At 52.2% G+C, this 121,896-nt stretch overlaps 3 protein-coding genes and 1 long non-coding RNA gene across 29 annotated transcripts; 2 read left to right on the plus strand and 2 right to left on the minus strand.

Moving 5' to 3' along the window:
• Positions 1-25,774: 25,774 nt before the first annotated feature.
• On the plus strand, positions 25,775-81,746 carry PTPN5 (protein tyrosine phosphatase non-receptor type 5). 23 transcript variants are annotated; one of them, XM_072725417.1, is made up of 17 exons: positions 25,783-26,120; positions 42,853-42,942; positions 48,558-48,634; positions 67,321-67,335; positions 67,474-67,643; positions 68,097-68,204; positions 68,448-68,525; positions 68,981-69,222; positions 70,372-70,561; positions 72,911-72,995; positions 76,383-76,424; positions 76,633-76,712; positions 76,910-77,047; positions 77,574-77,684; positions 79,792-79,952; positions 80,045-80,158; positions 80,577-81,746. In XM_072725417.1, the coding sequence occupies exons 2-17, from the start codon at positions 42,923-42,925 to the stop codon at positions 80,668-80,670; spliced, it is 1,725 nt and encodes a 574-aa protein (XP_072581518.1). In that variant the 5' UTR covers positions 25,783-26,120; positions 42,853-42,922; the 3' UTR covers positions 80,671-81,746. The 23 variants fall into 23 exon arrangements, with proteins under 23 accessions (XP_025843948.1, XP_072581518.1, XP_072581520.1 ...); XM_072725438.1 differs by lacking the exon at positions 25,783-26,120 and adding an exon at positions 26,953-27,154; XM_072725419.1 differs by lacking the exon at positions 67,321-67,335.
• Positions 64,491-67,446, minus strand: LOC140594389 (uncharacterized). The gene is made up of 2 exons (XR_011995076.1): positions 67,315-67,446; positions 64,491-66,800 (listed from the first exon to the last, which is right to left on the minus strand). It is a non-coding gene; the product is annotated as an uncharacterized lncRNA (long non-coding RNA).
• Positions 81,747-83,043: 1,297 nt separating the features above from the next.
• On the plus strand, positions 83,044-103,789 carry IGSF22 (immunoglobulin superfamily member 22). 3 transcript variants are annotated; one of them, XM_072725415.1, is made up of 23 exons: positions 83,044-83,155; positions 85,009-85,142; positions 87,517-87,648; positions 88,207-88,343; positions 89,435-89,534; positions 89,617-89,656; positions 89,956-90,130; positions 90,778-90,891; positions 91,380-91,542; positions 92,160-92,432; positions 93,372-93,656; positions 94,412-94,536; positions 94,631-94,772; positions 94,938-95,234; positions 96,595-96,897; positions 97,686-97,859; positions 98,069-98,197; positions 98,841-99,137; positions 99,785-99,873; positions 99,975-100,167; positions 100,635-100,934; positions 102,021-102,350; positions 103,558-103,789. In XM_072725415.1, the coding sequence occupies exons 2-23, from the start codon at positions 85,034-85,036 to the stop codon at positions 103,623-103,625; spliced, it is 3,975 nt and encodes a 1,324-aa protein (XP_072581516.1). In that variant the 5' UTR covers positions 83,044-83,155; positions 85,009-85,033; the 3' UTR covers positions 103,626-103,789. The 3 variants fall into 3 exon arrangements, with proteins under 3 accessions (XP_072581516.1, XP_072581515.1, XP_072581517.1); XM_072725414.1 differs by having other exon boundaries at positions 83,048-83,155; positions 94,631-95,234; XM_072725416.1 differs by lacking the exon at positions 83,044-83,155 and having other exon boundaries at positions 84,965-85,142.
• A 1,173-nt stretch (positions 103,790-104,962) lies between these two features.
• Positions 104,963-109,230, minus strand: TMEM86A (transmembrane protein 86A). 2 transcript variants are annotated; one of them, XM_072725440.1, is made up of 3 exons: positions 109,070-109,230; positions 106,834-107,098; positions 104,963-106,483 (listed from the first exon to the last, which is right to left on the minus strand). In XM_072725440.1, the coding sequence occupies exons 1-3, from the start codon at positions 109,088-109,090 to the stop codon at positions 106,047-106,049; spliced, it is 723 nt and encodes a 240-aa protein (XP_072581541.1). In that variant the 5' UTR covers positions 109,091-109,230; the 3' UTR covers positions 104,963-106,046. The 2 variants fall into 2 exon arrangements, with proteins under 2 accessions (XP_072581541.1, XP_072581540.1); XM_072725439.1 differs by lacking the exon at positions 109,070-109,230 and adding an exon at positions 108,274-108,482.
• Positions 109,231-121,896: the final 12,666 nt, after the last annotated feature.

Here is a 121,896-nt window from a genome sequence, read left to right on the forward strand (position 1 = left end):
AGCCAACTGGAAATTACATGAGTGTGTCTGTACTCATGTGAGTGAATGTTTATGCAAGCATCTGTGCGTGAGTGTGTGTGAGTATGTGGGGGAGGGAGGATGTTGAAGTTACCAGGAGGCAAATTGCAGAAGCAGAAGAATGGTCAATAAAATCTTGAGCTAGAAATAGGTGGGTGAAAGCCGTTGCTGAAAGGAAAAGCATCCTGGACTCTTCTCTCCCCCAGAAAAGCAGTCTCCAAGGCGATGGGCAAGAGATTATCATAGGAAGGAAGTCTGGGGTGGAAAGAACACCGTGGAGTCTGAGAAGCAAACGTTGGCAGGAACACCGAAGGGCACAGGATGAGATCTCTTGCCGAGGCAGTCATTCCTCAGAGCATTGGCCTGCTCACCCACATTCTGCAGTGTCAAGTTAGTCATCCAGTTTGAGAGGGCTGTACACATGCTCGGAAATATTCTGATGTCTCTGTGAGCACAAATAATGGTTAGTCATCTGCTGGAGGAAATACTGTCCATTTCGCAGATTGGAACGTTTGGAGGGAACAAAGCAATAGAGAAAAGTGGAGCAGAAGAGAGAAGAATTCTGGTTACGCTAGTCAGATCTCCCGCCGCCAAGTTCGCCAGCACCCAGAGCTGTCAGGTGGTTGTTTCCTGCCTCCTGCCTCTTCCTGGGGGAGCCCCACAGGTACTACCCCAAGGTACAGTCAAAGATGTGAACTAATTGGAAAAACTATCACTGGCTTTGAAAGTAAGTTAAATCCTTAAGCAAATCCCTACCTTTCCTCCTCCGTTTGTTTCACTGGACCATGCAGAAAAGAAGTTTTACTTGTCAGAAGGTGACTGTAGGAGCTCCAGTGGAAACTGGTACCTAAGGAAGGCTTATCAAGATGCCAGACAGCTCCTGTGACTTCCTTCCCAGGAGCCTGCTGGCTGCTGCAGGCCCAGATTCTTTGGACGCACAAAACCTCACAAGATGTTAATCAGCCTCAGCCTCTGCCTACCCCTACCCATCCAGTGTCCTTCTTGCACAGAATTGCTGTTCCAGAGCCTTCACAGCCAATGGCGAGCCTGGGCGTCACTGCCAAGCAACATGAGCCCAGACCAGGAGGCTTTATAATTAAAGAATAAAGTGCACTCACCTTTGTTTGATATTCAAGGCCTCCATGGCTTGGCCCACCCTATTCTTTGTTCTGTTAGACCATTTTCTTTTAATCATAGGAGTAAGATACAGAAGGATTTTAAGTATTTTCTTCAAATGATACAGGCTGGCATAAAATAAAAGATAAAAGCCCTTGTATTCCATTCCCTTGCAGGAGGTGGGGGTGGGGAATCAACTATTTAGAGCTTCCATTCTTATTTTTTAGTAGTTATCTTTATAACTTTTTTTTAAAGATTTTATTTATTTATTCATGAGAGACACGCGGAGAGAGAGGCAGAGACACAGGCAGAGGGAGAACAGGCTCCATGCAGGGAGCCCGACGCGCGGGACTCGATCCCGGGTCTCCAGGATCATGCCCTGGGCCGAAGGCAGGTGCTTAACCACCAAGCCCCTCAGGCGTCCCTATCTTTATAACTTTAAATGACAAATTTACAGGTTAAGCTCACAGCTCTCTATATCAGGCACAATCTACTGACTTCGTGTAAGAGATAAGGGAGGGATTTAGCACATACTTCTTCCAACTCATGACTCTTGTCAGCGATACGTTTTCAGTTTGTCAAATGCCAGGAAACATTTTCAGTTTTATGTCCCATGTCTTCGTTTTAACAGCTTCATGTTGCAGCCAAATCGAGTGACTTTCATCTTTTTAAAAATTATTTAATAATTAAATATATCAAACTTCAAGAAGATTTCATTCAAGTTTGACAAGATAGACTCTATCCAGGCTTATGATATTTAAAGTCCCAATCAATTTAAAAGGACTAAAAGCATACGGTGTATTTTCTCTGAACAGAAAATAGTTAAATTAAATATCAATAACTAAAAGATATTTGGGGGCAGCCCGGATGGCTCAGCGGTTTAGCGGTGCCTTTAGCCCAGGGCCTGATCCTGGGGTCCTGGGATCGAGTTCCGCATCGGGCTCTCTGCGTGGAGTCTGCTTCTCCCTCTGCCTGTGTCTCTGCCTCTCTCTCTCTGGGTGTCTCTCATGAATAAATACATAAAATCTTTAAAAAAAAAGATATTTGGGAAATATTCAATTTTTGGGGAATTAAGTAATGTGGCTCTAAATAACCCATGTTTGAAGGAGGAGAAGAAAGAGGAAGAGGAGGAGAAAAAACTAGGGAAGTTAGAGAATATTCCAAATTGAATGGAAACATGAAGGGTTAGAAAGAAATTAGAGGAAGTGGAACATTTACATGTTGTTGGTGGGGGTGTAATATGGTACAATTACTTTGGAAAAAGAGGTTGGCATGTTTTTATAAAGTTAAACATCTACTTCTGCACATGGTCCTACAACCCCACTCCACGGTATTTGTCTAAGAGATGTAAAAATATATATACATACAAAGACTTGTTCATGAATGTTCAAAGAAGCTTATTCACAACATCCAAAGACTTGAAATGGTCCAAATATTCAACAACAAGTGAATGGATAAATAAATCTTGGTAAATTTATGCAATGGAGTATACTCAGCAACAAAAAGAAAGAAGTCATGGATACATGAAGGAAAGAAACAGGACAGGGGTGCCTGGGTGGTACAGTTGGTTAAGTGATGACTCTCAGTTTCAGCTCAGGTCAAGATCTCTGGATTGTGAGATCGAGCCCCATGCCAGGCTCCACATCCAGCATCAAAGTGGAGTCTGCTTGAGATTTTCTCTCTCCCTCTCCCTGCCCCTCTGCCCCTCTTGCTCATGCTCTCTCCTACTCTCTCTAAAATAAATACATAATTTTTTTTTAAAAAAAGAGAGAGAGAGAGAGAAAGAAAGAAACAGGACACAAAAGGTGAGATAATGTAACAGTCCATTCTAAATCAGAAAAAATCACTCCTTAGTAACAAAATACAGACAAGTGGTTGTCTGAGATAGTGGGTGGGGTTGGGAGACTGATCACAACAAAACATGAAGAAGTTTTTTTGGGTAATAGAAAAGTTCTGTATCTTGACTGATGGTTGTGGTTATAAAGATGTATATATTTGCCAAAACTCACTTTGATTATACATCATGTACACAAAATGGTAAATTTATTATATGTAAATTTCAGTTCAATAAAGTTGATTAGAAAAATATGGAGAGGATATGGGGTACCTGGGTGACTCAGTTATTTGAGCATCTGATTCTTAGTTTCGGCTCAGGTCATGATCTCAGGGTCATGAGATCTGACTCCACAATCAATGGGGAGTCTGCTTCAAGTGTCTCTCCCTCTGCCCGCCCCCCCTTCTCTCTCTTTCTCTCTCTCAAACAAATAAATCTTTAAAAAAGAGAAAAATAGGGCAGCCCCGGTGGCTCAGCGGTTTAACACTGCCCTCAGTCCAGGGTGTGATCCTGGAGACCCGGGATCGAGTCCTGTGTCAGGCTCCCTGCATAGAGACTGCTTTTCCCTCTGCCTGTGTCTCTGCCGCTTTCTCTCTCTCTCTCTCTCTCTCTCTCTGTGTGTGTGTGTGTGTGTCTCTAATAAATAAAAAAAATCTTTAAAAAAAAAAAAGAAAAAATATGGAGAGGACAAGCTCAAAGTATAAAAAATAGCCTTTAGATCCAGCTTTATTGAATAACAAAAGATAATAATGGCACAGACTTTTAACCCATGTTTATACTAGCTCAGAAAGTTGTTCAGGAATCAAATGTGTTTATATATAAGGTGATTAGAACTGCTAGTGATACATAAATGTTAGTAATTATTATTATCAAATTACATCCTAGTTTCTGCTATTTGATAAACAATGGGACCAATTCCCACAGACACCAAAACCTAATTAAAGTTTATTACACTAGTCAAGATTATGTACGAACTTTTAACACATGTGAGCTGGTGTGTGAAAACCACATGAAAAAAAAGAGCTGAAAGCAAGGGCTCGGGGACAGAAGTGACCATGAGAACAAAAGTCCACTGTGACTCAGCAACTAATAGTGCAACAGGAAAGAGGCATCGGGGTGGCTCAGTCAGTTAGGTGTCCAACTCTTGGGGTCGTGAGTTCAAGCCCCATGTTGGGCTCCACACTCAGTATAGAGGCTACTTTTTTTTTTTTTAAAGTGCAAACAAGAGACAGAAAGAGAAGAACAAAGGTGGGGTCCATGGTAAGCCAGGTATAGTCTTTAAATTAATACCAAGATTCCTGCCCCTCTGTGGGACTGTTTCACATTTTCCTTCGAAGTATGCACATAGCCCATGTGAACATAGAAGTCTTGTTGGTGAATCCCATTCACCATAACACTTTTTAAAGTCCCTCAAACCCTTGTAGCAGATGGGAATAACTCACGACCTTGATCTCTGGGTATAAACTATCCTCCCCTGATCTCTAAAGGCTCCATATGAAAGGGAAATTTCCTTGCCACCTCCAGTTAGGAAAACATTAACAACAATAACAACCCCCCAAAACCCAAACAACAACAACAAACCCTCAGGGGATAATGTTCATTGATCCAGCACTAGGTCACATGACCACCTGGAGCAATTGCTAGAGACAGGCTATGAGGCATTCTGAAGGCTTCTGTTTACTCACAAACCATCATCCCTTTTCAGGAAAGCAGGATCTGTCACCAGCTAAGGGGAAAGGTTGTAGAACAAAACATGGGCACTAAAGGATTTGTGAGCCAGCCAGCCACACAAATCAGTGTCAAATGCAGGCTGTTCCTTCTCCAGACCTATGCTGCACTGCCCTCTGGTATTCACAGCCGGCTTGGAATCTGGATTGATGCCACGTTGCACATCCTGCCAGTTGGACAGCCATTTCCGTCCACTCATCAGTTGATTCATAAGTAAATATTAGGTATCAACACCGGCAAAGCACTCTGGCCCTGTGGGAGGTGTAGAAACGGACAAGACATTGCACTGCAGTGTGCTCTCAGGATGGCCAGGGATGTTGACTACCAGTAACTCCCATCTCCGAGCTCGCTGAGCACAGAGGGTGAGGTCACAAACATGGGGCGGCTTCAGGGAAGGGCCTCTATACAACTATCTTTTTGATCTTTTGACACTCACACAGTCCTAGAAGGTGTATAAGACAAGACATTTTTTGATAGGAAGAGATGGTGACAGGAAAAGCAGGCAGACATGAGGTAATTTCAGGAAAGACACAAAAATTTCTCATGGAGCTTTGAACAATGTGCAGGTTTCCTCCTCAGGTTAGCACTGGTTGATTGGTAGAGTCTGTTGAGTGCTATCTTCAGGGGAGTTCTCCTATTCCAGCCACATTTAGTGTGATGAGGTTCTGGGTTCCATTAATTGTATCGTTTATGGACAGGGTTTTGGAGGATGATGCCAGGAAACAAAAGGATAATAGTATAAATGTGGATAGAAGGGTAAGTAGAAGCCAGAATGTTAAATGTCGGAGTCTAGAAAGTTGACTAGACATTGTTTTCTCTAGTTGCCAGAAGTACTCCAAAAAAATTCTTATTCATTTGGGTTATACCAAACTGTGGGACCAGCCCATTCAAGTGTGTGAGACCTCTGCACCTCTAATGAGTAAAATGAAAAGTCAGGACTGTTTTTCAAAACTGTTGTACTCATCTTATGCACCCATAGAGACTTATTCTCTTTGTCCCCCCTCCTGGAAAATCTGAGGTTCAGCATCACAACAAGTACGTGGAAGAGGACTATACTTGTCCCACAACCTCATGATTGCAGTCATGACAGCACAGGGAGGTGTCTTCTCCTTGCAGCTCCCTGGGGGCCTCCAGAAGCCGAGGGCAGAACAGCCCCAAATCAGGTCCTCACTGTAAATGTCCACCAATACAACTGCCATGACAGACACGGGATTAATTGTCTCAGTCATGCTCCCCCAGGAAGACAACTTGAAACTACCCAAAAATCACAGCCGCAACCGTCCTCAACACAGTACTGATGTGGGCAGAGTCATCCCAGAATGACGAGTACTATCTGTCAACAAATGCCAACTGGCACCCAAGAACCCAAGACCTCTCCATGGTCTCAACTTCACCCCTCACCCCCCCCCGCCCCCCCCACCCCCGCCCAGGGAACAACTCATCCTTCAGATCACTCACACGGCACACTGCTACCATTTTATAAACACAGACCTGTGGTCTTTAGTTAAAACCCTTGGGGCCGAATATGATCCCATATGAAAAATCAAATGTGCCTCTGTGGCAGCTTTGTGAAGCCCCTCCCTGAGCAGAGGACCCAGCTAAGCCATGCCCTGACTCCTGAGCCACAGAAACTCTGAGACGACAAATTGTGCTACTTTAAACCTCTAAATGTGGTGATTTGCTATTCACCAAGAGATAGATGAATTCAATAGGGAACCAGTTATAGAAGTCTGGAATCAAGAGGTTCCAGTGGAGATATAAATTTGGAAATCATCAGTATATAGATGGCATTTGTGCTGGCTATTGTCTACTTGCCCCCACCTCAACCAATTCTCCACCCTTCTCTTCCTTTCTCTGTGCCCCAGGAGCCTACCTTCCACTGACCAAAACACTTGGGCTTCCTTGGTTCAGCCAATAGGAGGCACCTGCAGGGGATCAGAAAGCAGAGGAGAAAGTGGTCAGAATATGTCTCACCCTGCCACAGCCCTTATGCTTGGATAAGAGTGGCCCCTGGAGGGCCAACAGTGCCATCTGGGTCGAGCTTCACCCTCCAACCTCCTACTCCTATTGCATGTGGTTGGTCTTAGTAGAAATAGTGATAGTTCACCTATGGTAACAGTGGAGAAGGGATGGTTCACCTACAGAAACAGAAGGGAGGTAGAGGTACATAGTTAAAGATGCTGGTAGGTGACAGATATGAAGGGGGAACTTTGGGGAACTTCTGATTGTTTCCATTGTCCTTGTTAAGGTCATCAGCTGACAGTGAGGATGATGGAAAAGTTGTTAGAAGCTTAAGGAAAGAAGAAGTCATGGAACGTTCATGAAAGAGAACAAGAGATGGATGGACTGGGGAAATGTACTGAAGTTGCCTGGCAGCATTAAGGGTTCACTTGAGGCTCATAGTCATTTTTAAAGTGATACCATTCAGTGAGATTATTCTCCAGTCATGATCAGCTATGAGGGAGCAGATACAAAATAAGCAAATTCAGGGCAGCCCGGATGGCTCAGCAGTTTAGTGCCGCCTTTGGCCCAGGGTGTGATCCTGGAGACCCGGGATCGAGTCCTGTGTCGGGCTCCCTGCATGGAGCCTACTTCTCCCTCTGCCTGTGTCTGTGCCTCTCTCTCTCTCTCTCTCTCTCTCTCTCTCTCTGTGTGTATGTGTGTGTGTGTGTGTGTCCCTCATGAATAAATAAATAAAATATTTTAAAAAAATAAGCAGATTCAGAGTTACCTATGGTTGGGGCCCATCCAGATATAGCAGACACTGCTAGTGACCTGTCCAGATCCGTGAAACTCTTTTTGTTGGTTTTGTTGCATCTGTCCATCCACCAGCTAATCACTCATACCTGCAACCTTCTCCAGAGGCTGGTGCTAGGGTGAATGGAGCTACCTCACCCCGAGATGCCCGATGGAGGAGGATCAAAGTTATAAAAACCCCTCCTTCTTGCCTCAAGGTGGGACAGACTCCATGCTACTCAAGGTCAGGATGAGGTTTGCCTTTACCTAAAACCATTTCCATGTTTAGCTTCGCCCCTTCCCTATTCTTCTTCTCTCACTCTCTCCCAAGTTTCTCACAAGAACACCCCATTATCTAGTCACTTGTGCAAAAACCCCCAGTTCAGGCTCTGCTCCTCAGAACAGCCCAGATGATGCTACCTCTACCAAGGTGAAAAGGAATGAATGATGAGGGGGGCTGTCGGAGTGGCTGAGGAGCTCGTGGTGGCTGTCCTCTGCAGGCTGAAACTGGCAGCAGGAGATGCTGTTACAAAGCTGGGCTCTCTGGTTTCCAAAGGGATGATAGCGTTCTGGAGTAGTAGAGGCCAGATGGCAGCATTAATCATCAACGACAAGATGACCTTAATCACCACAATGGGCGGCAACTTCAGAATAGCAGCCGGGCAGCCTGCCCTGGAGGACTCTATGGAGATAGAGTGGAGCACAGTATTCCTCAGGGCAATAAATATTTGCGGGCGCCAGAGACATCACTTAATATATATAATCAAAAGAAATCAAGAATGAATGAGCCAAAGGTTGAGGTCAGCCACCTCAATAGAGTGTCATGGTGCTTTATTCAGTTTTCAAACCTGAGCCAGGTCTCAGACCTAACACCCATCAACTGAAAGGGAGGCTGACAAGCTCATCCCAGGAGGACATCAGAGCAGGGGAGTGAGGCAGACAGCAGAGCAGGATCAGGGTCTGCATAAGGAGGGTGTACGAGCAGAACGTTGGCCTAGTGCGGTCAGGTTATTGGTCACATGCAGTGGGGGGAAGTGGGGGGTGGGATTCAGCATATAAATATAGTGAGCATAATGGGAGCCAGATTTCTCACAGTTGGAAAAGGCAAATATAGGGAAAGCTATGAACCCTGTTGGATCGGTATTGAATTAGAATTGGAGTTATAGGGACGCCTGGGTGGCTCGGTGGGTGAGCATCCACCTTCTGCTCAGGTCGTGATCCCCGGGTCCTGGGATGGAGTCCTGCATTGGGCTCTCTGCATGGGGCCTGCTTCTCCCTCTGCCTGTGTCTCTGCCTCTCTCTGTGTGTCTCTCATGAATAAATAAATAAAATCTTTTTTAAAAAAATAATTGGAGATATAGGTGTAAGCAAATGGTTTTCAATATATATGTAGATACAGAAATATCTATATTAGTCTCTCTGTACACACATACACACAGATCAATGTGCACATATACACTCATATATATATTCTAGTTCTGACAACTGTGGGTGAGGGTTGGGGGCTAGGAACAGCAATAGTCCAGTAGATTTTAGTCTCCATTCTCCATTTAAAGAAAGTAAGTGTACTTGGAAAAAAATGGCTGATCCCAGGACTGAGGTGGGAAAAAGACCAAAGAAGACCTTGGAAAAGTTGGATTATTCTAGAAAGTAAGGAAACACTCAAAGAATGAGGAAGACATAGAAAACAAACACAGAGGGATGCCTGGGTGGCTCAGTCAGTTAAGCATCCAACTCTTGATTTGGGCTCAGGTCACGATCTCTGGGTTGTGATATCGAGCCTTGTGTCAGGCTCCACACTCAGTGGGGAGTCTGCTTGAGATTCGCTTTCTCCCTCTCCATCTGTCCTTCCCTCTGCTCACACTTAAGTGTGCTCTCTCTTTCTCTCATTCTAAAACAAGTAAATAAATCTTAAAAACAAACACAGAAACCAGCTTATAGGGACTTTTGCTGGAAAAATCTGGCACAATATGAGCATCAAAATAAATGCTGATAGTACCAGATTATAACTCATGAAATAATAGGAATCAGTGAGTCCACAATGACAAAAACGTATAAATGGAAAGATAAATGAAGAACAGGAAAGGTGCTCTCTTGTAGTAGAATGCCAACTGAAGATTGATAGAATTAGGAAAGTCAACATTTGACAACTATTGAAGTAATAATTAAATCAGGCAAGAAATATCAATGGATGCTAAAACTAGAGGATTAAAGTGGGATGAGGAACTTAATATAGCCTCAAAGTATTTCCCCTACAAAAGTCAGACTATTTACAAAGGGTAGAAAAGTAACTGTCGTGGAGAAACACGGCAGACACCATCCATCTTGATCAAGTGATCAAATTAATACCACGAGCCATAGGGCAAATCCACATCATGTAGGATCGCAATGAGAAGAATACAGCGCCATTTCTGCAGTTCTCTTACCAAAATCTATAAACCAGGCTAATTATGAGGAAATTCAGTCAGGTTGAAGAACATTCTACAACACGACTGACCTGTGACCTTCAAAAACATGTACAAGTCATGAAAGTTGCAGATTGAAGGAGACCACGGAAACATGACATGTGATCCTGAACCAAATGCCAAAAAAGAACATTCTTTTTCAAAAAATATTCTATCTATTTATTTGAGAAACAGAGAAAGAGCATAGAGGGAGAAGGAGAAGTAGGCCCCCTAATGAGCAGGGAGCCTGACGCAAGTCTCCATCCCAAGACCCCAGGATCATGACCCAAGCCAAAGACAGATGCTTAACCGACTAAGCCACCCAGGTGCCCCTCAGAAAGGACATTCTTGGGGGAACTTGAATGGGTCTTCTGGGAGAGGGTATACAAGATTTTTTTGGTGCTATTCTTGCAACTGTTTGGTAAGCTTGAAATTGTTTCAAAACATAAACCTTTTAAAAAAAAAACTATATTTTAATTTTTTTTTTTAAAGAAAAGCTGAGTCCCCTTGAGGAAGTGCTCTGAAATACCACAGTAAGTATGTATATATAGTATTTGGGTAACTGCCAGTATTTGGGATAAAACAATGTCTGGGGAAAGGGGAATGCCTTGGTCTTTTGAGGGCTATTATATACAGTTTGAGTTGACCCAGAAACCCAGGGAACCAATGTGCCATATTTGTCCCCTGTGAGAGAAATGGCACATGGGAGTCATAATAAATGAAGTCCTAAGCCACGTCTGTCTCACAGTGAACCCACAGAGTTCACAGACCAACTGGTGGTCATCTCCTCAGTTCTTAAACATGTAACTGGGATGGTCTTCCTTAGCAGTTAGCAAAACCCTCATACTGGTTCCTTAACCTAGGGAGTAAAAGCTATTGCAGTATGGAAGATTGTATAGTTTCAGGGACTTCTGAAGTCTTTCTAGCCAAAATAATAATTTTTTTTAAAAGCTGCATTCCAAAGCATAAAATAAAATAAAGTTTTTTTTAAATAAAAGAAAATAAAAAATAAAAAGTTGCATTCCAGGGGAAATGGCAGAGATTGGTACTACCTTCAAAAATTTGAATGATTCAGAAGCGATTGTCCTGATCGTATGTGCATTCAATTGACTAGTCTGGCCTCTGTAAAAAGCAGATGAATGTGGCAGATGACAGCGGACTATTGACATTTACCCACTACAGCTGTTGTGCTATATTTGCTATCTTCACCAGAACATAGTAACATGGTGTCTGGTGTAGGGTGTTGCTTTTGATCTGGCCGAGGCATTATTTTTAATACCCACCAGGAAGGAGGACCAGAAGAAATTTGCTTCAGGTGGGACGCACAAGAGTATAGGACAATTATGCTCTCTGTTGCAAAATATTCTGAAGAGACATGAGCCGTCTGGACATTCCAGAAAATACGATATTGGTCCATTATATTGATGCCATCACATTAATTTGACCTGATGATCAAGGGGTGACAAGCACTCTGGATACCTAGGAAATAAATATTTAAAAATTCAGGGCCCTGCCTGCCTTACCTATGGAATGTTAGGGGTTTGGGGCATGTTGGGACACCTCCTTCAAAGTAAAAGATGAGATATTGTAACTTACACTTCCTGCCACCAAGAAAGAAGTGCAAGGCTTGCTAAGCCTCTCTGGGTTTTGGAAGCAGCACGTTCCCCCTGGGGGTATAGTGCTCAGACCCAGAGTGATGGGGAAGGATGCCCATTTTGAAAGTAACCTAAACCAAGAAAGAACTCTAGTAATTTTGGTCTGCAGTATGTGTAACCCTGCCACTTGGGCCATAGGGCCCATGGATCCCATGGAACTAGAGGTTTCTGTGGCAGAAAAAGAGGAACACTCATACATTGCTGGAGGGAATGTAAAATGGTGCAGCCACCATGGAAAAGCTTGGCAGTTCCCCCAAACACGAAGCATAGAATTACTGTCTGACCCAGCAATTCCACTCTTGGGCATTATACCCAAGAGAGATGAAAATACACGTCTACTCAAAAACTTGTGCACAAAGACTCATAGCAGCCTTACTCACAACAGCAAAAAAGCGGAAGCAACCTAAACATGCATCAAATGAACAGATAAACAAAATATATATCTATACAATAGCCTATCGTTTGGCAATAAAAATAAGGAAGTACTAGAACACCCCATAACATGGAAAATATTACGTTCCGTGAAAGAAACCAGACACAAAAGACCATGTGTTATACGATTCCATTTATGTGAAATGCCCAGAAGAGACAAATCCAGAGACAGAAAGTAGAGGAGTGGTTGCCGGGTGCCAGGGCAGGGAGGAGAGGGAGAGGACCAGGAATGGAGAATAACTGCTAAGGGGTACAGGGTTTCTTTCTGTGGAGACAAAATGTTCTAAAATTGGATTGTGGTGATGTTTGCCCAACTCGGAGGATATACTCAAAACCACTGAACTGTATGCTTTGTATCACACATCAGTGCCCACCAGAGGGCATCCCTGCAGAAGCAGCATGAAAACAACCAAGTGGACAGGATCCGTTAGATGTCAGCCAGTCCCTGGCCTGGGACACCTTAGCGTTGGTGAAATGGGATCATGAATGGAAGAGCCATGGTGGCAGGGATGGGGGTTATGCCTGGGTCTGCAGCACCGTGTACTTCTCACCGAGACTGATCTGGCTATTGCTGCTTCTGATGCCCAAACCATCAGCGACAAAAACCAACACTCAGACCTCCAAGGAGGCCAGCAGGCACCCTATTGACATGCGGGCTATAATTGGAAGCTTCCATCCTGGAAATGGCAGCAATTCATGCTGGCCAGGATTAACACATATCCTAGATATTACAGTTTGCCTTTCCTGCCTGGAGTGCCTCCACCAGCATCATGAGCCGAGGGCTCACAGAGTCAGGGCCAGGAACAAAGGGAGGCAGGGGAGGCATCTGGAGGGCCAAAGAGTGAGTGTCATCTTTTTTTTTTTTTTAAGATTTTTTTGTTTATTTATTCATGAGAGACACAGAGAGAGAGAGGCAGAGACACAGGCAGAGGGAGAAGCAGGCTCCATGCGGGGATCCCGACGCGGGACTCAATTCCAGGACCCCTGGGATCATGACCTGAGCAGAAGGCAGACACTGAACCACTGAACCACCCAGGTGCCCCAGAATGAGTGTCATCTTAAAGTCTGCATCCTAGGCATCCCACTCGCCTCACTCCAGTCCCAGCCCTGCACAGTATCTCATTTCTCAACATGAAGCTACAAATAACATTGCTTTGGACCAAGGAGCCCTATCAGTGCTGAAAGAGAAAAGCAATGGGCACGTGGAATCCAACTGCTCTTATCACGTAGCGCATTATCCCAAAGTTGCCAACCTGATGGTGGTGAACCAGCCTCTCAAAGATGCAGCTGAAAAGCTAGGTAGTCTCAAACCCATGGCCACCATAGGTGGAGTGTCCTCCAGAGATAGAATACGTGGGTCCAGGAATGAAGAGGTTAAAGTAGGAGTGGACCCACTGAGGGGGTGTGTGTTGCCCATGCCTACAACTCTGGTCCTGGTCCCCAGAAGGAGTGTGCTCCCACCAATAAAATAAGAATCTCATGGAACTGAAAACTCTGGCTGCCTCCTAGACATTTTGTGCTCTTGTGCCAGCACATCACCAAAGAGAGGCACCACCATACTTTCAGGAGTAATTGGTCCTTATCATGAGGAGGCAGGATTGCTACCATATATTGGGGGCAGGGAGAAATATGCTTACCATTGGGGCGACCCTTCTTACTCCCATGCTATGTTTACCTGTAAACATGATAACAGGGGTTCAGACCCCCTGACTCCACCATCAAGCCACCTAGCCCAGCAGAAGTGCTAGCAGAGGGGAAGAGAGTCTATAATGGATGGTACAGAAAGGAGACGAGAAGCATCGGTTGCAGCCTGCGGGCCAGCCACAGAACCAGGGGCTGCAACTCAACCCATAACCATCCCTTTACAGCTTTCACTACAGACTGTGGCCATCCAGAATCCAGGAGAAGCCGAGACAAGGGGGAGGGAATGCCACAGGGGAAGCAAGTGGATCTAAGTGGTGCTAGAGCTGGACCAGCGCAGACGCTGTGGGCGCCCCCGGGATCCCATTTCCCAATCTGCTACACTTATCCCCCAGCTGCTGACTGAATTCCTGCTCACAGCTCACACGTGCTACTCCACCAGCAAGTTGTCCTTGGTTGATTGGATCCGCCTTACAGTTGGTATCACCCGCAGTCCAGGCTGCCCGTGAGTAATGCCTGCCCATCGTTGGGGGGTGTTCGGAAGCCCAGCTCCCGTGGCTCAAGGGGGGACAGCTCTGTGATGCCATCCACACTCCAGAGCTCCCTGCAAGATCATGCCGAGGCCCCACTTTGCTGACATCATGCTCTGGCTCAGCTGCTGCTTCTTCCCTCTCCGACTTCCCTCGTTTCCTTACAGGTTTCTGTGAGGAGAGCACGTCTTAACAAATCACGTGCACGTGAATCCCCACTTTGGATTGTACTTCGAGAAAACCCGACCTGAAATTGCAAAAGTGATTTCAGTTTCAACGTGTGCAAAATTTAAGCAAAACTGAAACTGAATGGCAAACACAGTTTGAAATCATCCTCTTGACCAGGGAGTCTCAGGCCTGGGATTGAGGTCACATGGCAGGTTTCTTAACATGCCACTTGCTAGGTCTGGCGCTAGGCCTCCTTAACCAAAACTCCACAAGTGACTGAGAAGTCTCAATTTTTGTAAAGTTCCCTGGTGTTACTGATTACTAAGTTCTGGGGGTCCATTGGTTGAGACCATTCATTTTTTTATAAAGATTTTATTCATTTATTCACAAGAGACACAGAGAGAGAGAGAGAGGCAGAGACACAGGGAGGGAGAAGCAGGCTCCATGCAGGGAGCCCAACATGGGACTCGATCCCGGGACTCCAGGATCATGCCCCAGGCCAAAGGCAGGCTCCAAACCACTGAGCCACCCCGGGATCCCCGAGACCATTCATTTGTATCAGATGGTTCATTTGTATACACCTCTATATGAACTTGCAGGGTGTGCAAGATGCAATGCTGAGGCCCCTCCCAGTAGTACAAGCCGGCAATTCAGTAAGCTAGTGATTATACATCAATATTCCTTAATTGAAAAAAATTATTTGATTTTAAATCAAACAGGATGATTATTCACTAAAAATATGATTTAATGTGAAATTTGCCATAAAAATGTCTACATATTGTACGTCTCACTGATTACATTTGACGAAATGGTAACGATTTTCACTTTGTGAGTTGATATGTATTACTGGATTGGTCATTGTAGGTAATGCTGTGGTAACAAGCACCTCCAAAATCTCAGTGACACAGCAGAGAAAAAGGGTTATTTCCTCCTCATACAAAGTGCACAGCATGTCTGGGCGCTCTTCAGGGTAGCTGTTCTCCAGGTCCACCATCAGCAGCACAGGAAACTTCCAGCCTAAGGTACTTCCATCTCAGCATGAGGCTTAGAGTCCACTGTTGCTAGAGAGGCTCATGCTGGAAATCAAATGCTATAGCCCTAAGGTGACCTCTCCCCATTTCCGTTGATCACACCGGTCATAACCTATTGGGCAAAATGAGGACTATGATCAGTGCCAGGGCCAAGCGCACTTACTCCCCAAGAAAGGGGGATCCTGCTGTATGCCCAGAATGAGGGAGGAACTGCATATCAGGATGACCCGTGATGTCTACGGTAAGTTATTAAATAAAATGCAGAAGATTCATAAAAGTGGAGAAAAGAAATATATACATGTATGTATTCCAGCACTGTTATGGGATTTTGGTTTATTTCCCTTGAATCATTGAAACTACAAGCTCTTTTTGAATAACATTTATTTTTAATTTACAATGGTGTGCTCCCACTGTACAATATTTTTGGGTTTTATTTTTTAGAGATTTGATTTCTCTTTTTATTTGAGAGAAAGAGAGAGCACAAGCAGGGGGAGCGACAGAGGGAGAGGGAGACGCAGGCTCCCCACTGAGAAGGGAGCCCAATGTGGGGCTCGGTCCCAGGACCCTGAGATCATGACCTGAGCCTAAGGCAGACGCTTAACTGACTGAGCCACCCAGGCGCCCCTAGGATGTTTTAAAAGTATATCAGTGTGTAACAAAAAAATTAAAACCTTTATAATCCCACCTCCAGAATATAACCATATATGATTTTTAATCAAAATTAGAATCATACTATTTACTCGTAATCTGTTCGTTCTCCTTATCGATTTATACAAATTCCATTTTTAATTCCACTGTGCTAATGATCATTAATTGTGATTTCAGGCAAGGCCCTTCTCTCTGGGTCTCAGTCACTCATCTCTAAAATGGGGATGTTACAAGAGATCATTCCAAGACGGTCTTCCAGGTCTGATGATTTGTGAATATATGCAACTCCTGACATCTGTATGCGTTCCTCTTTCTCTTCTCCTCTCACCCGCGGGCTCTAGGGCTCTACCCCGAACTAATCACACCTGGGAGAATGAAGATTTTGAACCAGCCTCTTTCAGATTCCACTTTTAGGACCCAGACTAGCTTCAGGGTTAGGGATTCTGTCTGTCAGCATGATGCCCTGAGGCCTCAACTGCTTTCAACCTGATATACTAAATCTCCTTAGGGCGCTGAGTTCCCTGGCCAAATCATTGTTAAAATTTTTTGCCAAAAAAAAAAATTTTTTTTTTTGCCAAATCAGACTACCATTACTTGGAATTGATGAATTTTAGCATCTCTGATTAGAAAAGAATAGTGGGGCTTGTTGCCCCTCACTGATAAAATGTAAGCTCATAAAACAAGGTCTTTGGTTTGTTCACAACTTGTACACCTGTCACGTAGGTTTCTGGGACACAGCAGATACTCAATAAGTATTTGATCGTTTGAATAAGTGAATCTAACATGACCCCTACCCTTTCTAGCAGTGCCAAGAAGGACTCTGGTAACATCTGTTTCTATACCTCTGACAACTAGGAGCTGACTGTGTCCTGGAATAACCAATCCCACTGTTGCACTGAGAAATAGGCCTAAGCAGAGGACGGCAGTGTGGACCTCATCCCATGCGCTACCTCAACTGGTAAGTCAAGAACTGAGGAGCCCTGGGGGGTAGACATGTCAAATGGGCAAAAGTTGGCTCTGGGAGTGGACACACAACCTTCAGAAACAATAACTTTCCTATTTGTAAGCTGTATATTACTTTACATGACATTTATGCCCTTTTTAAAAAATTCTACTTTGAGGATTACGCGGAGGCAGGGTTTAAATTCAGGATTTGTTCAATAGCTGAGCCTTATTGCAATTTTTACATCAGTCACCAGGGGACGCACTTGTTGCTTAAATCGTCTCCATCATCCCTGTGGCTGGGGACCTGCAGTCTGAGGGCGATCCCAGGCTGGAAGAATTAAAGAACCACAGACTTTAGGTCCTACAATAAAGGAACGATGCTAACAGTACGATTACCTACCAAGACAGATATGGGAGGCACATCACATCAGCTGAGAAGGGTGGATAGAAATCCTTTACCACTGATTAAATAACCAGAGTGGGTGCCTGGCTGGCTCAGTCAGAGGAGCATGAGACTCTTGATCTCCAGTGGTGAGTTCGAGCTCCACACTAGGTGTAGAGATTACTTCAACAGAAACAAAACAAAACAAAACAAAAAAACCCAAACAACTTGAGAAAAAGCCAAAGACCTTCTGAGTACTATGGCTCCAAAGAGAAGAGGTCTCAGGTCTTGCTGACCTTGAAGGAGAGTCACAGAGATATTACCTGCTGGTGCCACCTTATTCTCTAAATCTCTGGCAGTCTCCGAAAATGTTAGCGCTGGAAGGAAAGGCAAGAGCATCCAAGCATTTCCTCCAACCTTCCATTTTATAGATAGGGAAACCGAAGCCCAGAGAAAAAAAATAAATTACTTGCCCAAGTCACTAGAAACGACTATCTAATGGCGGATCCAGAATTAAAACTCAAGAGTTCATTTCACGGAGTATATAATAGTTTGGCTAGGGATGGGGTGGTCTTTAGAAATAACCCTTTGGATTCAGGGCAACCGAAATTCTATTAGTGTAAGGCTGGTCTTTTTAGGAGAGGTTTTTGATTATGACATCTTTGCTCAAAAGAGAAAGGAGATGGAGAGAAGAGAGGGAGGGATGGGGGAAGGGAGGGAGGAAAGGAAGGAAGGAAGGGAAGGAGAGGGGAGGGGAAGAGAGGGGAGAGGATCAGAGGAGAAGGGAAGGGAAGGGAAGGGAAGGGAAGGGAAGGGAAGGGAAGGGAAGGGAAGGGAAGGGAAGGGAAGGGAAGGGAAAGGAAGAGTTTTCTGCTGGCTTCGTCTCCAGGCAGCCTCTGGTGCTGCTCTCTTCCTAGCAACTGCAGCTATGCTGCATTGTTTGAAGTACTCTTTTCTTTTTTTCAAAATCAAAAGATGAAGGATAAACTCCCAAAACAAAAGGCATTTTTCTTCCAAGGGCTTAGATAAATCATAATTCAAGGACAAAAGAGTCAAGGGTGAGCAATCCCTCAAAAACCATCTGCAGAACAATTATGCTTTGTCAACAGCACAACTCATTTCTGAAGTGCCGTCTTGGAGGGCCTTGGAATCATCCTATTCAAATGCCTTGCTTTGCAAAAGAGGAATTTGTGGTTCACAGAGTGGAAGGGGTAGGGTCATAACTCAAACGCTTTCAGGGGTCAGGGAAATGAAGCAAGCTGGGGACAGATAAGAGATATTTGAGTTAGTTACAAAAAGACTTTCCTCTCTAAGAAAAACAACAGAGCAACATGTTGACAAATGGCAGATGGCACGTGCCCTCGGTGATGGGGATAAGAGGGGGGACTCCGGCAAATTGAACAGGCCCCACTTTAAGGGAGCAGCTGTCCTGCGTCGTTCATCACTGTCACATAGGCAATGTGAGCATGAAGGTGCCAGATCTTTTTTTTAAAAAAAATATGGATTTGTAATTGAAATGTCCTTATCTTTTTTTTTTTTTTTTTTTTTTTTAATGATGACAACTAGTTTGAATCCATTGCAGGCCAAACAGAGTTCTTTTGGAGTTTGGATTCAGCTGCAAGTATCTGGTGCGTGCCCTCTGGACTAGGGTCCCGTGGGATGGCAGGGAAGGGGCCTTCTGGGAAGCCCTGTGCTCTGGTTTTAGCTCAGCCATCCACTTGCTTTGTGACCTTCCAGGAACCACGTTTCTCTGGCATCTGTTTTCTCATCTGAAACGTGAGGGAGATGAAATAGGGGATCTCTGAGGTTTATCTGACAGTCTCTGAGTTTCTGAGTGTTCTTTACAAATGGAAAGTCTCAATTCGCAAGGCATTCTGGGTAGATCACAGGGTCTGGAGGCAAAAGGTCTACAAACTTCTATATTCCTCCCTGTCTCTGTCATACTGGAACTTCAAACACCACAGGTCCATAACTAGGCTGTCATCTCTCACACCCAGTGGTTCCTCACCTAGCCTTCACCCACAGTATAGGGCACCACACCTCACCTAGTTGCCCAAGTCAGAAACCCTGCCCTCATCCTAAATCCCTCTTTCACCCTCTACCCTCAGCCAACCAGCAGGTCCTGGCAATTCCATTTTTCATCTGTCAACTCTATTCACTTCATTCCACCCCAGGGCCAACATCCTAATCCAGGCAGCCATGCTTTCTCACCGGAATCATCCTGCAACTGTCTCCCTACCTTCATTCTTACCTCTCCAGTCCATTCTTCATGCTGCAGTCAGAGCTGACTTCGTAAGACACACATCCCCAGCTTAGAATCATTCTGTGGTTGCCCTCAGGACAAAATCCAAACTCCTTCACATGAGGCCCTTCGTTTTGGGTTTTTTTCTAGGCCAGCCTCATGTTCTATACTCTTCTCTTGCCACTGCCCCCAAATAATCTACCTGGGGTTGGTGAACTCCTGGAGAGAAGAAACTGTGGCATGTTAACCAATGAGTTTCCAGAACCTGCCACAGTCCTGACCCCTGACAGCTGCTTGCTGCTTGATGAATGAATGAGCAAGTGGATGGATGGATGGATGGATGGGTGGGTGGATGGATGGATGAATGGATGATTGAATGACTGAATTAGGAATCCAAGGACTCCCCCACCTACAAACCAGATTCTAGAGCATGCACACTCTTATTTTCTCCACCTGTAAAAATGCCTGTCCTTATAGGTTACTGTGAGGAGCAAATTAAGCAACAGGTGTAAATGACCTTTAGAACCTGTAAAAGCAGAATCTAGACATTAGTTGCTATATACCTTCTCTGCACTTCAGTTTCTTAGCTCTGTACCTACTTCAGTACCTGCCTCATGGCCTGAAAGGATGACTTAAATTAGTTCATATACATAGCACGTTTTTTTAAAGATTTTATTTATTTATTCATGAAAGACACAGAGGAGAGAGAGAAGCAGAGACACATGCAGAGGGAGAAGCAGGCTCCATGCAGGGAGCCTGATGTAGGACTCGATCCCGGGACTCCAGGATCATGCCCTGGGCCAAAGGCAGCACTACCACCGAGCCACCCAGGGATTCCCAGCACGTTTTGAATAGTACCTGGCACACTGCAAATGAGTAAGTATTACTATGATGGTGGTAATGATGATAGCGATGAGTGATCTTTACAGCCCCCTGAGGTGCTATATGTAGTGGACATTTGTGCCCGTTCTTTTGGTAGCAGAGCCCTGGCTTCCCTTGGGATGAAGTCTTGAGTGAAGTCTGAACAGGACAGTCAATCAGGGTGTGCCCTCCCCTAGCCAGTGGGGTGAGTCCACAACCAGAACCCAGTTCATCAGACTCCCGCTCTCCTAGAAGTTTGACTCTTGAGTGGCAGGAAGGAAGAAAACCAAGTTAAGTGCTCATGCATCTCTACAGTGACACCTGGATGTGAGCAGTGGAGATGTTCTAACCCTGCAAACCTACAAACCTGACTCCCACCTTTCCAAACCTTCCCTTCCATCCATGAGCTCCCCCATGGCCTTCCAAAAAATCCCCTTTTGTCTACATTAGCCAATAGCCACTCCTGTGGCTTCTTGCCAGAGACCCCTGGCCTTTAGTGCTCCAGGGTCAGGAGACACCCTGTGTGGCTTCAAACAAGGCGTTTCTCCTTCTTGCACCTCAGTATACTCCCCCTAAAGTAGAGAGCCTTGGCCGGCTGGTTGTTCCCAGCCCATCAGCAGAATCATCTTAAGATAGTGCCTCATCCCAATCCTACTGAGTCAGATTTTCTGGAGGGGGGGGGGAGCCTGAGAATCTATATATTTTTCATAGTTCCCCTAAATGATTCTGAAATGCAGCCAGCATGGGAAGCACTGGACACTTCTGGGGACCCCTTAAGGGCAGAGGGCTGGGGTTCTCAGTGCTTCTCTGATGCTGCTGCTTTTTAGGATGCCACATTCAAGTCCAGTCCCATCACGCTCCCACGGAGAACCTTCCTGTAGCTTCCCAGAGCACTAGGATGAACCTCAAACTCTGCCAGCCTCCCCTGCCACATCTCTCCCTGGCCTTCCAGCTGTGCCTAGAAGAGAAAGTTCTGTCTGGAAAGCTCTTCCCTACCCTGCATGGCTGTTTTCTTCTCGTACCTCAAGTCTCTGCTCAAATGTTACCTCCTCCAAAAGGCCTCCCCGAACACCCAGAAGCGGCCTCCCTCTACCTTCACTCTCCATCACCCTGCTGTTTTCTTTTCCTTCATTGCACTTACCACTGTCCGAAATTACCCTCTTATTCATTATTTTACCCCGGTTCATTGGCAGTGTGTACCCCCCTAGAAGGTAGTTACCATGAGAGCAGGGAAGCTGACTAACTTGTTCTCTAATGCATATCCAGCTTCTGGAACGATAGCCAGCTCAGAGGAGGCCCTCCATAAAATATCTGTTGAATGAATCTGCTTCACAGGATCCCAGAGCCATGACCACAGTTCTGATTCCCATTCCTCCTGAGACCAGTGTTTCTGATGTATCTTCCTGGGATTGGCAGCCAGGTGCCCTTGGCCTTCACCTTCAGCAGACAGGCTGGTGTCCGTGGCTCCCAGAGGCTTGGCCAGGAGCTGAGGCCAGCTCCTACAAAAAGATCACATCACACCCCCAACCCGCATCCACCCCAGCCATTGGTCTCGGCTGAGTTTCTCCTCTGACAAACCTTGTTAACGTCCTTGGCTTTTCACTCTTCAGGCTTGCAGCCAGGAAATATGACTCTGGAGGTGAGCTCTTAGGAACACAAAGATGTCCTCTCCTTTTCAGTCAATTATTTCACACAAATGCTCTGCTTTTAATTTACCCATCTCTGTCCCCACAGCATCTGCTCAAAATCCCAACTCCTTGGGAATGGTATGAGGACATGATTCCTAGACCCCTTAAATGGATTATCTTTGCCAATTTAGGTGTGGGACAATGCCCAGCTTTTACTGAGAGACTTAACCAAAACCAACTTCAGGAACCCCATTTATGCATTTGCTATGACTATGACACTAAGGCCATTGGCCACAGGGACCCTCAGAGTCTACCATCAGAAAAAGAGCCTCCTGAAGATAAATGTGCTCTGAGAGCTAAGTGTTAGAGCTGCCTCGAATTCTTAGGGAAATGAACAAGAGAAAAATGAAGAAACGAAAGGAGGAAGGAAAGAAAATAGGAGCTAGCCAAAAAAAAAAAAAAAAAAAGGTGACCTACTTTGCCACTATAGACATATTGGTCTGTTTCTTCCTCGCTGATTTAATTATTTAAGCATTCAACAAAAATTTATGGGGCACCTATTACACATCAGGCATTGTCTGCGACAACACCCAGGATCTATCAGTGATCCAAACAGACGACAATGTCTGCCCACGTGGAACTTCTATTCGAGTGGAAGGAGACAGACAGACTGAAACAGCAACTACATTAAACAGATAAGTTAGGTAATTTAAAATTTATCAATACAGGTATTAATAAAGAACATATTAAAGAGCACCTTACGTTGCAACAAATATACGATATAGCTTATATAGTACCCGGTACGTTAGGAGGTAAAATCCATGCCACCATGAGAGAAAAGGTAAAGGTGGACTGGGCAGCAGAAGGCAGGGGGCAGAGGCAGGCTCCGCTGTTAAGGAGAGTGGTCAGGGTGGGCCTCATTGGGGAGATGACCTTGACCAAAGACTTAACAATGTGAAGGCGTTAGTTCCACGTGCTATTTCCCTTTCTTTTTGATATCCAAGAGGATCAGAACCAAATCTGAGGCTCAAGCCCAGTGCTCTGGAGGCCCCTGTGGTCTGCATATTTGTGGTCTTTTGTCCGTTGGAGAGGCAGGGCAGGACAGTGGTGCAGGTCGTGAGTTCCAAAAATCACACCAAATATCGGTTCCGCTGCTCACCAGCTAAGTGACTTTGCGCATCACAGTTCACCTCTCTGGCCTTCAGTTCCCTATGCCTCAAAGGGAAGGTAATAATAGCACCTACCTCACAGGGCTCTTTTATGGCTTAAAGAAAATAACCTACGCAAATTCCATCGCCTTCAGGAAGAACTCGATAAAAATCAGGTGTAATGACCAAGCCTTGGTCTTGTCTCTCAAAGTGTACTTACATTTTCCTTGGTCCTGATTCTCTATCCTTATTGATATTTTAACATTGCTTTATGGTTTCTGCTCCTGTGGTAAGCTACCTCAAATCCTTTGCGGATTGGGGTGGGTTATAAATAAGGAAGTAAATAAATAAAATCTGGAAAGGGGAACGTTGCCACCGAAGCAAAACATTTCATTATCAGTAGAGTGAATTCCAAGTGAGGCCAAAAGGAAGAAATATTGACTCTAACCTCTAAGAGCCCATCAAAAACCACCAGCAAGATGCTCTCTGGTTACTCAGACCATCTTTCCCTTCCCCTTGCTCCTCTTTCCTAAACCCCTCTTCTTCCCTTCCTCAAGAAAGGGTACATGAGTCACACAGAATGGCCCAATAAGCCTAAGCCCTCCCAACCCCTCAATGACGACCTCATGGCATGGGACTCACAGAATTCTCCTTCTTCCTCAACAGAGAAGAGAAAGGAAACTGGTGGGCTTACTCTCCGTGGTGCTGGGGTTAAGAGATGGGTGCTGTTCAGGGCACTGAGTCAGACAGAGGTCAGGATCTCATTCCTGCCATTAATTAGTGAGTCCTGTGGCAGTGGGGAAGGCCCCGGAACTCTCTGGGCCTCAGTTTCCTTGTTGGTAATAACAGTGCCTCCCTCCTAATGTACCCATGCAGATGAAAGGGGAGGATACAGGGAAGTAACATGGATAGCTTGTTTTTAAAGCCCTTAATAAAAGTTGGACTTTCCTTCTTTCACTGCGCCCCAGGGTAACATTTACCAGGCAATGGGAATCTGAGACTCTTTAAAAGGGGGTTCACAGGGCAGAAACAGGGTAAGAAGACTAGTTTGGCTATATCTCTATGTGACAGAAATGCCCTACAAGAAGGAGACAGATCATTTTTTTTAAGCCTCTACTACTTTGCAGGCACATTCATGCAGGTGTGTGTGTGTGTGTGTGTGTGTGTACACAACCCTTATGCCACAGGCATATATATATATAGTATGTTACCATATAGATCATCACAGATCCTTACTGTAACTGTTTGAGATGAACATGTCACATCTGACAGCTGGGACTGGGTTTGGAACCCAGAGCACAGAGCTAGGAATGTCTGTGAGGCTGTGCTGGCCTTCTGGCATTTTCTTTATGAAGGGCAACAACTAGCCTCCATCACAGGACATCACAGACACCATTGGCAGAAACCTGCGAGGCCCCGGACCCGCTGGAGCGCCAAGCTTCCGTGACTCCTGAGCTGGTTTCCAGAAGAATCTGGACCAGGCTGACCTTGCTGAGGCTCTCTGAGCCCTCCTCCTCCCCTCCCCTCCAACAGCCTCCAGGGCCTTCAGTGTTAAGGCAGCCCTGCTCCATGGATTTCGGCTTTAGAATTAGCCAGATCTGAATTTGAAACACCCACCCCTCGCACAGCAGCTGTAGGACCTTAGGTAAGTCACTTACTCTTTCTGGCTCCTGTCCTGAAAATGATGACATCCAAATGTCTGCGTCCCAAAATGATCGTGAGGATGAACTAGAGCAGTGCCTTGGAAATAACACAAAACGGTGCGGGAACATACTAAGTGTTCATTTCTGGTCACTGTTGTTACATTGACACCATCAGGGAAAATCATCCTTAAGCTGACAGAGATGATGCTCTCAAGGCCTTGAGAACCAACTGACACATCTGCCCACGCTTCTGCACAGACCAAGCATAGTGGCCTGGTTATCTGACGTTTGGTCCATCCCTTATGCCACAGGCAACTACTTGTGGATAACAAGAAGACCTGGCTGGGTGGGCTCTGTGCCCCTCCCAGGGGGAAAAAAAAAAAAAGACTAATCAAGATCCAGGCCTTCCAATCATTGCCTTTGATCCACAAACATGCACTGATGGTCCCTTTTGTGCTGGGACCTGGGGAGAGATGAGAAACCCAGACCTATCCCAGGAGTTTATGGTGCACTTGGAAAAAAAAAAAAAAAAAAAAAGACAAGGAACCGCATCATGGTAGACAGAAAGGAATGAGTGCTGAGTACCCCTGGGGCCATGAGTGAAAGCCCCGTGGAGAAGCACGTATTTGAACCGGACCTTACAATCCAGGTGAAACGTCAGTGCGTGACTTCCCAGGCTGGAAGCACAGAATGAACACAGGACAGAAATGGGAAAAATACAGAGTTTGTTTAGAGAACAGAATTTTGGTGAGCCTGGAGGACTGGAACGTCAGAGGACTGAGGTGAGAGCTGGCAGTGAAGGGCCAACGAGCCACAGGAGACACAAAATTAAGGTCATGACTACCGTGGAGAGAACAGGGGCAGGGGGGCTGCAATTTAAAACGGGATGGTCCAGAAGGCCTGTTCGAGGTGACACGTTTAAGAGGTAGAGGAGCAAGTCATGTGACTATCTGGGGGAAGCTTCCAGGCAGAGAGCATCGCCGAGCCGCCGTGCAAAGGTCCGGGGGCCAGGGGGTGGCTGCCATGTCGGTGATGCACTGAAGGGGACCAGTGTGACCGGAGCGGCAGGGAGTGAGGTGAGAGTTCAAAAGGAGCCGGCTCCTGAGAGGCCTGGCGGGCTGTTGTGGGGCTTTAGCTTTCACTTGCCTGAAACGAAGAGCCACGGTAGGATTCCCAGGGAAGGCGAAGACTTAGGTTTTATACGCATCTCCGACTGCTGTGTGCAGACCCAACTGCAGGGGCCGCGGCTGAAGCAGGGACAGCAGCCTGGAGGCTACCGCGGGAATCCAGGTGAGAGGCGGCGGCTGGGGCCAGGGCGGTAGCTGGGCGGTGCTGCGCCTCGGTTTCCCCGGGAGAGCCTGGGCTTAGGGCCCCGGGCCCCTGCCCTGCCCTGCGTGCGGCCTGACGCCTCCGGGAGCGCCCTCCTCCCCCACCGGGAATCCCGGCAACCTCCCGCCAGCAGGGCGCCAGCCGGGTGTGGGATGCGGGGCGCGCGGGCAGCCCCCGGACCCCACGGACCCCCCGGACCCCACGGGGGCGCCGCGGCAGGGGCGAGCGCCGGGCGGGACGGGCGGGCGGGGCCGGGTCGAGCTCCAGCTCCCGGGACCCACGGGGGAGGGGCGGACGCGGGCGTCGCGCGGGCAGCCCCGGGGGCGCCACAGGCCCCCTCCTCGCCGCCCCGCGGCGCCCCCAGCACTGACCCCTTTGTCTCGCCGTCCTCGGCCGCAGCCGTCCGCCTGTCCGTCCCGCGCTGGGCTCGGCGCGCAAGGCCCCGCCGGGGGTCCCTCTGGCGGCCGCCGGATCGGCGCACCCGGGCCCGGGGCTCCCGGGAAGAGGAAAATCATGAATGAAACAGACGCACGCGGATCTCCCGCTCCCCCGCCCTCGGGTGCGGGCAACCTCCGCGCGGGGCGGGGGCGGGGGCGGCGCGGGGGGCGGGGGCGGGGGCGCCGGGGCTCGGGGCGCGCGGGGGGCGGGGGCGGGGGCGCCGGGGCTCGGGGCGCGCGGGGGCCCGGAGCTGCCGCCCCCGCCCCGCCCCCGCCCCCGCCCCCGCCGGGCCCTGCGCAGCTCCCGGGGGCGGGGCGGGGCCGGGGGCGCTGCGCCCGCGACTCCGCAGCCCGAGCGCGCCTGCTGGGGCGTCCGGCCGGGGAGCGCGCACGGAGCGCGGGACGGAGCGCGGGGCGGGCGGGCGGACGGACGGACGGACGCCCCCGCACACGCAGACGCACGGAGCTCGGCGCGGCCCCGTCGCCCACGCGGGAGCACACGCAGACACGCGCACCCTCGCGCGCCCTCCCGCCCGCGCCCGCAGCCCGCTCCGGCCGGTAAGTGCGGCGCCTCGGTGGCGCCTTTGTGCGGGAGCCGGCGGGGGGGCGCGGGTCCCTGCGGGGCGGCCCCGCGACGGGCGCCCCCCCGCCCCCACCGCCGCCGCCGCCGCCACCGCCACCGCCACCGCCACGCCCCCGTGGGGCTCCCGCGCCCCCGGCTGGGGGAGGGCCCGAGCCGCCGCCGCTGCCCGCGAAGCTCGCGCGCGTTCCGGGGAAGGACGGAGACGCTGCCCCGGGTCTGAGCCCCGCGGGGAGGCCGGAGGGCGCCGCTCGCCCGCAGCCTCCCCCGCCCGCCTCGCCTCCCCCGGCCCCGCGGAGCTCCGACCCCCCCCACCCCCAAACCGAGAGCCCGAGGGCCCGGCGCGCCCCCCCCCTGCAGGCCCCTTCCCGGAGGAGGCCCGGGCTCCTGCCAAACGCCGAGCGGGTCCGGGTCGGGGTCGGGTCGGGGTCGGGGCCGGGGCCCCAGGGGTTTACCTTACCAAGGATCGCGTGGCTTAGAGGGTCAGGACCAGATGAACCCTCGGAACTCATTTCAGCCCCTCGCCTTACAGATGGGGAAACTGAGGTCCAGGGAGGTGGCTCGACCAAGGTCACCAGAGTTAACGACCAAGCCCGCATGAGAATCTAGGGTCCATGGCTTTCGTGTTCGTTTCCCCCCTACATAATTCAGTCCTATGCCCACTGAAGCCCCAGAACCCCGAAATTCATGAGTGTGCCAGGGAAGTCTTTGTGATTCCAGCCCTGCCCCCACTTGGAGCGGCAGGTGCCATTCATTTGCCACCATCCTTCCCGAGGGGGGTGTGGGGGGGGAGGGTGGCCTTTAGTTTGCCACAGTCAGCCTCAGAGGAGAGCTCTCTTATGCAAGCAAGCACAGGTTTGGGGATTGCATTTGCAAGAATGAAGCAGCTCTAGGCAGGAGATCAGATCAACCAGTTGATGTGCCAGCCCCTTCCCTCATCTTTACCAGACTATGTGCCTTCCCAGTCACGCTCCCCTCCTCCTAAATGGCAGGGGTCTTCTAATCTAACCAGGCCCCCTTCGTCATGCCTTTGAGGAGGTCCCCAAGTCCTTCCTGTCGGGCCACCCCTTCCTCCTTGACGTCTGTTGGCTACAGCCTCTTGGTGTTGCTGACAAAGCTGCTGGGGAAGCTTGAGTTACAGCCTCACCAGGCTCGGAGGGTAGCTCAGGGCAAGACTCCCTCAAGGGCAGCTGGGTGTCCCCAGAGCTGAGCCCGATGGCCGGCACACACAGGGTGCCCCGAGAGGTATGTTGAAGGCGTGCAAGCTGGACAGCGAATGGATGAAGTCGAGCACTTTTGAGGAGACTCCGTTGGGTGAGATAGTTGGCAAGGAGGGCAGTGTTCAGTCTCTAGGGGCCTGAGGCTCTTGTCTCGAGAGCCTCCCTCCTGAGTGGGGTGAGCAGCCTGGCAGGGAGCAGAACCGAGGTGACTGGGCGGCCCGACTCCAGGGACCAGCACTGGTCCACGTAAATGGCATCCCACTCCAGAAGCGCCATGCACATAGGCGTCTTAATGCGAGGTGCCCCCTGGCTTTTTGTGGGGTGGTGGGTCCCAGGCAGAAAGTGCAGAGGTCCGGGTTCCAGGCCCTGTGTCCTCCTCACCGTCTGGGCAGTTTCAGTTAAATGCTCATAACCTCTCTGGGTCTCAGTTTCTCCATCTGAAAAATGAGATCGTTAGATTGGAAATTTTCAGGATACCTTTCAGGTCTGAACTGTTGGGGGTGGGGAGGGGAGCGCTTATTTATGTAACCACTGTGGGCCTGATTTTTCTCTTCTATTACTCTGCGAGGGAATAAAATGAGATGAGATAATTTATGTAGGGTACTTAGCACTGTGCCTGGGGCATAGAAAGAGCTCTAGAATTGGTAGCTATTAATACTATTAAAAACCCCAGCTTTGTGGATATACCTTCCACTTCTTCCCTCTTCAGGTTGCCCAAGGGCATGGGATTTTAGGGCCTCGGAGTCCCTCTCTTTGAAAAAAATCCCTTCCTCGCCCAACTTAGGGCTCAGCCGGCCTAAGACATCCATGAAACCTCCCCGGGACAAGTCACGCTTCCATTTATCAGTTGTTTTGTAGCTAATCGTGACCGTATTTAGTAACTTATGTAGTGTCGCTTACATTTAATTCTCCTAACACACCCGTAATAGCCATAGAGTTATCATTCCCGTTTTATAAATGGGGAAGTTAAGACGCAGAGTTTAACCTACCTAAGAAAGCGTACTTTAAAAGTCTCAGAGCCAGAGAGCTGTGCCTCGGAGCTCAGATGATCTAAATCCAGATTCTAAACTCTTCTAAGTCATGTTGCCTGTCCTTGCCCAACACCTGCCCTGAAAGAGCGACTGATGACCTTTGGGAAAGAGTTGAGAAGAAGGATGGGTTTTATTCTTCTGGAAAATCAGGAAGAGCTTCTTGGAGAAGCTTTGTAGCATTTGAGTTGGGTCTACGTGATTAGCACACTCGAAGAAGGAAAGATTTCAAGTACTGGAAGCCGCATGAGCAGAGAGCAGACAGTGGGGGCTTCTCAGGCATGTGTGGAAACTGGAAAGTGTTTCATTCCAACTGGAGCAGAAAGGATTAACAGAGGAGTTGTGAGAAGGAACTTCTAGGTAGAAAGGTGGAGGCAGTTTCTGGGAGCATTGAATGCCAAGCTGAGAGGTTGGTCTTTAGGACATGGTCAAGCCTGGCCATTAGGAAACTCAGCCTGGCTGCCCTGTGGAGAACAGATGAGGGGAGGACCTACTGGCAGGGAGCCCAGGTAAGAAACAATGACAGTGGTCTAAGTAAAAGATAAGGAGCGGGGGTGGTTGTAAGAATGAAGAGAGGAGGAGGCCCAGGTGTCACCAGAACTGACAGTGGTTTGGACACGGGTGCTCGAGGGAGGGAGGAATGAGAAGTGGTGGCAAGGTTTTGAGCCTGAGTGGCTAAGGATGTCATTCACAGAGAAAGCCCAATGGGAGGGGGTGTGGGGAGGCCTGCAAGTGGGGGCCGTGGATCTGAAAGGGAACCATAATGACTCCTGCAAAGCTGGCTCACTGAGCACCCCTAAACTGTCAAGAGCCAGTTTGTTCATTCATTCATTTGATCTCCAGATACATATAAACATCTGTTGCGTGCCAGGTTGTTCTGGGCTCTGGGGATACATTGCTGAAAAAGATGAACTTCCTGCCCAAGCTCTACCAAGGGAGACAGAAAATAAAACATAAGCAGAGATATGACATTTCAAGGGGTGAGCAGTGCTCTGGGGAAAAAAAACAGGGTGGGGCAGGGGAAGAGTGAAGGAAGAGGTTTGCCTTTAAATAGAATTGCCTTTGAGGAGGTGATAGTTGACCAAAGACCTAAGTGAAGTGAGGAGACCAGGGGAGAATGGCATTCCAAGAAGAGGAGACCACAAGTGCAAAGGCCCTGGGGTAAGAATACCTTGGCGTTTTCAGGGAACAGGAAGTGTGGCAGTAAGAGATAGAGATAGGAGAGAGGAAGGATGGTAAGGGCAGAGGTAGGAGAGGCAGGGCCAGCTCACGTAAGTGTTTATAGGCCTGAGGAATAAGAAACCACAGCGTTAATGAGTTCCAAGAGAACCAGAGTCCTATTCTCCTTGTATTCTAGTGACTGGCAAACCGAGCCTGACACTCAGCGCTGGCTCACTAAGTAGTTGTGGAATGAATTAATGTTAGAAATGACCACCTACGTATGAAGCCGTATGTCTTGGAATGATACAAACCTCTAGATAAAGATATGGCATAGTGAGCTGTAGTGTGATCAAAATGATAAAGCTCAGATGATTTGACTGTGCTGTCATTCAAGTCTGAAAAGCCCATGGTTCGCAGATTTGTTGGACAGCAAGCATCTTGGTGGGAATTTCTGACTTTGGGCTAATGTAGGGGGTGAACTGTTCGTGGCCAAATCTCCCGGGCACTGTGCTGGCGAAACAAAGACCCTAAATTGTCCTTCCTCTGCATGATGAGGTGGTTGGTTGAAGGCATTAGAGAGGCTTTGACATGTCCGTCTTAAGAGTCAGAACGCTCCCCTCTCCCCGAACTCTCTGAAAGCCACTCAGAGGGTTTGTGTGGACTTTGGTGGCGGGCGCAGTGTGGGTGTCTAGAGTCAACTCCAAAGATTGTACGTTTCATCATCGGCCTAAAGGTGTTGCCTGGCCTTAAAAAATAAATTGCATCGTAAAAATAACATGACCAAGCTATAAAGCAAATGTAAGATTAACCATGATCTTGAACATCCTGTTCTGTTTCTTCTAAAAATCTGTGTCTCTTTTTTTCTTCCTGCAATTTATTTTTTTTTTTAACTTAAATTCCGGTTAGTGAACATAGAGTGTAATATTCGTTTCAGGTAAACTATTTAGTGTTTCGACACTTCCGTACAACACCCATGCTCATCATAGATGAGCATCACCTTAATCCCTCCTTAATCCCCATCACCTATTGCCCCATCCCCTCACCCCCTTCCCCTCTGGCGACCATCAGTTTGTTCTCTCTAGTGAAGAGTCTGTCTCTGAGTTGCCTCTAAAGGTCTGTATTTTTAATAGACGAAATCAGTCAACGTCGGTTTTAGTACCTTGTGTTTTTCACTTAACATTTTTTCATGACTTCTTCTGTGTTCCGTCATGATCTTCTTTTTATCCTCAGTGGCTTTACTATATTTTGTTTAGCCGTTTCTTTGTTGACGGATATAGTAGTGAACATGTTCACGCACAGCTTTCCCATCTCAAATTCTCAAGGCATCCGTTTTAAGCATCCTCTAGAGGGTATGATGGGACCATGGAGGGCCTATAAAGGGGCCCAGGGGACAGAAAAGGAATGACTGTGGACAGAGGCAGGTTGATTTCACCAGCATAAATGATGTGGCTGTGGGTCCTGGGGTAGAAGGAGAACAGAGGACACCAGAGCAAGAGCCAGGAGAGGATGGACAGGGAGATCATGGATCAGGAGGCCAGAGGCAAAAGAGCACTTGAGGATGTGACATCCGATTCGAGATGGAGTCCCTCCAGCATTCTGTTGGTTCAGTTTGGGGCGCTTCTTTAAAATGATGAAGTACACGAAGTTTGCTCTTTTACCCATTTGTAAGTGCACAGTTCGGTGGCATTAAGTACATTCACGGTGTTGTACCACCATCACCACCCTCCGCCCATAGAAAGCTTTTCATCTTGCAAAACTGAAACTCTGTATTCATTAAACAATAATCCTTCATTCCCTCCCAGCCTCTGGTAGCCCAAATTCTACTTTTTCTCTTATGAATTTACCTATTGTAGGACCCTCATGTAAGTGGAATCATATAGTATTTGCCCTTTTGTGTCTGGATTATTTCACTTAGTGCCGTGTCCTCAAGATGCATCCATGTTGTAGCAGGTGTCAGAATTTTCTTTCTTTTTAAGACTGAGCAATATTCCTTTGCATGGACAGATTGCATTTTGTTTATCCGTTCGTCCATTGGTCACTTGGGTTGCTTCCAGCCTTTGTAGACAGTGCTCCTATCAGTATTGATGTAGTATCTGAGCTCCTGCTTTCAGTTCTTTTGGAACAGACCTAGAAGTAGAATTGCTGGATCGTATGATAATTCTGTGTTTAACTTTTTGAGGAACCAAGGGGGCTTTTATTTTTTTAAGGGATTTTTGTAGGCCCAGCATGAAGAGGGCCACTAAATGAAGTCTTAGGAGTGCAGAGTCTGGGAAGAAGCCATTAATTAAAAAAATAAAAAAATAAAAAAAGATGTACTCAGGGCACCTGGGTGGCTCATTTGGTTAAGTGGCCAACTCTTGGTTTCAGCTCAGGTCATGAGATCAAGCCCTGCGTGGTGATCTGCATGCGGCACAGTCACTTCAGATTCTCTCTCCCTTTCCCTCCAGCTCACACACTTTCTCTCACTCTCAAATAAATAAAATCTCTTTTTTTAAAAAAAAAAAAAAGGTAGAATTTCATGGCTTCTTCATGGCCTTGAAGATAATAGGAGAGAAGGGAGTAAAAATGAATCCAGCCTCCATTTCTGAAGAATTATTGTGATTTAGAGGCATTGTGGGTGGAAAAAGAAAGTTCTCCAGGGACGTCTTAGTGGATGCAGTTCATTCATGCATGCAAGTATTTACTGTGCCAGGAAATCCACATGGCCCTGAGAGCCCTGCCCACAAGGAGCCTATGTCTCCTGGGGGGCCCCCGACAGGTAACCCTGCAACAGTCCTCCGTGCCCGATGTGTGATCTGATGGTAACAATAAGCCCTCACTTCTTGGTGCTTGTGACATGATCTCACCTAATCCTCCTAACAGTTCAGCACAGAAGATTTATATTGTCCTCAGTTTCCAGACTCAGAGAGCTTAAGGAACTTGCCAAGAACACACAGCAAGTATGTGGCAGAGCCAGAATTCAGACCTAGGCAGTGACTGTCCTCTGGTGCTGAGCCAAGGGTTGTGGGAGCACAGGAGAGACGCCTGCACAGCACGGAGATCAGAGAAGGCTTCCGGAAGGAAGAGGTGAGGCAAGGATCTTAAGTGTAAGTCAGCCGTGTTCGAGCTTCTTTTGCCCATGATTTCAGAAAATGGTTTTCTGGAGCAGCAGCAGCAGAGCAGCCTTCAGCCCTGCCGCCAGTGACTCTGATCCCCCAGGGCGCCCCACCTCACTGAGACTCCATCCCAGAGGAGGATGATAGTTCTTCATCCCGGGTGCTTATCGTGAGGCAGGGAGGCCAGGCAGGGGGTATTTCCTTTTCCCTCTCATCTCAGCTGCCTCTGACTACCCCAGCTGTCCTCCTTCCAGCCCCTTCCAGCCCTAGGGGCACATGCGGGCCTCCCCCCTCCTGGGCCTGAGCAGCTTCAGGACAGCAGGCCGGAAATGACCAAATACAAAGCCCAGGAGTGGCCATGGGGGTCCTGTGCCCACCTTCCTGCTTCCCAGCAGGGACCCTCCTGGCCTCTGAGAGGGAGAGCTCTTCCTTGTGGAAGCATCCCTGGCCCCATCCCTCAAAGATTGCCAGCAGCACCTTTAGTCGCAACAACCAAGGACGCTCACACACGTTTTTAAGGTCTAGTCTATGAACAGGGAGAGGTACAGACCTTAAATGTTGCATTCAGTGAGTTTTGACGATGGAATCGAGTTACGGACCCGTTGCCAGGATTGAGATAGGGCGCATCTCCACCACCCCCGGGCATTCCCTCTTTCTCCCGTCCAGTCAGTAACCTGCCCCCAGAGGTGACTGTTGTTCCTGGTCCTGTCATTCTGGATGTTTTGTCCGTTCCTGAGCTTCGTAGGAATGGCATCAGAGCATGTGGTCTTCTGTGGCTTCAGGCAGTTTGGGGGAGCCTCCACGTTGGTGTACCCCCAGCCTCGCCGACACAGATTCCTAAATGCCAGCCAGAGCGGCGACACCTGCCACCGTCATCCTGCTGAGAAACAGCGGCCTCCCAGTTAAGTCAGGGTGCCTTAGCCTGCTGCCCAGAGCCGGCTGCTACGTGGGGGCCCCCTCTCCTGCTCACTCCCCAGCTGCTCCAGGGGGTCCTTTCCTCCCACTCCCCCTGCGCTCTCATCTCTCTGGGCCTTTGCCCCAGCGCCGTCCTCTGCCCGGCTGCCCTCCCCGCTGTCTGCCGAGCCCCTGCTTCTCCTGGAGATGCTTCCCAGACCCTCCCCTAGTCCCTCCTAGGCACTCCCATTAGGTAGCCCCCTTGACCTTTAGCACTTTTCCTTCCTTTTTTTTTTTTTTTTTTAATAGTTTCAGAGGTAGAATGTAGTGATCATAACACCCGGTGCTCATCCCATCACGTGCCCTAGTTCATGCCCATCACCCAGCTACCTCATCCCCCCCCCCCCCACCTCCCCTCCAGCAACCCTCAGTTCGTTTCCTAGAGCTCAGAGTCTCCTGTGGTTTGCCTCCCTTTCAGTGTTCATCTCATTTTATTTTTCCTTCCCTTCCCCTGTGTTCATCTGCTTTGTTTCTTAAATTGCACATGTGAGTGAGATCAATATGGTATTTGTCTTTTCTGACTGACTTATTTTGCTCAGCATAATACCTTCTAGTTCAGTCCATATTGTTCGTTGCAAGTGGTAAGATTTCATCTTTTTTTGATGGCTAAGTAATGTTCATATGTATACACACACACACACACTCACGCCCCACATCTTTAGGCATTCATCTGTCGATGGACACCTGGGCTCTCTCCATAGTTGGGACTTTTAGCACATTTCTGACTCTATGTACTAAACTGGATGCTGGCTGAGGGCAGAGCCTGGGTCTTAGTCCCAACAGAGCTCATAGTAAAATGGATTTAAGGTCTTGGAGGCAAACTGGATTTAAAACAACCATGCAAAATAAATCTCACGTGCTCTCTGAAGCTGATAAGAGAGCGTGAGATAATCTCTGACTACAGGTGGTAAGTGTAGAGTGAAACCCACCGCCAGTGAGGCAGAGACCTCCAGCCCTTCCCCAGAGGACGTAGCATCATGGGAAGTGGTACCAATGAGTACAAAGTAGTGCAGCTCAGGGAGCCAGGGAAAAGAAATCTGAGTCAATCAGGGAAGGCTGCCTGGAAGAGGTCAAGTTCCAAATGTTTTCAAAGAGGAGTCGGTTAAGCCAGAGAGTTGCATAATCAGGGGGTAGTTCACGGAGACCCTTAAAGCATGATCCACAGTAGCCTGGATCTGTCCTCTTGTGACCCTTGTCCTGAGTCTCACATGGCTGCCCTTCCTTTTCATTCCTTTTTGCTCACTTCTATCTTCTTTTTCTCCCACATAGTCACTCCTTCCCATCTTTTCAAATCTGAGAGTACAGGAAAATGCTGGCTGCACAGAGAATGGTGGAGCCCTCTGCACTGGGCTCCCTGTCGTGGGCCCCATGGGAGGAGGCCCATCTTCTGCCCCTTCTCAGCCTGGGGCAGCTCACAGGAGCCCAGGTTTTTTGTTTTGTTTTGTTTATGATAGAGAGAGAGAGAGCCAGAGACACAGGCAGAGGGAGAAGCAGGCTCCATGCCGGGAGCCCAACGCAGGACTCAATCCTGGGACTCCAAGATTGCGCCCTGGGCCAAAGGCAGGCGCCAAACCGCTGAACCACCCAGGGATCCCCGGAGCCCAGGTTATGAACAGGAGAGCTGGGGAGCAGCCCAGGGTGGAGTGCAGTCTGTTGCCAGACTCCGAATCACAAGTCAAATGCCAGGAGGAGAATTCAGCCAGAGGAGCGGTCAGCATGCACTGGGCTCATTCACTGGAGAGGCTTCCTGGAGGAGGTGTGGTGCTGAGGCAGGCCCCGGAAGGGCCCGAGGCCACGGCTTGGAGAAGAGGAGCAGGGAGGCCTTAGCAGGAAGGAGAGCAGGAGAGACCAAGGCTGAGAATCAAAAATGAGCGTGGCCGGAAGCTGGGGCAGTTTTCAGGCTGGAGAAGGATTTGGGGAATTCCCTGAAGTCACATTTCCAGTTCTTCGACCCACCTTCCCAAGGGCTCTGAGTCTGATGAGGCGGACCTGGGAAGAGCCCAGGGCTCTCCAGAGGGAAGAGGAGTCTGTTCTGCTGGGGAGTCCCTGCACTGTTCTCATTAACTCCAGGAACACCTGACGGAGCCCCAGGAAAAAGGAAACAGACCTTCGTAGCTGATGGCACTGCCTGGTGCAAAGAGCAGGAGCATCTCCTTGCCAGGTTGACTTAGAGGGAGCGGGCTATGGAGCTTTGAGCCAGGTCAGCTGTCACGAGGAGGAGGATGTCGGCCTTGGGTTGCCTGGTACTTCCTTTACTCCCGTTACTTCCACAGCCTCTACCAGAGAACCCTGCCACAGGCAGCTCTGCTGCTCCTGCAACTCCCAGGAAGAGACTGAAGTTCGGAGAGGTCCAGACCCTGGCCAGGGACCCCATGGCAAAAGCGCAGGGTTTCAACCAGGTCTCTCTGCCTCTAGATCCATCCTTTTTTTCAGAGCGCCACAGGTGCCTTGAGGCGTATGACCTCAGAGTGCTCAGCTGTCATGTCTTGAGGGATTCACCCATAACTGAGGACCTTGCTTGACAATCTGCCCTGGACCCCCAGGTTTCCAGCTGTACTAGCACCAAGAGGACCAACCATCCTTGGCCCAGGATCAGACTGTCCTGTCTTCTCCATGGGCCACCTGAGCAGGACTAGAGTGACCCTGAGCTGTGCTCGTGCCAGAGTCTAACCCCTCTGAGTGCCATTAGCTCCTGTACAAAGTGAGGTCATGATGTCTTTTTCCCAAGGTTGCTGCAAGGGTCCAATTAAATAAGGCATTAGAAAGCATGTAGCACATAGTAGGCATGCAGCTGATACTACATTTGCATACAGGAGGTCAGACCCTTTTAAACCTTGACTCCTGGTCCTGTCTTTTTTTTTTTCCTTTCCCATTCCATTTGACGCTCTATTGTCTCTCCTGGTAAAGGAGCCTCAGACCCAACTAATGTTTCCAAATGTAGCCTCTCCCAGGCCCTGCATCTGACTCCGTTTGTCTGAATCTTTCACCAAATCCTAAAGTGCCAGGGTCCTCAAGCCTGTGCTGTCAGTGCTTGGGCCAGGCCCGAGCCCTGAGGGGTTAAATCAGAGGCAGAGGGTGGGGACTGTGGCCAAAGACTAGACCTCATGGTGGACTGTGGCTGAAGCTGGAGCCCTCCCTAGCTGGAAGGGGGATGGACCCTGGTTCTGAACCCCAGCCCTCCTGTCTGTACATGCATGCAAGCCCTATGTGAAAAGTGGGTTCATAAGCATGAAGAGCAGAGTAGATGCCAAATGGGACCATCGTGGATGACAGGTAGTCCAGGCCAGCAGTTGGCATCAGGACATCTAGGGCTGAAACCAGAGGCAGGTAGACACCAGCAGCATGAAACCATTTGTGATCCAGGAGGGTGTGTGACCAACACAGGCTGAGTCAGAATTCTAGGTCCTGGTGGGTTGGGGAGAGCTGCAAGAGTGGAGTGGGCCTCGGTCCTAGAAGGCAAATGACCAAGACAGAGTTCCTGCCAGGCATCAGGCGAAAGGCCAGGTGCTGGGATGGGGCCAGTGTCAGGGCCAGACAAGAAGCAGGGAGACCGAGGACTGCTGCAACTCCCAACAACCCCCGTATGAGCTACTTCTTCCATAGCATCCTCGGTGCCAGGCATTCCTCGAGGAGCAGTGTGTCTGCTCATCCCATGATGTGATTGTAAGGATGAGAAAACTGAGGCACAGAGGGTTGCAGTGAAGCTCCTGATCTCCTCCAAGACTGGCAGCCGGACCCCTCACATTCCTAGCTCGAAATCAGCCATCGTGGGACCGTTTACACTGTGAAAACTAGCAAATGCCACTAATCGGGGCTTTTAAAGTTATTTTTTGTTTTTGAGAACTAATTTGTTAGCACATCACAAGACTCGTTCTAGAGTCTCTATGGGCCTCATTTATATGAGAGAAAGAAGGGCTATATTAACTGAGAAACAGGCAACCTGACGTACAAGATGATGACAGCTAACATTTTTAGGTGGGTTTTATTTTTTTAAGACTTTGCTTGAGAGAGAGTGTGCAGGCATGAGCAGAGGGGGTGGGGCAGAGAGGGAGGGAGAAGCAGGCTCCCTGATAAGCAAGGATCCTGATGCAGGGCTCGATCCCAGGACCCTGAGACCATGCCCAGAGCCAAAGTCAGATGCTTAGCAGACTGAGCCACCCAGGTGCCCCTTCAGCTAACATTTTTAGGAGCTTACTGGCCCCTCTTCTAAGCATTTTCCATGTATCTCATGTCAGAACTTCATGTGAGGGGGCACCTGTGTGGCTCAGCAGTTGAGTGTCTGCTTTCAGCTCAGGGCATGATCCTGTGGCCCCGGGATCGAGTCCCCACATTAGGCTCCCCTCAGGCAGCCTGCTTCTCCCTCTGCCTGTGTCTCTGCCTCTCTCTCTGTGTCTCTCATGAATACGTAAAATCTTAAAAAAAAAAAAAAAAAAAACCCTTCACGTGAGGATCAAAATTCACTTAATCCCCTTTTTGAAAAAAAAGACTTTGAGACCAAGAGAGCACACTCAGTGGGGAGCGGCAGAGGGAGACAGAGAAGCAGACTCCTCGATGAGCAGGGAGCCCGATGCGGGACTAATCCCAAGACCCCAGGATTGTGATCTGAGCCGAAGGCAGATGCTTAACTAACTGAGCCACCCAGGCACCCCTCACTTAATACCTTTAAGAATCTGGGCAGCCCCAGTGGCTCAGCAGTTGAGCATCTGCCTTCAGCCCAGGGCGTGATCCTGGGGACCCGGGGTCGAGTCCCACATCGGGCTCCCCACATGGGGCCTGCTCCTCCCTTTGCCTCTCTCTCTCTCTCTCTGTGTCCCTCATGAATAAATAAATAAAATCTTAAAAAAAATACCTTTAAGAATCCTCTGAAGTGTAGATGGCTATTCCCATTTCACAGGTAAGGAAACTGGGCACCGAGAATTCAAGTATCTTGTGCAAGATTGGACAACCACTGGGGGATCCTTAGTTCCTACTCGGCAGCCCAATCCCAAAGCCTGTGCTTTATGGTTTTTAATGAGCCACCTATTCATACTCCACATCTAGCCTGCTTTTCATTGATCTTTTCAAGAAATGTGTCTTGAATATATCTGCCAGGTGTCAGCTAGAGCGGCCGCGTGGGGAGCAGGAAGGTCCGTGTCAGGAGCTGTACACTCAGTGGTTTAAATAAAGCCCCGGCCTAGGGTTGAGGCAAACGGAGTTTCAAGCCTGGTTCTGCCACTTACCAACTGTGTGACCTTGAACAATGACTCAGTCCCTCCAAATCCCAATCTCTGCATGTGTAGGAGGAGGGTGATAACTGTGTTTAGTTGATAGGGCTGTAGTGAGACATGAATGATGTAGTACCTGCCCAGCGGTTGGCATGGTATCCAGCACACAGCGAGCCCTCAGTCGGGGGTGGGGGGGTTGCCGTGATTCTAAACCACAGGTTTGTGTACAGATGCCTCGTGGGGATTGGGGATTCAGGCGTCAATAGATCATTTCTGAACAGAGAGGTGGGAAAGGAAGAGGGAGTACCCAGTTTTTCCTTTCTTTTTTTTTTTTAAAGATTTTATTTATTTATTCATGAGAGACACAGAGAGGGGGGCAGAGACACAGGCAGAGGGAGAAGCAGGCTCCATGCAGGGAGCCCGATGTGGGACTCGATCCTGGGTCTCCAGGATCATGCCCTGGGCTGAAGGCAGGCGCTAAACCGCTGAGCCACCCAGGGATCCCCTACCCAGTTCTTCCTAAGGGAGTCAGGGATGGTTCTGCCGAAGAGGTGACATTTGAACATTTGAATGGGATCTTAAACGGGTCATCGAGAGTTTTCCAAGCCCGGAAGGAGAAAGGGGGCTTTTTTTCCGGTGAAAGGGAAAGAACGTTCCAAGGAATTATAGGTGAGGGTGGGCATCTAACTGAATACCCTCACAAGGGGTGTGCTCATGCCTTCACGTCTGTGATTGTCTTCTCCTCGTACACTGAACTCCGTACCTGGGTCTTGGAAGGTGTTGGGAGAGGGAGCAGAATGAGTGTTTCAGAGTGTTGGAAAACAGGGTTAAACCAGAGGACCTTTGAACTCTGAAATCCGGCTCTTCGGTTGATCTTTCTCTGGGCTCGCCACACAAACAGGACCATCCGCAGCAACACTCATCAGAACTGGACATGGCCCCAGTGGGGAACTGGCTGGGGTGAGATGGGCCCTACACACTTGCCGGTCAGGTGGCCTTTGCCCAGCACTTCCGTGGTGCGGGCGGCGCCCTCTGCTTGCTCCCTGCTGCTCCACCACTGCCCGCCTCATTAAATCCACCTCGACAGCCCTGAAGTTGAGCCTTGACCTGAAGGAAAGGCCCGTAAAGGTCATTAAGTTCCATTCCCTTGGTTCTCAGCTGGTGCCACTGAGACCCAGATCCGAGGAAACGACTGGCCCAAGTCACACAGTGGCCTTGGACGAGAGTCCAGGGCTGCTGGGTCCTTGGCCATGAGTGCGTTGCTTGCTCCAGTAATGGAGCACATAGGCCTAATCATATAGGCTCCCCACCCCAGCCAAGGAGGACTCTCTGGGCTGATTCTTCCTATGGAGCAACCCGAGGCCACTGTCCAGGCCAGGACTTCCAGTCATTCTAGGCCTGGGGAGGGCACACAGAGCACACGTTAGGGCCCTGGGCAGGAGGACAGGCATGCTAGAGTCTCCCTCCGGCTCCTCCACTTATTTGCCCTCTGCTTTCTCCTAACTCCAGGCCCTCCTTCTGCCCGGAACACCCCACCCAGCCGTCTGTCATCCCGTGGCTGCTGGCCCCAGCTCCTCTTCTTGGGGAAGCCTTAGTTGCTTCATCTGTAAAATGGGATGCAGCCTCATTGACCTATAGTGAGGATTTTTTTTTAAAAAAACATACACAGCACAGCTGCTGTAGTCTGCTGATTCATGCATGTTCACTCGCTTCCCACTTTCAGAACATTGTTTTCAACAAAGGTGGAAAGCCAGAAGAGAGGAGAGCTTAGGAACATGGGCAGTGAGGAGCAGAGCTGGCATTTCTATCTGTGTGGCCTGGGGCAGGTCACTTCACTTCTCTGAGTCTCCATCTCTCCATCTAGAAAATGCAGAAGAGTATGTTCCTCCTGGGGCTATTGGAAGGATTAAGGTCCGCCTCACCTTGGGAGGGAGGGGAGAGAGATGGAGAACAAGAAGGAAGAGCCACACAGATGAGCATCTCCATCAAAGCCCCTGCCCCACGTCACGCTCCCTTCCCACACTCCCCTTGTGAGACTGAATTTCTTTCCATCTCTTGCATGTACCCTGCTTTCTCCTAACTCCAGGCCCTCCTTCTGCCCGGAACACCCCACCCAGCCGTCTGTCATCCCGTGGCTGCTGACCCCAGCTCCTTCTTCACAGCACATCCTCCATTCCTTCCTGGGAAACTTTCCTGACTTCTCTACCTCATTCGGGGCCTCGCTGGTGCCCCCTGCACTTCTCCATCTGACTGGCCACATGTGTCACCACTGCCTTTTGCTGACCCAGTAGGCTGTGAGCTAGACTTCACACCGTGGCCTGCACACAGGAACACTAGCTGAGCAAACGAACATTCCAGCCCCTGGATCTGACTCGCGCAGAAGATGGAGAACTTGGTGTTGCCCGAACCCCTCTGCAGGCGAGGCCTCTCCAGCATCCCTCCACCTTCCCTTCCTTTGGGTCTCTGCGACACCCACGCCCCAGTATCCCACCGACAGAGCAGGAGGGAGAATTTATCATTTATCTGGGCACATCCCAAGCAGAGAACATGCAGACCCTGTGTTTGGGATCCAGAACACTCCCAAGTTTGCAGTCTGCTCAGACGTGGGGACAGATGGCCGGACAGTGGACAGCTGGGCAGGGAGGGTAGGCAGCATGGCAGGATGGAAATAGCAGTGAACTAAGCGTTGGGAGCTCGGGGCTCGGAGCCTGTCTGTTCCCCACACATCGGCCTGAGTTCTCTGGTAACAAGCAACAGAAGTTGGCTCTGAGTCATTTAGGCAGAAAGGTCTAACAGAACCACAGGAAAGAGACCTCTGGTCCTGGGCCCTCCCTGTGGCAACGGACAAGTGGGCCACCCAAAGAAGAGTTACCTCCCAAAGGGAGTTTGGATTTTGTTAACTACCTGAAAACCCCTGCCCGTGCTGTGTGACGTGAGGCAAGGCACTCACCTCTCTTGCCTCAGTCCCCCATCTGGGTGTTCTAAAGCTGGCCTCTCTCCATTCATATCTCTAGTGTGCTTTTTGCTGAAGAGCTTCCTGCCCTGGCCCCCGATGGCGCCTTTCCCCACCCAGACACCTTGGGAATGAATTATGAGGAAGCCAGGTGAGTGGTGTGCGTGGGCTTCCCTGCAGCTCACCCCACTGAGGAGGGCAAGCCCTCTCCTTGTGCATGCGCTGGGACACGGGACTCATTTGCATGAGGTAGTCAGTGTGATCCTTTGTCTTCCATGAAACCAGCATGTCCTTGGCCCCTGCATGCTAAACACGCTGCTGAAAATCTAGGTGGCATTATGGGCCTCTTTCTGGTGGTGGTCTGGCCGCCTTCTCCAGGCTGGGGAGCTCCTAGCTAGAGCCTGTCCTCCCGGAGCCCCCAAAGCCACTAACCCTAAGACCCTCCCCCTGCCTTCCACTTGACCTCTCTAACATGTACCCCAGCAGGCTCAGGTTCTGAACACCTGGGATGCAGAGGTGGCTGAGGGGGTGGGGATGCTCTCAAGTGATTGGAAACCTGGGGTAGGGGAGGCAGGGGCATAAGCAGCTAATTGTAGCAGCAGAACACAAAGGCAGAGAGAGGTAGTGAGCCAGGAGTAGGGGCGAGCCCCGAGATGGGAGAGCTTGGTTCTCCCCAGGAGATCAGGGAGTGCTCCAAGGAAGAGGTAATGTTGAGGATGGGTAAGATTTGGCAGGAGGGAGAAAGGAAGCTTCAAGCTGAGGTAACAGCATGAACAAACACCTAGAAGTAGGAGTATACAGGTTTGATTCAGGGAATAGCGACATCTGGCAGGATCAGAACTCTGGGAGGGCAATAGGAGTTCCACATCAACAGTGAGGGGTGTCTCGGGGGCCGCAGAGCCCCAGGAGCATGAAGCCCAAGGTAGAGGGCATGCCTGCCTGGGGTTGGGTCAGGAGGTTGCTGGGGGCTCAGGCTAACACCCAGGAGTAAGGCCTACCCAGGAACAGGGGGCAGGCCCCTCGGCCTCCCTCCCCAAACCTATCAGCTATTTCTGTACACTAGTCCTGGGCAAAGCTGGCATCACCTCTTGACAGCACCCACCCATCTCCCATTCCATCCCCTAGGGAGAGGTGAGGTGTTCCCCCCCATCCCAGACGGGCCTCTGCTGGGCCTCTCATCCAGCCCACAGCAGGTACCTGCCCTGTGTCTCCCCTGCTAGCCGTGAGTTCCGGGAAGATGAGGCAGGCTGGTCCGGATCCAGTCTCCAGCTTCCAGCAATGGTGGGACAGCTGCGGGGTACACGCCACCTTCACACATGCACCCGTGAACGAGCGATAGTGATGTCATTCAGGCCGCGAGGGTTCTGACCGCCTTGTTTTACGAACGCAGCTTCAGGGGCCCAGGGTGAGACAAGATTACCCAGTCATAGGCATGTTGGGAGCTGAGTTTAAGGGAGAAGTTTGGTTCGTAGCAGCACTGTTCATAATAGCCAGAAGGTGGAAGCAACCCAGATGTCCATGGCTTGATGAATGGAGAAATAAAATGTAGTATATCCGCACAGCTGAATGTTATTCAGCCATAAAAAGGAATGAAGTACTGATCTGTGCTCCAACCTGGATGAACCCAGAGAACATTATGCTAAGTGAAAGAAGCCAGACCCAAGGCCACGTAGTGTATGATTCTGTTTATATGAAATATCCAGAACAGGCTAATGCACAGGGACAGGAAGCAGATTAATGATTGCCAGAGGCTAGGGGAGGGGAGAATGAGCAGGGGCTCCCTCGTGGGTAGGAGGTTTCCTTGTGGGGTGATGAAAATGCTCTGGAACTAGAGAGTGGTGGCAGTTGCATGACATTGTGAATATATTAAATGCCACTGAATTGTACACTCTCAAAACGGGTAAAGTAGTGAATTTTATGTGAATTTTAGCACAATTTAGGAAAAAAGAGTAGTTCAGGACCAGATGAGATCCCACCTGCCAGGTCTATCGTCTGCTCCTCAAAACACGTGCCACTGGCCCCCCTCCTAATATAGGTCTCCCCTCCTCCCCAGGCCAGGGGTGGAGAGCCTGTGGCACCTTGGTTCATGGCAAGCCCTAAGGTCAAGTGGAAGAAGGCAGGATTTCTGACACTGAGGCCTGCTTCTTGCTGATTCACCTCTGGTCGAGGCCTGGCCCCCGTCATTTCCACATCCCACCCACCAGCCTGCTCCCCTTCAGCACCAAATGTTCCATATGTCTCAGACCTCTGTGCATTGCTTTTGCTGTCTGCACCGTGAAGGAGGTTCTTTCTCTTGTCACCCCTCATCCATCTAGAAACATCCTTTAAGAAGCAGCTCTTACCTTCCCCTTGCAGAAGATCCTTCCCCCTGCCACCCTGCACCCTGCCCCCTCACCACAATCTGAGCTGAGCTCCCCAAGGTATGGCGTGAATATGTCGATCAGAGCAGGTGTGGGTGCAGTGGTGTTTGCGTGTGTGTCTTCCTGAGACGACTGGCAGCTGTGCAGGGAGGGGCCTGGCTTGTTCGTCATTGGATTCCTAGGACAGCTCTGGTGCCTTGCTCACAGGCGGTGCTCAGCGAACGCTTGTTGAATGAGGCAATGGCTTTGGGAAGCTTCTGTCCCCGCCCAGATATTCCCCATCAATGAGGGAGGGACAGGCTGGGTGATCTCGGAGTCCTTTTATCTCTGGGGTTCTCTGGTTCTAAGAACAGCAGTGGGGGGGCCCGCCCAGCCAAGTGGCTGCATGTTCTGCTCCCGCCGCCCAGTGCATAGAAATCCAGGAGAAAGAGGGAGCCTGCAGTAATCCACTGCAAGCAGCTATTTCTGCTCTTGGCGGGGAGGAGAGAGGGCAGTGTCCAGAGACTGGGCTTCTCCCTCCAGCCCGAACGGACCATCTCTTCTCTTTGGAAATCTAATTAAAACCCTTCCCTGAACAGCCTCGCCATGCAGGTTTGGGCTGAGGTGGCCTGGAGTCCCTTCAACGACAAAGCCGAGCAGTGGGCTCTTGCTCCATTTTCCTCTGCAGATGAGAGGTGCTACTCTTTCTGCTTTTCTGATTATGAAATTAGTCATTTTCTAGGAAGCTTATTTATAGAGTCCGCTGCACACATGCAGCGCTGAGCTATTCTGAACACGGCTTGGGGCCTGGGAGGCTTAAGGTGTGAAAGCAGCTGTGAGTCACACACGGGTCCCCTTCCAGAGGTATCTAGATACCTTGGTTACCTTTCTACACCCAGCCAGGAGCCAACCCTCATGGGCTGCTCTCCAGCCAGGGTGCTCTTTACAATAAGGACAGAAAAAGCTCAGGATCCCAGTCCCCACGGCCATCAGCTGAATATAGTACCTGGAGCAAGTCAGACCCCCCACTCGGTGCCCCATTTGCCTCCTCACCTAAATGAGGGGCCTTCCGGATGTGTGATTCTGTGCCTGCTCTGGACAGCAGCTGCAGAGGCGGGTTCCAGGTGGCTTCATAGAGACCTGCCCACGAGGCAGCTCAGAGAGTGGCCATGTTTCAGGCTCCTGATGTTGTTTTCCAGAAAATCAGGGCGACATTCATTTATTCATCGAGTATTTGTTTATTTATTTATTGAACACCTACTACGAGCCAGGCGCTATACAAGGCTTTGGAGATACAATGGCGAATAAAACTGAAATGGAGCATATCGTCTAACGTTAAACAACGGCATACATTAAAATGAAATTTCAAACTGTGTCAAGTGCCATGAGTAAAAAGTGCTAGGAAATAGAGCTGGAGGGCTTTCTAGGCAGAGACAAAAGCATATGTAGAGACACTGTGGAGGAAGGAGCCTGTCCAGTGTAGCTGGAGGTCAGAGGACAAAGGGAAAGGGGATATGAAATAAGGTTGGGGGATATCCTGGAGTCAGCCTTACAAGACCCAGTAAAGCATGTTAAAGCATTTCTGTGTTCTAAGTATAATAGGATGCCACTTAAGTAATTTTTTAAAGGAGATTATATGATAAATGTTGAGTTTTGAAACAATTGTTTCTAGCTCAGGCCTGCGCCGTCCAGTTGTGCAGGTTGTAAACCGCACACCCTGTGAAGCCAGATGTATTGGAATCACATGAAGAATGTTTTAGGGGCCAGTGTGAGTGAATGCCAGAGACCAGTTAAAAGACTGCCAAAGTAATCTAGGCAAGAGAGGCTGGCATAGACCAAGATGTAGGTGGTGGAGAGGGAGAAAAGTAGAGGGATTCAGGAGACATTTAAAGGGCCTTGAAGATAGCAGCCTTCTCTCTGCAAGAGAGCTACGCTCCAAGGACTGGGATTCTCAGAGCCCCTGCCAGTCAGAGTGAGGAAGAGATAAAATAATGCAATGCCAGTTGAGAACAGAAAATGTCAGAGTGAAAAGGGTCGCCCCCTTAACCCTGCCTGTCTATCCGTAATCGTTTCAGATCTGCAGCAGGGCCTCAAACGGGCCTCAGGACCAGTCTGAGAGACAGGATTGCAGAAATAGTGGGCAGAGAGGTAGCTGACCTCTTGGACTTCATGGAAGCATTATCCTGGCAGTGCTGTACTCAAGTTTGTTTGAGTTGCTAATTTCAGAAATCAGATCCCACTGGCCTAAGCTAAAATGTTAGAATTTATTGGAAGGATCTCATGGTTTTGATAGACAGACTGAAGACGCTGGATGGGCAGGAATGAAGCAGGCCCCAGGCCCACAGCAGCAGATGTTTTTGGACCTCCCCTCCAGGACACTGTGGCTACCATGATTCAGAGCCAGCAACCGCAGGCTGCAGAATGCATTTGAAAAGTGCAAGGGAGAGGAAGGGATGGACCCAGCCTGGTGGGTGTGTCTAGCCCTTGATCCCAGCTACTGCCAGGGGTCAGAACGTGAAGGGCAGCGAGCTCCGCTGGAACCCATGTTTGCATGTCAGGCCATTCCCAAAGCCTGAGGAAGCTCTGTGAATGGCACAGTTGCCCCCAGGGTATATCTACTCTGCAGACACTTCTGGGATCTAGCTGAGCTCCAGCAACCTTTTTCCAGCTTACGGGGTAAAGGAGAAAAGCTAGGCCCCAGTGTAGTCCTGGAAAGTGCCCTGATGGGCTAGAAAGAGGGCTTTCTGATATCAGAAAGAAACAGAACATTTAGAGCAGGCAAAAAAAAAAAAATTACATATTTATACTTTTTCTAACTATTGCTGGGGAAGAGTTTTGCATGCCACTTTCTACTGCCCGGGGCACAAGGTACTTGCAGCCCCTGAGGATCTGGGCACAGCCTCTGTGGGACCCAGGCCCCTCTTCTTGCTCCTGTGATTCAAATCCACATGAACTGGGAGGCCGGACAAGACAATAGTCAGTGAGAACATACGTGTGGAGTCCTAGACTGTACTTCCATATCCAGCTCCACCCTAATGAGCTGTGTGACCTTCGGCCAGTTACCTAACTTCTCTGAGCCTGTTGGTTGATCCCTAATCCACAGGGTCACAATGAAGACTTAGTGCAATAAAGCATGTAAATGCTTTGCACACAGTAAGCCCTCTCTCCATGGCAGAGGGCACAGTGCTGATGATGGTTGTAGGGCTACTGCTGCTCATTATGGGGCATGGAAAACCGCCTGCAGAATCTGTTCTTGCCTCTGCAGCTTGACCCTTCTGCAAGTTGGTCCTTCTCCTCAGGCCCCCCAACCCCAATGAGGCGCTATTCAAGGGGGCCCAGTGCAAGCAAGAAGCCTTTTTATCCTTGTTCAGGGCTCTGCCTTGATCCCAGCTCCATGGCATCATCTGGCATTTTTCATCCACTGCAGGAGTGAGAGAGAGAAGCACGTGGCCGATGACTCCGAGGGAGGGACTCTGGACATGTGCTGCAGTGAGAGGCTGCCGGGTGAGTCTGCCCAGCACCCAGGGGCCCCCGAGCTCCCAGGGCAAGGAGAGAGCCCCGGATGGCATGGGCTGGAGTGGAGCCCGCTTAGCTGTGAACTTGCTCAGGAGGAGTGACTCAGCTGCTCTCGAGGTCTTCATTTAAATGAGGACTTGTTTTCCTAATCCTTGGTGTCTTTCTGACCTGTTGTCATTTGAAGCTGCTCTGGGCTCCCTGGAAGGGAAGAGCAGGCCACTGAGGGTGTGCCGGGAGGGTGGAGAGCAGGGTGATGGGGAGTCCAGGGCTGGTGGGCCATGACTACTGACCAGCGGTGTGTGGGCAGAGTCCAAGAGATAAGGCAAGGGGACACGACGGTGGGTGGGTGATGTGGAGAAAGTACTTGACTTTCAGCCCCATAGGGAGCCCTCGGCTGTGAGGGTCAGACTGTGCCGCTTGAGTCTGATTGACCATGCCCGTGGGGAGTGTGGCTGGCCGTCACCGCAGAGACATTACCCTGGCACTCTTGCCTATGGGCTGACAGTGTGTCCCAGCTGTAGACCGAGGACCCAGGTTATGGAAGGAAGAAGGAAAGAAGGATAGAAGTTTTTAATACTTGTTTTCTTTATATAAACGTTTGTGGGTTTTTTTTTTTTATCTTTACAATAAATACCCATCATAGAAATAATAGAAAATAAGACAAATGAAAAAAATTTTCATAATCCCATGCCACAATATTCATTTTCACCTTTCCTTCCAATCCTTTCTGTTCAAAAACAGCCTTTTGAATGTTGACTTTGAAGTCCCAAACCTGTAGCTTGTCAGAAACCTAGTGATTGGCGAGGAACCTTACAGGGGTTTAAAGACCAGTGACGGCCTTTAAGACAGGCACTGAAAACAACTAGGCATGACTCTAAAGCGATGACTCTTTAAAATAAGTAGGTATTTTATTCCCGGGGATAACCAGGACCGCAGCTGCTGATGCAGCTTCTCAGGCCTCCAGGTAAGGACTGAGCCCTTTGGTGCAGTTTGTGCCATAGCCAGTAGGGGGTACCGTTGCTCAAAAACACTTTGGAAGGCCTGTTGAGCTGGTCCAGGATGGCTGTCACCTTTCAGGTGCCTGTGGGGACCCGAGACAGCAAGCTTCAAGAACAGAATTCTCCAAAGGGATGCGAGAGCTGTCTGTGAATGTAGAAAAGGCTGTCCTGTGAAGGGGGCAGCAGATTCGTTGCGTGTATCTTAAGAGGCTGGCATAAATCCGATATACAGAAATTAAAGAGGCCTGTTGACACAAGGGATGCAGAACAGCTTTTTTTTTTTTTTTAAGATTTTATGCATTTATTCATGAAAGACACACACAGAGAGAAGCAGAGACACAGGCAGAGGGAGATGCATGCTCCCTGCAGGGAGCCCGATGTGGGACTCCATCCCAGGGCCCCAAGATCATGCCCTGAGCCAAAGGCAGATGCTCAACCACTGAGCCACCCAGGCGTCCCAAGATTGTATTTATTTATTTGAGTTAGGGAGAGAGCCGGAGGAGGAGCAGAGGGAGAGGGAGAAGCAGGCTCCCTACTGAGCAGGGAGACCGATGTGATGCAAGGCTCCATGCCAGGACTGCGGGATCGTGACCTCAGCCGAAGGCAGCTGCTTAACTGACTGAACCACCCAGGTGCCCCAGAACTTTCTTTCTGAGTCTGAGAGTGGTCCACTCGTAGAACTGGATAATTCAAGAGGAAGAAAATGAGTGTGCCATCACCAGAGGCATACAAATATTGTCTGGATAGACAGTGAAGAGGAAATTTCCACAATGGGTGGGAGGTCGAGATGACATCAAAAGTCCCTTTCAACTATTAAACGTTCCGTGATTCAGATATGAGTCATAGAATTCAGAGATGATTCTATGACCGGGGATGGCCCAGTGGCTAGAAAAAAAACCCACGGAAAATAGGACATGATGTATAGGAGTCCAGAGAGTAGCATGGTGTGAAGGAAAGAAGAGGAACCAGCTTTGGCATTTGAGTCTGGCGTACAGGCTCTGTGTTTATGGACAGGTCACTTACCCGTGCTGGGACTCATTTGTAAATGGAAACAACAGCAATATGAGCATTTATCCTCACAGTGATATGAATATTTCATTTTTTTTGTTTGAATATTTCAATTAAATAAATATAATCACACAAGCATTCAGTCCACAAATACTTCTTGAGCACCTGTGATGTGTTGAGTATTATACTAGGTGCTAGAAAAACAGTGGTAAATAAAATAGATGTAGTCCTTGCCCTCCTTTGAGCTGCTTCTGGAAAATGGGGTGGAGCCACCAGAGAGAGACTACATTAATAAGAATAATGCATGAAATTTCAACCACCTCCGAAAGCCAGCAACCAACCTAGTATGGAGGAGGGCCATTGGTCACCACCAGTGGACCTGGCACACTGCCTTCCTTGTGTTAGACACTGTCCTGCATACTCTCTCATGTACATCTCACATAATCCCATCTGTTGCCCTAAGAAGTTAGTGTCATTTCCTGTCCCCCTCTTACAGGTGAGAGGACTGAGACCCAGGGAAGTGAGGGAGTCCGTCCAAGGTCACTTAGCTAGTGTTGGTAGAGTGAGGATACACTTTATGCCGTCTCTTTCCAGAGCACATGCTCCTGGCCACTTCCCCATTCTACCTCCATTGTCACCATGGAGCTGCCATCGGGTTTCTGGCACTGTGTAAACTGAGGCAAGAAGAGCTAAGGCATGTCTGTCCCCAAGGAGGAACCTGGAGGTGATGGGCAGTCACTGTACTGTCCACATCTGCATCTTTCCTCTGGAAACCCTGCCTGCCAGGGGCTAGGCAAGTTATACGCCCCTCTAGACAGCCCTGATGCCATCATGATGTGATCTTGTAATCACGTTTTGTCTGTTTCCTCCACGGGACCATGAGTTCTGTGGTGGCAAGCGCCTCTCTCTTTCATCCTCCACGTCCAGTCTTCGTTCACTCATGTCTTCGTTCACAGAATGACTGTTCATTGACTGCTTCCCAGGGCAGGGCACTCTTGTAAGCACAGAAGATTCGACAGCGAACCAGGCTGAGAAAGTTTCCACCCTCACAGGGCAGTGTTGTGCATTGATTAGGAGCAGGGACTCTGGACCTGGGCTTAGTTCTACCATTTTCCCTTGTGGGGTGGGGGCGGTGCAATGATCACGGCAAGCGACTTAACCTTTCTGTGCCTCCCACTTACAAAATATAAGCAAGAATACTATTTACTACCACGTAGAGTTGTTGGAGGATCACATGAGTTAATGGAGAGCTCAGAACAGTAGTTCTGGCACATAGGTAGTTTGATCTATAGGCATTTACTATTCAGAGAAAGACAATAAAATAAATAAGTAAAATGCTTAGGATGGTAAAGAGCGGTCAGTGCCATGGAGAAAATTAAAGCCAAGAAGGGGGAGATGGGAAAGGACTGGGGGTGTCTTGGCGTCGTAAATAAGGCGGTCTTGCAAGCTGGTAAGGAATACACTTCCATAAATGCTCATCAGCCAGGACCACTGATGTGAGCAGCAACGTGGGGGTATAAAGGCCGAGAGAATCCGGGTGCAGAGCCTTGAGAATGAGCCCACGGACACTGCAAGCAATTGCATAATGATGGTGTAAAAATACAGCCGTCAAGTAATCTCCCCCCCGCCCCCAGCTGTCTTCCCGCCGGGCGAGATGCGGTGGAGTGAGGGCTAGCCTTGCCCGAGTGACTCACGCATTCCCACACTGCCAGGCAGGGGCAGCGTGGCCAACATGCCAGGCCACGGTCACCTGGTCCTGAACCAGCACCAAGCAGGTCACGTAGTCCTCCCAGATTGAGATTTCTGGGGGAAAACCTCCTCCGGCATCGCCAGCACCCCCGGGCAGCCCCCAGCTGCCCCGGGACAGGTGCCCGCATGTGCTCACACACTCGTCTTAGTTCTCACTTGTCCCAGCCCCGTGCCCATGTATGCACATGTACATACCCACACGCCGCTCCCCAGGCACACGCCCCGTCTCTCTCTGCCTCATGCAGCCCCACGGGCGCACACCCACTGGAAGCTCATGCACCTGCGAGCCTCCTTCCTCTTGCGCACTCGGGATCTCTTCCCCTCATGCTGCCATCATCCAGGCCGACTTGCCTGCTCTGTCATTCCAGCTTTAGGTCTCTTTCCCTTCCCACAGCCAGGCCCTTCCTCACGTACACTTCACAGACAAGTGGACACAGTCTTTCCCTCCCATTCTCTACCCTTTCTTTCCCCAGGCCCTCAGCTGCACTCCCAATGCATGGCACTCGGTGCACACACACACACATTTTTCTTCTTCCTTGGACACACACTTTTACACATGGTCACTCTCCTTTTCTTCTCTTTCACTCCCCATTGCTTGCTCATTTTCTTGCTCACAGTCACCCAAACACATTTATACATTCAAACTCACACTCCCCCCGCCTCTGTGTGTAGGTGTTCATATTTGCAAGAAACCAGGCAACCCTGCCGGTGCTGGGGCCCCCACTCCTTCCCCAGCCAGCACCACTGCAGGCCTAGCCTGGAACCAGCAGTTTCCTCTGGGGTACAGGTCAGAGGAAGGAGGTAGACAAGGCCATGGTAGGTGCTACGTGTCGTGTGACATCACAGAGTGTTGTTCACACTGTCTCTAGCTGGCAGGCTTGTGGGCTGGGCTACTCCTAATGTGTGGGGACCAAGGCCAGACAGCGAATAAGGTCCCTGGTGTGGTGCCTCACCCTTTGCTGAGTCCTACGCTGCAAGAGCCCTCATGTGCATGCATGTGGGCACGTCAGTCTGTGGGTCCAAACTTGGTCCACATCCCACACCCAGTTGCTGCCTCTTGGCCATCCCTCAAATCTAAAGGTACCCAAGTGGAAGGTCACGTCCACCCTCAGAAGGGTTTACCTGCACCCATGCATGCTTCAGGACCTTTGAGCAGGGAGCTCTGGAGCCCTGGTAGCCAGAGCATGGCCTGGAAAGGGGAGCGTAGGCATACCTCCTGGCCCTGTGGACTCCTCGCCTTCTAGGGAGTGGCATGGCCGGAGCAGAAGGAGCTCAGTCTGGGTGTAAGGACAGCTCTGGTCTTAGAAAAAGGGTGCCCCCACAGCATCCTGCAGCCAGCAGCTGGCTGGAGCCGGGATAGTCACTGCCACCCTGAAATTTAAGTGTATCATGATAGATTCTTTGCAAGGTTATGAGTAGGCCTGAGTAAGCCATTGCCCGTTTGGTAGAAGCAGCTGGCCTCTTGGTGACTCTCGTACTCACTCCCATGTGAGTCCCAGTGTTTTATGTCCTCTCCCCAGCCCTAGGTTCTAAATAGTCATGGGTGTCAAGCTGACCCTCTTTTGTAGGGGGACAAGGTCTAGGTCTCATTGCCCATCCCAAGTGACCTTTTATAAAGCAAGTGCCATTATTGAGGAAATCTTTGTTATCCTGAGCCCGCGGTGACTAACCCTGGCCATCACAGAGGGTCACATCACAGCTTTCCCAGCTGTCCCCCTTCATGACACAGACAAGGTCTTGGGCCACAAGCCAGCAGGAGCCAACTGAAAAGCCCTTTTATCAACCTGACAAACTTTTATTGAGCATCCAAACTCTGTGGTCAAGACTGTGCCAGGCACTGGTGATACAGGGAAGAGCAAGACGGACCCTGGTTCCTGCTCTCAAGGACAGAGCACCAGGGAAGGATGCACCACTAATGAATGCAACCTTATCTTGTGGGGGAGGGTGGGGGGCGGTCAGGGAGGTTTCCTGGAAGAAATGGCCTTTAAACCATGACCTGAAAGATGAGTAGGGTTCTGGCTCATGTCTTTAGGAACAAGCTACCAAAGCGTTTTAAGGAATAGGTTAACCTCATAATGGACTTTGTCCCCCATCTAACCCTTATTCTCACAAAGACCCTGGTCTGGATTTGGTAGCTAGTACTGGTTCAGACTGGTCTGGGAGCTAGTACAGGAGCCCAGATAGGCAAACGTAGAGAAGACGGGCCTGGATATAGTTGTATGGTAGGTGCTGGTCAATACTCAGCAGCTTAGGTTCTGTTGGCTTTTATTTCTTTGTATAATTGGGGTTCTGTTTTCATTCAAAACTTTTAATGCATTTAGGAGAGTTTATTATGGCTGGTGGTACAGTGAATTGTCTTTGTTTTGAGTCTTCAGAGTGGAAATGAAGGAAAAACAAAACCCCATTTGGATGTGCTAAGAACCCCAATTGGAGAGCATTCCATCATGATACCATTGTATTGAGAAGTACCAACCCAGGTCCCCACTGATCAGCGATGGTAGAGGTTAACTCTTCTCAGATGATAGGGGCAGATACGGAGGGGTGAACCCAGCTAGTCAAGTCTTGGCATGCTGTGAGGAGACCGACAGACCTGGGTTCAAATCCCAGCTCTGCCGCTGATCAGCAGCGTGACCTCGGATAAGTTATCTGACCGCTCTGAGTTCCATATGCTTCACTCTAAAATGAGGTGGTACCATAATAATATCTTTACAGAGATTTTTGTGAGGATTAGAGTTGATGCATGCTAAGTGCTAATTCCACAGTGTTCCACAAATGTTAGTAACACTGGTGAGGACTGTTCCAGGATATGGAGTGTGAACAGAAAACCCTTCATATATTCCCAAGGGCCCCGGCCAGTCCTTCAGCAGTGGAGTGGTCGGATAGCTTTGTGGGTCTTTCTTGACTCCCCACCGCAGGCCTGGCACCTCACAGAACCAGCACAGACACTGCAAGAGTGTTGTCTACGTACGAGTCAGGCAGGAAAGAGGCCAGGGTTGTGCGGGAAGCGAGCCACCCACTTTCCTTCACCAGCAGAGAAGTGGTTCTGATATTCTAGGGAGCCGCCTGGATGTGTGATGTGACCAAGGACTCTTCACGATGGGAAGAAAGGCTGTCTGCCTCCACACGGCTTGATGCTCAAGGTCTTTCAGACAAACGGACATCCATGGTATCCCTAAGATATGCAGCGACAGCGGCTGTTTCCTTTCTCCTTGCCTCCCCGAGGGACTAATCATCCAGCCCCTTAAAAATCATCATCATCATCATCATCATCATCTCAGGGCGCCTGGTTAAGCATCTGACTCTTGATTTCAGCTGAGGTCATGATCTCGGGATCATAGGATAGAGCCCCACTCAGCATGGCATCTGCTTGGGACTCTCCTCTGCCTCTGTCCCTCCCACAACTCTCACTACCCGCCCCCCAGGGAGTGCCTGGGTGACTTACTTGGTTAAGCCCCTGCCTTCGGCTCGAGGTGAGCTTGATCAGGGACCCTTCATAGCCCTTGAGCGGCCAGAATATCATGATCCCGTGGTCCTGGGATCGAGTCCCATCCCGGGCTCCCTGCTCAGCAGAGTCTGCTTCTGCCTCTGCCCCCCCCCCCACTCGTGTGCGCGCTCCCTCTCTCGCCCTCTTTCTCTCTCTCTCTCTCTCTCTCTCTCTCTCTCACACACACACACACACACAATAAAACAAATAAAAATCTTTAAAATAAATAGCTAAATAAATAAAAAAAATTTTTAAAGAATATTTCAGCCTTTAAAAACAAATCTCATCCTTCCACTTGAGCTCATTTCTTCTTTTCAAGTCCCAACCTCTTCTTTTGGTTAATTTATTTGCTACCTAAGAAACAGTCTTAAAACTTAGTGACTTTTAAAACAATAACATTTTATTGGCTCATGATTCAGATGGTCCTACAGGTCTCAGCTGGGTGATTATTCTGTTCATGTGGCTTCAGCTGAGGTCACTTGCTCACCTGGTGCTGGGCTTGGACAGAAGTCTCAAGAAAGCTTTTCTTACATGTCTGACACCTCACTGTGAATACCAGGATGGGGGGATCATTAGGGCACCTTGGGGGCTGCCTGCCATACTCCTTAAAAGTTGAACCCTTGAAATCCAAAGAGACATATTCTAAGGATACGTCTATATACAGAATGATTTATGAGGGGAAAAAAAATCCACCCACAAAGGAAGAAAAAAATACCAGAAAATATGTCAAGAGGAAACCAGTGCCTTTCTCAGCGTGGTAGGATTATGGATGACTTGAGTTTCCCTTATGGTTTTATGAGGGTTTTTTCCCCCTCGTATTTTCCAAAATCATTTAAAAAACAATTTGCCACTCCAAAATATTAGTCAATCCTTGTCAGACAAGAGTGGTAGTTGGGGGTAGTGGGAGCCTTCTGGGGTGAATCACATCCCTCCAGGTTGGGTTGCTCAGCCTGGCAAGCCCAGAATCTCAGACTGACCCAACCCACGAGATCTTGGAGCTAGTTAATGCTGTGGGGGCATCTGTGGAGACAGTCACCAAACCCTGGACTCTCCCCTCCCTGGAGAGAGCCAACAAAATGACTCAAGTGTCATGTTGGTGAAGTTGCTCAGAAAAGAGGAGACGCAGGGGTCTCCTTGGCAGTTGGCTCTGCTTCAGCCAAGTCCATGAGCCTTGCCCCCTAAAGGGGGCGTCGATTCCCAAGCAGCCAGAAGAGCCATGTCCCTCCCTCCGGCTCTCCCAGTTCCAGGACCCAGACAAGATAACAGGCCTTCCCTTGGCTCTTGTTCTTTCCCTGTTGGGACTTGACTCAACTTACAACTTGGTGGTTTTGTTTCATGTCTCCTTGGGGGAAGCAGCGTAGGTATGATCGTTGTAGGTATTCAGGCGTTAGTCATAGTCCTGGGTGCACGGCTTCGTTATCCTCAGTGGCCTACAAGAGGCCCCTCTCTGCTTTTATTCACTTATTCCTTCTCTTTTCTCTCCCACTGCCATCCTCCTCCTCATAGATAATGTGTTCTGAGGGACTTAGTGTTTGTTGTTTGTTTGTCTCTGTGTGCTCTTGCAGAAGGGGTGGTGGTATTTTGGGTGCATGTACTTTTTTTTTTAATATTTTATTTATATATTCATGAGACACACAGAGAGAGGCAGAGACACAGGCAGAGGGAGAAGCAGGCTCCCCGCAGGGAGCTCCATGCGGGACTCGATCCCGGGACTCCAGGATCATGCCCTGAGCCAAAGGCAGACGCTCAACCACTGAGCCACCAAGGCGTCCCTGTGTGCATGTACTTTTAATGTGTGTTCACGGTGTTGTATTAGGTCTCATTCTGTCCACTCAGGATTCTTTCTGAGATGCTTCGTGTGGTGCCATATGTACTCTGCCCCACTGTCCCTGAGGGCTGCATAGTACTCCCCACAGCATGTCCCCAGCCACAGCCTCCCAGCTCCCCCGAAGTGTAGTTCCCCCCTCTTCTCCCACCCCGACCACAGAGCGTAGGCTTTCATGGCCCCTTAGGGACCGTGTGAGAATTTCTTGGAACGGAACCACTGGTTTCCGGACTTCTGCTTCCCAGGCCGGTTCCTGCAGAGGTTGTGGAAGGAGAGAGAACTAGGAATGAGGTGGTGTGCCAGGAGGCTGCGGAGATAACACAGACGGAGCCTTTCTTTTTGCCCATGACAAGGACTTTGGTCTTTGTCCTGAGAACAAGGGAAACCCGCTGAATTAAATTAAAGCAGGGGCTCACGGTTGTTGGTGTGTCTTTGGCACTGGAAGGACCCTTAAAGACCCCTGGTCACACTAAATTTACAGAAGGCCTCAGAGGCCCATGGAGGCAGTGAGAAGCACAAGGCCACACAGCTTGCTAGAGGCAGAGCTAGGACTGTCATCGTGGCCTCTTGACACTTCACCAGCATCATGAGCCTCCCTGGCTGCAGAGAGTCGCCCCAAAATGGCAACCTCTGGAGGCTTGGGATCTGTGGGCGCTGCTGTCCTGGGGAGTCTCGGGTCGCTCCGGCTCCCTTCCTACCTCCTGGCCTTGCATATACTTCTGAGGGCACTTACCAGGGCCCACCAGAGAACCCCAAGCCAGGACTCAGGCTTCTGCTGCCGTGGGGCCTTTGGCCTCAGCCCTTCAGATGCCCACTGGCAGCCCCTATGAGACTTCCCTTGCTGGCATGCTGAGCGAGAACTGAATTAGAGGGTTAAAGACACACGTGCCCATCCTGGTTCTGCCTCTTGCTGTCTGAACCTCAGTTTCCTCATCTGCGAAATGAGCGGGTAGACCAGCCGTTCCCTGCAGTCCGTCCCTTCCTCCCCATGAGTCTGTGCTGAAGTCTCAAGCACTTAGGACCTCTGGTTCCCCCTCCCCGCAGGGCCTCTCTGGTGGTTCTTTTAGTTCTCAGCGTGGGCAGCTGGGAGGGAGCGGGCCGCACCCTCAGAGTTTCATTGACCCTTTTCACCCTTGTACTTCTGGGCCTCCGCTCCAGAGGGGCACAAAGAACGAAGCCATTGTTTGCCGCAACAAAGCTGTTTGCAATTTCACATAGAACCATTTTATTATATCCCATCTAAAGATTACTCGAGTCGTGTTTTGTCTTGAAAGCTTGTTAGCAGTCTGGATTTAATTAACTGGCAGAGACAGCCTCCTGCCACCTGCAGCCCATGCCCACGCCATCCACCGACCCCAGTTGCCAGCCTACAGCCCCACAGCCTCTGCCCACGTGGGGTCAGGGCATCCGCTGTCCTCCTGAGGGGCTCGCCTGGCAGATGAAGGGGAAGTCCTTCCTGCTGCCTCTCCCTCTCCCCCTCACCCCTCCCTTCCCCTCTTCCTCCTCCTCTCTAAACGATGCCCCTGTTATTGAGCGTTCACATGTGCCGGGCTGCAGACTGAGCACCTTGCATGTTTTACCTTAGGGTATCCTCAAAATCCAGCAGACGAGTCCTATTATGTCTGTTGTCTGGAGGAGAGATGAAGTCACTCACCCAAGGTCACAGCAAAGTCAGGCCTCAAACCTCAGTTTGTGTGGCTCTTAAACTTCTGCCACAAGCCGCTACCAAAGGCTACCTCCCTGGAGACAAAGCCACCTGGGGTGGGTAGCGGTGGGTAGGAAAAGTTGCAGAATGGCACACAGGCGACAGGTCCTGGGGATAGTTCTTGTCACTTCAGTCTGCCTCCTGAGAGCATTCACTCCTGGCTCCGTTCTTGCCTCTCGCCATGCCCCCTCCCCTAGCCTCTCCGCTGTCTCCAGCACTCCCTGCCCACTCCACCCCTGCCTCGTCCTCTCCAGACTGAACGTCGGAGACCTGAGTTCCCAGACTGCTTCTTCTCACCTTCAACCCAATCCTGCTTTTCTCTGCCCACCGTGGCCTTAGCAGAACGCGCCCCCTACCCTGCCCCCATGCAGGGGTGTGATAGGAGAAGGCCTGTGCCCTCCATTGCAGGCTCGCCCCCTGTCCTAGAATGGGCTGAAGCTCTTTCCCAAGCTCAGTCCCCCCCCCCCCCACAGGCAGGAGGAGGAAGCCGTGGAGACCCAGGCAGGGGTGGGCAGCACGGGGTCTGGTGAGGAAGACAGATGCTGGAGCCCAGCTGCCTGGGTCTGGGGCCTCACTGTGCCTTCCACGAGCCATGATGGCCTTGGGCAAGTCACTTAACCTCCTAAGCTCCTGTTTTCCAGTCTGTAAAAGGGAACAGGCCCCTTACCTAGCCCCCCACGGGGGTTACAAGGCCTGAATGAGTGGGTATGGGTAAAGCAGTCACAAGGGTGCATGGCACCGTGCCTCTTAGGCTGGTTAAGAAAAAAAAAGAAATCGAATTCTGTGACTTGGAGGAAGCAGAGCTTGTGTAGCCTAAGCCTCACGCACACAGGCTCGCACTCTGCGTCAGTCAGAGAACCAGAGTCCCAAGCTTGAAGCAGATCACTGAGAAAAGTTCTGGAGAATTCTGCATCAGACAGAAAGGAGCATAGTAGACCCGCCCACTCCCTCTTCTGTGGCACAAATTTCTCACCTGGCACACGTGAGCTCCCAGAACATCATCCTTAAACACAGAAGCCCCACACGTGTGATAGTTCAGTTGTCCCGTGGGGCCTGAGGTCAGGTCCCCCGCCGCCTCCCACTGCATTGGCCTGTGTGCTGAATGTCAGGGTTGACGGGGGCTGCTTTTCAGCCTTCAGATTTTCCTGAGCACCTGCTACGTCTAGTGTATTCACTCTCAATCTCGCTCGCTCTCCACTCTCTCCCCTCTTGCCGTCTCTGTCCACAAGGCGGCCTCAGGGCAGCTGGAGTTTCTTAAATGACTGCCGGAGGTTTCCAGAGCAAGCATCCAGAGAGAAACTGCAGACGCTAGATGGACTTTTCGAACCTAGTGTCAAGGGTCAGACGTCATCTTTTGCCACATTCCCCGTCTTTAAGGCCGTCACCCAGTCCAAGGGGAGGGGACATTTGCTCTACTGCCCCATCGATGAGAGGAATGTTCTGGAATTCACAGACACATTTGAAAACCACTGTAGGAATCAAGTCACTCAGAGCTTAGGCAGTCTACCTAAGTCATGTAGCTAATAAATGGTGAGCACCCGTGTTCTAGTCCAGAACCTTCTTCTGCCAAGGTCAGCTTCCTTTCCCAGGCTGTCCTGCCTGGGGAATCAGCAGTGAGACTTGCACCTTCCCCTCGGCCAGCTTACCATCCGAGAGCAGGTGCTCGCTGCCAGCCCAGTTCCCGCCATCTCACTCCTCTTTCTGTGGGTGTGTCAGCCTTGCTTGCTGATTAGCAGGACTGACAAGGTGGAGGGCTGGGAGGGAGCCACTGCAAACCTCCAGAACCGCACACCCACCCTCAGTTTGCCTTTGCTCAGAGGAGCTAGACTTTTTGTTTTGTTTTGTTTTGTTCTGTTTTTGCCAGGGCTGTTGTCATGCCAAGGAGTCCTGCTGGTCAGCATTAGGACCGAGACACAAAACATCCCAAGAGCCTAGAACAGCTGCTTGGTGAACGTTTGTCAAATGAAAACGTTGTTTTGGGGGAATCTTCTAACCCCCCCCCCAACACATCTCCTCTGACTCCTAGTTTACCTGCTGCACCCCTCCCAAAAGGGAGCAGAAAACGGAGACCTCCACGCTAGCCTCTCTCAGGGAGGACAGAGTCCACCGCAGTACCTGTCCCCATCGAAGCCAGGCGGTCTGCTGAGGAGTGTGATCATTGTGGTGGCAGAAATGGCTGATTGGGCCTCTTCCTTCTAGACTTTTTCACCCCTTCTTGGTTCCCCTGGGAGCACCTGCCTCCTGTGGTTCTACATTCAGGGCTGACCCAAGCAAAACCTCAGAATAGGCCCGATTGGCCTGCCCCTGCCTTATCCCCTCGTGGGTTTCCAGATCTTTCTGTGGAATAGCAGAGGCCCATAGACATGGGTTCAGATCCTAGTTCTACTGCTTCCTGGCTCTGTGACCCTGAGTAAGGCACTTCTGGCCCTCTGGTCCTGAGCTTCCCTCTCTGAGATTAGCAGGCTAGACCAGATGCCCCTCGGGGCCTGTCAGGCTCTGACTGTCCATGGTTTGAAAAGCCTGGTCAGGACCAAGTGTGATGTTCTGTTGGTCAAGGCCCCCTGTGACCCTGTGGGCATGGCTGGGCGGTCACTCCTGGCCATGTTTGGGAAAGGAAGAAGAGCTGAATGGGACAGAGCCTCCTTGGTCATGTAAACAGGAACAGGCTGAGCCAGCCTTCTGCTCCAGTTCCGGTGGGCTGGCAGCCTGTGAGCTCCAAGGATGAGTCACCGGCAGGAGCAGCCGCGGGTTCTTGAGCTCAGGCGGCGCCAGCCCCGGGGCACACAGCAGCTGCAGAGTTTAGTGGTGGGATTCAGGTGCTAGGTGACAGGAGAGGGATCACAGTGCTTCCACATGCCCCGGGTAAAATCTGAAGGCTGTCCGCTTGCAGGCCTTACCTGGGGTCCCTAGAGCTTTGGCCGGGAATACCGAGCACCTGCTTTCCACTGCTTCCTCCCTCCACACTGTGTAGTCTTTGAGGAGCCATCAGCCGGGGCGGGGGCACAAATGCTGCGCCACCCCCACCCCCATGCAGCTGGTTAGGGTTCAGGATTTCCCCCCCAGGTACAGGGCCTCCCTCCCAGGCTCTCACCACCTGCCTCCTCTGCTGCAGCGACCCTTCCTGATAAGCGGTGTGGCAAAATGGAAAGATCACTCGGTGTCAGGAAGCCTTGGGTTTGAATCTCAGGTCTTCCCTTCCTTGGGCCAGCCACTGGACTCTCGAAGCCTCCATTTCCAGGCCTGGAAAATCCCCTTCACCCTGCGCAAGAGGCAAGCCCAGGAGGAGCCCTGTGTTAAATCGTTGTCAGCAAGCTGCCTCTGAGTCAGGGTTTCATGCGTGGCAAAGCAGCTACCTCGCTGTGAACTATTGAAAAGCCAGCCTTTGACACAAGCAGCCGCCTCTCACCGACAAAACGGGGCTGATGATGATAATGTCTACCTCACAGGGCTGCCGAGGGAAGCAAATGCAACTGTGTGTGCAGAAGCACTTCGGGAACTGCACGGAGCCTGCCCGGTGAGGTGGTGCTGTCACTCCCAGAACATGATAGCAAGTGGCAGGGTGGGCAGGGCAAGGCTGAGAGCTGAGATAATCTCTGGGAGCAGGCCTGGAAGCCGAAGGGACTGAATGGGGCCAGGACCTCGGTGGTGTCTGCAGGTGGAGACTGGTTTTGTTCACTCTTGTGTCCCCAGAGCCTGGCCCAGGACTCGGCAATGTATATCGCTGGTGCTCAATAAGTGTGTGTTGGACTCATGCCTGAGCGAACAGAGACTAAAAGCGAGACCGTTCCCAGGCCTGTTCTCCACACCCCCTGCTTCCATGACATTCTATCACAGAGCTCTACTCCCCACCCCCGAGGTCAGAGGTGCTTAACTGGAAGTCTGTGGATCCCCTCAAAAATTTTAAGCAGAATGTAGTATGCTTCTGAAGATGTGTCTTCCTGAACTGAACTTCAGCTCTCTGCCCAGAAAAATTTTTCAGGGCAGCCCCGGTGGCACAGCGGTTTAGCGCCGCCTGCAGCCCAGGGTGTGATCCTGGAGATCCGGGATCAAGTCCCGTGTCAGGCTCCCTGCATGGAGCCTGCTTCTCCCTCTGCCTGTGTCTCTGTCTCTGTCTCTGTCTCTCTCTCTCTCTCTCTGTCTGAATACATAAATTTTTTAAAAACTTTTTAAAAAATTTTTCAGTACACCCTGCTCTGAAAGATAAAGCATCTCCCAGGTGCTCAGTGAATACGCACATCCCTTGGATTCATCTGGCCCCCAGGGCTGCCAGGTGCCCTGTGGATTTCAAAACAAAACAAAACAAAACAACCATTCTCCCTGAGATGTGCACACAGGGCCTACCAGCTTGCAGTTTTTCTTCAACCCCCAGAAGGTGCCCAGCCATTGACAATGCCGTCTTTCCTACAGAAGGCTGATGATCACGCATCATCAGGGGGCCCGTCTTCAGAGTGGCTGTTACACTGTGGTAGGGGGGGTCACAGAGCTGTGTACACTGTCTCACTCTCCCCATTCCCCCCTTGTGCATTTAGGTGTGACACGTGTGGTAGTCAGAGCCTAGAAATCTAGGAGTATTAACGAGGTCTCATGGTGTCTGAACTCAGAGCAGCGATCCCTTCTTTTTAATATATTTTTACTGTAAATAAGTACGTGTGTATGTGTGTATATATGTGTGTGTGTGTGTGTAGACACATGTGTTTATGCATCTGCTTATCATCATATGTATGTATATGTCTATTGGAGAAAATTTTTAGTATATAAATAGTGAAAAAAATCGGTTCTCATCTCCCCTACCTCCAAGGAACTACTGTTAACACCTGGCTTCTGTTCTTCCCGTGTACCATGTACAACATTTATCGAGCACTTACCGTGTGCCAGGAGTTTGCTGTGCTGCATACCTCCCAAATACTATCTGACATTAACTTCTCATCCTACACTGGGTATTTGTCACCTTATCATATGCACATTTATACTTTCTTAATTTTTAAGGCCAAGAAGATTGTACTGTTTTGTCACCTTGCCTTTCTCCATACCATCAGAATTTCCTTCCATAATATTAAATATTCATTTACAGAGTCTTTTATAACAGCAGCATGATGTTTTATTGCAGGCAGGTTCCACGCTCCTTAGACTGGGGTGCATGTACCCCTGAGGGCAAAGTCACAGGATAAATCGTATCACATTTTCCTGAAGGAGAAATCTGATTCGAAGCTTTGGGAGGGGAGAAAGCCCATTATTTTAATATCAAAACGAGGACAGATACACCACAGCATAGAACAGAGAGCACCCATGAATTTTAAAACAAAAGCAGAGAAGTCCAAAATCGTGTGAGCTTGCTGCTAATCCCCAAAGACCCACGTCCCCTCTCCTCTGAAGATGGAAGAACTAGAGCTTCAGAGGTACCAAGTTCTAGTTCAAACCCCTCTTTCTACAGATAAGGAAACTGAGATGCAGGGAGAAGGCGGGATTGCCTAAGGTCCACAGTGCATGCAGTCCGGAGCCACACCAGGTGACCTCTGGGCCCTGGACCCCTCCCACCCTTCCAAATTTGTCATCGCCCTTGGACTGCTTTTTCTGAGGGTGTGGGTGGAGACCTTGCCACTTGAGCAATCAAGCCTCCGCGTATCGATCACGGAAACTCCAGGCTTCCTGCATGATCCATCCTTAGCAGCTTTTCCTTTTTCACCTGGCTGGCCAGGATCTGAGCTGTCTCTTCATGTCAGTAATGGGGCCCTACATGGGCAAGAATGGGTAACCCTAAAAAGTGACTCCACCAGCACTTGGATTTTCCACTGAATGCGCTGGATTATGAGCATGTATCCACTGGTCTGTCTTACCCATGAGACTGGGAGCCTTTTGAAGGCAGGAATTACGTGCTAACATTATAATCGGACATTTACTGAGCACCTGCTAGACTCCAGGTGCCATGCTGAGTGTTTTTTATTGATAGAATTTACAGTCTTCATCACAGCTTTTCAAGGAATGTATGATCATCGCCATTTGGTAAGAAAGCTGATGGCAGGTTAGCACTGGCCTACCGTCAGGCACTCATTTGGTATCAGTATTTATTGCAGACTTACACGTCAGGACTTTGCTAGATGCTGTGGACAGTTGTGATGAACAAAACTGACTCCACTCCTGCCCTCATGGAACTTACAGACAAGTGGGAGAGATGATACTCAGCAAATAATTTTACAAACCACAGCCCATGTAATGTAGCCCCGAGGCCATCTCCCTGCCTCAGTTTGAACGCGCCTCGATGACTCGTTAGCTAGCTGACCTGGGGAGAGTCTTGTACCCTCCCTGCATCTCATTTTCCTCTTCTATCGAATGATGGTAATCATCGTGCTGATTCCGTAGGAGTACCGTGAAGAGTGAAGACATTCAAGTATAGAAAACACTCAAAGCAGGGCCTCGGACATTCCAGATGTATTATTGCTGCCAGTGGTACGGGGAGGCAGGCAGTGCTAGGCGAATATGACAGGGGAGGATGGACTTCAGGTGACTTCTGACTTGAGTTCCATAAGGTGAAGAGGAGTTAGCTTGACAGAGTTGGGGGGAATGGGCAGGGGAGGGGAGCAGGAGGTTGGAGGGATGTTCCAGGCAGAGGGAATAGCAGGTGCAAAGCTTGGGGGGGAAGGAGGCGGGCAGGCGGTGCAGAGCAAGTAGGGGAGCTCACCTGGGGAACTGCAAGGAGTGTGGCTGGATTACGTCACATGGGGAGCTGTAGCAGGTCAGCATCTAGGAGGATACAGGTGGCAATGTCACCAGGACCTGGGCCCATTGCACCACAGTGGTGATCCAGGCTCAGTAAGATGCTCCCTAAATGTCCAGAAGGCAAACAAGTGGAGAAAAAACTCTCGGCTTTGAGCATCCTGTTGTCACCCAACTAGAACAAAAAGAGTCCATTGTTCCGTTTACACAGAGCGGTGCAGACCGCCCCATCCTCACTGTCAAGCTGTTTGCACATCCATTTTGCTAGTCCCTGTCTTCTTGGCAACAGTCAGCTGTGTGGGCTCCAGTGGGGACCTCCAGCATCTGGGCTCCAGTGGGGACCTCCAGCACTTGGGCTCCAGTGGGGACCTCCAGCACCTGGGCTCCAGTGGGGACCTCCAGCATCTGGGCTCTGATGGGGACCTCCAGCATCTGGGCTCCGGTGGGGACCTCCAGCTTCTGGGCCTCATCAAAGTGGATGCTGATAGAATCGCTAAGGCCAGGGCCCCAGATCTAAGCCAGTGGTGTTCACACAGTTTTCATAGTGGAAACTGATCCCATGTTGGAATCATCTCAGAGGGAACCCAGGGCACGGCATGGGGACAAGCAGAGCTTCCACACCGAGGTCCCTGAGCGCTTGGCAACACCGGGTGCACCTGAGAAACAGCAGGGCTCTGTAGAATAGTAAGGAAACCAAGGGTTGAGCTGAACCTCTACTTCCCGGGTATGGAAACGGAAGCCCAGAGAGGGGGTGACTCTCCCAGGGTCCCACCACTAGGGACACACCCAGAACTAGACCGGAGACCTCCGATACCGATTCTGCTACACCAGGGTTCCCCTCCACGCCGCCCTACCCGCCCCACGTGGGGGCCTTGACGTGGGGAGGGGCGCACGGCCGGGATCTTGTCCGGGGTCCGGCCTCCGGCCCCAGGCAGGGTACAGACCCCACGAGACAAAAATCTGGAAGGCAGGCGTGGGAGGGCTGTTCGGGGTCACGGCCTGGTTACGCCGCGCCTTTTTCTCCTCTCTCTCTCTTTTAATTGAGTTTGAGGTGGTTGTTTTTTGTTTCCTTAAGAACCGGGAAAGAATGAAACTGCGTAAACACGGCGGTGTTAACTCCCTGAAAAGCCTCCTGCCATTTTAACTCTGTTACTGGAGAAATAAAAGAGAAATAATTTGTCCACCCACACTTAGCTCTTTCTGACGAAGGTAGGTGAATGTTGCTTTGCTAATCGAGGGTGACGGCTGGAAGTGGAGCCGGAGCCGCGCTGACTGATCCCGGACTGAGAGGAGCGGCCGCCCGGGGCGCGGGGCCCCAGTCACCGGGCGCCTGTCCGCCTCCCGCAGGGCTGCCCCAGCCGGCAGTGATGGCCACGCTGGACCAGGCCGAAGGGCTCGGGGCCCCGCAGCGAGAGATGCCGCCGCCCCCGCCGCCCTCGCCGCCACCCCGAGGCGCCGGGAGCCACTCCCTCAGCGGCAGGAGCGGCCTGTGCCTGTTGGCTGCCTCTCAGCTCCTGGTAAGGCGAGGGCAGGCGCGGGGACAGCCCTTCCGGTCGCCCCAAGATGGCCCCCTGGGGACGGCGGAGGGTGAGGTCCAGGTGTCCCTCCGTGACTCGGAGCTGAGACCCTCGGGCCGCCTTCCCCAGCCCAAGACGGGGGCCCTGCACCTCCCCAGCGGCCGGCCTGCGGGGTCTCTGGGAGACTTCCCGTCTAGGGAGAGATCCCTGGGAAACTTGGCCTGGTGGGCAGGGGGGTCCCCTCTGGGAAGGGCTTTATCTTGGCTCCCTCCGGTCAGCTCCTCTCCAGGGAGAGTCCTGAGGCCTCCTCTGCACCCAGAGTTCCCCGGGCTCTTCCCTCAGCTGTGCAGTCTGGACCTTGGGGGGGTTGGGGGCAAGTTGAGGCTGCAGGGGGAGGATGGGGGCAAGGAGCCCAAGCTCCAGACTCAGTCCGTACCCCCCTGGCTGCCCCAGCTTGCCTGCGGGGTCCTCTGGCTCAGCGGCTACGGCCCCATCTGGTCACAGAATGCCGCAGACCTCCTCTCCTCCTCGCTCACACTCCTGGAACAGCTGGGACCCATGGTGAGTAAGCGCCAGGGAGCGCCAAGGTAGGAGGGAACGACGGGACCCCTCCAGGCCCACCAGCCCCTGGGTGGGGCTCGTCTGAGTTCAGAAGATACATCCACGCCCCTGAAACCCCTCACCCTGCTCCCCACGCACACCTGGTCGGCAGCTTTCAGAGCCTCGGTTTGTCACCGTAGGAATGGATGAGAACTATGTCCCCACCACACCACCACCCTGACCTGTTTGTCTCATGTTCTCCAGGCCCGGCTGGGCGCTGGGACCTGGGAGGTCCCCAATCTGCTGCTGGTTACTCTGTCTGTGATCCTCATTACCACCCTGGTAAGGTGCCCCTTGACCTGACCTCAGTGCTCCCCTCCTCTGGGAATGGAGTCCCGGTGCCCACCAGCTCCCATTTGATCCCCCCACTAGATGTTTCAGGTCGGGGCAGGGACAGGCTGTCTGTCTCCTTCCACCAGTGTGCTCACAGCCTGGGATGAGGGGCACCTTCTTCTTGAAAATGGGTTTGTGGTGTCCTAGGCTGTTGAAGACTCCTGTAGCAGCCCCACATCCCACCAAAAAGACCTCAATCCACACGAAACTGAGGGTTGGGAGGAGGGGGCAGGGGGGGAGGTAGAGGCTGGAACCTCCCACCTAGGTGAAGGGCAGTGGCATGCAGGCAGCTCCCAGGGGAGCAGGGCTGCTCTAGAGTGAGGGGGCTCAATGTCATGGACACCCCATCACCCGGGGACCAGCCAACAGATGCCAGGTCCATGATACTATATCTCCCCAACTAGGTGTGGCACCTCCTGAGGGCTCCCCCAGAGCCATCCACCCCACTGCCCCCTGAGGATAGGCGCCAGTCAGTGAGCCGTCAGCCCTCCTTCACCTACTCAGAGTGGATGGAAGAGAAGGTCGAGGATGACTTCCTGGACCTGGACCCTGTCCCTGAGACTCCTGTGTTTGACTGCGTGATGGACATCAAGCCTGAGGCTGACCCTGCCTCACTGACCGTCAAGTCCATGGGTCTACAGGAAAGGTGAGAGGGTGGAGGAGGGGTGGGCTCTGTGGGCTCCTGAGCTTTCAGCTCCCCAGCAGAAGGGCAGGTGCCTGACTCTGACTCCCAGTGGCCAGGACAGAGCTGGCCTCATGGTTTAGCCAGTGTAGACAGACACATGCTCCTCAGGTCGGATTCACATAGATCAGAATGCCCCAGGGAGGGTAAATGCTGTTACTGCACGCGAGCCCACAGGCATGCACATGTGTACGTGCTCACACGTTAACTCCTATACCCAACTAAGTTTGGGTAGGTTCCTGTGTTACAGGACTTGTCAGGGCCTTTAACATACTTGTGTTCATCGTAAATCGGCAAGGGGGTAGCATGTGGCATTCCTCAAAGTGTTGACACAGACCCTTACTTTTAGAAAGTCTCCCATAGTGTTCCCTAGAGCGTACATTGGGAGGCGTCAGCACCTTCTCCTTGGAGCCTCGCTGGGTAAACCAGACGCACCAGGTTTGCGTTATTCCCACGATGTCGTGGAAGAAGCACTGGATGAGGAGTCAGAAAACCTAGCTTTTGGTTTCAGCTCTCCCATCCCCTTACTGTGTGAGCTTGGGCAATTCTTGTCCTTTGTCTGGGACTCAGTTTCCCTTTCTATACAGTGAGGGGCTTTTCAGCTGTTCTGTGTCTTTAGTCACTGGACATGGTGGAGCTTGTCTTGCGCAGACACCTGCCGCGGCTATGCTGCCCCAGGACTCCCCCAGGACCCCCCCTTCCCCTGGCAGCCGAGAGGCCTGGCCCCTCCCCGGTGAGATGGACTCATCGGCAGCCCCATCCAGGACCGGTGGGTGGGACCAAGGCTGGGTGCAGAGGGTTAGAGCCCTGCTTCTCTGCTCCGCACAGGTGCCTCCCCCTCCCCCCCCCCCCGCTGGGGCCCCCGGGGCTGGGAAGTGCCTCCAGCAGTGACAGAGGACAGGCCAGGGAGGGCTGTGTTGAGATTGCCTTGGATGGAACCACTGGAACTGGGGCCCCAGGCCCCTCTCAGTTAGTGACTCCGCTGCAGGGGCCAGGAAATGGGGAGTCAGTCGGGCCTACTGCTCCTCTGGGTGCCACCCTGCTCCCACTCTTGACCCCTCCCTCCTCACGCCCCCACCTCTGAGACTCGCTCCCCTCTCCCGGTCCTTCCAGGAGGGGCTCCAACGTCTCCCTGACCCTGGACATGTGCACGCCAGGCTGCGGTGAGGAGGGCTTTGGCTACCTCATGTCCCCGCGTGAGGAGTCGGCCCGCGAGTACCTGCTCAGCGCCTCCCGGGTCCTGCAGGCTGAGGAGCTTCACGAGAAGGCCCTGGACCCCTTCCTGCTGCAGGCAGAGTTCTTTGTGAGTCCCCCCGGGGCCAGCCACCCGCAGTGGGCAGACCTTGCTGCTCACGTTGATCATGCACTAGCCTGGCAGCGGTGGGGGGTGCCCAGCACCCAGCACCCGAGTGACTGACGTCACTTCCTTACCAGCTCTCCCACCATCTTGGGCAAGCTGCTCCCCTCCTGAAGCTCAGAGGGGCTCTTTCCAGGTTCCTCATATGGAAAATGGGGATAAAAATCATTGGAATGTTGCAAGGATTAAAGATACGGCTGAGGTGTGCAGGGGACACAGCCAGGTGATAGGAATCTGGTGGCCTCCCCGCGTCCTTACTGCCCAGCACTGGGCTTTGGGAGTGGTAGAAAGCCTTCCTCGGACTCTCCTCTTTTCCCTCCCTCCTCCTGCCCGCTATCTCTGCTATCTCCGAAATGTTGCTCCTCCTCTGACATCTCTCCAGTCACCTCCCCACCAGAACTCCCCGCGAGAGCCTCCAGCTGCCTCCTGTTGGACTTTGAGGGGCCCCTTAAATGACCTACCTGCTTTACCTGCCTGAGCACCCAACCAGTGATTAGCTAGGATGTAGGAGATGACAGTGTCACCTTTATTTTTGTTGATAAAGGCTAATTTTGAAGTGAGGCCCAGGTGCATAGCAAGAGTGAGATTCCTAATACTGACCCCAAGAATCCACAAGTTTTCTGCCCACCGCAGGGGGTGCACCACTTGCCCCCTGAGGGCATCCCTGTATTTCTTTCTCTGCAGGAGGGTCCCCAAAGGAGGAGGAAGGAAGGAAGGGGTTTGGGCCCAAGAGTGTGTTCCTCACTCGATCTCACCATCTGCCACCAGTCTGGGTGGGAGAGGGCAAGAGGCCATGAGTATTTGGGGACAGTCCCTCCTGGGAGAAGCCAGGGGGATGGGGAAGCCATGTGCCTCCCTCGGCTTCCCTTACCCAGGCCACCTGGCCTCCCACCTGGCCCGGATGGCTGTTTCCTCTGAGAAAACCTCTGCCGCCCTCCGACCCACCGCTCCACATTCTCAGGGCTGGGCATGGTCTGTCTCGCCCGAGCTGGGCTAGCCGAGCCTCCTTTTTCAGCCCTGTGCCCCCTCCCCTACAGGGACTGTCCACTTCAAACTGGACTACCACCTCCCTCCACCCCCAGGCCTTTCTCTTCCCCACCTCTACTCACATCCCCCCACCCCTACCCTGCTGGATGCTTCCAGAAAGCCTTTTTCAACCACCCCAGCCTCAGCTTTGCTGCGTGTTCCCACCACCCTCACCTCCCTGGTGTTTCCTATTCAATAGCGGATTGTTGATTTTGCCCAGAGACCAAGGAACACAGCCTGCGCCCTCACTCCATGGGCACTTTTGTACACATTGCCTTTTGGGGAATGAGAGGGTTAGGGGTTTTTTTTGTGGGGATTTTTTGGATTCTCATAATAACCCTAGAAAATTAAGTGTAGTGATCCTTAACGTCCATACTTAACTATGTCCAAAAACTGTGGACGTTGTGAAACTGGAGTCAGGTGCTGAGCGATGGGGACAGGTGGGAGGGGGGGTGAAGAAGCCAGAGGCACTGGGGAGTCACCCCCATGAGCAGTAGGGAGGGGGCAAGAGGTGAACTTAAAAGCTGGGAACTGTTTGGAGAGATGGAGAAGGGTGGGACCAGCGCTCCCGACCAGCAGAGGGTCAGAAGGAGTGCAGGGAGCTCAGACCAGGAGGCAGGGTGGCCGGGGAAGAGACTGGCCTGTAACCAGAGAGCAGCCCACGGTGAACAAAGACCAGATCCAAGGCGACATCACATGTCCAGGCAGAGAGGATTGGATTTGGGGCTTTTGACACAGAGTTGTGATTGGAAGGCACAAGCCCATCCTTGAGGGGCTCAGAAGGAGGCTCCTTTCCTGCTGGAGAACGAGGGAGGGCTTCTTGGAGGAGACGGTGCTTAAGGTGGACAGGACAGAGGAAGCGGAGGATGGGGTGGATGTTTCCACAAAGGGAGCAGCACAGCCCGAGCCCCTGAGGCCAGAACCCAGGTCAGCGAAGCCTCCAGGGGAGGGGGATGGAAGGCAGTGATTGGCCAGGTCACTTTTTCTCTTGTTCCCTGTTCATCAGCCGTTTATGGAGCATCTACGAGGTGCCAGGCTGGCGCCGGGGCAACAGTCGTAATAACGGCATTTATTATGCACTCACTAGGTGCCAGGCACTATTCTTAATGCTTTTCCTGTGCACTGACTGGTTTAATAGTACACGTTCACTGAGTGCGTGCACTCAAGCACACGCCTGGACTAGAGGTTAGAGGCACACCAGTGCCTGGATCCCGACGCCTGTGAGAGCCGGCCCACCGCGGCTAACGCCCCCATGTCCTCCTCTGGCAGGAAATCCCCATGAACTTTGTGGATCCGAAGGAGTATGACATCCCCGGGCTGGTGCGCAAGAACCGGTACAAAACCATCCTGCCCAGTGAGTACTCACTGCCCCCGGGGCGTGGGGTGCACCTCCCCTGGGAGCCCCTCGCCCTGAGGAAGACCTCAACCCCGGAGCTAGGCCTCGAGGTCATGAGGAGAAGGGAAGGAGGGCTGGGGGCACCCGGGGAAGGGGATAGGCCCCCGTGGTGAGGGCAGAGCTGAGCTCACAACTTCACCCTTGCCCTCCCTGGCTGTGCTTGGCTCTGGAAACCCGGAGAGAAAAAATGACGACAGTAGCAGCTCCCAGACAGTGCCCGGTGACCCCAGAGTGTTTTCACGCTCTTTCTCCCTGCAGAGTGGGCGGGCGGCTAAGAGGGGAAAATGAGGCTCAGAGAGGTAGAGTCACACGGCTAGGAAGGACAGAGCTGAGTCTCACCCTGGGCCTCTTTGACCCTGGAATCGGGCTCTTCTGTGTACCTTGATGGAGTTTGCTCAGACTGGGAGTCCTCTGACAGGAAGAGCCACCCCACAGGGCATGAGGTGCCGGTCAGCTAGTGACCTCCCCGTCACTCAAGGTGTTCAAGTGAAGCTGCGTGATCAATCCCCTGGCAGATGAGAGGGATTTTTTTCCCCCTTTGAGGACAGTCAGACCAGGTGACCTAACGTTCCTCTTTCAGCCCTGGGGTGTCATTTTCAGCTAACTTTCATCAGGCCCCTATCTGCCTGTCACCCCTGCCAAGTTCTGGCCCCAGGCCCCCCCGGGCTGGCTTAGGGGGTGACTTGTTGAAAGCGAATCCTCACCAACCTACTCCACTCAGTTTGTGGAGTAACGAGGCTTTAAAAAAGCAGTTTTGCCATCAGCATCTCCAACAACATGTAAGATGTCATGACTTATTTTTAACTTTTAAAATATCGACTTGTGGTTGCCATGGTTACACAGTCTCTAGGTAGTTCCGGTTAAACAAAGCACCATTTAAGGCCAGGATGCGTTCTTCAGGGCTGCTCACCTCCTTCCTCATCTTGTCACCCTCCAACCACCCAGCCCCACCTGGAGGGGCTCAGGCACCCCAGAACCTAGGGCTTGGCTGGTCACTCGGAATGGTGGGGGGGAGGGGGGGAGCCAGACCACCCCTCACCTGGCTCCCCCTGGACGGCTGAGAGGTCCTGAGCCGCTTCAACGATGCGCTGAGCCCGCGAGGGCCTGGAGCTCAAGCGAGCATCCTCTGTGGCCAGCAAGAATTGTCCCTGTGCCTTAGAGACTGGGACCGGCCGGGGGTTGTGTGTGTGACAAGGAGGACGTGTCAGGCTTGGCACAGGCCTGCTGGATCCAGGACACCCCGAGGCTTGGTTTCTCGTTCATTTGGCACCAGTTTCCTGAACTCTGCCCCAGGGCCTGAGACTTCAGGCATGAATGAGCCACGGGGACTTCATGGTCTCATGGGGGAAACAGACCCATGGACAGTGAGTAGGACAGAGTGACCAGTGACCCAGCTGGCAGCACTGAAGGCAAAATAACAGGGGAGCGATTTCTGTGCTTTTTGTCACCATGTCCCAAGTACCAAAATAGTGCCTGGCACCTCGTAGACAGTCTGCTCCTATTTGAGTGAGGGAGGGAAGGAGGGAATGAATGAATGAATGAATGAACGTCTCTCAGGTCAGCTCAGCCTCTCCATCCTCACTGCCGGGTGACTTTTCAGGGGCCAGGGCTTGTCTGTTGCCCAGTCCCATACCACCCCTGGAGTTGTGCCAGGCAGTCGTCTCCTGACTGCCCTGCCGAGGCCCACACTCTCCCCTCCTGTCCTTCGGCTACCGTTAGCACAGAAATGGTAGAAAGCAGAAATCCAGTCATGTCATCCTCTTCCTTAAACATTGTCACCATCCCCCTTGTAGTCCTCGGGTTTTGGCCCAGCCTTGATTTATAAGACACTCTGTTGGTCCCTCTCCAGGCCATGTCTCTGCCCCCCCCCACCCCCCACCCCCCTGCCCTGTGCCCTGGAATCAATCACACAGGGTGCTGCTGTTCCTTACTCCTCTCCTGCTGTCAGACCCCACACAGCCTACCTGCCTGCCCGCCTGCCCCATACTCAGGGGCAAGGATGTGTCTCGTTCGCTGAGGAGTCCCTACCCTCAAGCCCCGCGCCAAGCACAGAGACCGCGCCCAATGGGGTCATCATTCCCACAGTGGTTCTTTAGTGCCACAGGCCCTCCTGGTGTCTGGTCCGAGGGTGCTGTGCCCACTTCTGACACCTAATCTGGGCAGGCACCGCCAAGAAGGGAGATGGCCCCTCAGCACGCCCTGCTCCTTCCTTCCACTGACCACGCAGCATCCCCTCCACTCACCCTCCCTCCCTCTGCCCTCCTAACACCCCTCTGTGCCCCCATCCACAGGGGCAGCCCCACCATGGGGCTGGGCATAAAAGGGCCGGAGGGTAGAGGCCTGTGAGTGTCACCTGTTTGTCCTACCCGGTTTGGGATCCTCTCTACCTGTTAACTTCTAGGGAAGCTCTGTGCCATATGGTGTGTGCCGGGCTAAGTTACTGGTCTAAGGCCAAGCTACCATTCCCTCCTTTCATCCTTACAAGACGAGTGGGGCTGTGACGGAAGGGATGTCTCCAGTTCACAGACCCACACAGGGAAATTAAGTCAATGGTGCACACTGCTAGCAAGCCACAGCATCAGGACTCGAACCCAGCCCTCTGGCTCCCCGTACTGTCTCAGAGAGCCCCTGGCTGTGTGCTGGAAGCTCCTTCAGTTCAGCCCTCCCTATTTAGGAAAGAAAGGGAAACCCAGAGAAGGGATAGGACCGTGGGCTGGTGACAGAGCCAGGGCAGAAGCCAGGGCCCCGTTCCCCCCACCCCACGAAGTCCCTGCCCACCCCACGCACCCTCCCCATCTCTAGGCCCAGCCTCTGCGGCCTGACTGAAGAGGCAGTTCAGGGAGGCTCTCGCTGGCACAAAACGGAATCCGTTCCAGGAAGAGGAGCAGGAGGTTGTAAGAATCTGTAACTGTGGGATTGGACATGTCAGTCGATGGAGAAAAAAGAAAACGAAAAACAAAAACCCTTTGTGCACGTGTGTGCGTCTGCTGCAGAGACCCTGCCATTGCGTCGCAGGCGCGGGAGGCTCGGCTCTCTCCATCCCTCGGCTCTCCCTCAGCTTTCTACCCCCAAATCTCAACAGCCCTATATATTTGTAAAGCACTTGACGGTTTACATCGCACCTTCCCAGCTGTTTTCTCATTTATCTTCCCGACAACCCTAGGAAGTAGGCAGCTTTACCCCTGTATTTCAGACGGGACAGTTGAGGCTTGGGAAGGAAGGCCGTGTGCCGTTCAGGTGGACCCAGCCCGTCAGTGACTGTGTGCGCCAAACCCTCGCTGCCCCCGCTGACTGGGATGTGTCCCCTGGGTCATCCTTTTCTTGACTTAGCTCTGTCCTCTCCAGAACATGAGGCCCAGGGAGCCCGGGGCAGCTTGAGGGACCCAGGTAAGGGGCCGGCACTCCTGCTGTGCAGGTAGACACCCAGGGCCACGGAGATAGGCCAGGGTTTTGCTCGCAGGCAGGGGAAAGAGGAACTTCAGGAGCCCCGGGAGAGATGTGGGTGCCCTGCAGTGAGCCAGATGGGATGGGCCCCGTGCTAGAGGGGTTGTCGCACCTGTCACATGCCAGCCTCACCCATCTCCCCCCATCCCAGACCCCCACAGCAGAGTGTGTCTGACCTCACCAGACCCTGATGACCCTCTGAGTTCCTACATCAACGCCAACTACATCCGGGTATGTAGCCCTATCCCAGTGACACCCCCCCCCCCGAAAGGGAGGCCCAAGCCAACAGGATCCGTCCTCCAGGCTTGTCCCTAAGCCAGCAGGGGCTCCTGCCACCCCCTCGCTCCCCGGGGGAGGGCCCGAGGGTGAGGACTGGGCCTAGGTTGCACCGCATCGGACCCTGACGGCCTGAACTTGACTGGCCACAGGGCTATGGTGGGGAGGAGAAGGTGTACATCGCCACTCAGGGACCCATCGTCAGCACGGTTGGTGACTTCTGGCGCATGGTGTGGCAGGAGCACACGCCCATCATCGTCATGATCACCAACATCGAGGAGATGAACGAGGTAGGCACCCCTGTGCTGTTAGCAGGGGTCTGTCCTTTCCATGTTAGTCTCTAGAACAATGCTGAGGTTGGTAGCCTGCTGCCAAGGTGAGGGAATGAGAGGCCGGGCAAGGTTAGGCCATTTGCTCAGGGCCACGTAGGTGGGCAGAGCCTGGAGCCGGCCTCTCCACCCCCGCTGTCTGTGACCTGAAACAGGCCCCCCTGCCCCAGCCCGGCTCCAGCCAAGGCTCACTCTGCCTGTGTCTGTACCCATATCAACCCATTTCATTGAATCCCCAGAAGAGTCCTTCAAAGTAGGTATTACTTCCAATTTCCAGATTAGGCAACTGATGCTCAAAAAAGAAAATTTACAGGTTAGGAAGCTGAGATTTGAACCCAGCACTCTCTAACTGCAGACCTGTTGCCCTTTTATGTCTTGCCCTGCTGGTCCTGGAGAGGAGGGGCTGGCGGTGGCGGCGGGGAGCAGGGCGGGGGCGCGGGGAGTGGTAGGACTGTGAGTGTACGAAGCCTGGTCTGGGCCCCCGCAGAAGTGCACTGAGTATTGGCCGGAGGAGCAGGTGGTGTACGACGGTGTGGAGATCATCGTGCAGAAGGTCATTCATACTGAGGATTACCGGCTGCGAGTCATCTCCCTCAGGGTGAGGCCAGGGGCCTGGCCGGGTGGATGGGGGAACAGGGCCCAGATAACAGGGTCCAGGTGTGCACTACGGCTGAAATCCAGGCCTGTGTCACTCTCAGGATGTAGCAGGGAGGAGGGAGGAGGGGTGGATGACTTGGGGGCCAGAGGCAGGAGCAAACCTCAGTTGCATTTTACGCTCTCGGAGTCTCCCTGTTTCTGCACTGTCCTTGTCAATGCCTTCCAAGTCTGCTCCAGATGCATTCACGTCGGGGACTGCCTGGGTAAGGGATCCCCAGCAGCCCCCCACCCCAACCCCCCCACCCCCCGCGCCACCCCGTGCTGTCCTGATGACGGAAGGTCTGTTGTAACTTTGAGATCCTACAGTGTGCAGTGTGTCCACCAGAGGGCAGGCACTCCTCGCTGCATTTGGGTTTCACCAGGGAAGATCTGTAGTATATGAGCGATACAGAAAGAGTGGGGGGAGGTATCCTCCCACCCTGAGGTCCTGCTTCTTCCAGGTTCAGCATAAGAGAGGAGATTGTTGCCTTGGAATCAGGACGATTCATGGGGTTCTGTTTTTGAGAAGGAAAACTCATATTTGGGGACGGTGGAGCCCAATGTAATAACCCCACAGGTTGGAAGAGGTGAGCCAAGCACCAGGAAGCTGAGGCTCTATGTAGAAACCGAGGTCTACTGGCGCTGGCAGCCACAGGGTCGGACCCAAGGCCTGAGACTTGTCCCTCTGAACTGCCGTCTCCCACCAGAGAAGGGAGAAGGTGGGGTGTCAGGGAGCATTCAGACCCCAAACGACAGTGCCCACCTGAGCCGCTCCAAGATCTAGGCCTTACTGGAGGGCAGGAAAGGGCAGGAGGCAGGGGCAGAGGCTCTGGTAGCTGTCACACCAGATAAGCTGGGGGCCCAAGGAGCCAGCTTTCTGCTTCCTAGAAAGAGGCTGAAGCCAGGTGAGGGCTGCCTCACTGTCTCAGTGCCCTGGGACAGCTTGGGGGTATTTACTTTTGTCTGTGAGTCTTTACAAGCACCTGCCTTAAGCCTGATTCTGGGTTGGGTATTGGGTGGGAACACAGAGCTGTCCAAAGCCTGGACTCCCCTAAAGGAGCACCCAGAGATGATAAGTACCAAGCTAGAGATAGGCAAGAAAACAGAAGGGCACTCTGTTAGCCAGGGTGCTCGGGGAGGGCCTCCTGGAAGTGGTGGTACTGAATGGGGCTTTGCGGGATGAATAGGAGTTGACTTGGGGGTAGAAGGGACAAACAAGTGGGAAGACCATTCCAGGCAGAGAAAAAAAAAAGGCATGGAAGATGGACTAGCTCTGTGTGTGTGTGTATGTGCGTGTGTGTGTGTGTGTGTGCATCTGTGTGTGTGTGTAGCAGAGGATTTGTCTACAAAGCCTTCGGAATGCAGGAGCACTGAGAAGGAGTAGACAGGGCCAGGAGAAGGGCCTGGAGCGCTGGACCCTGTACCTTGTCTTATTGGCCAGACTGAAGAGTAAGAAGAATGGGTTTTACTGGGAGCGAGCAGGAGCCGCGGGAGCATTCTGAGCGGGAGAGCAGCGTGCCCAGATTGGCGCCTCGGACGGACGTGCTGGGCCGCTGTGCGGATGAGCGGTCAGGGAGGACTCGGAGGACTGCCACACTGGAGGGATGAGAAAGGCCCGAGTGGAGGCGGTGCTGGCGGGGAGGAGAGAGAACAGACGAGACTGGGAGACGGGCCAGGGGAGGGCAGGCGGAGAAGAGGGGTGACTGACGGGAGACCAGAGGCCGGGCTCTGCGACCTGGGACTCCGGCATGACTGGGCTGTGCCTTAGGATAAAGAACCAGAGGACACGGGTTGGGAGAGGGACTCCGCCTCTCTCGGACGGGCCTGCAGCTGTGGGGTAGAACGATGGGGAGGACGGGGAGGACGAGGGCCAGTGACCCTGGCCAGCTCCCACTGCCACGCTGCTGCCAGCCTCTGTCCGGTGCCCCATGCTGCAGGTGGCAAACACCACAGGCCCCACTCCCTGGGCCCCCTCGCCACGCTCTTGCTGCCCCCACCCCATCTTTGCGCCGGCTGGTGGGTGCTGCGAGTTCACGTGTATCTGGGGCGGGTCTCTGTCGCCCGGACAGAACGGGACCGAAGAGCGAGGCCTGAAGCATTACTGGTTCACGTCCTGGCCCGACCAGAAGACCCCAGACCGGGCTCCCCCACTCCTGCACCTGGTCCGGGAGGTGGAGGAGGCAGCCCAGCAGGAGGGGCCGCGCTGTGCCCCCATCATCGTCCACTGCAGGTGGGTCCTCCCCACCGGCTGCCTGGGCAGGGCGGCCTCCCTACCCCCGACGCTGCCCCGTTGCTTACCCCCCGCGTCCCCTGTGCCCTCAGTGCAGGGATTGGCAGGACAGGCTGCTTCATTGCCACCAGCATCTGCTGCCAGCAGCTGCGGCATGAGGGAGTGGTGGACATCCTTAAGACCACGTGCCAGCTCCGTCAGGACAGGTCAGCCGGTGTGCAGGGGTGGGGGCACAGCTTGAGTCCCAGGGGCAGCTGGGGGAGCCTGATGCATGCATGGGGCAAGGGGCCCGAGGACGCGCTGCCCGTGGACTGGCCGGCAGCAAGTAGAGAGGACAGATGAGTAGAGCGGGAGCTGGGTCCAGACAGCTGGGGGCTGGAGGAGGGGAAAGGGACAGCTGCTGAGCAGGACAGGGGCTAGGGGTGGAGGGGCATGTCCTCTCTGTCCCTGCTTTCGGGCCGAGCTGGGAGGGGCAGCAAGGGGCAGAGGGGAGTGGCCGCCAAGGACTGGCCCCTCCACTCAGCACAAAGACAAGGCCCCCCACAAATGCTTGGTGGTCGTGGGCTTGGGGATCCCCTCCCAGAGCCCAGCAACCCCGTCTGCACCGCGTGTCTCTACCCGCAGGGGCGGCATGATCCAGACGTGCGAGCAATACCAGTTTGTGCACCATGTCATGAGCCTCTACGAGAAGCAGCTGTCCCGCCCGTCCCCAGAGTGACTGCACTCCTGCCCTGAGGTCCTCTGGGCACCACCCAGCCTGAGTCGGGGCCCTCACCCTGGCCACAAGCAGAGCCCTGCCTCGGGTCCTGGCCTGCCCCGCTCCCTGACCCCCCTGCTTCCTCCTCTTTGGTCTGTACCCTCCCTCCTCCTTTCCCTCCTCCGTCAGCCTTGGCCTGGCTCCTGCTCCCCAACATAGCTCTTCCTACTGTACATACTGGGGAGTGGGGCGGGGTGGGGGAGGGACGTGCCAGGCCAGGCCTGGGGCCCCAGGGCCTGACCCATGCCACGCAGACCTGGGGCCTCAGTTTTTAATGACGGTTCCATTGCTACTTGATCCAAAACGTTTCTGTGCCGCACTCCAAATGTCCTGCCGCAGCGTGTCTGTCCGTCCATCCATCTCTGCTGTCTGTACCGGACACTGTGTCTCCTCGGCCCGGGGAAAGGGGTAATGAGCTCCAGCCCCAAAGCAGCCCGGCAGAGGTGCCTGCCTCGGGCCCCCACCCCCACGTCCCACCCGACAGGTGGCATTTTGCCCGGGTTATTGGGACCAGGATGGGTGCTCCTGAGGAGTTGGCAGAGAGATCTCAGCGAGGGGGAGAGGTCTCTGGGTTGGGAGGGAGGAGGAGTATTATCAGAGCAGGGGTGACCTCCTGGTGTCAGATGCCCTCAGGAGGCAGTGACCAGCCTGTGATGTGCTGGGGAGGAAAGGGGAGAGAGGGGCTGTGAACCCAGAGGACCTGGGCCCTGGTGGGGGTGGGGAGAAGGGGGAGCTCTGGGGGGGTGGGGTCTGGGCCCCAGATCTGTGTGAAACATTTTTCTGTGTCACTGTGGGAAAGCCTTCCCAGAAGTCTCGCTGCGTGTAGCTCTGCGTGTGTTCCTGTGTTAACGCGTGTGTTGAGAGCCCGGCAGCAGGGCATGCATGACTCTTGGCAACTTGTGTTACCTTGGAGCCACGTGTTTTTATTGCTGACTTTAAATATTTATTCCACGGCAGACAGAGACATTTGGTGTCTTTTTATAATTTGCTCGTGGTCATTGAATAGAGCAATAAACGGAGCATTTTGAGCAAAACTAGCCCCCCGGGTCTGTGTGATTGCCTCTCCCCTCGCTGCCTCCCTGTAAGCTGGTGTTTGTGTACACCCTCTACACACACACACACACACACACACACACACACACACACACCCTCCCTGGTGCCTGTGGAGATTGGAAGTGTGCACCAAACTGATTTGGACAGGCTTCTCCTGCATCATCACCCCCAACTCATCCAGGAGCCCTGGACCAGGGGGGCCTCAAGGACAGGTGTAGGAGGCTTCCAGAGAAAACAAAGCATCTGGCCGGCCACCAGCTCTGACGGATGGGCCAGAGAGGCCAAAGCTAGGGCAGAGAGACATTTAGGTCACACCCAGGCCCCTCCCTGTTGGCCCACCCACTTATCCCATGAGCCTTACATGTCCCAACAGCAGCTGCAACCTGGAAATTTCCCTTGTAAGGCCTGGGCTGAGAGTGGCCTCTCCCAAGGGGCCCGGAGACTCTGGCCCACAGCTCAGAACCTGAGCCATCCCTGACACCCTGCTCTATTCTTACCCCTGCCCTCAGGGATGCAGCAAAAGTAGCTGTGGTGATGCTGCTGCTGGCAGGTGGGGTCACTCCAGGGCAGGACTGCTGACCAACCAGTAGGTCCTTAAAAGGATATCAGAACTCCATGTGGGTTGGTCGAGGGTATGTGGGTATACTACAATGAGGAAACACCCGGGAGGCGCTCAAAGAGCCGGGATGCAGGTCCCAGAGCAGGGGGGCATGCTCTCCAGCCATCCTCCAGCAGGAAGCTGGGCCCTCCCACCTTCCACCAGATGAGAAGGATAGAGCTGTAGGAGGGGGAAAGGGGAGGGGAGCTAAGATTTCTATCTCCTCCCCCAGGGTGGCCCCGGGAGGCCACTCAAGCTGTGCAGACATCGCACACGGAGTACAACGTGAATGGTGTCCCCTGGATTTCTGCAAAATGGCAGACTTCCTTGACCCTGGCCCCACTGGCCTGTGGGCCCATGTACTCATGCATGTGTATGTGCATGCATGCACGCGTACGCATGCACACACACACACACACACACACTACCCGGAGCCCCTCAGCTCAGATGGGCCCCACCCACCAGCAGTGAGAACCCAAATCTCTGCCAACAGGACCACCACCCTCAGACTCCTGCCCCCACGTCTGGTCCCGGGCAGTCCCTCCAGCCCTGGCTCCAGCCACACTTCCCCCACGCCCCTCCCCGCAGAGCAGTGCGCCAATCTAGCTGGGGCAGCTGTGGAGGTCCAGTAAGGGATCGCCCCCAAGGGGCCAGACATTTAAGGAACCCGTGACTCCTGGTGGCTCCACTGTTGGGGCAAAAGAAGGAGACCGCCCGCCGATAGCCCAGGCATAACTGCACCCCCAAGGCCGTGGACACAGCATTCAAGGGTTAGGAGGAACTAGTCACACAAAGGTAAGGCTCCCCTCTTTCCTCAAGAAGGGGACAGAGCCAGCTGTCTTCAGAGCCCAGAGCAGGACAGCCAGAGTAACCCAAATAGCGTGAGTGCACTCCTTGGGGGGTCGCAGGTAGGAGCTACCCCAGGTGAGCTGTCGCACAAGGGAGACCTTATTTGCAGCAGATAAGGAGATCACGGGAAACATTTCCAAAGCTGTGACTCCCGGAGCAGGGCGAGTGGGTTTCTTTTTTTTACGGTCAGGATGCATATTTAGATAGGAGAGCCTTGTCGTGGCTTGTAGAGGTGGGCATAAGGTTGCGCGTGTGCCCTAAGGAAACCTGCTCGTGTACGTTGTATGTTATGTAAAGGAGGCTTGTGCTGCTCCTTGGCTGGAGATTTTAGTATGATAATAGGGTGCAGGTAACTGGTTGCTCCACAGTCCATCTGCACAGGTCTGAGTCGGGAGTTGAGCTCAAACTGGTCTGGGTGGTCTGGGCCGCCCAAGCTCCTGTCCAGGCAGTCCTTACTGCTGGAGGGGTAGTTTTGGTTTCCATCACAGGATATTAGGCCCCTCGGGTCTTTTGCCTGAGTGAAGAGATGAGCTGGGAAGAAGAGCTTAAAGGAGAATGTGGGACAAAGTTTTGATAGACAAAGTTTCAGTGGGTACAAGCAGGTGAGGAGTAAAAGTCAGCTCTTGGGGTCTAGCCGGTGACAGTCTCAGAACTCAGGAGTGGAAGCAGGCAGAGATATGTCATGGCAGGTGAGATGGAAGGTGAGCCTCGAACTGCCTGGCTTTTGGATCCCTCCAGGGAAGTGGGCTGGAGGTCAAGAGGCCAGGATTCTAGTCTGAGTGACCTCGAGCAGGTGATTTCTCTCAGACATCAGTTTCCTCATATACAAAGTGTGGGTGGAAAAAGTGCCATGCTGGTTAAACAAAAATGGAACATCCATTCATCAAAATGCTCTGCGGCTGTTAGCAAGAATGCAGAAAATCTTTATGAACTGGGATGGAGAGCTCTCCAAGATGTATTAAGTGAAAAAGAAAGGGCGGAATAGGGATACCTGAAGTGCAAAAAGAGGACGAGGATAAAAATATACTTGTATTTGCATGAAGGAGCCTGGGAAGGAGCCGAGAGGCCACAAGTGCTTACATGTGGGGGGATGATTGGGAGATGGGAGCTCAGGAGTGGGAGGGAGCCTCTTCATATAGATGTTTATATTGTTTTATTAATTATGAGACTGAATTACTGATTTTTTTTAAGTATAAGAAATGAAAAAAAAAAAAAAAGAAAGCTCAACCTCTGTCCTTTCCCAGTCACAAATGAAAGCAGAACTATGGAAACATGCTATCATCTGTCTTAGCATTCCCCCAATGCCAGGGGTCCCCAGGGCCCAGGAGGAAGATGCCTGCTTCCTTCTAAGGCCCACTGTAGTATGGCTTAGTCAGGAAGTCCCTTCTTAGGTCTGACTTCATTCCCTCCTGACGAAATATTGGGCACCGCCTCCCTAGTTCCATGTAGCTATCACTCTGTATCCTCAGCTCCCCCTGGGCCTTACCCCTTGGATCCCTGGGTAAATCTAAGCCCTACATTCTCTCCCCCTGAGAGTTGGAATGGTTTGGGGTTACTTGGTGGGTGACAGGCCCACCAGTCCTCCAAACCATCCTGGGAAGGTGAGATACAAAGGGAAGAAAAGAGAGGCCAGAGAGAAGAGGCTTGCTGCCCTACTTCCCCTCGCCCTCCCCTTGTGTCCGCATGCCCTGTCCCTTCACACACACACACACACACACACACACACACACACACCTCTGGATCTCTCTCCTATTCCCTTCCTTGTCCTTCATGACCTCATTCTCTCCCTGGTCCTCCAGGTGAGTGCCCACGCCTGCTGTCACCATGACGACCATTCACCACCAGCAGCTGCTGCAGGAGCACGTGTCCATGGAGTTCTCGAGCTCCACCACCCACGTGCAGACCTTCTCCCAGACAACCAAGATCGTGGGAGGCAAGTAGACTGCGCGGGAGGGGGGATCGGGAAAGGGCAGCCTTTCTTCCTCTGCATCCACCCCCTGGGGGTGGCCTCAGTCTCTGTGAGTACTGGGCCCCTCAGAAGCCCAAGGTACAAAGAGCAGCCCTCTCCTAACCTGTGCTTTGATAAAGCTTCACCCCCTGGGATGTTCACCCACAGATCAGATCTTCTGAGAAACAGCTTAGGAAAAGCCAATCACGTGAATGTGTATGAGCGACGGAGGAGCTTCGTTGCTTGAGGAGATCAGAGCCGTAGGCTAATGGATGTATCTCCGATGGCCAACTTTCGGGCACAGAGGAAGCTAGGGAAGTAGCTACCGTCCTAGGTATGAGTAATGCTGACCCTGCTCCACTTAAGAAACAGGAGATTTGGAGCTGCCAGTGCAGAGAGGATGAACACATAAACAAGTGACCTAAGCTTCCAGGCTGTCAACCCTTGGGGACCAGGCTTGGGGGAGAGCAGATCCAAGGGAAAGCTGAGAAATGGTCTCAGAGCAGAACAGATTGTTTTAGTCATGTCTCTAGTGGAAAGTGATTAAAAGATGGCCAGGGGCCAGGATATCCAATATCTCCTCCCTGGTCACTGCCCCTCCCTCAAAGTCCTGGAGGGGCCGAGTCCCTCAAACTGCTGTGTGCACAGGGGTCAGGGCCAGATGAACGCTCTATACCAACTCCTCCTGGACAGCAAGCCAGGGCAAGTGCAACAGCTGGGACTCAAGACCAGAAGTTGCAAACTCAAGTGATTATAGCAGTGATTCTGAGCCCTGGCTGCACAGTAGAATTATCTTAGTGCAGCAGGGAGAGAGGAAGGGGAATGAAAAAATAGCAATACATAAGTCTGGGGTGTGTGTGTGTGTGTGTGTGTGTGTGTGTGTGTGTGTGTGTGTTTCCAGCTCTCCAAAGATTCTAACACTCAGCCAGAGTTTAAAACCACTGGCCAGCCGGGTCCAGGCAGGGAATGTAAATGCAGAAACAAGACTAAGGGAACCACAGAGGACATGCCCCACCCACAGAGGCCCCCACTATTCACCACCCACTGACTGTTGTCATATAGGGATTATGAGCTCAGTGATGAGAATCCAGAAACCTTTTTATGTGAAATCTCTGAATTTTTAGATATAGGGCTACTTTTGTTTAACCGTCGAAGAGATCAAATAAAACACATCTGCAGGTCAGGTGCATCCTGCACACTGCTTCCTGCTTGCTATTTAAAAGCGCGCTTCTTTTTTTTTTTTTAAGATTTTATTTATTTATTCATGAGAGATACACAGAGAGAGGCAGAGACACAGGCAGAGGGAGAAGCAGGCTCCCTGTGGGAAGCCTGATGTGGGATCAATCCCAGCACCCTGGGATCAGGACCTGAGCCGAAGACAGATGCTCAACCACTGAGGGCTAAAAGCAGGGCTTCTGAAGACATTTTTTGCATCTCAGTCCTTCAGATTAGTCGTGATAATAGAGGCACCTACTTCACTGGGGTATTGTGAGGATTAAATAAAATAACCTCTGTCATGTGTTTAGCACAGTTCCTAACACAAGAAAAGTACTCTGTGAATCAGAGCAATTGTTTTTAACTGTCAGCTCACGGGCCAACAAGATTTTTCGTAGTGTATATAGCAAATACAACTTTTCATTTTCCAAATACAGAGTGACCTTCCCACATTGAATACGCTCTCGCAGATAAGGAGATTCCCACTATGGCCCCCCTGGAGTGGGAATGTGTCCTGTTCCTCGCTCAAGAATCATTACTACTCCCATTGCAATCACTGCAGAACCACAGAAGGGCAAGGGGGGAGGCCCTACAGCAGAGCTCAAGTAAACTATCAGGCCTCCCGAACAGAGGGCCCTCCCCCTCTTAACACTACTGGGGGACCAGACCTTCTAGGAGAGAAGCCCAAGAGATCAAGAAACCCCCCCCCCGCCCCCCCGCCAAAAACAGTAAGTCTCTTTTTTAAAAAATTACGGGGCACCTGGTTGGCTCAGTGGTTTAGGCGTCTGCCTTCGGCTAGGGTCATGATTCCAGGGTCCTGGGATCGAGCCTCGCCAGGGGCTCCCTGCACAGCAGGGAGTCTGCTTCTCCCTCTTCCCCTTGCTTGTGCTCTCTCTCTTTCAAATAAATAATAAAATCTTAAAAAAGAAAAAAAAGGACCCAATAATGTGGTCCAATAAAGGTAAGAGGGGTTGGCTCCCCCTGGTGCTTGGAATTTGCCCTAACACAAGGGCCCCTGACTCCAGTCCTTTCCGGGCCCAAGGCTCCTGCGCTGGCCTCCGACAGGGCCGGCAGCAGAGATGGGCCCTCCTAGCCGGCGGAGCTCCGCCTGGGGCCCATTCTGACCTCTCACCTGCCACCATAGAGGAAGTCGTGACAAGCAAGTCCTCGAGCACCGTGGAGTTCTTCAGCTTGGTCACTCGGAGTTCTGACATCCCTCCGGGCGAGAGCGTCCCAGAGTTCGTGGAGAAACCCCACCCGGTCACCGCGTCCGAGGGTGCGCACTCCCCGTGTCGCCCCCACCCCCCTAAGTGCTTCCCGTTCATCTCCCAGTGCCCCCACCAGCACCCCCAACCACCAACCCCCACCCCTGGGCCCCACCAGCACCCGCCCCACCAACCCCCACCCCTGGGCCCCACCAGCAACCCCCCGCACCAACCCCCACCCCTGGGCCCCACCAGCACCCCCCCCACCAACCCCCACCCCTGGACCCCACCAGCACCCCCCCCACCAACCCTCACCCCTGGGCCCCACCAGCACCCCCCCCACCAACCCCCACCCCTGGACCCCACCAGCAACCCCCCACCAACCCCCACCCCTGGGCCCCACCAGCACCCCCCCCACCAACCCCCACCCCTGGGCCCCACCAACCTCCACCCCTGGGCCCCACCAGCACCGCCCCACCCCTGGACCCCACCAGCACCCTCCCAACCCCCACCCCTGGACCCCACCACCGGGCTGCGCCAGGCTGAGGGTCCCTCCCTGCCCAGGACGGAGGCAGGGTGCAGGCAGGAGGTTGGCCTGGAGGTGAACTTGCATCCCACGCCCACTGCAGGGGATAAAGCCGTGTTCCGAGCCCGGGTGCAGGGAAACCCCAAACCCAACATCTCCTGGAAGAGAGAGAGCGGCATCCCCATCAAGGAGTCGGCCAAGATATTCTACGACAGCATTAACAAGGAGCACGTGCTGAAGGTGCGGGGACCCCAGCCTGAGACGCAGTTAGGGATGAGGCCAGAGGCAGGGACCCAGGGCATGCCGCAGCCCCCTGGTGGATCAGAGGGCCACGGGGTGGCCCCAGAACCGGGCCATGGGACATGAGGCTGTCACTGGCCGAGAGGAGGGGAGGATAAGAGAAGCCAGGTGGGGAGCTGGGGCCTTGCTAGAGTGAGTAGGGTAGGGGACCAAAGTCAGGGCCAAAGTCAGGGGCGCGGCGAAGGAGAGCTGGGCAAAGCCCAGGAGGGGCAGGCCCACCAGGAAGAGATCCAGCTGTTCCAGAGGTGAGAGCCAAAGGGAAAATGAGGCCAAGCGTGTGGGCATGACTAGACGGGGCAGAGCCGTGGTGGGAGGAGGGCAGACTAAATTGGGGCTGACAGGGACAGGGGGAGGAGCTGAGCATAGTGTAGGGGTGAGGCTCAGGGGTCCTGGGCCCTTCAGGGGAGCCTTCCAGAAGACGCTCACCAAGGGCTGATCATCTTTAGATCTAACCAGCTTCTGCAACCTCTGGCTCCCTTGAGGGAAAGGAGGGATAAGTCCGGGAAGACTCCCATTTGGTCCTGCCAGGATATACCCTTGTGAAGGGCAAAGAGCCTCCCCTCTCCCCCACAGACAGAACTCGGTTCCTTCCCCTCCCATGGTCCTATTACTGGACTCTGAGCCCCACAGAGCGCACACAAGCTGCCGAGTCCCCTACCGGCCACCCCTTACACAAATTCATTCAGCGAGCACCTTCCGAGGCCCCACTGGGCTGTAAGTGCCATCCGGGCAGGTGCCAAGGCAGCCTAATTCACCAGTTTGCTCAGGCTCGGCCCGGTGCCTCGTACAGAGGAGTACTTCTGTGTTAAAGGAAGGAATACTCATGCCAATGGCAGAAACTGCTCCTAGTTACAACTCAGAGTTAGTCCCTATCTTCCAGCTCACAGCCTAGAAGGAGAATCCCATGCAGAAGCATACACCCAACGCTCAGCTCCTCTCCCACCCACCCCCATGCCCTCCTCCTTTCCTTTCTCACAGAAAGTCTCCCTGGGGTCCCCCCCTCCCTCACTAATGGCCTGACTCTGATACAGCTGGAGCCACTGACCTCCGATGACTCTGACAACTACAAGTGCATCGCAAGCAATGACCATGCAGATGCCATCTACACTGTGTCCTTGCTGGTGACAGAAGGTGAGCCAGCTCCCTCCTCCTGGCCTTTCCTCTCAGGGACCAGACTCCCCCTGTCTGACCCTGATCATCTCTCTGTCCTCAGGTCAAGAGAAAATGGATTTCAAAAAGATGTTGAAGAAGAGGTGAGACTTGGACCCAAGCTCGAGCTTGTAAATAAACCCTCGTGTGTTTGCAAAAAAAAAAAAAAAAAAAAAAAGAAGAAGAAGAAGAAGAGGTGAGGCAGGGCAGCTCCTCTGCCTGGGGTGCTGTCCCTCTACCATCCAGGCTAGAGCTTCTCGAAGGCCTTTCAGCAGGGCCCTGACTTAATGGCCCAGGCTCCAAGAACCGATGAAGTAGGGAGGGGAATCTCAAGGTTAGGAGAGGCTCCCTTTGTCTTCAGAGGGAGGTGCTGAGTCCAAGCTTGGTACCCACCTCCTTGCAGGGCACCCCCTGCTCCCAAGAAGAAGCAGAAGAAGGGAATAGGTGAGAAAGAGATGCTGGAGATTTTGTCCAAGGTGCCCAAGAAGGACTTTGAGAAGGTCTGCATGGAGTACGGCTTCACCGACTTCCGGGGCCTGCTCAAGAAGCTCAAAGAGATGAAGAAAGTGGAGGTGGAGGTCAGTGCCTATAGTGGGGCAGGGGTCTGCAGGCCGGGGTCTGCGTCTCTCCAAAAGTGCTAGTGCCTGTGTGTCTCCCAGTGGCAAGGCCTCTCCACCCTGCACACACATGCTCAAAGGCAAGAGCAGGAAAGGAACTTGCCTTCCTTTTACGTCTTCTCTCTCCACAACCCCCTCACGTGCTTTTGCATGGACTCCGGAGTCAGACAGACCTGGATTTCAGATCCCAGCTCTGCTGCCTTATTAACTATGTGAACTTGGGCATCTCTCTGAACCTCAGTTTCTCATTTGCAAAATGAAAATTCTGCTTTCCTCTTTCATTTGTTTTTGTGTTGTCATCATTCATTCATTCCACCAACTCACAATTATTAAGCATCTACACCAGATTTAGAGAACTTACGTAATGGGCCCAGGTACATAATGACTGTTCTACGAATGGTGGCTCATTCTCATCATGCATCACATATCTGTCTCCCCCTAAGTCTTGCAGGCTTTCAGTGGCAGGAAGTTGGGGGGAAGCATAGCTACCCAATCAGCCGAATCATTTCTCCCCAGACCTTTAGGGGGCTCCTCCAGAATTGCGTTAGCAGACTGGTCAGGCTCCAGATGTCCCTGACACCTGCCATTTTATTATCACAATCTCACAGACCATCCGGATTCTGAAGCCCCTGGAAGACATACAGACCAAGATTGACACCACTGTGGTCTTTGACTGCATCATGGAGCTGAAGGATCCCAATGTCAAGATGATATGGATGAAGGTGGTGTGGGGGCACCTAGGCAGGGCCTGCTCGGCAATATCATTTCCTCTCTTCACCTCCTCCCTTCACAGACCCCCTTTCATTATCCATCAACCAGGTCCCTTCCTCCAACCCAGCAAAAGGATGCCTGCTGGTATGATTGAAACTGGCTGAGAGCTGGGCTTTATTCTTAGCTGTTCCATCATTTTGCTTTTTCGTTTGCAACAGTTACTTTCCTCTCTCTGTGCCTCAGTCTACCCATCTGAAAGGCTGCAGTAGGTAGTCCTGAAGGTCACATTAAGAGTTCAGGTCTCAGGGGAGGCAGGGCTCCTGGGTTCCACTGTGCCAGATGATGAGGCTAAAGAGATCTCAAGGGTCTCTGGTGTGTCTGGGGATCTTAGAGAGGTACACATGGCACCCCCAGCTCAGGCTGGCCTTGGGGAATGGGGACCTCTGGAAGTCTCCTGCTAAAGTCTCTCATCAGCTTTTCTACCTGTTTCATGAGGCAGGGTAATGAACCACTGAGGATCCAGTACTCCCTAGGCAAGTATGATGTGAAGCAGATGGGCACGAAGCACATGCTGGTTATTACAAACGTGAATATGAATGACGCAGGCACCTACAGCCTGGTCGTGGGTGACAAGCGGATGACAGCAGAGCTCACAGTGCTGGGTATGAATGTGGGCATCGGGGGGAACAAGGAGGACACAGTCAGGTTGAGGGAGGAATAGCTGGGGAGAGAAGACTGTGGGGCTATGCAAGAGAGGACTGCATAAGGATGGATATTAATGGAGGTGGGAAACGTGGGGGACAGGACTATGGACAGGAAGTGCTATGGGGCAGTGTGGCATCGTGGTTAAGTGCACGGTCTCCAGAGTTAGATTACTGGGGTTCAAATCCCAGCTTCTGTCATTATGAGCTTGTGATCTGGGACAAGCTATTTAACTGTTATTTGCCTCAGTTTCCCCATCTGTAAAATGGAGAATAATAGTAAAATCTACCTACATGGGAATTGGATGCATTAATATGTGCAAATTGGCTAGAATAGTGCCTGGCACAGATCTAAAAGTACGTAAGTACTTTTTTAAATTGCTGTGTTAACATTACTGGGGAGGAGACCATACGGACATCGTGGGAGGGGTTCACAAGCAGAATGAAAGGAAGGATGCTTTTCCAGTTGTGGGCTACAGGAGACCAGTGATCCTTGAATCTCCATGTCCCCTCAAGACCCCACCCCTCAGGAGAGACCGGGCTGCAGCCCAGTGACTGCCCCTCCTACTCTTCCACAGATGAGCCACTAAAGTTCTTGGGAGAGATGAAGCCAGGGAAGGTGACAGAGCGCCAGACAGCTGTGTTTGAGATCCGCCTCTCCAAGAAAGTGCCTAACTTTGTGTGGAAGTTCAATGGGAAGGAGCTGAAGAGGGACGAAAAGTATGAAATCACAGTGTCTGAGGATGGTCTGACTCACACACTTAAGATTAAGGATGCCAGACTCAGTGATGCCGGCGAGTTCTCTGCTGAAGCGGGGGACCTGGTACAGAAGGCCCAGCTCACTATTGACCGTGAGTGGTTGGACCAGAGCTTTAGGGGTGGGCCTCATGCCACAGTCACCTCCATGTGGGCAGTTATCCTCCCATCCATCCATCCATCCATCTCTCCTTGCAAGGCCCTGTAATGGGTACTAGAAAAACAGGAGGTTCTCTTCTCCACTAACTCCTAGTGTAGTGGGGGAAGCAGGTGTGAAAATGGAATTAGAACATAAGTTCTCAAGCAAAGAGTCTTATGATCTAGTTGGGGGATCGTGGGTCAAGAAATGATTAGCCTTTCTGGCTCTAATGTCATATATTATAGCCCTTCACTCTTAACCACTTGCATTCTTACATTAGAGCAAGTTTAGAGAGCTACCCATGATGCTGGGTACATCAAGAAGCATGTCATACATGTGAACCGCATTTGACACGTGTGACATGGAATCGTCATGGCTGTGATGGAGGGAGACACAGAGGTGGTGGGAACCCAAAGAAGGGGCACTACTTGGTAATGTCAGAAAAGATGTGATGAGGTGATGTCCAAGCTTTAGCAAGAAGAACAAAAAGGAGTTCAGCTTTCCACAAATGGGGAAGAAGAGAGGAAATTCTCAACAGAGAGAACAGCATGTGTAAAGGCCCAGACACCAGAAAGACAATGCAGTTATGGCTGGAGTTCCAAAGGGGCATTAGAGATATTGACTGACGTGCTGTGAGGAGGCGAGAGTTGTTAGCCCATTTTATATATGAGGAAACTGAGACTCAGAAAGTGAATGCATTGCATACAGTCCGCTAGCAAGTTAAGGGGCAGAGCTAGGACTCTTCCTGCCAGTTACCTCTATAGATCACATGTTGCACACGTCCCATGTCACAAGTCCTTGTGTTTCTGGGACCAAAAAGAGAAGCAAGGTAGCATGTAGCTGCAGAAAAGGGAAGTTGGGGGTTGGGTGCAGATCCAAGCCTACCTGTCTGCAGGCATCCCCATCAAGTTTGTGAGAACCCTCAAGAATGTACGTGTGAAAGAGAGAAGCCGCGCATGCCTCGAGTGTGAGCTGACATCCAAGGATGTGACACTGCACTGGAAGAAGGATGGGCAGCTGCTGGAACGCAGCACCAAGTACAGCATGAGCCATGAGGGCAAGCGAGCAGAGCTGGTCATTGAGGATGCACTTCTCAGTGACAGTGGCGAGTACACCGTGGTGGCCATGCAGGATGGAGACCCCACTGAATACTACAGTACTGCCATGGTCACCGTGGAGGGTACACATCCACCCTGTCAGCCCCCACTGACCAATCCCACCCAACCCCGACAGTTCCCTACTGTCAGGGACACTGATCAGCCCCCTACTGACTCCAACCCTCCTCAGACTATGATCAATTTCTACCTCCCCCTCTGACCACCCCCATCTCCCAATTCTGACCATCTCCATGACCTCCCAGGCCCTGACCATCTCTACCTCCTAGACCCTGATCATACCTCATCTCTTGAACTCTATCCAAAATCCCTCGACTTTATCCATCCTTCACTTCCAGGCTCTAACCAGCTCTAGCAGCCCTGATCATCCTATACTCCTTGACCCTGCTCAGCCCCTACTCACTAGCCCTGGCCACTCCCCACTGACCTTGACCACCCTCAACTCCTAGAAACAGTCTAGCATGACCACAAGGAGCCATCCCAACTCCCCTAACTACCCACATCCCCACCATCTATTCCCCTTCTTCAGCTAAGCATCCTAAGACCCCACTGACCATCCTCCAATGATAAGCCCCCCATTGGCCATTTCCCAATGCAAAGGACTTTTCCCCAACCTCCCACCTACTTGCTCCAGTTCCTCCCTCCACCCGACCATTCACCAACTGCTCACTGACCATTCCCAAACCCTCTGCCAATCCTAAATTACTTGGATAGACACGGCACCCCTGCCTCTTCCCTTAGCCATGGCCACCAGACATTTTCTGTGAGTCCCTTCCCACCCCCAGCACCCTAACCCAGCCCGTGCACCCCTTCTCCCCAGAGCGTCTGGCCACAGTGAAGAGCGGGATGTCCGACGTGCACGCGGCCACTGGGAGCCCGGCTGAGCTGTGCGTAGTGCTCAACGACGAGAAGGTGGAGGGCGTGTGGCTGAAGGACGGCAAGGAGGTCCGAGGCAGGGGCTGGAGGAGGGGACCAGGTGGCCAGGGGTCGACTCGCGAACGTTGGCACTCACGCCCGGCCCGCCCCCTCCGCCTCCCAGATCACCGACTTGCCGGGCGTGCAGATCGTGAAGCAGGGGGCAGTGCACAAAATCATCTTCCCCAATATGGGCCCGGAGCACGAGGGCAAGTACACTTTCCGGGCCAAGGGCGCAGAGAGCGAAGCCTCGGTATTCATCGCAGGTAAGGCCGCCGTCCACTCGCGGCAAACTCATCCACGCCCGGCCGGCCCACGAGCCAGCGCAGAGCTCTTCCCCGACCCCCGCGGGGTCCTCCTCCACCCCTCGTCACCCCACTCCACCCCCCCCAATCCCTGCTGGGCCAGCCTGCCCCCGCCACCCCCTACAGATCCTCCTACCATCGACCCGTCCGTGCTGGAGGCGCTGGCCGCGCACCCCGTGACTGTGAAGGTGGGCCACACGGCCAACATCAAGGTGCCCTTCCGGGCGAAGCCGCTGCCCAAAGTGACGTGGTACAAGGACGGCGTGGAGGTGACGGAGGAGGAGCGTGTGTCCATGGAGCGCGGGGAAGACCAGGCTCTGCTCACCATTTCAAACTGCGTGCGTGAGGACAGTGGCCTGGTTCTGCTCAAGCTCAAGAATGACCACGGCACAGCGACAGCCTCTCTGCACCTCAGCGTGCTGGGTGAGGGCAGGACCCTGGCTGGGCTGGGCTGGGGGACCTGCTGCTCAGTGCTCCCCATGGGGCTAGAGCTGGAGAGGGGGTTGACAATGGGGTTGGCGTGCTGGCTTTGCCGCCACAAGCCCACTTTCCAACTCCTGATTTTGTGGCTCTGGGCAATTCAAGGCACCTTCTGAAGCCTCGGTTTCTTCTTACCTGCAACAGGACGATTTGGTTTTTGTTTGTTTTTTGTTTTGTATCTATTTCAAGTGAATCTAAGGCACTTAGCAGTGTACAACACATAATAGACCTTCCAGTATTAAGTGTTGTCATTGACGTGGAGATGAGGACATGGTTGGAAGGCAGAAATGAAGTGAAAGAGGTGGGGCTTAGGGATAGAAGTGAAGTTGGTGGGGAAGTTTTGGGGGTTGAAGTGAAATGGAATGATGGGAGGTGATATAGGATTGAGGATAAAATGATGCTGGAAAAATGAAAGGGGGGCCACCTGGGTGGCTCAACAGCTGAACATCTGCCTTTGGCTCAGGGTGTGATCCTCGTCCCGGAATCGAGTCCCACATCGGGCTCTTTGCAGGGAGCCTGCTTCTCCCTCTGCCTGTGTCTCTGCCCCTCTCTCTGTGTGTCTCTCATGAATAAATAAAGTCTTCAAAAAAAAAAAAGAAAGAAAAAGAAAAATGAAAGGGGGTAGGAATGGGATTTGAGATGGGTCTGAACATAAGGCTAAGGAAAGAGATGAGAGGCTGGCCTTACTGAGCTCGTATTCAACATGTAACACACACACCCCACACCATCGAGCTGTGGACTGAGAAAGTTTGGGTTCCAGTTCAACTCAGCAGATGACTGAGCCCTTCTTCCGTGTTCTCAGTGCTGAGGACACAGAGATGGAGGTATCCCAGCAGTCTCTCGACCCAAAAGGGGTGAAAACTAGCCAACGTGTAATTATAACGTAAGATAAACTATCAATACCGGAAAGCACTGGAGTTCTGGAAGCTGAGAGGAGGGGTGATCTTGTCTGGAAGGAGACAAGGGGAGGGTGGGGGTATCAGCTAAGGCAGGGGCCCCCCAGATCCCCAGTCCACTCATGCCTAGACGAGTGAGAGTTTCAGGCGGCCAAGGCTCAAACTCTTTGGGCAAGTCTTACCAGGAGGGGCAGTGAACACAGAGCAGGGTGAGGGATCCAGGAAGCTCCCTGGAGATTCCTGGAAAGCCTGGGTATTCGTGGCAGGTAAGGTCGCCGCCCGCTCGTGGCAAAACTCCTCAGTTAGTGAGCGGATCTAACTATGCCCCAGTTTGGCTGGACCTCCGGCAGGTGACATAAAGCCTTTCTGATCCTTTGCTCCCATTCTGATGCTATCGTCTTCCACAGACCGTCCCAAGCCTCCCCAGGGCCGGGTGGAGTTCCTGGAACTCTCGGGAAGCTGTGTGCACATGAAGTGGAAGGCCCCGAAGGACAACGGCGGGCGGCCTGTGACGCAGTTCATAGTAGAACGGAGGATGGTCGGCAAGAGGTCCTGGATTAAGATAGGCGAGGTGGACAGCAAATTCACGAAATTCTCCACCAACAAGATAGAAGAGGGGAAAGCCTACCAGTTTCGTATCCTGGCGGTTAATTCGGAAGGAGTGAGCGACCCGCTGGAGACGGATGAAGTGTTTGCGGGAAATCCCATCGGTCAGTGATGTAGCCCCTGCTCAGTGGGAAGCTCAGTGGTCAGGACGGGGTCTTCAGACAGTGAGGAATGCCAGTCTGTGGGGCAGTTCCCTGGGGTCCCCTCTCTAGCTATCCTATGGGACAGATGGAATCCAGACTAATAGCAGAACATCATCTCGGGCAGGAATTCTCGACTTTTCTCTGATCACATGCACGGCACACTCCGGGGCGTATAATCAGAACTGCATTCAATTCCAGGGAAATGACGCCACTTGTTTCTCCATTTCAGAAATCCTCCCAAATGCGAAGGGAAGTGATGTTGTTTTAGAGATAAACTTGAATCTATCCTTTTTTTCTCAAAGAAAACCCTTGACAACATTGGCATTTTAATTATGAATGCTAATTAACTACTTGCAACACTCCTCCCGATTGGTCTCCATGTCTCCATGCATCAAGTACCTTAAGATGCTGGAAAAATGAAAGGGGGGCACTGTGGCATTGGGGATGACTCAGGTTGGAAGATGCGAGTTGGTGATTCTCAGTCTTGGCCGCACAGCAGAATCACCTGAGGTCTTGAAAAGCATGCCGATGCCTGGCCTCCACCCCAGGCCAAATAAACTAAACTATCTGGAAGTAAAACCCAGCCATTGGTTTTGGTGATGGTATTTTTTTTTTAACTCCCCACTTGTTAAGAGTTAAGAATCAATCATTGGGTTTTTTTTTTTTTAAGGAGAGAGCCAAAGATCAGCACGGGGTGGGCAACTGTCCACATGCTCTCCCTTCTGACCTCTGCCCTCTTTCTCCCACAGAGCCTCCTGGTCTTGCCTCCCAGCCTCAAGTGACTGATGTGACCAAAGAGGCCATGACCATTACATGGAATGCCCCAACCCAGGACGGGGGAGCCCCAGTGCTTGGCTACATTGTGGAGCGGAGAAAGAAAGGCAGTAACCTATGGGTGCCAGTCAACAAGGACCCCATCCAAGGTGAAGTCCTAGGGAGAGAGGCCCAGGAGGACCAAGGGAGGCTTTGCTGGGCAGACCTATGTACCCCTGCTACCCTGAACATATTCCATTCCCCAGTTCCTTTGGGGTTTTTAATAGCAACTCATAACCCCCTCTTCCATGTCCTCTCACTCTCTGGTCTCCCATCTCATGGATCCCCTGCCTCATGACCCCTCAAATTCCCATTTCAGACACCAAGTGCACCGTGGATGGTCTCCTGGAGGACACAGAATATGAATTCCGAGTTATAGCTGTGAATAAGGCAGGCCCCGGACAGCCCAGTATGGCATCCAACTCAGTGGTAGCCAAGGACCCCGTCAGTGAGTAGGGGGTGTGCCAAGCCCCAATATAGTAGAATTAGCCCATTCAAGGTAGATAGCAGAATTCTTCTCTGGGAAAGTCCAATAGGATGACCCCTCCACACAGTGTCCACTTTCTGGGAGCTGCCAACCTAACAAGAGGAACAGGACTCACACACAAAAGAAAGCCAGCAAATAAAGATTGAGAGTCAGTGAAGAAAGAGGCGGGGTAGAAAAAAAAGTTATAAAACTTTGAGCGTTTCTGGTTAGGTTAAGGCAGTGGAGGCATGTTTGAGGGTTGGGTAGGGCTATCGGGTAGATGGTTGGGAGAGTGCGGAGCTTAGGAGGTGAGATGGGGGTAATACACATGAATGGATGTGGTGGAGATGGCTGCGCTAAAAGGTGGAATTTAGAACATAGGGGGATTGAGGGTATAGGGTGTGTTGGATTTGGAGGGTATTAACTTCAAGCATGAAAGGCTGGAGCCAGTGAGAGAATTGAATCTGGCGGTTATTGAGTGTTCAGGGTTGGTGCTCAAAGTGTAAAGTGGGAGTTGGAGGCAGTAGTGATGAAAGTTAGGATTCGGGGTTACTGACTGTGGGAACTGGGCATGGGATGGAGTACAGATGAGTCGGAAGGCCAACTGGATATCTGTGCCACCCAGAACCCCCAGGCCTGGTGCAGGGTCTGCACGTGTCTGATTCCTCCAACTCCAGCATCTCCCTGGCCTGGCGGGAGCCTGCAGAGGGAGACCCCCCCTCTGGTTACATCCTTGAGATGAGGGCGGAAGACACTAAGGAGTGGTCCAAGTGCACAAAGATCCCCATCTCGGGCACCTGCTACACAGTGGGAGGCCTCACCGAGAGGCAGAAATACTTCTTCCGAATCCGGGCTGTGAACGAGGCTGGGGTCGGGGAGCCTGTGGAGCTGGATGAGGGGGTCCGTGCCATGCCCCCACCAGGTGAGGATGCAGAGAGAGCTGGGGTTTAGGCCCCAACATCCTAGCCCCATATTTTCTTCCCTGGGACCTCATGCCACAGGGGAAAACTGGGTGATGCTCTGATCAAGAAGTCATCCATACCTGCACCTGGACAGAGCTAGGGGTGACCCGTCCCCACCCCACCCCCAAAAACCCACTCACTGTATGCCAAGTAGTATCTACTGTGTGCCAAGGGAGGTGTTAGAAATATAGAAACAGGGATCCCTGGGTGGCTCAGGGGTTTAGCGCCTGCCTTTGGCCCAGGACGTGATCCTGGAGTCCCGGGATGGAGTCCCACGTTGGGCTCCCGGCGTGGAGCCTGCTTCTCCCTCCTCCTGTGTGTGTCTCTGCCTCTCTTTCTATCATAAATAAATAAATAAATCTTTTAAAAAAAAAAAAAGAAATATAGAAACAAATGAGACACAGGACATGCCCTCGAGTCTTACATACTGATAAGGGAAAACAGATGAGGAACAACTAGATGCTTCGCAGCGCTGGGGCTGCCCGCTGTCTATACCGCCTGTCGTGAGAGCTTGGAGGAGAGGTTGGGAAAGGCTCTGGGGGGAGGTTTAAAGCTGAGTCTTCCCAAGAGAGAGGTCCATGGCCCCACCTCTGTGTCTCCATCGCAGCTGCCCCCAAGTTTGACCTCAGTGCCCGGCTGAAGAGTCACATGGTGGTGCGCGCTGGGACAGCCCTCTGCATCCACGCTGCCTTCTCTGTGAGTCGTCCCAGACCCTGGCCCCCAGATGCCCACCGCTTAACCACGGCGGCCAAAATAGCACCTGGTTGACCCCAGTGCCATCTCCGGTCCCCCCGCAGGGCTCACCACCACCCAATGTAATCTGGCAGAAGGACGGCATCCCCACCAAGGGCCGGGAAACCATCACCAAAAGCAAAAACCACTCCCAGTTCCTCATCAACAGCACCAAGCGCTCCGACTCAGGGGTGTACCGCATCTTGCTGCAGAACGAGTTTGGAGAGGCATCCTATGACATCCACGTGCGTGTGACAGGTAAGACAGCAGGCGGAGGCCTCGGGGAGGCAGCCTTGCACACACACACTTGCAAAATATAGCTCCCCACCGCTGGAGTTCCTGGCCCTGCGGAGTCATGCCTCGAGATGGTGAAGGCTTCTCGGGCACCACAGAGCAAGACTTGATTGGCCTTTGCCTTCACGGGGAGGTTTGTTTCCACTTTTCTAAGCACTTTACTCGACGTCCCTGTGGTAGTTTTTGTCAACCCTATTTTGCAAATGGGGAAATGGGTCTCAGAAAAGATAAGTAACTTGCCCAGGTTCACAGGGCTGGTAGGCGGCAGCGCTACACCCCAGAAATAGTTCCTGCTGCCTCCCAAACACCAGCGGCCTGAACTCAAAGGGACATTATCTACCCCACACTCCATAGGGCGTGGCAGGTGGCCGGGGCGGGGCACATTCTTCAGGCCCCCAAGGGCGGCCGATGCACCTTGTGGCTCTTCCCAGATTTCCCACGGCCGCCCACAAACCTACAGCTGTTTGAGGAGGTCCCCAACACAGTGACCCTGACCTGGAACCACAGCCCTGACGTGCAGGAGGACAGCGAGGCCCACTACGTGATCCTGAAGCGGGATGCCAGCACCGCCACCTGGTTCACGGCCGCCGACCACGTGTTCAGCAACAAGTACACGGTGACCGGGTTGCTCCCTGGCAGGAAGTACTACTTCCGAGTGGTGGCCCGGAACGAAATTGGTGACAGCGACCCCCTTGACTCCAAGGATACCTGGCACGTCAACAAGGACAAGAGTGAGTGGAGGCGGGGGGGGGGGGGGGGCGGCTCGGGGGTTAGGGTGATACCCCTGGCTGGCAGGGATGACATGGGCCTTGCCAGGGGGAGGAAAGATTTGAGGTACCATGGGAGAGCCAGGGAGGGGGAAAGGCCAAGGTCAGGGATGCTGGGAAGAGAAGCAGCAGCACTCCCGAAGCCCAGAGGAGATACTTTGTGGGTGCCCTGAGGGGGGGGGGCTGAGGTGGAGGTGCCCCTGGGACCCTCGGGCTGAGGACTTTGGAGGGTCTCCGAGGAGGACGTCCAGGGAGGGAAGGGGTTAAGGGTGGAGCCAGGGTCGGGAAACTGAGGCCCTGCCCAGTCCAGGAGGCTGAGACGACGTGGGGGGCAGCCCATGGGCCAGAAGCTGGCAGCCGGAAAGAAGTCAGGGCTCCTGGGTCTGCAAAAGGGGAAAAGAAAACCCCGCACCTGGCTTTGGACCTGGACCCTGGAGTGACAAGGGCCGGGAGGGGGCAGAACGGGAACCCCAGGCACCAGGGTAAAGGCGCAGCGGCCTGGGGTGCGGGGCTCCACGGTGCGGGGTGCAGGGGTCAACGGTACGGGGTGAGGGGATCCGGGGTGCAGGGCACGGGGGTCCGGCGCCTGGGGGTCCGGGGTGCGGGGTGTGGGGGTCTGCGGTGCGGGGGTCCGGGGTGCGGGGTGCAGGTGTCCAGGGTGTGGGGTGCAGGGCCTGGGGTGTGGGGGTCTGGGGCCCAGGGTGCGGGGGTGCAGAGGTCTGGGGTGTGGGGTGCGGGGCCCGGGGTGCGGGGGTCCGGGGTTCGGGTGTCCAGGGTGTGGGGTGCAGAGGTCCGGGGTGTGGGGTGCGGGGCCCGGGGTACGGGGTGCGGGGGTCCGGCGTGCGCGGGCTTGGGTTGCGGGGGTGCAGAGGTCCGGGTTGTGGGGTGCAGGGTGCGAGGGTCCGGGGTGTGGGGTGCAGGTGTCCAGGGTGTGGGGTGCGGGGTTCCAGGGTGCGGGGTGCGGGGGTGCGGGGCGCGGGGGTCCGCCGTGCGGGGTCCGGGGCCCGGGGTGCGGGGCGCGCTCACGGCCGCCGCGTCCCGCCCGCGCAGCCGAGGACCTGAGCGCCAAGCTGAAGCCCTACCAGCAGAAGGACTGGCGCCACGCGCCGCGCTTCGTGACCCCGCTCAAGCCGCACACGGTGCTGCGCGGCCAGGACTGCACCATGACCTGCGCCTTCCTCGGGAACCCGCGGCCCACGGTGACCCTCTACAAGGGCGACGTCAACATCACGGCCAACTCCAAGTTCTGGTACAACTCCACCAGCGGCGTCTGCACGATCGTCATCCCCACCTGCACGCTCAAGGACAGCGGCGAGTACAGCGTGCTGGTGGAGAACGAGCTGGGCAAGGACCGCAGCAGCTGCGCGCTCACGGTCTACGGTGAGGGCCCCGCGTGGGGCGGCCCGGGGTGCGGTGTGGGTGCGCATAGGCGGCCGGCTCCTGGCACGGCTTTTCCATCTTCTCCAACATCAGGGGGTGTAAACACTCACCCACTGGCCATACGGGCACCTCTCTCCCATCCTCTGGATGTCCTTTGTTAGGCACCTGCCTGGCCCCTGCAGACTGGGGAGTCTGCAATCCCTGGGCAGATTGTAGCCCTTGGGGGGCCTAGACTTGCCTTTGCAAAAGATACTGGTGATTAGGCCTAAACCGGACTCACCAGTTGCAATCTCTGCAGCAAGGTTCTGGAAGGAATTTTTATGTTTACAGTATTTTACAGGTGATTCTGATAGGGAACCAAGCCTGAAAGCTGCCGGATAAGGATAGTTGGGAAATACAAATGGGGGAAGGACCGAAGGGAACCCTAGTGGAGACCCTTCCTCTGCACAGGGCACACCTCTGCTAGTGTGTGTGCCTATATTTCTTCCTACACGCTATCTTCTCAACTACACGGCTAGTGACATGAAGTCTAACTGCAAAGCTGACCTGCCCTGCTCCCTTCTTGCTTATACTCCCCAACTTTTCCATGATCCTTCTGAGAAAATCCCAGCCAGCAAGGCTCCCCACACTGTCCCCTGCGCCCCACATCTACTTCTCCAGCCTCATCCTCTGCCACTCGCTGAACTCTCCGTGGCAGTCCACGGTGTCCTGCGGTAGGTGCCTTTCTTTAGGGGACAGTACCATGTTCTGTTGCTCTGTCTCTCAAATACCCAGCCAGGTGTCTGGCACTGAGATGATGCCTCCAGAGCGGCTGCTGAACTGTGCGACAGAACTGGGCCAGGGAAGGCATGGTGGGAGACATCCAGCTTTCATTCCACAGCTAGAGAAATCCCTGACAACTTAATGCTGGTTGTAAGCTCATGGGCCCAGGGCCCTGGCTCCACTGCTCTCCAGCCGTGTGACCTTGGCAAACCACTCTGAGCCTGTTTTCTCATCCATTTCTTAGGGCTGTTTGGAGGCTTAAATGAGATAGTGGATAGAAGTGCCTGGCGCGATGCTTGGCAAATATTAAGTGTAGAATGAGAACTCTTCGTCCCACACTCTCAGCTGACCTTGGGAGACTGGGGCCCTCACTGAACTTCCGGCAATTTGGAGTCTGCCTCCCTACCAACGGTAACACTAACAAATACTTGTTTTGCTCTTTCAGACAAAGATGACAAGTCAATTCTAGCATCAGTCACTGAAAGTCTGCAGAAGTCAAAGTACCTTATGTGAGCTCCGGCCCAGGCCAAGCATCAGGAGGATATTGTGAGGGCCTATCCTGTTGTTTCTGGGCCTCTTCTGTGCGTGGCCCCAGTGAGGGTGACCCCGTTTGCTCTCTGGCGCTTGTCCGTGTAAACAGTCCATGAAGGCATGGGACAATAAACTGACTAAGCTCACCCCTGCCTGTTCCTGAGGGTGATGTGCAGGGACCAAGGACATGGACTTGGGAGTGGATGGGGGCACACGGAGCATGGACCCCAAGTCACACACTTACCTTGAGAGTGACTGGCCTTGGCTTGCCTTCCCCTCCCGGGCAGCCCCACAGTGCACCTTCCCCTCCCCTCGGGGCGAGGTTAAACAAGTCCTAATAGTCCTTCTCCCGGTCCTTCCCCCACCCCCGCTTTCTTCACCAGGTGTGTCGTTGTTGTTGTCCTCGTCATCAGAGTTCTGGGGTTTGAAGGGATCAGGGCCTTGCCTCTTTAGTGTCCAGGATTCCCACTATTTCAGAATTAGTGCATCTCAGAGCTAGAAGGGATTGGTCACCCAGCTCACTAGGTTTCAAATTTAGGTTTTACAGAAGAATTCTCTCTTTAACAAAAAAAAAAAAAATCATAAGAAACTACTGGACTTCAAACAAGGATAGGGGGATCTCTGAGCCTCCCTCCTCTACTTCTTTCACTGTCTCCCCCCAACCAGAGGTCTCTAAAAATCCTAATTTGAAAATCATGAATTCACCCATCACTGAAATGGGACTAAGTCTCCTCTATCCAGTCCTCACTACTCTACACCCTCTCGGCTAAGGGCACATTCTCCACCACCCAAGACTTCCCTCTCTGCTTCTGGGTCAGGCAACTGCCCATTAAGATGCAAATGCCCCTGGTGCGGAGTGACTCCACTCCATTGTTTCACCAAGGGCTTCCCATCTAAAGTGCAAATCAACCAATCTAATCTCCCTCCTCCCCACTGTTTGACTGAGCCCAGAGTCTAAGGAGAGAGGAGACGCTTGAAGGGAATCTGGATCACTCTAGCGGGCAGCAGTAAAGGCCACTGAGTAACCACGAATTCCCAAAGGTGCCAGGCACCCGTGCACAGGGCAATGCATCCAGGAGAAACTTGGATGGTGGAAAATACTACCCATCCCCCATCCTCCGGAACTACATCCTCACCCATACACGTGACCAAGGAAGTGAAGGCCCATTCCAACCGGCACCAAGTCATCAGAGCCAGGGAGCCAGCCTGGCGCCAAGACGCACTGGCCAGCACTGTGACCCAAGCTGTAAGGACATCCAGGGCCCTGGCACCATGCCCCCATACCCTCCTCTCCAGGACAGGCACATGCCACACAGGGAGATAAGCAGGCCAGCGATGGCCCTTGGTTTTTATTTTTTTGTTCACGTAAGCAGCAAAGGATAGAGTTGTCCCACCCATCCTTGCTCCTTTTGCATTGAATGTGCCTTAGGTCTTATGACCCTAGAAAGTCATCGGAGGCCCCTCCTCTCACTCTCAGTGCAGAAGGGACAGAGAGGAAAGCACTGATGGAGGCAGGGCGGGGTCCCAGCTCTCTAAGCCAGGCTCAGCACCCCCTCAGCAACTCCCTGAGGCTCTCTCCCTATAAGACTTAGACAGCAGGACAGAGACAGATGGCAGAGCAAGACATAGACAGGCTGGGAGACAGACCACACACACACAGACTCACGTGCACAGACACACAGACAGGCTGGCCCCTTCCTTTGGCATGGTTCACCCTAGCCCTGGGGATAGGGTCCTAAGGGTAGTGGTAGTGGGCCTGCATGCTGGGCTAGCCTCTGAGAGAGATGGGACCAACCTGAATCCTTGGTAACCCAAGCCCCCAGGCCAATGAAGTCCCCAGTCTTGCCTACCCGGACAGACACCCCTTCATCTTCCCACCCAACACTTAGAAATTGAGATTGTTCAAGTAATAAGGAGAGATGAAGGAAAGGGAGATTCCATCCTCATCCAGTCTTCCCAACTAGGGCCCTGCAAAAGGGGCTTCAAGCCCTGGGCTTGGGTCATCTCAGCTCAGATTTCTCCCCTCTTCCCTTAACTGTGCAGATTACAAAGAGTGGGAGTGGGTGAGTCAGACTCTTCCATCTAGTAGAAGTGGGAGGCGGTCAAGACACTGAGCACCATCACCCTCCAGAGGGGTTTTGACAGTCCCGATGGGGTTAGAGGTGGGGAGATGTCTAATTCTGGCCCCAGGAAGGAGAATTAGGCTGGCTCTTTTCAGCTCTCAGAATTGTTCCAGACCACCAGCTTTGCTAGAGAGATCCTTTTCCTGCTTACCCCCTCACTTCTACGTTTCCCGGGTGGTATTCGCTGCCGCAGGTGAGACCTACAGCCATCCTGACCCAGTTCTTGCAGGTTCTAGACCCCCGTCCCAGAAGAAGACAGGGGTAACCAGACCCTGGCCTCTCAGTTGGCCTTGCTCAGTCTGTAGTCTTCCATTGGCTCCCGGCTTTCAACAGCTGACAGGGCGATGAGCATCTGGGCAGCATAGTAGGTGGACATGATGAGCGCCCGGGAGTAGGGCACGAGGAAGCAGAACTTGTTGAGGGCGATGGTCAGGTCTGAGATGATAAAGAGCACCGCACCACTGCCTGCTGCCAGCTCAGTCCAGCGCCAGGCTGCCCCGACCAGCCGCAGTCCTGCCATAGCCCGCCAGCCCATGAAGCCGATCAGGGCCACATAGACCCCCACCAGATAAGTGAAGGCATCTGAGAGGCACGGGTAGAGAAGAGCATAGGCCAGGCAGGACAGCACTGCCATCACCAGACCTGTCCGTAGAGCCAGTGGCCGCATGCCAAAGGCCGAGGCGTAGAGCATGTGGGTCACGGCAAACATCAGCAGACCTGGGAGTGAGAGGGGATGAAGGGATGCTGAGGGCAGGCTCAGGTGAGTCATGGGGTGGGGGCAGGAGGGGACTGCTTGGGATAACCCAGGAGCTTTGTCTGGGGACTATCGGGGGTGGGAAGAAACCCACAAAGATATACCCGCCCCTTCCCCTGAGGAACTCCAGAACTGATCACCAGACCATCTGTAAGGTAATCCTCCAACCAGGGCCCCACAGTCTTCGGCCTCAGAACCCCTCAGATTCTCCATGTTCTTGTTCCAAAGCTCACTCTCCCAAATCCCTGCCACCTAAGACCCTCTAAGCACCGAGCCCCAGGATTCCTCCCAGGTAGCTACTGTGGCAACTGACCGTGCACAAAGTAGCCCTGGTCCTGCCAGATGAGGAAGGCATCACCTAGAGCGGAGAAGACGAGCCCCACAAAGATGCGGGTGGCACTGGGGTGGGCCAGCAGGAATCCTAGGCCATGGGCCAGAAGGAAGAGCCAGAGGCAGAAGATGGGCAGGCACTTGATGAGGGCGCTGACCCACGATGGGCTGGTCGAAGGCAGCCAGAGCACAAAATACACGCAGGTGGCCTTGAAGAAGGGCACCAGCTTGGGTCCCTCACTCTTCACCTGGAGGACACAGGACAAGGGCAGCACTCAGCACTTGGAGCTCAGAAGCCCACGAAGGTGTTCAGAGCCAGCACCCTCAACCCAGACATACACCCCAGAGCCAGACCCACCTCCCGAGGAGAGAGGACACACACAGAGAAACCCAGTTTGGCCTGCCCCAACCACCCAGCGAAGTATGAACATTCCCATCACCACCCTGAGGCCTAAGTGATTAGGAAGGGGGAGGGCTCCCCCGTTCCTGCGGTTGGTTGGCCCGTGCGCATTCTTGACCCAAAGCAGGACCAGAATAGTCACTCACTGAGCAGAAAACAGATCTTGGGATAAGGTCCCCTCCTACAGGCAATGTTTCTGCCTTCCTGGCCCCTCCCTGTCCTTCCCCAAAGCCCCTTTAACCCCTCTAGGCCACCAGCCGTCTGGAATGGAGTGCAGTCAGCAGGAAACCACAGAGACGCCACAACTAGCCAACTCGTGATCCTCCGCAGTGGGGCCAGGGCACAGGCTTAGGGCCCTGGCAACACCCTGAGAGTGCCAGGAATGCGTGAGGGTGGGTCCTCCGCCCCGACGGGCTCTCTCCTGGGCCAGTGTGCTTCTCAGCCTCCACTCCAGCTGCCCCTAAAGGTACCAGCCTAAAGGTACCATCAAGAGCAGGGAGAGGAGACGGGAGTGCTGGCTGGAGAAAGAACGACTTCAGGGATTGGGGAGTTGGGGGAGGGGGGCGCTGTCTGTTGGTCACTCTCATTTCCCAGAGAACAAGAGCAACTCAAGAGCTCATCAAAAAGAGAGGCAGGAAGCAGGGGAGGGGTTCTCTTTCCAGCTTTTGATCTGAAGCCAGCAGACTGGCTGGGAGGAGATGTGGAACTGAGAGGGAGAAGTCAGAGCAGCTGACTCGGCCTCGGCCTCAGCCCCACTAGGGGGGAGGGCAGCTCCAGAAAGGTGTGTCCCAGGCCACTCTGGGTCCTCTCCAAGCTGAGGGAGGGGGCTAGCGCAGATACTCTGGATCTGTGATCTCCCGGAGCTCCTTTCTTGGGGCTTTGGGCACAGGGTCTCTGCGGGCGATTCAGAACTGCCGAGGTTCCCTGTATACACACACTCTGCCCTAAATGATTGTGCCTCTGGCTGGGTGAGCTGTCCAGCACGAGGCTCGGGGACACCCTGACTCCCGCACTGCCGGTTACCTGAGGGCTGCTCAGGTGAGGAGGGAGGCTGGGAAGAGGCAGATGGTAGGTCCAGGATCCCAGCCTGCCCTTGCTCCGCCAGGGGTGAGGGCAGGGAGAGAAGATGACTAAGTCCCTTCCTACGGAGATCTCCCCCATCCAGGCTCAGCAGGGCAGGGGCCGGGGCCGGGGGAGGGGCCGGGGCCCAGGGGCAGCCCGGCCCAGACCAGCGACCCCACAGTCCCTGGCTCCTCCCAGCAGCCACCTGCCAGGCCTCGGGAGCATCAGCGCCCGCTCCACACCCCTCCCCAGCCCCGTGTTTCCTATAAGGAGAAACAGGCCGGAGCAGCACCGGGAGGCTCGTCCGACGCCAGGAGAGGAGGGGTGCGCGGACCGACCCAGGATCCAGCCAGAACGTCTCAAGAGGAAGGGATGTCGGCAGAGAAGGGCCCCTGCTCGCACTCGGGGGCACCCCCGGGCCCGGGCTTGCTTCCACGAGGGGGATCCGGGTCCGGGGGGAGCGGTCCCCGGGAGGCCCCCGGGAGGCCCCCGCCGCCCCGGGGTCGGCCGCGCGGTCCCGGCTGTCGCCCCGCCGGCCCGCGTCACACACACAGCAACAAAGTCACGCTTCCGAGTCACGTGCCCACTGTTTTCCTCCCTCCCGCCGGGGCGCGGGCGCTGCGCGGAGGAGGAGGGGCGCCGCGGCCCGGGACCCCCGCCCTTGCTCGGCCCCGGCGGCCTGGCCTGCCGCAGCCCGGTCCCCAGGCCGGGGGGCGCCGGCCGCGCCGGACACCGGCTCGCTCGCTCGCTCACTCACCACAGTGACCGGGGACACCATGGCGGCGGCGGCGGCGGCGGCGGCGGGACGCGCCCGCGGCCGGGAGGGGAGGCCGAGACGCAGCAGAGCCCCGCGGACCCGCACTGCCTCCCGCTCGCCCGGCGCCGGGGTTCGGGCTGCGATCCCCGTGACGTCACGCCGCGCGCGGCCAATGAGAGGGAAGGAGCCCGGGGGCGGGGCGTCTAGGGGGCGGGGCGTCCTAGGCCCCGCCCCGCCGGGGGACCGGGGGCCGGCGCGCCCGGGCCGTGACCGCGGCCGTGACTCGCGGGGCTGGGCGAGGACCGAGCCCGGCCGAGCGTCCCACGCTCCTGTCGGGCACGCGGCTGCACACACTTCCCCGCAGCCTTCAGACACGCAGCTCGCACGCACGCACCTGGGGTCAGACACACCGCCTGCCTGCACGCGTCCACACGGACACACCGCGGTCAGGTGCGCACCGCCTTCGGCGCAGGAGACGCATCACCAGGCACACAGCAGCCCGTAGACACTTAATCCCTACATAGGTGCAGACACACGCAGAATCACAATTAATTAGCCTTAGGCACTGGGTCAGCCCAGGTGGCTCAGCGGTTTAGCGCCTGCCTTTAGCCCAGGGCCTGATCCTGGGGTCGTGGGATCGAGGCCCGCGTCGGGCTCCCTGCATGGAGCCTGCTTCTCCCTCTGCCTGTGTCTCTGCCTCTCTCTCTCTCTCTCTCTGTGTGTGTGTGTGTCTCTCATGAATAAAAAAATATATATATATTTAAAAAATTATCCTTAGGCACCAAACAGGTATGTAGACACAAAACCGCAGTTCGACACATGTCCTTGGACGTGCCATACAGGCACGCAGCAGCCCTCAGACGGCAAACACTTCATTGCTCTTAGGCACATGCCTCTCATAGTTCACAAACAACTATAACACAAGAACACACCAGAAATGAGCACACTTGAGGCCCCAGAGGGTGTGAACTAACTTTGCCAAAATCCGGCTGAGGCAGCTTTAGTGTCGATGTTACAGACACTAAAGGTCCACGGGCACATTTGGAAACGAGCCTCCTCAGAATCCTGGGAGCGACATGGGTGGACTGGTGAGCTGTCAAATGGACTGGGACAAAGATCCCAGTCTTGCCACTTCCATGCTGTGTGATCGCATGAATCACTTCCCTTCTCTGGCCTTGGTTTCCTCATGTATAGGATGGATGCATAATCTGTAAGGTTCCTCCCAAGCCACCGGGTTGTGTAGGATGGGGAAGAGGCAGGCTGCTGGTGTCAGGAAAGTCCAGGTGGCTTCCTGCACATGGGGCATTTCAGATACTTGTTAAATAAAGCCTGGCCTGCAGTCTTTGATCTGCAGCGGGAGGAGAGGAGCTGTGTGCCAGGCTTCGGGAATTGGGGTTGGAGGGGATAACCAGTCTTCAGTAGCCCTGATTACCAGCCAACAGGGAGTTTTGTGTGCATGTGTGTGTGTGTGTGTGTGTGTGTGTGTTTTAAGATTTTATTTATTTATTCATGAGAGACACAGAGAGAGAGAGAGAGAGGCAGAGACATAGGCAGAGGGAGAAGCAGGCTCCATGCTGGGAGCCTGACGTAGGACTCGATCCTGGGACCTTGGGATCACGCCCTGAGCCAAAGACAGGGACCAAACCATTGAGCCACCCAAGGATCCCCCCAACAAGGAGTTTTAAACATCCTGGGATGGCACTACAGTCCTAGTGCTACACCCCAACTTGGTGCTGGGCCAGGAGAAGCCTACAGGCTGCCTTCTGTGAAACCCTCCCACAATGAGCCTCTTTCTTTTTCTTTCTTCTTTTTTTTCCTCTTTCTTTTTCTTTTGGGGACCCACCCAGCTCTCCCCCAAACCCGTGCTGACCTGACACCCACTTGGAGTGGGGAGCAGCCCTCTTTCAATGATAGAATTAACAATGAGAGGTTCAGAGCCAGGGGCAATAGGGTGAGAATCAAGACTTGGGTTTTGGGGGTCACCCACAGCCTTCTCTGTCCCCTCCAGGCCCCTTCTGGATGGCGGCCCAATGGGTGGTGAACTCTGTCACTGTGCTCTCTTCCCAATCAGGGGCCATGGGGATACCTACCTTTCCAGAGTGGGAGATACAGTTGCTGCCTCAAGGACTTGGTGGTATGCACGCAGCGCTCACACACACACACACACACACACACACACACACCCTCCCTACAGGGTCCTGCCTAGGAAAACACTGGATTGAGAGTTAAAACTACTGTACTTGGTGCCAGCCACTGCCTTCTCTGGGACTTGCTAGCTTTGTTAACTGGGCACATCACCCCATCTTTGGAGCCTGTTTTTCCTTGTCAGAAAATGGAGAAATGGGGCAGCCCGGGTGGCTCAGCAGTTTAGCGCCGCCTTCGGCCCTGGGTGTGATCCTGGAGACCTGGGGATCCAGTCCCACATCAGGCTCCCTGCAGGGAGCCGCTTCTCCCTCTGCCTGTGTCTCTGCCCCTCTCTCTCTCTCTGTCTCTCATGAATAAATAAATAAATAAATAAATAAATCTTTAAAAAAAAAAAAAAGAAAGAAAATGGAGAAATGGGGCTAGAAGAAATGTGAAAACATGTCCATTTTCCTTTCTTTTTTTTTTTTAAAGATTTATTTATTTATTCATGAGAGACAGAGAGAGAGAGAGGGGCAGAGACACAGGCAGAGGGAGAAGCAGGCTCCCTGCAAGGAGCCTGATGTGAGACTCGATCCTGGATCCCGGGATCATAACCTGAGCCGGAGGCAGATGCTCAACCGCTAAGCCACCAAGGTGTCCCCAGCTAAACCCTTTCATGTCACCTAAGGGATCGTTCGTTCTCAGAGCATGGCCAAGTCAGGGCATTTTTTTCATTCTTCTGGACTTTAGTTTCTGTGTGGAGAAAAATGAGAGGATGGGACCCTAGAAGTGGTTCTCAACAAGCAAGACTGATCAAAATTACTTGGGAAACTTTTTAAAAAACATAGATACCCTTGCCCCCTCCCAGACCTACTAATTAAGTGGCAGAGATTTTAATAAGACGGATACACAAATCCTCAAATATAGAAAGTATGAGAACTAGAATTGTCATCTGCAGGGCCCAAATCAATGTTTGATTGCTCAGTAGGCAATAATCATATACACAGGTCACGTGAAAACCAGGGGCATCTCCCCCCCTCCCCCCCCCCCCGCCCCCCCCGTGGATGCTGGTTATTCTCTGCCCTCTCACTACCCAGTTCCACTCTCAGCCCTCTCTCCCCTGACCCTGGAGGATGACCTCTATGAACTATATCACTGGGGCTCACTTGCCCTCTGGCTCCTGACTGAGTTTAGATAACAAGAGTCACAAGCAGGTCTGAAGGTGAAAGGAGAGGATGACTGGGGATCCCCACCACCACTACCCCCAGCTTCCTGGGCTGAGCTGAAGTTCTAGCAGTGGCTGTGCTCCTCCATGCCCATAGCTCCAGGCTCCCACCCTGGACCTCAGGCCTAGGGATGGCAACTCCTCCCTGCTGTCCTGAGTCTTTAGGTAGGTATCTCTCCAGCCCTGACTGGTTTTTCTAAACCTGCCCACATCTCTGCCAAGAGTCATTACATTCTCTTCTATTATATTCTTGAGGGTGTCAGGGGCCTGACCGATACAGTCACCAACAAAGCAGAGGTACTGTCCCTTCTCAAAAAGAAAGAGCTGATGTCATTTCTAGTCTGTGGATGAGATTTCTTGTTTGTTTCAAAAATAAAATTTTATTTTAACTTTTAGTGTTTTTAATGTCAAGGTGCGTATTGTAGGGAACAGAGTAGGATAGGACTGCCTGAAATCAGGCTTTCCTTCCCCCTCTGGACCCAAATGACTGCTGTTAGTAAGGTCTTTTCCTCACAGCTTTGTAAGTCTTTCTTTACTTATCTGTCTCCCCTCTGTAAGAATGTGAGTCCATCCATCCACCCAACACATGTTTACTGTGCACCAACTATGTGCTATTTACTGTGTTAGATGCTGGGTTTAAACACTGTGGTGAGGTATAGGCTCTGTCCTCATGGAGCACACAGTTCGGGTCAGGCAGGCAAGCAAACAATTATTATGTAACGCAGCAATTGAAATAATTGAGGTTTAAAGTATGTTTCAGGTGATGTCAGAAAGACGTCAGGATCATTCATTGGGCCTGGAGGAGCTGAGGAAGCTGGGGCTAACTCCAAAGGGATGGGTTGGTCTATACTGAGTAAACACCAATGGAAATAATGTTCTAGGCAGAGGGAATTGGATGTGTGCACGGGAGCACAAGAAACAAGCTGAATTCAGAGAAATGCCTGCAGTACTGGCATGAGCTACAAAGTGAGAAGAGTGAACCTGTAGAAGTAAGCATGATCCAGGTCAGAGGGGATCTGAATGTTCTGGCTAAGGAGTTTGAACTTGATCTATAGATGACAGTAGGCTAGGTGTCCTCTGTTCCTTAGCTTCTCTGATTGTTCCCAGATCTCACACAACAGATCCATGGATAATGCATAGAAATGGTGACCAACCATCATTGTGGACTAGCCTCACTTTCTCCTGTGGGGCTTCATCTAGTAGCTCCTCCATCTCTGGCCCCCATGGTTGTTGCAGGATATTTTGTTCTCATTTGGTTTGCTCCACTTGGCATTCTAATCCAGCTCTAAACTGTTTACCTTATTCTTGACCCATTGCTGGATCTCAGCTAATTTCTCTATTTTTGTTCTGGGCCCCCAGAACATTGTTAACCAACTCTCAGAGCCACCCCATCACATCCCACCCTGCTCATGCCCCACCTGTAAATCTGAGAAGGAGAATCAGACATCAGGGAAGAGGTGTTCAAGAGAGAGTGGCAACTTCAGATATTCCAATAATAGTGTGGGGGAGTTGATCAGTTCTTACGAGTGAGTTTAATGTGTGTCAGTCAAATGGAGGTGTTTGTGAGGACCTGGATACAAATCTGGGGCTCAGGACCAAGGTAAAGACAGGGATATAGATTTGGAATTCATAGCCATACTGAAGGCTACATGGATGAGATTACCCAGGGAAAGGTCTTAAGGAAATAGAGAAGAGGCATCAGACCAAGCCCTGGGGGATATGATATTTAATAGGGGGGAAAATGGAGAACCAGAAAAGAAACCAACATACAAGTAAACAGATATATCTGGCTCTAGCCATATATCCCCAGGACCAAGTACACTCACAAGGAGAGAGACGGACACACCCAGAGAAATATATGCTTACACAGATGATCTGTGGTCTCAGTTTGGTTGCCTCCTTCCAGAACAGATGACAGATGGTGATTCCACTTCCCCATTATGGTAGGTCAGAAGCTTTGAAGACAGAGGACAATGACCCGTCTCCATTCCTGATTGTGTGCTCCATCAGTTCATGGTCTGTGTGAGGTTCAACACCCCAAGCCCAGCCCAAGACATTCTTATAGGTCTCCCTCTGCTTACAGGAGTCAGCCTAGGAATATGAAATCTGAGTACCACCCAACCCCTGAAGACATCCATTCCAGAATGCCTCTATCATGCTGGAGCCCACTTGGGCCTGGCCAGTGAGCCCTGAAGTACCTGACATAGCCCATGATACGGGGTCTGCTGCTGGAGCCTTTATGAAGAAGACAAAGATTTTACCAAGACGCATTTTTCCAGACACTTGGAGCTAAATTTTAATGCTTTCTTGAGATAGTACGTGGGTCAGTGTCCTTAGGGATTTTTGATTGATTTTTGGGCTTGGAGCCCCACACTTGGGTTTTTACTCCTCTTTCCTTTCCTTTGTCTACTGACAAGGGCATTATGAGGCCTTGAGACCTAAGTGGATTTCTCTGACTGTAAAGCTACCAAACCAAGGGTTTCTTAATGGGGTTTAATACCAGACATGCCCCAGGAGGGATCCCTGATTTCAGTACAGTGTGTAGGATTAAATGAGCTCTAACACCCAAGCTTCTAAAGTCTCGTTCTCTGTGAAGTCCAGTGTGTTAGACGGTTCTCATGTTGGGGTCACCCAAGTTCAGCTGTCTCATCAACCTCAGCCCTACTCCTCTCCCTTTTCCATCTAAACCCTAAGCATTTTGGGTTGGTCTTTTTGGGTTGCTCCTTCCTCAGTGTTAAGATATTAATATGAGGAAGTAGAAACAAGAAAGGAGAACTATCTGGGATGTGAACAAGAGGATAGGTTTTGAAGAGAAAACAAACAAACAAAAAAAACTCTAGATGACCACACTCACCAAGCTCCAGGACTCTGTATGACTAATTATCTCTCTCTCTCTCTTTTTTTTAAGGATTTTATTTACTCATGAGAGACACACACAGAGAGAGGCAGAGAAACAGGCAGAGGGAGATGCAGGCTCCTCACAGGGAGCCTGATGCGGGACCCGATTTCTGGACCCCAGGATCACACCCCAAGCTGAAGGCAAATACTCAACCGCTGAGCCACCCAGGTGTCCCGAGTAACTATCTCCTTAACACCACTGCCTGAAGACCAGTCTTGGGGTAACAGGCCAGAGCCCAGGCCCTCCTGTCTTTTCCTCTCAAAGATTCCATCTTCCCAGAGAGATGATGGCCCCTGCCCCGACCCTTCCTTCAGTTACTCCCCTCAGATACAACCATTCATTCATGTCACTGATATTTATTAACCACTTAGAATGGGCCAGGCTGTATCTGGGACATAGACATGAATGAAACATCCCTTCCCTGTCCTCCTGGAGCTCACAGTCTAGTGGGAATGGCCAACACAAGAACCATCGCCTCAGCTTCTCACCTTCATCCTGTCTCCTCTCCTCAGATCTCCCAAGACCAGAAAATTGGGTAGGGACAATGAAGACTGGCTGGACCTTCTCCAGAAGATTCCTCCCTGATGGGACAGTGAGGCTGAGGCACCTACGCAGGGACCAGGAGAATTATATGCGTTACCTTAGTCGCCTCCAGATCCTTGTTCCAGCTCAGCTTCCTGCCTCCCATCAGGAGAAAAGAGGGATTTGGGAGCATGATGTACTCAAATATTACAATAGGGTTTAAACTGCAAAAGAGAAAGAGCTGGAATTGTAACCATAGCCCTCTCCTCGTGCCCTGCCACGGTGGCTCCTCACTCAGGCAGGCTCAGACAAGGAAGGCACAATCAAGTGCGAATGCAAGGCATTTCTCCCATCCTCTCAAAATTGGCCTATTCTTCATTATCGCCACACACACCAGAAAGTCTGCACACCCCACTCTGCAATAATATCCAAACTCCACTGTGCAGAGAAGTGTTATGAGTGATCTGTGTTTGCTGCAGGACGAGCCAAGGAAACAGGCATACACTGTAGAAGGGAGATTGCATTAAAACCAGCAGTACCACATTTTAGGATTTCTAGAACAAGTCTAATTTAAGAAAACAGGACACTGAATAGGGGTTGCCATTTTTTTTCTAAAGATTTTACTTATTTATATGAGAGAGAGAGAGCGCGCGCGCACAAGCAGAGTGAAGAGCAGATGGAGAGGGAGAAGCAGGCTCCCCACTGAGCAGGGAGCCCAACTTGGGGCTCGATCCCAGGACCCTGGGATCACAACCTGAGCCAGAGGCAAGACACTTAACCGACTGAGCCACCCAGGTGCCCTGCCAATTTTTTATTTTGCCACGTAAAGACTGAAAAAGGAAAAAGAATCAACTGCCTATCACCCCCCTTTTGTAAAGGAAGAAACATTTTAACCCTAGCAACAAAAAAAATAATCTCAGGTCTGAGGCCAATCCTTTCAATAGGCTTCCAGCTAGCAAAAAGCGTTGCATTACTTTGATTTTTCCAGTTTCTTCTAGGCCAGTGGCGGGCCTGTGGGCCCTATGAAGAATGAGGCACACAGAGGGAGCGCAGGCCATGGCAGTGGGGGGGGGGGGGGCGTCACAGAGGCCAGCAGCTCCTGCTCAGGGTCCCAGCAACACTTGCTTCTCTTGGGTACATGGTACACGATTGAATCTTTCCAAGTCTCAGTTTCCTTTGGGGAAATGAGCGGTTCCCTGGGAATTTCTGTGGTTGCTTAATGCCAAAAGTACAGGAGGCACCTCGACAGCAGTGACCTGGTGCTGAATTAAGTGCTTGGTACGTAATGCTTACCTTCCTTCCAGAGTGGGCATTGAGCTGCCCAGAATGACTCAGGCATCTGCTCTCCTGGGGGCCACCTGCTCTCCTGGGGGCCAGTGGGACTTCTCACCCCCAGACTTGGGAGAGCAGCACAGTCGCTTGGGAGGCTTGTTAACACGTGCAGGTGACTGAACTCCGCCCAGGAGTTTTGCCTCAGTGGCTTTAGAGTGAGTGGGGCTCCGGCATCCGTGTTTTGTTTTTTTTTTTTTAAGATTTTATTTATTTATTCATGAGAGACACAAAGAGAGAGGCAGAGACACAGGCAGAGGGAGGAGCAGGCTCCGTGCAGGGGGCCCGATGGGGGACTCGATCCCGGGTCTCCAGGATCAAGCCCTGAGCCAAAAAGAGAGAAAGAAAAGAAAGAAAGAAAGAAAGAAAGAAAGAAAGAAAGAAAGAAAGAAGAAGAAAGGAAGAAAAGAAAGGAAGAGGGAAAGAAGAAAGAAAGAAAGAAAGAAAGAAAGAAAGAAAGAAAGAAAGAAAGAAAGAAAGAAAGAAAGAAACAGACGCTCCCACTGAGCCCCCCCCCCCCGGGCACCCCATGGCATCTGTGTTTTTAACAAGCTCCCCAAAGGTTTCTTTGGCCTACTGGGGTTGAGAACCCCGGTACTGGGTGGGAGCGTAGACATCAGCAAATAGCCACAGGGCCCGGTGGTGAGAGGGGCGCCAAAGGATACCCGGCACTGCCCGAGCTGCGGAGGAGGCCAAGAGGCTTCCCAGCCCCGGGGCATCCAAGAGCTTGAAGAACAGGCCAGGTGACCCGGGCAGAGTGGGGTGCACGTGGATGAAGGCGTAAAGGTGGGGCAGAGTGTGAGCAGGTATGCCTGGTGCACAGGTGCCAGGGCGAGTGGTGGGACGGGAAGCGGGGAGGCCTGCCGGCCGGGCACCGGATCACCAAGGGACCCGCACTGCTCTGAAGGGTCAGATCAATGACAAAGTCCCGGGAGCCACGAAGATCTGCCGAAGGGGTGAACAAGCAGGTTTTCACGGCAGAAAGCTCATCTGGGGATGCCTGGGTGGCTCAGCGGTTGAGCACCTGCCTCCGGCCCAGGGCGTTGGTCCTAGGGTCCCGGGTTCGAGTCCTGCATCGACTCCCTGCATGGAGCCTGCTTCTCCCTCTGCCTGTGTCTCTGCCTCTCTCTCTGTGTCTCTCATGAATAAATAAATAAAATCTTAGAGGTAATTTAAAAAAAGCAAGCAAGCACACTCATCTCAGCAGTAACCAGGGTGGAGAGCGGGATGGTCCAGTCAGTGCTGGGCCCAGGAGAACAGCTAGGAAGCTGTTGCTGCATGCAGTCTCCCAGGAGGAAGCCGGGAGCGTCCAGCTGGAGTAGTGGCAGCAGAGGGTAGACGGAGGAGTTTTCTGTAGTTCTTTCCCACTTCAGGATTCCGGCATCCCAGTGTGGTGGCTCACAAAGCTTAGGGGGGGAAACGGTCTATGAGGCTATAGAAAAGAACATTTCTCCTTGTGAAAGTAACACATATTCATTATTAAAAATTTGGAAAATATAGACAAAGTGTAAATAATAGAATAGGAATCCCCCAGCATGCCACAGTCCCGAGATAAGTACAGTTGAATGTTTTGGTATGTTTCCTTCCAGCTGCTTTCCATGCATGTGACAAGTTTTAAAATCTGAATTCACTACAATGTATTTGATTTTCCCATACTGTTGAATATGTACATAGTTTTGCTATCATAATGTTGCAATGGACATATTTTGTATAATCTTGGCCTATATCTTTGTTTTTTTTTAAAGATTTCATTTATTTATTTGGGAAAAAGACAGGGAGAGAGCAGAAGCAGGGGGGAGGAGAGAGAGGGAGAAGCAGACTCCCCGGGGAGCAGGGAGCCCATCGAGCTCCATCCCAGGACCTTGAGCTCATGACCTGAGCCGAAGGCAGATGCTTAACCAACTGAGCCACCCTCCCCCTTTGATTATTTTCTTAGGAAACATTCTTAGAAGTAGGATGATTAGGCCAAAGGGAATTATTATGTTTATGATTCACAAATTGGTCTCCAGACCAATTGCCAAAAAGAGTTTCTGCTTCTGTGACAGCTATAAGAAACATTAGTTCATCTAGTAAAGAAATATGTAAATTCTTTACTGAAGCATGACATAAAGATCACATTTCTGTTTCCTGAATTTCCTGGAAGCTCTACTCCCCGGGCTAGTAATAAAAAGTTTTCTAGTGTTTGCTGTATGCCAGACACTGTGCTGGATGCCGCACCTGTATTTTCTTTTTTAATTCTTACAATATCTTTATGATATAGGCCCTGTTATGGTTCCATTTTACAGATGAGGACCTTGGGAGTCAGAAAGGATAAGGGACTTGAACTACCACACATATAAGGAAGCAGGTAATTATTAATCCCCCCAAATTCTTTAATTGGATGTGGCTAGAAATTGTATCTGAAGCCAGAGGTCACAAGTCTTAGTTCCACATTTAATGAGGAATCTTGAATAAGACTATTGACCGAGGTGCTTGGAGATAAAGACTGTTGACCCAGGAGCTTGGCCTTGCATCTTGGGTAATGAATAGAGGATATTTACATATAGGTTACCATAAAATTTATGTTAAATTTGTATTTATTTATATCCTGTCATTATAAAGTTTTTAACTTTGTTGACTAAGAAAATCAAATGACTTATAATAGGACAGGTTGCTTTTAATGGTTCAAAGATCGCTGACTAACAAACTTGAGACCATAAATATATTTATAGGAGGGGAGCCTGGGTGGCTCAGTCATCCCTCTTCCACTCAGATCATGATCCCTGGGTCCTAGGATAGAGCCCAGCATCAGGCTCCCTGATCAGTGGGGAGTCCGCTTCTCCCTCTCTGTGTGCTTGTTCACTTACTCTCTCTCAGATAACTCTTTAAAAATTTTTTTAAAAATATATTTACAGGAAACTACTTTTGTTACAGTGTTTGTGTTGTGAAATTGAGTTGTTTACTTGAGATTATATAGTTTATCAAGACATTGAAGTCACCCACCCACTTGTGAAAATTATCTCCCTATGACTTCCTTGACTCCCTTATATAACTTGACTAATGAAGGTGACTGAACTTGTTTGTTGGCAGCACTAGACCATTGCCTTTGATAGTTGCCCTTTTGGTGCCGGTTATCAATTTGCTCTTTCGTAGATGTCATCTCAATGTATAATCATGAGCATAATTAATTGGATTTGATTATCTTCCCCCTTGATTGGATTAGAAGCCCCATAAGAGATGAGCCCATGCCTGTTCCTGACCATCATTGTATCACCGATGTTTAACACAGAGTCTGGCACATAGTAGGTTCTCATAACGATTTGCTGAATAAATAAGTAAATATCTACTCTAGATAATGCCATAGAGCCTGTAGGAGTCCTGTGGAGGAAAGAACTAGAAATGATGAAGAGGGAGAAGTGGAAGGACTGAATATTGTGGCCAGAGGGGAAAAGTCCACTGTTAATGAGGTGGTTAAGTTGTCGACAAGAATGGAGATGATTGTGCAGTAAAGTAGGGGTTCTCAAACCATGTTCCTGCAGGACTTTAGTGGTTCCTTAATATTCTGTGTGCTGGCCTGAAAGTGGCTTTGTACCACTGAAATAAAATAATCCTAAGCTTGTTCTCAATTTTAATTCTCTCAATCTTCAATGGTTATTTCATGTATTTTTCTTGAATTTTAATTCCTGCTATTATCTATACAAAGGCCTAGGATATTATGGCACATTATGTAACACATGATCAGTTGAAAATTAATACATAGATACTTCACAAAGTCCACAAATACCAAGCCGACAGTCTGTTTGGAAATACCTGGAGAAGGGGCGAGAGGGAGGCTCAGTGGGTTGAACATCTGACTCTTGGTTTTGGCTCAGGTTGTGATCTCAGGGTTGTGAGATCTCAAGCCCCCTCCTAGAGCTCTGCATTCTATTCTCAGTGTCGAGTCTGCTTGTGAATCTCTCCCTCAGCCTTCCCCAGTGCCCAACTGCCCGGTTCTAAAATAAATAAATCTATAAAAAAGAAAGAAAGAAAAAGAAAGAAAGAAAGAAAGAAAGAAAGAAAGAAAGAAAGAAAGAAAGAAAGAAAGAAAATAGCTGAGGAAGAAGTTTGAAGTTTGCAGATGGAAGGATGTGTTTTGAGGTACTCAGGGCAAAGAGACTCCATACTACAACTTCCTAAGACACCTAAGGACTATGTCATAGGGACATCCAAATATAATGTTGTCCTAAGGATGACTGCACCTGGCCAGAGGAGAAGTGTCAGTTCCTTTGGTGACCACACTGTCCCGATCGCTTGGGCTGAGCTTGTAGTCAATTAAATACAAAATATTTTCTTCCATCCTTTGACTTTGAAGTTTTTTGGATCAAATTCAGGGATTGGCATTTTTCCTATTATGTTTAATCTCTATTAGTTTCCTGCCCATGAAGGCTTTATGGATTTGGATTCTGGCAGTAAGCTCCATAGGTCCTCTCTATCCCCTCTGCTATTGAATTGTGTCCCTCTCCAAATTCTTATATTGAAGCCCTAACCCCCAATGTGATGGTATTTGCAGGTGAGGTATTTGGGAGGTAATTAGGATTAGGTAAGATCATGAGGGTAATTAGTGCTCACAGAGGAAGAGACAACAGAGGCTTGCTCTCTCTCTCTCTCTCTCTCTCTCTCTCTCTGCCATGTTGAGGACACACCTAGAAGATAATAGTCTGCAAGCCAGGAACACAGTACTCACCAGAACTCAACCATCTTGGCACCCTA

This window comes from Vulpes vulpes, chromosome 11, assembly GCF_048418805.1.
Source record: "Vulpes vulpes isolate BD-2025 chromosome 11, VulVul3, whole genome shotgun sequence".
NCBI lineage: Eukaryota > Metazoa > Chordata > Mammalia > Carnivora > Canidae > Vulpes > Vulpes vulpes.

Excerpts from the sequence above, each read along its gene's own strand:
- IGSF22 (XM_072725414.1), top strand. The coding sequence starts at position 85,034 with ATGACGACCATTCACCACCAGCAGCTGCTGCAGGAGCACGTGTCCATG. Across the intron at positions 85,143-87,516 it reads GACAACCAAGATCGTGGGAG|AGGAAGTCGTGACAAGCAAG; the intron begins GCAAGTAGACTG and ends CTGCCACCATAG. Across the intron at positions 100,168-100,634 it reads CATCCACGTGCGTGTGACAG|ATTTCCCACGGCCGCCCACA; the intron begins GTAAGACAGCAG and ends GGCTCTTCCCAG.
- PTPN5 (XM_072725417.1), top strand. The coding sequence starts at position 42,923 with ATGAATTATGAGGAAGCCAG. Across the intron at positions 67,644-68,096 it reads TGGCTGCCTCTCAGCTCCTG|CTTGCCTGCGGGGTCCTCTG; the intron begins GTAAGGCGAGGG and ends TGGCTGCCCCAG. Across the intron at positions 68,526-68,980 it reads TGATCCTCATTACCACCCTG|GTGTGGCACCTCCTGAGGGC; the intron begins GTAAGGTGCCCC and ends CTCCCCAACTAG.
- TMEM86A (XM_072725439.1), bottom strand. The coding sequence starts at position 108,411 with ATGGGGGAGATCTCCGTAGGAAGGGACTTAGTCATCTTCTCTCCCTGC. Across the intron at positions 107,099-108,273 it reads CTCACCTGAGCAGCCCTCAG|GTGAAGAGTGAGGGACCCAA; the intron begins GTAACCGGCAGT and ends TGTGTCCTCCAG. Across the intron at positions 106,484-106,833 it reads CCAGGGCTACTTTGTGCACG|GTCTGCTGATGTTTGCCGTG; the intron begins GTCAGTTGCCAC and ends TCTCACTCCCAG.